Raw genomic sequence first — 143,670 nt, 5'->3', positions numbered from 1 at the left:
ATAAAATTCATGATGAAAGTTGCTAATACTAGGTTTTGCTTGCATTGAGGGGCTTGTGTGTAGTGTTGCCTGTTAACTAATGGTGATCCCCATTTCACATTGTTTTCTTAGGCAAGGAATACCAAGATGTGATTTTGCTTTTGTTTATTCCTGGATGGGAGATCTTCAATGAATACAAGGTGCTGCAGGCTATATTTCAGAAGGAGGAACTGGAAAAGCCATCTCTCAGTATTCCTTGCCTAGGAAATCCTTACAAAATACGCAAGTGGAAAAAAGGTAAATTGTGGTCCACCTCTATCCACTGATACTAGATCTATTGACTCTGAATCCACCAGTGAGTCACATCAGCAACTGTTTAATGACAGCAGCAAGTGAAAGGGGCATTTCCATCCTTTCAAATGAGGTTGTTGAAATGAAGGATTCTTGGGGACAATCCTGAATGGATTTGTGGATGAGATAATACAGAGTTCTGATTCTGGTTCTGATGATTAAAACCAGTTCTGGAACTGAAAGTGTACTCATTTTTTTTCTTTCATTCTACATCTGTTCCCCAAGCCAGCATTTTTCACTTTAGCTCAGTAGTTAGATTGTGTGTGTGTGTGTGTGTTGTATGTAAATTTGTAATTTTAAAATATATATATATATTAAGCCTGAAGTCAGAGGAGTGAGCATGGTGTAATAATTTGAGTGTTGAGCTAATACTTGGGGAAATCAGAGTTCAGATCTGCTCAGCTGTGGAAACCAATTGTTTGATCTTGGGTGAGTCACAGTATCTCCATCTCAAAGGAAGGCAATAGCTAACCCCCACTTCAACTTTCCATGATTATTATAGCTCTACTGTAATATAAAGATATCCTCTTATCCATTGCTTTTTATTTAACTTTAACAATAAGTAGCTGTGTTAATACTTTTTGATATGCTTAATTTTTATCCCTTTTCCCACAATTATTATAGCCTCACACATAATCTTTGACCTGTTGAATAACTGCAAACGTCTATATTATAAAGGCATGGATTGGAATCCTGTTGGGAACATTCAAAGGTGTCCAGATACCATCAATCCCCATTTACTGGGCAGCTACTACCAAGACAACAGGGGTCTGCTCCCTATTAATCAGGAAGCAGCTGACATTCCCATTCCCTCCCAGGAGCAATTTCTGATGTGACCAGCAAAAGCAGGACTCTTGTTGCAATTCCCCCTCATTGCTGTTGGACTATCAACAATTGACAGCTATTGGTCACAGCTGTTATTGCCTAGTGAGTGGGCATTGCGGGAATTTTAAAGCCCCTATTTTAAAAATCTCTAGAAAATTTGAGGAAATTCAAAGTCCGATATGGCTTGCGTCCAAATTATTTGAAGGAGCGTATCTCCTTGTATGAGCTCAGTCCCCTTCATCACAACTGAATAAAATCCCACATTATCTGCTTTGAACTGAAATATATAGCAGTGTGGACTCAGATAACCCAGTTCAAAGCAGATAGTGGGGGTTTTCTGCCTTGATATTCTGGGTTATATGGCTGTGTGGAAGAGCCCTTAGTATAACTCTAGGGGCCCTTTCACACAGTCCTGTCTCAGAATATCAAGGCAGAAAATCCCACATTATCTGAGTGTGGACTCAGATAACCCAGCTCAAAGCAGATATTGTAGGATTTTCTGCCTTGATATTCTGGGATATAGGGCTGTGTGGAAGGACATTAAGATCATTTGAGGAAGGACTTTTCTCTCCCCCCCCCCCTCCTCCTTCTCAGGCTTCTCAGGCTTGATTGGTGAGAGCAAGGCAGAGGCCTTCTTGGTGGCTGCTCCCAGACTTGGAACTCTTTCCCCAGAAAGAGCAGGATGGCCCCATCTTTGCTCTGCTTCCAGGCTTTTACATTACTGGTTCAAGTAGGGCCTTTAATGCTGCATGGTGCTGGTAATAAATGTTTTTAGTGTTTGTACGGAATCAATTTTAATATGTTTTCATTTTTTTAATGTTCACCTTTTAACTTAGAAAGTGTTTAATTGTTTTAGGATCATATGTAAGACTTTACATCAGTGGTTCTCAACCTATGGGTCTCCAGATGTTTTGGCCTACAACTCCCAAAAATCCCAGCCAGTTTACCAGCAGTTAGGATTTCTGGGAGTTGAAAGCCAAAACATCTGGAGACCCACAGATTGAGAACCACTTCTTTACATTGTTTTTAACATATTATTTACATGTTGTTAGCTGCCTTGAGTTTGATTATAAGAAGAAAAGTGGGATATAAATGAATAAAATAAAATTTTAAAAAGTACAAGGAGTGTTATTTGTGGCATCCTCTGCAGGCTCTAGGGATGAAAATTGCCACCAGATCCACCACGGTTGCTTACTCCTGATATAGTGCATCTCTTTCTAGACTCCCCCCCCCCCCCCCAGGATTTCTATTTGTGTGAGACATAAAGCACATGAAGCTCTGATTTTACATTTATGTTCTTCTCTCTAATTTCTCTGTAAGGTGGAGAGCTTGATAGTTAAATGTCAAAGGAGAACTGCACTGCAATATTGGACTTCCTGCTGGTGGCTTTTCCCAACCAACCGGTGCATCAGATATCTCTTTTCCTTGCCATCTGCTTGGTTTATATAACCATACTTGCAGGCAACCTACTCATTTTGGTTGCTATCTGGGTGGACACTCACCTGTACACACCTATGTATTTTTTCCTAGGGACTCTCTCTGTAGTTGAGCTCTGCTATACATCATCTATAATCCCACAGATCCTGGAGACCAGCTTGCAGGAGGTGAAGTCCATCACTTTCCGAAACTGCTGTGCTCAGATGTTCCTTTTTATTGGGTTGGGTAGTTGTGATTGTTTCCTGTTGGCTATCATGGCATATGACCGCTGCATGGCCATTTGCAAGCCCTTGCGCTACACACTCATCATGACACAGCAATTGTGCATTCAACTAGTAGCTACTGCTGTGCTGAGTGGTTTCATGGTCTCTTTAACACTAGTGTGGCTGGTTTTCCACCTCCCTTTCTGTGATGGACATGACATTGAACACTTCTTCTGTGATGTGCCACCTGTGCTCCAGCTCACCAGTAAGAAGACCAAACTGGAAGAGGTTGGGGTGTTCCTTACTGCAATGATGGCTATTGTTGTGCCCTTTGTATTGATTTGTATCTCTTACCTTTTCATTGCTGTGGCAATTTTGCAGATACGTTCAGTGGACAGTCGCCAAAAAGCTATCTCAACCTGCTCCTCTCATTTAACTATGGTGGCTCTGCAGTATGGTTGCTGCAGTTTCATGTACCTGCAGCCAAGCTCCAGTTTCTCTCCAATGCAAGACCAGATACTATCAATGGTGTACACTCTGGGCACACCACTACTCAACCCCATCATCTATAGCTTGAGGAACAGAGAAGTGAAATCAGCCCTTAGGAATCTGATTCCTTAAAGACAGAGTGACTATACTTCTTGTACCCAATCATTTCTTCTAGGTTTACCAGGAGATCAGTATGTGTGAATTCAACTGGCCTAAACAGGGTAAAGGTGATTACCAGGAACAATGTTTGAAAATTGATCAATACATTATAAAGAAAGAATTGGGTTCTCAGTTTTATGTTTAATTCTCATGGAAGGAAGTTGAGAGCAATTACAGAAGAGCATTTGCAAGCAAGGTAAGTATGCTCTACCCTGTCCACAACTGGATTGGAAGCATCACACAATGCTTTCCTCCTATGCTCTACCCTGTCCACAACATGGGAGCCTACCTGTGATGTGCTGGCTCAAATGGAGTCAGCACGGATCCTCACTGCTCAGGCAACACTTCCCATGTGTGATGGGGGAAGTGTCACTGCAAGGGAGCAGCCCAATGGATTCACCCTGCTGCTCCTCTGGTCGGCAGTGAAATGGGATGCTTTGCCTGGCTCATATGATAAGGTCATAGAGATATGCATCATACACTTGTAGTTCAATTTCTTTTGCTTAATTCTGCCCTATATAACCATAGACCCATCTTCAATGGTGTATCAACCCTGTAGAATTAATGCAATTTGGCACCACTTAAACTTCAGGAGAGCTGTGGTTTTACAAGGTCTGCCAAAGGGTGCTGGTACTTCACCAAAGTACAATTCTCAGGATTCCACAAAATTGAGCTGTAACTGTTAAATTGGCATCAAATTGCACTAATTCTACAGTGTAGATGCACCTCTAGTTGCCTTGGCTCTGGAAAGAGGTGCACACATCTCAAGCAACCCATCATACAGCCACAAATATCTGTAATGTTGTCTCCCCAGACAGTTTAGTAGCTTGATTCTGCCACTTTCTGTGAGTGGATACTAGAACCCATCAGCTGTAATGCTTAATCAATGGTAGACTGTTTGTTGCATCCTTTACCAGCAATAAAGATGATCTTTTAAATAGTGAGGTACCTCAGCTTTCAGTTAGAAACTGAGCCTTGGAGAGTCCCAGAACTTCAGTCAGCACCACCTCAGAAGACGTCAGAAATGTGCATTTGTGAACCTGGGAATATGAAACCAATTGTTTTTCTTTCTTGTGAACTTTCCAAGGATATTGTTGTTTGTATTGTCAAAGGCTTTCGTGGCTGGAATCACTGGGTTGTTGTAGGTTTTTTGGGCTATATGGCCATGTTCTAGAAGCCTCCTCTCCTGATGTTTCACAAGCATCCTCAGAGGTTGTGAAGTCACAACCTCTGAGGATGCTTGCCATAGATGCAGGTGAAACGTCAGGAGAGACTGCTTCTAGAACATGGCCATATAGCCCAAAAAACATACAACAACCCACATATTGTTGTTGTTTATTTGTTCAGTCATTTCCAACTCTTCCTGACCTCATGGATCAGCCCGCGTCAGAACTTCCTATCGGCCATTGCCACCCCCAGCTCCTTCAATGATATTATATCTCAAAATACATACATGGGAGTTTGTTTTTGATGTGTTTACTTATTAAAGATATTCCCCAGAAACCTACTTTATTGCAAGCTATCCCCAAAGCCTCCTGTTCTCCTAATGAAAAATGTCTATCTCCATTATAGGTTTTTGGAGACTGAGAGAACTGTTGTTAGTCATCATGTGCACGTACCCATCCCACAGATTCATCTGGTGGATGGGATTTTGAAATGCTTAAAAATAAATCAAATCCTCTGTTCAACCGTAGATGGCAGTGGAACAAAATAAATGTTTGCACACACCAAGAGAAACACTCATATGAATAGTCAGAATCCACTAAGTCAGTTATGAATGTGTACCCTAGAGCTACACACTTGAGACTTATATATTCACGATCTCTTTGTAGCCTCTAGACTACCTAAGGAACATATAAGTTTATAGTCCCTACTTACTGGGCAGCAGCTGCGATTGATGGGGGTCCTGCCTCTCAGGAAACCTCTACCAATCCTCCACAGAGATGTGTAGTGGTGGTAGAGGATTCCCCACTTGGGGAACAGAATCAGTGCTTTGCATGATGACTAGTAGGCCTGGGCAATGCATGGTTCTAAAGTACTTACAGAACTGAAGTTCTGGTGGTGAAAATTTCAGAACTCTAACAAAACTCTCAAAATTTCATTATAAATGGCAGTTCCTAATTGATTCTGTCATAAAAATAGCTAATAATGAAATAATAATTAAATTTTGAAAGTTTTGTTAGAGTTCTGAAATTTTCACTACCAGAACTTTAGTTTTGTAAGTACTTTAGAACCATTTAGAACCATGCGTTGCCCAGGCCTAATGACTAGCTCTCTCCCAGGGGCAAATATCCATGATGTAACAGAGAGGCTGACAAGGATATTTACTCTAGAAGTATTTGAAACTTTCTATCTGAAAGCAAAATTAAGTACAAAAACCCTGCTGGGGCTTGTTACCATTTGCTTTCCTTTTATCAGTGAGGAAAAACCAAGATAATACCAATGACTACAGTGCAGTGAGTTTCTGTTCCTGGATTTCCCAGATAACAGAAAGCTGTAAACCCTTATCTTCATGAACCTACTTCTAGTCTAGACTGTCAACATTTGGGAGAATCTATTCATTAGGTTCTTGTGGATTTTTTCGGGCTATAGAGCCATGTTCTAGAGGCATTTCTCCTGACGTTTCGCCTGCATCTATGGCAAGCATCCTCAGAGGTAGTGAGGTCCTCTGAGGATGCTTGCCATAGATGCAGGCGAAACGTCAGGAGAAATGCCTCTAGAACATGGCTCTATAGCCCGAAAAAATCCACAAGAACCTAGTGATTCCAGCCATGAAAGCCTTAGACAATACAATCTATTCATTGTGATAACTATCTAGAAAGATTCCAATTTCCATACTTTCACGTACTTCTTATCATTCCTTTCCAAAATGGAGCTTTCACAATATCTGTGGTACCCCAGATGATAGCAAGTGTTTTATTAAATAAGAAGACAATATTGACAGGAGGTTTTGTTTCACAGCCATGGGCAACACCAAAAGCTTCCTTCTGGTGGTCATGGCTTATGAGTACTATGTTGCCATCTGCATTATGTACATATCATGATTTGGCAGACTCTTCTAGCTTGTGTGTTCTCCATCAATAACTATTGCTATCTTGAACACCAGCTGATGTTGCTTGGTCACATCCAACCATAATTTCATCAGTGAGATGTTGGTAATGAAACAATGTCTAGTTTCATTGTAATAGGAGTCTTGATGGCTTTCCTATATCTCAACATAAACTATTTTGTGGGCTTGATATGGATTTACAATAGTCTCATTCACTTGGCATAATTTGAGAACAGAAAAAATAACTTTTAAATTGCTCTGGGATCCCCAGTAGATGGTTTGCCCACTGGAAAACACTTTTCCTAAAGCTCTGTCAAAACAACTTAAGGGCTAAACTAAGTGTAATGCTAAATGGATGTTTCCACTTAATACACACACACACACACACACACACACATACATACTGCAATAAATGTACTAGGGAGTGGGGAGAGAAAAGCACTATATTGTATTAAAAAGAAAACATCCCTGCATTCAGGGGTATACTACTCCTTCTCCTAGAAAATACCCATTGGAACTGAGAGATCCATGCTAGAATCATACTCAATAAACCCAAGAGTAACATCATGAAATAATAATAAGATGATAACAGTTATTCTATTACATTTACAATTATCTGCAAAGGTCTAACTAGTTAAAGGAGGCACAGGGGAAATAACACTACAGGTTTATCCTCTAGCCATTAAATATACAGCTTGAAGCTGAGACAAAGTTATTAGCATAAGAACACGAGTATTATAATCAGGCATTTGGGAAACTTCAGTGTTACAAACATCATTATACCTCATAATAGTGTTACTAACTTGATATAGGTTGAGTATCACTCCTCCAAAATGATAGGGGTCAGAAATGTTTTGAATTTCAGATTTTTTCCAGATTTTGCATGTGTAGATATAATGAGGTATTTTGGTGATGAGCCCCATACTACATCTTCAGGAGAAGGTGCATTACAGACTCCTTTAAAGTAACAGTCACCTCTCCCCACAAAAGGTATTTACTACTTTTTAGACCTGCTCTGTCAACCCATGACTGCTAGATCTTAAGAGCAAGGTAGGCAAAGACCAAAACATAATGTAGTGGGATAGTCTGAATTAAAGGGCCTCATCAAACTAGGTTGCTTCCCTGCCAGTCCAGCGAAAGATGGGCATGCTGTCCACCCCATTATGTTGCTGGACTTCCAGCGGAGGAAGTGGGGTGGAAACATTGTACGATGCTTCCCTCCCAACATGGGAGCCTGCCCATGTTGTGCTGGCTGCAATGAAGTCAGCACGGATCCTTGCTGTGATGGCAACACTTCCACGTGTGATGGGGTAAGCATCGCTGTGGGGTGATGGATTCACCCTGCTGATTCTCTATATCTTTGGTGAAGTGAGATGCTTTACCTAACCTTATCCAGGCTGCAACAACAAACATTGATCTCAAGAAAATCAGATCTCCCTGGACTCAGGAGAACTGTTTGTCTATTTATACAGAACCATTGAAGTACAATTTTCCCACTAACAACCTGCATTTGGACAAGATTGAACATGAGATGACCTGGCAGCTTCAGATGTTCCTAAAGAAAGAGATTATCTGGAGTTGTTCGAGTCTGGTTTCAAGCAAGGGTATAGTACCAAGAGAGGCTTGGTTGCTGGAATAGACTGCAGCTAGTGCAAAATTCAGAAGCTGGACCATTCACTTGAATGCTTTTCATTTATTAGTGAGGATGAACAACCATAAGAGCAACAGTGCCAATCCTCAGCATCACTCCAAGCAATCTCAAGAGGCTGTCAGTGGTTATTAGTCTTGCTGGCTTAAAGTTTCCTCTTTTGCTGCCATTTGCTAGGAAAAACATACAAGTCTGTGGCATCTGAGTAGCCACACTGTGAGAACCTTTGACCTGGCTCATGAAGTCTCTTATGATGTTTGGGCTTATCACAGAAAGCTCTTTTCCTTTTTTTTCCTTAAAAAAAGCTATTCATAAACATTCGAGTTATGATACATGTGTGTTGGATAGGATTTTCTAATCCCAGTTGAAAGCTGTGGGGCAAAACTAGTTGAACTGCCTATTATTGCTTAAGTGGAGAAAGCACACTGTCACTTATCCAAATGGTAGCCGGTCAGTTATTATTCCAGAATGCAATCAGTTGTCAATCATACAGCCATAATTAGTTTAATTAAAGATTTTTCACTGATTATAGCATGGCCAAAAGAGGCAGGCTTGGAGGTTCTGGAAGAGGTGTGAGTTGCTGTAAGTTTTTTGGGCTGTATGGTCATGTTTCAGAAGCATTCTCTCCTGACGTCCATGGTTCAGTATAAGTGGAAGATATTATTTATTTATTTATTTATTTATTTTACCTTACTTATATACCGCTGTTCTCAGCCCGAAGGCGACTCACAGCGGTTCACAACAAATACGAACTCTGTATCATCAGAGTTGAGGTTTAGTTTATGTGTGTGCCTTATTATGAAAAGCTAGGCTAGGACCTCTAACGGGAGTCTGATTTGTAGGGTTTTGAAGGGTTCTGGGTGTAGAAGAAGAAACTTCTAAGAGAAGTATAATATATTTTAAGAAGTAAAGGAACTGACTTTCATGCTGAACAGTTTCTACCAGTAGTGTTGCTCCTATGCTTATGTTCTCACATATGCTGGGAAATGGATGGCACACGTTTATTTGTAGTTACTTTAACTGTCTTGCTCCTTTGTGAGGCTGCTTCAGTGAATCACAATTGACTCTTGAGTCGTTCCAAAATATCTGCAGCCAAACCAGATTTTTCCACATCAGGAGATGTGGGGATTGGGATAATTTCTCCTGTTTATGCAAATGTGTCCTAAACTTTAAAAGTCAACCAGAGCCAGAAACGTGTAAGGGGTAAGTCTCCTGTCTGTAACTAGCTTATGGGGTGAGAGGAAGTTTATGTATGGGGCTGAAAGACAACAAATGAAAAGGGGGATATGTGGCTTGAACAAAGACTTAAATTAGGCAACTAGATGCATCTCTATTAGGCAGGCATCCTCTGTTGAAATAGCCCCAACAAGGATCCCATTGCCTCCCAAGGCAGTCAGTATCACCATGTTCAGGCCTCACCATTAGTTTCTCCTAATGTTTTGTCTGAAATTTCTTCCCTCACAATTGCCTTATTTGATTTTAGTCTTGTCTCTTCCACCTTCTACATTATCTACAAACACCTTTTTATGCTAAAAGAATAGCTCATATTCTGAAGTGCGGCTATTTCATCTTCCTGCCTTTCTCAGAATAATTTGTCTTCTGTTTTCCTTCTCACTCTTCATGCTTTATTTTCCACATTTGTTATGGCAACATCAGTCTATAAGCCTGTGAGCAAAGGCTATATTGATTGAGTTTTTGAGTTCACTACAAGTTGCTATAGTTGTTAAAAATGTCATTGATCTGTTGTTCAGTACAACCATGATTCCTTCGTGTATTATTTAAAAGTCCAGTCATGAAAGGATTTAAAAAAAATAATCTAGATGTACCAGTGAGTTCAAACAAAATCAGGGCATTAAACAAAACTAAAAGGGAAATATAGTGAATGAGCAGAAAGATATGATAAGGGAGAAAACACACAAAAGAAATAATGTGACTTGGTCTTTGATCCTTCAGATCAGCCCTGGTTCTCAACATCCCAAATTTTCTGACGGCATCCAGTTCCCATCCTTCCTCTAGAAGCAACCAACCCTACATTCTCACTCAGTTCTTGATGCATTTCAATTGGACATGGTTGGGTCTAGTAAGCCTTGGCAATGAAGAAATGGAAATGGAGCTTGCTTTGGGAAAGTATTTGGCAAAAGCTGGTGACTGCCTTGCTCTGTCCAAAAGAGTCAATGATCTAGACTCACATCTTGAGATCTATGCAGTGGTCAAGGAGATTGGAAAATCATTTGCAAGAATGTTCATTTGCCATGGCTATTTCAGCCATTTTAGGCTGCTTGCCAATGCACTCCTGAAACATAGCATTACTAGCAAGGTGTGGGTCCTGACCACCAGTTTTGCTGTGACCCCAGAGATGTTCACCAGTTAGATATTGAGCCTCCTGCTGGTCATTTTGACCTGAATAATTGAGCTGCCACTTACCAGGCCTATCTTGCTGCCAGAGCCTACATTATTGCCTATCAAGACATGGTGTCCTGTACCATGGGCAAAGGGCCTTTCTTCAAGGGATCCTGTGCCACAGCAAAGGGTTTCCAGCCTTGGCAGGTAAGACAACTACACCTTTTCAGCTGCTAGTTTAAAAAGGGCTGTCAACTTATGCCATACAGCTAAATGGAACCGAGCTTGAGCCCAGGTGAGCTTTAGAGGTATTGATTGGATCATACTCCACCCTGAGTCCCCTCGGGAAGGTAGGGCGGAATACAAATAAAGTTTTATTATTACTCAAAAGTCAGAAAGGACAAACCTCTGAAGAACATAGGTGCCAAGGAAAAATGTCTCTTCTGAAAATTCAGAGCCAGAGTAAAATTCTGCCCAACAAGTCAAGACATTGTTAGACTTTTTATTGTTAGACTGTTTGGAAGTTGTTGCGTACAATCATCAACAAAAGACCATTTTCTGTGGAGAAAGAGGAAATTTTACAAGGAGCAAAATGATTAAGGTGGTTTATTATTTTGTGTCAAAAGCATTGTATAAATAAATATAAAACTGATAAAATAGAGGAAGCACAAGCAAGTAAATAATTTTAGACCAAAAATGGGCAACAGCAACTGCATTGTCTGTAGCACAGTTCTTCCTCTGTGCATGAGGCAGGGCATTGTGGGCAAGCATACAGATGCGGAGTTGTCTGTTCTGCTCCACAGTCACACTGGTGGAGGATTCTTCTAGGTAGCGCCATTTTGCCAGGTTTATTTATTTATTATTTATTTATATTATTTCTATCCCGCCCATATCAGCCTGAAGGTGACTCAGGGCAGTTTTTTATCTGCCCACTCCACTTCTGACTTTGTCCAGGGACTTCCAAGTTGCCCATTCTTGGCTTGCCCCTGGAGGTAGACCCTCGTGGGGGAGGTAGTGTGAAGGAGGAAGTCAAGTCAAGCCTAAGTGCATCAGTAAATAGGTGAAGAATCTACAGAACAGAGGAGATAAAAAAACAACATTTCAGAGAGTCATAACTACTTGACTCCACCTCTCTTACCCCATTGTAGGATCATAGTCACTTGGACAAATGTACTTGCAGATTTCTTCATTTCTAACAGAACTACATCTGAAACAGTCCATACACATCTAGTTTCACTTGGGTACTTTCATATCCAAATACATTTGTTATTGTTTATTCATTCAGTTGCTTCCAATTCTTTGTGACCTCATGAACCAACCCACGCCAGAGCTCCCTGTCGCCCGTCACCTCCTCCAGCTCCTTCAGAATCAAGCCAGTCACTTCAAGGATACCGTCCATCCATCTTGCCCTTAGTCACCCCCTCTTCCTTTTCCCTTCCATTTTCCCCAGCATCATTGCCTTCTCCAAGCCTTCCTGTCTTCTCATGATGTGTCCAAAGTACTTCATCTTTTCCTCTAATATCCTTCCCTCCAATGAGCAGTTAGGTTTTATTTCCTGAAGTATGGACTGGTTGGATCTTCTTGCAGTCCAAGCCACTCTCAGAACTTTTCTCCAACACCACAGTTCAAAAGCATCTATCTTCCTTTGCTCAGCCTTCCCAACTACATTACATTCCTATTTTTCAGATTCACTTAAGAGATATCTGTATGTCCCATCCTGCTATCCTATAGACTGCCACATTTTTCACTTGATCAGTGCTTGGTGACTCTGACCAGTTCATTCTGACAATCCATCATCAACAAATCCTCACTCATGAAGCCTTTTGCAAGCCATTTTCCTCACATGCTCACTACACTCTGATGTTTCCTGAACTTCCAAATGCAGCCTTATTTTGAGACATTTAATTGATAATATATAATAAACTCCCTATGACTTTAAAAAAGGAGGAAGGGAGGCAGAGAAAATAAAAAAGAAATGTAGTAGCACCTTTAAGAAGAACTGTTTTTAATTTTAGTTTTTGCGTTCCTGGATATAAACCCATTTCTTTAGATGCAGTATGAATCCCTAAGGTATAAAGCATATTTATACAGCTGAGCTGCAATGTAATAGGATCCAGAAAGATACAAAACATGTCTCTTGCATTAATTTTTCAAAGAGCCAGGTGACAGGATACACATTTTATTTATCTTTCTGGTGCCATCTGCAGGTACTTTCAGTACAATATTACACAGTGAATTAATATGGTGCCCCCCCCCCCCAAATTTGACAAATATATGTTTAATTTTCTACTAATGTATGATGTAATGGTATTTAGCATGAATATTGTATTTAGCACAATGAAGTGAAGACATCTTCATTGGAGTAGCTGCAGAATCCTCAACTATCTTGATTTACTCCTACCTTTTTCTGTTTCAGTTCCTCTGGACAATGTTTCTGGTTTATTCACAGAGCATTCCAACAAGACTTTTTCCTTTAACTTCTCTTCCTTTGCCCAAGTTCTTTTTGTAGCTTATTTATAATCAGCTGTAAACATGATCTTCCTTCAGTCGGGCTTATGAGAGCTCTAGGTGATTCTGGCAAAAATAGAGTATCAGCGTTACTCTTCTTTGCTGTTCCTTGACTCGTCTTGTGTTGCTCAGCTGTCAGTTCAAACACAGTAGCAAGATGGGGATTAAGATTATCGCCTTCTGGCAATTTTATACCATAACACTATCTTAAAACAAAGGTTTTGATTACAGCCTTCTTTGTCAGCCCCATAGTGCATTCCAAGCATCTTCAGCTTTAGGCTCTGAGTTGATCATCTACATTGCTATTTATTTTCTAGTTTTCCTATGGTGGCTATCATTCTGCAACATACCCATTACAAATCTTTCTATTCGCAGGACTTTAAAGAAGCCATCCTGGATCAATACCATCTGCATCTTAAATTGCCAAAGATGAACTGTGCTACTGTAAATATGGTGCTAAATACAATATTCATGCTAAATACCATTGCTTCCTTTTTCCTCCCATTGTGATTATTTTAATTCCTTTCTTGTTATGGGTTAGTACCCATAATCTGTTAAGTCTTTTGCTGATGAATCCAAACTAACTTCCAAACAGGATACTGTTCCATTATCTGGACAAAGGCCAAAAGGGAGCACTAGACAGAGAAGGATAGTCCATTTTATGGGGGCAGGGGGAACAAGTTGGGGACATGGTTGAAGTAGTAAAACTATTTCACCCTGTTTTCCTGTTATTCCCCCCATTCATATTGCCGTCATGCAAACAACCCTTGTTTAAGATATGGGGAGTTGGGGGGGGGGGGGAATAACCAGTGAAATAGGGGAAATGGTTTTCCTCCTTCAACTCCCCCTCCTATAAAATGGGCTATTCTTCTCTGGGTACTTTCATGTCCAAATAGATTTGTTGCTGTTTTTTTTGTTCAGTCGTTTCTGACTCTTTGTGACCTCATGAACCAGCCCATGCCAGAGCTCCATGTCGGCCGTGGCCACCCCCAGCTCCTTCAAAGTCAAGCCAGTCAATTCAAGGATACCATCCATCCATCTTGTCCTTGGTCGGCTCCTCTTCCTTTTTCCTTCCATTTTCTCCAGCATCATTGTCTTTTCCAAGCTTTCCTGTCTTCTCATGATGTGGCCAAAGTACTTCATCTTTGGCTCTAATATCCTTCCCTCTAGTGAGCAGTCGGGCATTATTTCCTGGAGTATGGTCCTTCTCTGTCTAGCACCCCCTTTTGGCCTTTGCCTGAATAATGGAACAGTACCTCAAATAATGTGTCTTCCATTAAGATTAGATCTAGAAGAAAGAAGGGATGAAAAGTCTGCTACTAATAGCAACATGACTATTAGAGAATGAAGTCAGTATAGAAGATGTAAAGTCAGCCCTATACGTCTAGCAGAAGTAGGTGACTGGTGGAAAAAGTTTTGAATTTTGGAGTATTTTGGATTTCTGGATAAGGAATACTCAACCTGCATTTATTGTGATGTGAGCCAGATTTTTTCCAACTCTTAAGTGTTTGTCTACAACCTCCTTCATTTGCAGCCAGCACAGTCATGATTCTGAGGATCATAGATTTGAAAACTAACTATGTTGGCGAAGGCTGAGTTATTTTGTAATGCGTTTGTTACTCTTTTGGGCACTACATAATTCTTATTTTTGCTGTGACAGGGGACCTTATCACATTAGGAAATACTCCATTTCTGAGACTGTTTGAGAATGATTTCAAATGGATCCCATCACATAACGTATGCCCATCCATCAGTATTATGTCGGAAATCCAGCTGCAAAGTGTCGCAGAAATTGATTATTTGCAGACGGAATTCTAATTGTGTTTTTGAAAATACTACAGATTCTTCCTTTTCTGAAGCGCTGATTTTGTGTGTGATTGGAAAATCTGTATGCATCCCATCAGCAATGATACTTTTTAAAAAGGCCATAGAGTGACGTAGGGGGTGTTTTCAATGGATTGGGAGGAGCCAGCCTGCCGTGGTGTGAGGAGTCAAAGCACAGTATTTTCAAATCATAATAATCAGGTGTGATGAGGAGAGTATGCACCCTGTCTCAATATAGTATGCATCCAGTTCTTTAAAAATATGGATGCATGCTGATATAAATGGATTATATCCTAATGTGATAAGGTTCTGAGTGTAACAATAGCACAAAATAGAAAATGAACAATGCCTGATAAGAATTTTAAAAGATGTGGGACTGAAAGGATGGTTAAACAATATTGCATAGTTATAGGTTATACTTTATTCATCATTCCTCCTTGCTCTTCTGCACAATCAGCAAAGAGAGAGAGAGAGAGAGAATAGATTTTCATACAGCATTGGATTATGTTTTAAGCATAATGTTTCAGAGTATTTAGCTGCCTTGTTAAAAACCCTACTTTAATCTCATCATAAGGTGGCTTTCATCACATTAAATTCCCACTAAATCAGAAGCTTTTACTGCTTATAGGAAAGGAAAAGTCCAGGAGACCGCCCACAGGACAGTCCATTTGCCCAGGTCATCCTACCCAATTCAGTGAGGGCAATTCCAACAGCTCCAATCCTATGCGTTTTGGTGCTTTAGAAATGGAATATAATGGTTCCCATACTTCTGAGATGATCACAGGCCGTCTTCTCCCCCCTCCTTTTTTGGGACGTTTTCCTCACATTTACATAACAAATTGTGACAGGTGCAGACAAAAAATCCCCTGCATCATGAGGATGGGCTCCATCACTTTCCCTTGCTTGAATGGATTATAACTGTTTTAAAATGGGAGGGAGGACATGGGATAAAGTCCTGAGGGTGTGATCAGAGGAGACAAAGAGAAAAGGGAAACCTTCCCATGTAGCACTGCATTCCAACCTGTGTTTGATCAGTGGAGTTCTAGTAGCAAACTTCATAAACCCATATGAGTAGGAATTGTGCTTTGATGGTTGTGATGTGTATCAACACCCTCAAATGAAAAGTTAAAACATAATGCAACCATTAAACATCCAAAGTCACTGCAAATCAATACATTCTTTTAAATATAGGGAGAAAGTCTAAAGGGGATATATTCTACCAGAAAGCAAAGTCACTCATCCACTTCCCCATTAAGAATGTACCAGCATTTGGAATTAACATAACTACACAGGACTGAAGGAATTAGACAACTTGAAGAAAATTTGGCAGAGTCTGCGGTATGGCCCTGATCCAGCAATCCTGAAATGTGCGTGCGTTTGCACAACAACACACATCTGGGATCCACTGGATTTGATATAACACATCTGTCGGGGCAGATGAGAGGGTTCCGATCATACCCGGTACTCATCAGATGAACCAGATGGGAGCAGCAGTGTCTTTGATCCAGAATGCAGAATGTTATTTTGAAAAAGTAATTAATTAATTGCAATCCTAGTGCTGAGGTCCCAGAACAGATAACTTACCATTACAGTGATGTGTTTTATAATTTAGCTTTTTATTTTTTGGGGAAAAAAATTTGACTACATTGTATGTACATACATACTGTAGATGTATTGTATATATATCCTACGTTTCACCAAATATGTGAACCAAGACAGCTTATGGTATAAGGTAAAAATAAAATATAGCTAAAACAACGCATCACAGAAAAGCTCAAAAGCCATTAAATAGATACTACCGTACTATTCAAAATCAATAGTGCATTTAACCTTATGTTTAAAGTGTAAAGATGAAAGACCATAATGTCAATCCACCCTCCCCAATTACCAATAGTAGTGCTGTTAAATGAAGGGTTACAATCCCTGTAGCAGGTATTGGAACTCTGGCTTTAAAAATTAATATATAATTTTGTTGTTATTTCTGTTATTTGCCTTCAAGTTATATTCTATGTATGATGACTCTGTAAATGTGAGGTCTCCATCAGCATCAGCATCAATCTCATAATTTCATTAAACAGCTTTATTCATTGGTGATAATGTTTGTAGTATGATTCTTTCACTGGCTACACTGATTGTTGTTGCTTCTTAAATACTTTATAGTCATTGATACAGGGCTTTTTACTTTATTATGTTCACATGCACCACCTATCAAAAACAAGCAAAATGCCATGGTAAAAATATATTAATTCAGTGAATTTATTGTGCTAGCCAATGGGCATGGAAAATGCAACAAATGTACAGAGAATATATACAAAAGTGCTAACAAAATCGTGAAAAATATAGATAATATAAAATAATTTCAGAATTAACATGAGAAAGCTCAAAGTTGTATTCCGGATATCCAAGCCAACTTGAACCAACTTTATCTAATTCTACCCTTTTTTGGAACCAAAGTCGCCCCCCCCCCCCAACCCCAAAACCATGTGATGTGTCACATAGCCACTTCTCAAAAGAAATTGAACCGATTTTGCAAGAGCATTTCTTACAGCCTCATCACACTAGTGCAGGCATGTGCAAACTTTGGCCCAGGTATGTTGGACTTCAACTCCCACAATTCCTAGCTTAAGCGGCTGAGGGGTGAAAGGAAAGGGCCTGAGGCCAGGAATTGTGGGAGCTGAAGTCCAAAACACTTGGAGGGCTGAAGTTTGCACATGCCTGCACTAGAGCATGGGTCCACTTTAAATCCATTTTCTGCCTCCTGCAGAATTCCGGGGCTTGTAGTTTAGGGAGGACAAGAACTGTCTGTCTGAACAGTTTGAAGGCCCCTCCCTAAACTACAAGGATCAGAATTCTGCAGGAGGCAGAAAATGGATTTAAAGTGGATCCACGTTCTAGTGTGATGAGAGAAACTGGTATAAGTTTGGTCAGAGAACTAGTTCTGAAATATTTTTTTTAAAAGAAAACTACATAGAAAATTGAGATCTAGATTAATTGCAAATATTCAAAATCCCTGTCCAAAATAACTAGCTCCTTAATTGTCACTTATCCATATCCAAGGTATGTAGACTGCAGTTTAGTGCATAAATAGCATGAATACAAAAAAGCATATGGCTTTGCTACACTGATTTTTCATCTCTCATTGCAGCAGCAATAAATCCCAAACAAGAAAACAGCTTTGAAGACTTTTTTCAATACAAATCATGTACTGTACTCATAAAATATTGCTTAACATTTGTAGATGACAGCTGTACCCTATTAGAAGAGCCTGAGAATGTAGCTGGAACACCAACAAAAAGCACATGTAATGAATATTTGCCTCGCAAAATTCCTCAGTAAGAAGGCACCTTCAATAAACAGCCCTCATCTAACATGTGGCCTGTGTCTCCTTAGCGAGAAAGGCTTTCCCTCCATGTGTCCACCACTTGTCCTTTACTTGGTTGAGAATTTTCTCCAGAGCTCTTTTCACATCTTTGTTCCTCAGGGTGTAAATGATAGGATTCAGCATAGGAGTGACTACAGCATAGAAAACAGATATCATTTTGTTCATGTCAGAAGACCGGCCAGAACGTGGACAGAGGTACATGAAGATGACTGTGCCATAGAAGATGGTAACCACCATGAGGTGGCTGGAACATGTGGAAAAGGCCTTATACCTTCCAGAAGCAGAGGGGATGTGCCAGATGGTAAAAATGATCAGGGCATAAGAAATCAAAGTCAGAAGGAAGGACACAGGCACAATCACTGCCGAGACAAGAAAAATCATTGCCTGAGCCATAAAGGTGTCTCCAGTTGAAAGCTCAATCAATGGCCCTGTGTCACAGAAGAAGTGGTTGATCTGGTTACTACTGTTGAAGGGGAGCTGGGAGATAAAGGCTGTGGGCAAGAAAGGGGTGAGGGAGCCGCTCAGCCAGGAAGTCAAGGCCAAGCGGATACAAGCACGGCCATTCATGAGCACTGGATACCTCAGTGGTTGGCAGATGGCTAAATACCGGTCATAAGCCATGGTAGCCAAGAGGAGGAATTCTGTGGTACCAAAGAAGAAGAAGAAATACATCTGGGTGATGCACCTCTGGAAGGAGATGGCACGGGAGCCAGTGAGGAAGTCCACCAGAAGCCGAGGGACAGTGACTGAGGTGTAGCATATTTCCAGGAAGGAGAAATTGCTCAGGAAGAAGTACATAGGGATACGTAGGTCCACATCCATGTTTATGATGATAATGATAAAAACATTTCCAAGGAGTATGAAGAGGTAGGCAGTCAAGAAAGTGATGAATAAGAGGAACCAGAACTTCTGGAGTCCAAGGAAACCCAGCAGGATGAATTCAGGAGCTGAGGTGCCATTCTGCATATTCTTGCTGTTGCCTAGCAGGGAGGAATTATGGAAAGGAGAATAAGCACATTTGAGACAAAAGTGTGATTGATGAAAGAGACCCCAGGCAGGATAAAAAACAATACACAACATAACAACTCATGCTCATACATACATATATACATACATATATACAGTTTCTATCTCTCCATTCTCACAGAATGGAACCCACAGTAGCTCACAATATAAGATTAAAACCAAATCTAGTTAAAACAAGAGATAATACAAAATTAAAAAGCAATTACACAAACATATTAAAAACATGAACAGCTTTAAAAGTAATTACAACATAAGAATGCTGATTACAAACATACAGTATACCCTAATTAAAAGGGATAATTAGCTGTCAGAGGTCTGGATAAACAATAAGGTCTTTGCCTGCCAATGGAAAGAGATGCAATAAGCACATCAAGGATACTTGGAATATACTGCTGTATTTGGATTTGATCCCTCTGTCTCATGATTTAAATGAACTCTCTAGTGCTTCATTTCCAATATTTGCATATTATGACTCTGAAGTCAGTCCAGTTTGGCCTTCTAGTCGTTTGGTGATGCTAAACCATCGCAGTGTGCATGCCCAAATTTCTGTTCACTTATACTCCCCATAGTAAATGGATTGAGTCCATTTGTAGCATTCAAAATGGACAAATGCTGAATTTTTCACAGGACCTGTTCAGTAGCAAGATTATGGTTGTGTGAATCATTTTGATGTCCAGATTTGATCGAACAGCACTCAATCATCTTGTGAAGTTGTAAACAGGATTTACAATAGGCAAGGTTTATTCAAATCTCCATGTCAATCTCCCTTTTGTTTTAGTGATTTTGGGCAAAATATTTCACATATTCTCATTCTAGAACCTCAAAATTCCTTTTCCAATGTTGATATTTGATTTCAAGGAGCATATTTCTCCAGAGAATTGGCACATGTGACTAGAGAATTTGCAGAAATCAAAATTATTCTGAGACTAAAATCACTGAGAAATGATAATAGATCAGCAGAATTAAAGAATCATGTTTTTTTTTAAGTTGAAGTTTGTATTAAAAGTATTGAAGTCTTTAATGAGGGGAGAAGGGTTATAGCTCATTGAAACAGCATAGACAGCCCCAAAGAAAATTCAGGAGTTTCCTTGAATCTCCAGAAAAACCCTTGCTTGAAACTCTGGAGAGTTGCTGCTAGTCACCAAAGACCATTGTTACTCGAAGCAATTGACCATGAATTGGTATCAGTCCATGAGCCATCTGTTATCTGTACATGAACATTTGAGAGGGAGCTGTGTTCATGTGTCAATATGGCACAGTTACACAGTATTCGTTCCTGATGCATTGAAGAATAAAATTGTGTCAGATAACCGAGTTAGATTTAAAAAAAAACGGTGTAGATAATACTCAGTTAGATGAGCAAGTAATTTGGCTTAGTATAAAGACCATTTCCTGGGAATTCCAGTTTGCTCAACAGAGAACACTGCCACAATCTAAAGCGGATTTAAGCTTATTTAAGAATTAAGCTTTACTGAAGTAAAAGCCAATATTGTCAATGTTTAGGTTAGAGTGGTAAAGGGCTTTGAAGCCCACACTTAATGTGCATTGTAGGAATAGAAATGCAATACAGTTAAAAATCTTAAAGATGAAACTCCCTGATATTTGGACATATTTGGAATTTGTGCATTATATTGTCTCTGTTTGTCCATCCACTCTATCTTCTCTGTTAATTCACTCGTTGAAAAGGCTGACCTCTCCAGGATGTATCAAGCCCATCTTCCATTCCCTATCCATCCCATAGGTGTGTGCCACACTCAAACATGAATTTTCTATGCATTTTGCATACAATTCTGAAGCAAACAACTACTCAGACTGTATAACAAAAATGAAATGAAATTCCATAGCAAATGAAATAAAATATGCACATTATGCAGTTTTAAAGGCTTAAATCCAATTGCTAGTTCCAACTAAATTGAGCCTGTTAAGTTAATGGAATTGCATGGGTGTGGTTGATTCACCAGGTTTCTATTAATTCCATGGATTTACATTACTCTAGTTGGGACTAGCTCTTGAATTTAGACCTTGATGTACAGCTTTAGTTCTATAGCAACTGTTGCACTAGATTGTATTAATAACTACATGTAGTGTATGAATGGGATACTGGGAGACAACAGGTTGGTGGAGGTGGGAACATGTTTTAATGGTCATGATTGGAAAGATATCAATGGAAAGAAGATATCCCTATTTTCATACTCATGCATAGTACCTCTCTGGTTTTCTGAACCTCCAACATTTTCCTATGCTGTCATTAAAAAAGGAATGCTATGTTTCTCTTAAGGGAAGCTAGGATCAGTGATGCAGAGATATATTTGCCACTTACCTTAAATCACAAAGTCAGTTTTCCATTGCCAAAATGAATGGAGAGTTCATATGCTATACTACACAAGCCTAACTCAGTCTAGTTCACAGACGAAGAAATAAGATTAAAATAATATTTTCCCAGTTGGTGATCTTTAAGTGGAGAGAAAGAATGTATTCATAACCTCAGCAAGTTCTTGCTTTACCAGGATTAGAATCTAGCCCTACATGCTGGCCTGTTCCGCATTGCTTTCCTAACCTGCCCAGAATAGTTTTCACACAACCAAAACCAAGATCTGACTACAGATTCCTAGTTGTCTCAGCTGGCAATGTGAACTGGATGGCATGGTGTGGCACGAGAGCCACTGGTGGAAAGTGCTGTGCTTCTCTAACTCTCTAGCAAGGGACCCTAGAGAGCTCCAGCATGCTGGTAGTGGTTGACAGATTTACATGCCAATTATCCCTTGGTAAGATAATTGGAAAATGGATCAAGCTCAATTGCACAACTTTTTTGTTGTTTTACAACGTTTTGCAGGGCATTTGAATCCTTTCCATATTCTTGGTAGAGTGACTACTCCATTCTGTTGTTTACATATGCACACAAAAGGCCAACCTGTTAAGTTGCACTTCAAAAGTGGCTGCAAGTATGAGAAGGAAAGAAAGGTTAGAGGAAGAGGAAGCTAGACTACCATGAGCTCTCAGATGCTTGCTTGGCTCTCAACACATTCAAATGGTATGGGCTACATAACATGGGTCAACACTCAAATCACAAAGTATCTGATCATTAAATTAACAATTAGGTTATCCTTCCCTGTCTTGGTGCCCTCCAGCTGAGTTGTATTATACCAGCAGCCAATCCTAGCCCATGTGACCAAGTTAAAGATGGCTGCATTAGGAAATACTGCTTCATCTCCTTCTGCCTTTTCTTCCTTGTACGAGGGTTGAATGAAAAGTAATGCCTCCACCTTCGTAACTCCTCAACAGATGGCAGTACTGGTATGCGGCAGGTACTGGCTTGTTCAGTAGACTCTCCTTTACAGTTCCATTTTGGCGGGAAGCCTTAGCATTGAATGGTTGTGTTGTTAAAGTGCAAAGTATGGAACCCTGCACAGTTGGTCGGTCAATGCGACTTAAGCAACGTGCAGTCATTGGAATTAACAGCAGAAGGTATCACCCCAAAGGAGATTCATCAGAGAATGCAAGCTGTTTATGGTGATTGTGTTGATGTGGGTACTGTGTGTCTTTGGGCAAGTAAGTTTAAAGATGTTGAGGTGGAAACATCTGACTTGCGTGACAAACAAAGAGTTGGACATCCTGTGACACCAACCACCGAGTTTCACAAGCAAAAGGTTGATAGATTGATTCAGGATGATCGTCGTATCACTCAGAGAAATTTCAAGCATAATTGGCATTTCACAAGGACGTGTGGGTCACATTATTGCTTTGCTTGGCTATCGGAAGATCTGTGCACGATGGATTGCAGAAACAGTGTTGACTTCTGTGACGGCTTTAGAAAACTTGTTCATCATTGTCAGAAATGTATCCAATTGTCTGGTGATTGTGTGGAAAAGCAAATAGTGGTAGTTAAAGAGCACATTCTAAGGATTATTTCTGCATTTGATTTATTAAAATATTCCCATCCCAACCCAAGTAACGAAGGTGGAGGCATTACTTTTCATTCAACCCTTGTAACATGGCATGAGGGTACATTGTACATTTTAAGCTTGTTAAGTGTTATTCAATGGGTAAGAAAGGTGTTTGTTTGTTTGCTAATCTTTCTCGACAATCAAAAACTTATTTCCAGCCTCAGATTAAGATATTTAGCAGAGGTTGAGAGCTGGTTTTCAAATACGTAATTTTGCTTAGGGTTGTGGCACATTGCAGGAGAAAATAGCAGCAACTCCACTCTATGAAATTCAATTTTACAATCGCCAAGCCACTATCACCATAATAATGAATACATTGAATGAAAATAATTATGGAAATTAAGTCAGAAGAGGATATGGTAGAAGGTTTGGAATATAAAAACTTGACATCTTCTCATAAGGTAATATTAGCAGTGGCACCTGGGCAATATAAGGTGACAACAAGTAACAGGCCTAGAATAGAAAATATGGCAGGTAATTCATTCCTCAGCTTAGAGAAGAGTTTCAGCAAGAGGTTCTAGCATCTTGGCACACAGAAATGTCTACATTTATCAAACTGTCAAGGTCTTTTAATGGCACTGAGAGAACAAATGTGATGTCTTTGACTAGGCTGTAGCACATGACAAAAGTGTTTAAAGGTTGTAAGCTATAACCCTAACACTTTAGAAGAAGACGTGGAAGAAGTTGCAAAAATGGCAATTTGTAGCCTTAACATTAATATACCGTAATAGGTTTTCCAGAAAAAGAAGAGCAATCTCATCATGTTTCTTATTTAACTGGTAACAATTGATCCTGCGTGACACATAACTTACAAGGATTTTACAAGGATGTACAAATGTGGTGTCTCCAAAAACATAATCATCAGATTTTCCAAGTTTCCCTAGAAAGTGACTGTCTTCAACAAATTCAATGGTCTTCCAGAAGTTTAATATAAAGATTGTTTAGTAATTGTTTTCAAGACGTTGGAGGAAGAAGGAAAAAAAGAGTTTGAGGGGGGAAAAGATTTACAACTGTATACTAAATTACACCAGGAATAAAGTACAGATGGGAATGCCCTTTTTTATAATATGGCACTCAGGGGACAAAACATTATCTCCATCCACTAAGATGGTAATAATAATTCTCTTCGAAGTACTTGACACCTCTCTTCCAAGAGGCATGGAAAAAAGAGCAAGATCATCAGAAGAAAGAGAAGAAAGAATGAAAAGCAAACTGCTAAGATGGAAAACAGCAAAGAAGAAAAAGAAGAAAATAATAGTGATTCCCAACTTTTTTTTTTACCAGGGATCACTTGACCAGGGACCACTTTGATCAGGGACCACTTTGACCAGGGACCACTCTCCAATATTAGTATCAAAAGGGTTACGAATCAGTTTTTGGTCAACTTTAAATTTATTATTTATTTATTTACTTTATTTCTATACTGCTTTTCTCAGCCCTCAGGTAACTCAAAGCGGTGAACAACATCAATACAAAGCATTACAAAACAGTATCAGGCAATTAAAACAATTATAACATAAATCACTAACTTCAGTATAACAATCAATAGCTCCTCAACAGTAAAATCAGAATCCAGTCTCGTCATCCATTATTCCGTATTCCTATGTTCAATTACACTGTTTAATCAAATGCTTGTTCGAATAGCCAGGTCTTCACTTTCCTCCGAAACGCCAGCAGGGAGGGGGCCAATCTGATATCTACAGGCAGGGCGTTCCACAGCCGAGGGGCCACCACAGAGAAGGCCCTGTCTCTCGTCCCCGCCAAGCGTACCTGTGATGCAGGCGAGACCAAGAGCAGGGCATCCCCAGATGATCTTAATGTCCTGGTCGGTTCATAGGAGGAGATGCGTTCGGAGAGGTAAGTAGGGCCAGAACCATTTAGATTCTGGTTGGTTATTTGGGGTGCTGATTCAGAAAATTGAATTGGCTAGACCACATCAGCTCTAGTTTCTGATACAGAACTATGCCATCCAGTAGTCGCCGTTTGCTTGCCCACAGAAAAACATATTTAATAATCTAGAGCTAATGTGGTGGTAGTAATCTTTTGTAGGTAGTCAGCCTCTCCCCTCCTGACATTCCTGTTGCCTTGGCACTATAAGAGGGTTTTGTGAGACCAGTCGCTCTTGTTGCCTCATGGTTTCGAAGCAACGGTGTAGTAATGGTGAGGCTGCAGACCATATTTTCATTCTTGCAGACCACTGGTGGTCCATGGACCACAGGTTGGGAACCACTGAGGTAGAAGAATAGATTTAATAATTATTTTTTGTTGCTGGTAAAACCTTATGGTTTCAGGATATCAATTATTTACTATTGTAAAAATATAATGTGTTGAAAGTGGGTTAGTAGGCAAAGAGTAACATGGCTCCCACTGGAGTCTACAATCAATATGGCTTATAACTGGCTGCCTTTTTCTGGGGAAGAGAGTTATCGGTTTGTATTGGTTGTTGGTTGGGTTGGGGAAGCTATTTTAAAAAAGTATGATATTGTGAGAAATATTAATTGAAATTAGAGTAACCCTATATTTTGGTCAGTCATTGCAATTTAAGTGGTATCTATTGATATTCTACATTAACTATTTAGTTACATATGCATAACTAAATAATGTATCCTGTCCCAAGCCTTCGCCCCCCTCCCAGCCCACCTTAACAGCCAGCAACCATATTGGACAAAAGAGGTTTATTCAATGCCAAATTGGGGTATAAAATGGATGTCATTTCCAGACCCTTCCGATCAGCAAATGTGACATGAGAGGGATCCTACTTCTGATTGTTGTAGCCTCACTCACTGGTCAGAGGGATATTATGGACATGTACATTTTCCTTATGGATCAGCAACTAAACAGACCTGAAGCATTGGCTAACTGTTAAGGTGGGCTTGAGGGCATGTATGTAGTCTTACAGTAAGAATATGTAGTCTTATTCAATATGAAGCAGTTACGTATCTGTAACTATTGGTTATGAATCTATAACTGCAATATAGAATGCCATCTATCATTTTAAAAGGGTAAGGGATTGATATTTTTAAGAACTATATATAATAACAATGTGACTATGAATACTACATTGAATGTATTTCATTATTTACCATATTACTTTAAAGTAAAACTTTAAAGTAATATTTTATTGGGTTACCCCTTTCTTAATAGCTATAAAGGTCAAATATTAGTAGTCCTGATAATGAGGTGGGACATGCAATGGTTCCATAATGTAATGAATCACATTCACTTAAAGGATAAATACATTGTTTTGTGACTGTGTCAATCCAGTTCAAATCAGCTTTAGGCTGGAGGGCAATTTGGCTTTTTAATATATTATAACATACTTATTCCAAACAAAAAATGAGTATTTGATACTTTATCATTGTAAATCCAAATATATCACCAATACTTTCCTTTTTATAATTCCCAATTTTATTACTCAAATAAAATGGTCTAGTTTCAACAATGGATAGAAAAAAGAACCCGGCTCTGTTCCCTTTTACTCTTTGTTGTGTTGATTTGAAGATGCTCCTTGTCAATGTGGGATTTATCCTCTCAGGGCTGAACAAGAAAGTGAGACATATCTTCTATTTTCCCCAGAGTTAAACTTCAGTTTCTTGGGATTCTGAATATAACTTACAATCCCAAAGGCACTTGTTAAGAAGTTTTGTTGTTTGATTCTAAATGTAATCTTGCGCATTTAATAAATTTGGAGGTGGTGGTGCCATGCCACCAAGGAGGAAATTGCTGTACATCTATACATAGTCTGTATACATCCACTATTTCCACAGAGAGACTGTTCTGAGTGGTAATAATAGTAAGATGGTTATTTCTATGGTGCAATTAATACAGTTTATGCATCACATACTTGTTTAATGGAAACAACATGTTATACGAAAATTGTCAACCATTACATCAAAGAAGCAGGGAATAATGATTTCAAGAGTTCACTGATAAATGAGAATGAGACTACCTTTTTAGTTCAGCAATTCATGTTTTCCACCTAATTTCCAAAGAAACTTTAAAATGGCAAATTTAGTCATTTTGAGCAGAATATTCCAGCTCCATTGCCATTCACTTACCAATCCTAACACATTTTGTAAAAGAGATAATGCTTTGTCATCACTCAAATCAAGTTGGTGAAGTAGTTTGTGTGCCGTAATGTAAAATAAACCAGGCATAGTTCACGTTTGATCAGCCCACACACTGCCTTGCCAGAGAAAGAAAAATATGCCATGCAGGTGAACAGTAAAGAAACAAGTAGTTTACTCTTTTTAATTCAGAACAACATATGAACAATGTTATCAGTTGCTTCAACTCACATATTATTCTTTTATGAGAGATTTAAAATGGTCTTTCTTTGTCCATGTGGATAAATTCTTTCAGCAGCTCATGAAGTGAGAGCATACTCCAAACTCTGTCTCTCTCCATTTCTCTGTTCTTCTCTCTCTGCACCTGCATAGCTCAAGCCTGAACAAAAATATAACAGTATCCAAAAGTCCCAGACTCAACCCGCTCTCAGGGCATTGCCTGACCAATCAGCTTAAAGCATCTTATTTTACAGTTGACACACACACACACTCACTCACTGATTCCTTGCATGCTCCAACAGTATGTGTGTTGGACTAGGACTCTGGAAGACTAGGTCTGAATCCTCCGTTCACCTTGGAAAATTCACTTGGTGGCAATGGGCAGTCATAGTTGCTCAACTTTAAAGAAAGGCTATGTAAATGTCTTCTGAATGAAATTTGCCAAGAAAACCCTATGAGAGGGTCACCATGAGTTGATTTAAAGGCACGTAACAATGACAACAAGATCATAGCCATTTAATGCTTCTGTCATATGTAGAGCTCCAGCAACAATCTTTCTTTTTTTACAGCATTCAGTCTGAAAAACATTATTGTATTTCCATTGCATTGCATTCCCCCCCCCCACCACCACCACCACCACCACTCACACACACTAATGGTAACGAATAATAGAGAGGATTTTTGCATTGAGTCCCACAATGATTTCAGCTTTCCAAGCTCTGCATGTAACTCAGCTTACCTCTGTTTATGTGAGATTTTATTTATTTATTTATTTATTATTCAAACTTATATGCCGCCACTCCCCTGGGGCTCGGAGCGGCTTACAAGAACAGGCTAAAATCTAACACAATTTAAAAACAATTTAAAACAATTTAAAAAACAATTTAAAAGCAACAATATCAAAGATCAAAGGCCTGAACAATTACTCAAACTAATCTGAATCAATATGAATGTGGACTCTTGTCCATTAGAGATATTTTTGTTATTGAAGACTCCTAATCCCAGCCCTAATAAAAAGGAGACATGGTTCAGTCCTCGAGGGAATTAAAGTTTCCCAAGGATGGAAGGCCAGATGAATGGGAATGGTCACCATCCTTGCATCCTTGCCCAAACCTCCCAAGACCAGCAGCAACCCCAACTCCATAGTCTCTGAACCCCCACACATGCACACACACCCCCGGTGTAGCTGTTCAGCCTGAGAAGGTCTGTAGCAGCAAGTCTCCAGAGCTTTGCTGGAGATCACCTCATTTTATAGACAATAGAAAGTCAATCATTTGTTTTAATTCAGGGCGTCTAGAGAAAAACGCCTTGAGGCAGGCTAACCCTATATTGGATAATCACTGGTCATAAAACCAAATGGAGGATTATGACCTGTTAGGATGATATCCTATTGGATTGTGACCAACTGGGAAAACCATAAACCTTTAAGAAAATAAATGGTATCCACATATATTTATGCTAGTCACATGGTCTGCAGCCCCTTCCACAACTTCAATAACATAGAGTTAGGAAAAACTGCATACCAAAGAATACATATACACTTTGGTAAATAAAAGAGCATATAATATACAGACAAATCATTAAACAGAGGAGGCTTGAGACGGTTGCCTATTTCCAACACCCTAGTCTGATATTACAGTCATCTAAAGTTGTGATTGATGCTTACCCTTTGAATTGCCAAATCCTCTATCGGGGATCAATTCAAAGAGCAAATCTGAACCTCAAACAGCTGCCTAACATCTGTTGTTCCCCTATGTCCTTTGTGAAACTTATTCTCCTGCTGTGGCTATAAACGATTTCAGTTATGCCTCACCAGTTCATCCATACTCACCTTGATCATGAGGATAGAAAAAACTTAGCTGCAAGCTTATGGGGTCTTTCCCTTTCGGGTGTTTAAAGTCCCGTACATCAGACAACTGATTCCAACAAGTAGGCTTGCAGTCCCTTTTGCCCAGCTGTGGAATCACACTACCAAAAAACCTTGGACTACAAAGCCTACACCTGAGTCCTTATTAGCCATAAAGGTGTCAACAGAGGCACACTTATATGACAGTTCCTCAAAGCTGTCTTCATTGACTCAAAAGGACCAGCTGGCAAGTTTCATCTACCCCAGCTAAAATCTCCCAAGTGACAGAATTATGAATCCTGGACACCCTTGAACCCCAGCTGAACCCACATCATTCTCAAGGGCACTCCAAAGACATTGGGCCAGACTACACCTACCCTGATTTTAAAACTGGGAAGCTATGCATGAAACTTGCTGCACAGGAAATTCTTGCATGGATCAGAGCTCCGCTTTGCAGGCAAGGAACAGTGGATGCACTGAGAGTTACTCTAGAGTAGACATATCTAGAATTAAATTGTGTGTACTAAATTGGAAACGTTGGTAAGAACTACATTCAAAACTTGGAATGTTATTTGTCCATACTGCAACTCCCAGAATCCCCAAGCAAAGCTAGACATTGTTATGAAAAATTCATCTTGTGTGCCCTGACTATGTCTGGTCCTGCTCTACTTTTCTGTCTCCTTTCAATTACAATACTTACATTGTTTACATAGTAAGTTAAATTTCATATTACACAGCCTTTCAGTCAAGCATTGCAAAAGACAGCAAATTCCATGCCAGAAACAATGTAATCATACTTTTTTTTCTCTCTCCAAGTCTCAAGCGTGATGGCAGTAAATCTATTTTAGAAATTATTAACTTATCTCTGTTTACTAGCAAATCTTTACAAGTTATGAGCAGGAGGTCTCCTGACCATTCATTTACACAGACATTTCTATGCAGCTGTTGATTACCCAAACCTCAAAGTAATTTCTACTGCAAGACTTGGTACACTCTGAAGCAAGAGAAGAAATCTTAGCACCACCCGTTCTCATTAAACGAGCATGTCCAGAGTCTAAATTAAACTCTGTGGCAGAATCAATGACTCATATGCATTCAGATGGGTAGGATCCATTTTTAGCATCTCCAATTAACGGACCAAAGGCTGATAAAAGATTTGAGCAAGATACCACTCTATCAATGTAGATTATGCTTAGCAAGATGGAGCAACTTGGAGACTGCCCAGATTCATAGACAGAGTCCCGTTTTCTCCTTGTGTTCCATTATGCAGTTAAAATAGTATATAAATTTCAGGAATGGGAAACTTTTTGCCTTCCAGATGTTTTGACCTAGAACTTTTACTACTCCTGGGCAAATGGGACAGTGTTGATGGGGGTCCTAAGCCAAAATACCTGGTAGATAAAACATTTCTCACTCCTCTGTTCAAACTTTATATTAACAGTTTAAAAGCATCTCCCAGCTATTCTGACTATGGAATTAGAGTTACAGTGGTCTCTGTATATATAACTAGATATTTATATAGAAAGTTGTTTACCCATTATTTAGAACATACTATGTTACAGTTTTCAATAATATTAAGGTAAAGGTTTCCCCTTGACATTAAGTCTAGTAGTGTCTGACTCGGAGGTGGTGCTCATCTCCATTTCTAAGCTAAACAGCCAGCGTTGCCCGTAGATGCCTCCTAGGTCATGTGGCCAGCATGACTGCATGGCTGCATGAAGTCATGCAGAAGTGGCACCTATTGATCTACTCACATGTGCATGTTTTCAAACTGCTAGGTTGCCAGAAGCTGGGGCTAAAAGCGGGAGCTCACCCCACTCCACAGATTCGAACCACTGACCTTTCTATCAGCAAGTTCAGCAGCTCAGCAGTTTAGCCTACTGCACCACCAGGTTATTATCCAACACTATTTTCATTGCTCAGAGCTTTCCATGCCCTTCCATCACTTTTATTATGATCCAGGAGTTCATTACATTTAAGAAATATTCTGTTTTAATCAGTATGCATCTTGTATTTTTTAAAGCCTGAATGCACACTGGGTTGCCTACTGCCCCTATTACAACCAATTACTATGATTCTTACCTTCAGAAAATACTGTGCTTTGACTCATCACACCATGGAAGGCTGGCTCCTCCCATGCCATTAGAACAGTGGTTCTCAATCTGTGGGTCCCCAGATGTTTTGGCCTTCAACCCTAGAAATCCTAACAGCTGGTAAACTGGCTGGGATTTCTGGGAGTTGTAGGCCAAAACACCTGGGGACCCACAGGTTGAGAACCACTGCATTAGAAAGACTCCGTATGTCACTTCTTAAAAATAATTAAGATTATGCAGTGACATGGCCATGAAGTCCTAAACTACTGCTCTTGTGAAATTTGAAAAAGATCTTGAGTCTGCATAGCAATAGGTTTGCCTCATCACCACCTTTTGGCACAAAACAAAAAAAATCTAGTGCAGAGGTTGCTTCATTTAGTAATTTGATGTTATGAGGCTGAACTTGAGGCAATTCAGAGACAACAGGAGTTTCTGTCAGCACTGCTTCTCCTTTTGAGAAAGTGCAAGAGATAGTATTTGGAAGTGTACACATACAGATACAATGAAGGGAAGAACTTGTGCAGAATCTGATAAAATTTAAAAAATAATGAGGTAAAGCGGCAATTACCAAATTCAGTAATCCTGGAGATCTTTCTCTTCCACGTCCAAAACAGAAATGGCATCTGAACATGCCTCCAAATGATAAGTCATACTCTTGCTGATGGGATGCAAACCAATTTTTTGATCACATGTAAAAAAGCGCTTCGACAATGGAAAAAAATCACAGTATCTCAAAAGAAACGATTGGAATCCCATGTGCAAATAATCTGTTTCCATGTGATGAGGTCTATAGTGATGTATTCTATCTTTCCAGATATTTATGCCTTTATTGTTCCCATTTTTAAAAAATGCTGATGTGGGAATAAAGGAAGAGGGACTACCTGTATCCACACACACACTCTCTCATAATACCACTAATGTCCTTGTAATTGGTAGTAAGACTTTAAATTTGTGGATTGCTGGTATTAGATGCCATGAAAAATACAGTGGTTGGCTGAGACATCATTTTGAATGCTCCCCTCTATTTCTATTTCCATTTTCATATTGGTTCTAAAATTCCTCAGAACCATACACTACATGCCTTGATATAATACAGCACACATTCTTCTAAGTGTCTTCTTCCAGGTGTCTTCCAGGTGGCAACACAAACTGATCAACCAGCTTGCACAATGTGCAAGTCCAGGTTTTAAAAATTCGCCTCCATCCCCTAAAACAGCATTCTCAACCTGGGGGTTGGGATTCCTGTGGGGGATGGGGACGTCATCAGGGGGTGTCAGAGGGGTTGCCAAAGACCATCAGAAAACACAGTATTTTTTGTTGGTCATGGGGGTTCTGTGTCAGAAGTTTGGCCCAATTCTATTGTTGGTGGAGGGGGGGGGGTTCAGAATGCTCTTTGATAGTAGGTGAATGATAAAACCCAGCAGCTACAACTTCCAAATGTCAAAGTCTGTTTTCCCCAAAATCCACCAATGTTCACATTTGGGCATATTGAGTATTCATGCCAAGTTTTGTCCAGATCTATAATTGTTTGCTCAAGATCCTGCAAGGAAGACTCCAGCAATACATGGAGCGAGAGTTGGGTTTAGAAAAGGCAGAGGAACGAGAGACCAGATTGCCAATATCCGCTGGATAATGGAGAAAGGCAGGGAGTTTCAGAAAAACATCTATTTCTGCTTCATTGACTATTCTAAAGCCTTTGACTGTGTGGATTATAATAAATTGTGGCAAGTTCTTGGTGGGATGGGCATACCAAGCCACCTTGTCTTTCTCCTGAGGAATCTGTACAAGGACCAAGTAGCAACAGTCAGAACTGACCATGGAACAACAGACTGGTTCAAGATTGGGAAAGGCGTACGGCAAGGCTGCATACTCTCACCCAACCTTTTTAACTTGTATGCAGAACACATCATGCGATGTGCGGGGCTTGATGAATGCAAAGCTGGGGTGAAAATTGCTGGAAGAAACATTAACAACCTCAGATATGCAGATGACACCACTCTGATGGCCGAAAGCGAGGAGGAGCTGAGGAGCCTTCTAATCAAGGCGAAAGAATTGTATACTGTGCACTGTATATTTTGTTGTAAACCGCGTTGAGTCGCCAATTAGGCTGAGAAACGGCGGTATACAAGGACAGTAAATAAATAAAAATAAATAAGAAGAAAGTGCAAAAGCCGGGTTGCAGCTAAACATCAAAAAAACCAAGATTATGGCAACAAGAATGATTGACAACTGGAAAATAGAGGGAGAAACCGTGGAGGCCGTGACAGACTTTGTATTTCTAGGTGCAAAGATTACTGCAGATGCAGACTGTGGCCAGGAAATCAGAAGACGCTTATTTCTTGGGAGGAGAGCAATGTCCAGTCTCGATAAAATCGTAAAGAGTAGAGACATCAGACTGGCAACAAAGATCCGCCTAGTCAAAGCCATGGTATTCCCTGTAGTAACCTACGGATGTGAGAGCTGGACCTTAGGGAAGGCTGAGCAAAGGAAGATAGATGCTTTTGAGCTGTGGTGCTGGAGGAAAGTTCTGAGAGTGCCTTGGACTGCGAGAAGATCCAACCAGTCCATCCTCCAGGAAATAAAGCCCGACTTCTCATTGGAGGGAAGGATACTAGAGACAAAGTTGAAGTACTTTGGCCACATCATGAGGAGACAGCAAAGCCTGGAGAAGACAATCATGCTGGGGAAAGTGGAAGGTAAAAGGAAGAGGGGCCGACCAAGGGCAAGATGGATGGATGGCATCCTTGAAGTGACTGGACTGACCTTAAAGAGCTGGTGGTGGTGACGGCCGACAGGGAACTCTGGCGTGGGCTGGTCCATGAGGTCATGAAGAGTCAGAGACAACTGAACGAATGAACAATAATTGTTTGAGTCCACAGTGCTCTCTGGATGTAGGTGAACTACAACTCCAAAACTCTAGGTCAATGCTCACCAAACCCTTCCAATATTTTCTCTTGGTCATGAGAGTTCAGTGTGCCAAGTTTGGTTCAATTCCATTGTTGGGTGGAGTTCAGAATGATCTTTGATTGTAGGTTAACTATAAATCCCAGCAACTACAACTCCCAAATGACAAAATCAATCCCCCCAACCCCACCAATATTCAAATGTGGGCGTATCAGGCATTTGTGCCAAATTTGGTCCAGTGACTCAAAGTAATTATAGGTTGCTTACCTGTAACCGTAGTTCCCTGAGTGGTCTCCTGTGAATACATACAAGTGGTATTTCCTGCGCCTGCGCAGAGCCTTTCAGAACCTTCTAGAAGATAAAAGTAACAAATTTAGATCCAGCCCGCCCACTCCCCTCCGTCCCCATAAATAACCAGTGGGCGGGCCAAAGCCTCAGTTCTCTTACGCCGCAAAGCAGCTGGAACTCAGGAGGCATGACCCGAGGGGAGGATGGGCGGGATTGTATGTATTCACAGGAGACCACTCAGGGAACTACGGTTACAGGTAAGCAACCTATAATTCCCTGTCGTGGTCCCTGTGAATCATACAAGTGGTAGACTCACAAGCTGAAGAATAAGGCTGGCGGGCGTCATGCCACCGCAGAGAAGAGGACTGCCCTTCCAAACTCCGCGTCCCTCTTGGACACGACGTCCATCTTGTAATGTGACACGAACGTGAGAGGAGAAGACCAGGTCGCTGCTCTGCAGACGGCATCCAAAGAAACACCTCTCATAAAGGCCACCGATGTGGAAACAGCTCTCGTGGAATGGCCTCTGATTTGGGTAGGCAAGTCTCGACGCGCCATTTGATACGCCAGGCGGATCGCCGAGACAGTCCACGAGGAAAAACGTTGAGTGGAAACCGGAAGGCCACTGGCATCCTTCCGGTATTTGACGAACAACCTATTGGACTTCCGGAACTGTGCAGTTCTGTCAACATAAAAAGCGACAGCCCTACGAACATCTAACATATGCAAACTTTTCTCTAGAGGAGAAACAGGGTTTTGAAAAAATGCCGGAAGAACCAACTCTTGTGATAAATGAAAACGCGATGCCACTTTAGGCAGAAAGGAAATGTCCGTGCGAAGCACTACCTTATCTTTGTGAAACCTCAAATACGGAGGATCACATCTCAGTGCACACAGCTCACTGGCCCGACGGGCCGAAGTTATGGCCACTAAGAATGCGACCTTCCATGACAAGAAGGAAAGATCCACTGTTGCCAAAGGCTCAAAGGGAGGCTTCATAAGCGCGGACAAAACTAACTCTAAATCCCAGCCTGGGGCCACGGGGGCCGCCGGGGGTTTTACGTTAGTAACTCCCCTAAGGAAGATCCTAACAAGAGGGTCAGAAAAGCATGAGGGAAGCCCTGATTTCCTCTGAAACCACGCTATCGCCGCTAAATAACATCTTAGGGATGACAAGGAAAGCCCTGCCTCTGACAAAGACGCTAAAAAATCTAGAACCACAGGGATCGGAGCGCGGGACGGAACCTGACCCTTCTCTATAGCAAACTTCGAAAAACGCGACCATTTATATAAGTATGACTTCTTGGTTGAATCTCTATGGGTGGCCTCCATATATCTCAAAACTGGCTTAGAGAGTCCGGAGAAAGCGCCTAGGTCTCTGGGCGTACCCTCCACGCTGTTAGGCGCAGCTTGGACACCTCTGGATACCACACCTGGTTCCCTTGGGACAGAAGGAGGTCTGGTCTGTTCTCCAAGCGTACAAACGCTCCCCTGCAAAGGGACAGGAGGAGGGAGAACCAAGGTTGGCGGGGCCACCATGGGGCGATCAACAGACAATTCGCTCCCTCCCTCTGCAGTTTCGAGACCACCCGCAATAGAAGGGGAAAAGGTGGGAAGGCGTAGAGGAGACGCCCCTTCCAATCGAGGAGGAACGCGTCCCCCAGGCACCCCAGTGACAGGTTGGGCTTCCGACGCGCACCGAATAAGGCACATTTGGTGTTTGCGTGGGTCGCAAAAAGGTCTACCTCCGGCCTCCCCCACATAACGAACAGACGGTCGGCCACCTCCTGGTGGAGCGACCATTCGTGATTTGAAAGAGGGGCCCTGCTCAGAGCGTCTGCTATGGTGTTTTCTTCTCCGGGAAGGTGCACTGCTACCAGATAGATGTTTCTGGCCACGCACCACTCCCAGATTTGCAGAGTAAGGTCCAGTAGTCTCTGGGAATGTGTTCCCCCCTGCTTGTTTATATAGAACATTACGGTGGTGTTGTCCGTAAGCAACTGAACCACTTTTCCCACTAGTACAGGCTCGAAGGCTTTTATGGCCCTGTCTACCGCTAGGAGTTCCAACAGGTTTATATGACACATCTTCTCCTCCGCAGACCACACACCCTGAATCATGAGACCTTCCGAGTGGGCCCCCCACCCCGACATGGAGGAATCCATGGTCACTGTACGAGAAGGGGAAGGCTGATGGAATGACAGGCCAGAACACACATGGGAGCGGTCCCGCCACCATAGGATAGACTCTCGCGCCTTCGGGGACAAAACAACGAGCTTGCCCGGGTCGTCCGTGAGAGGATTGAAAACCCCCAGAAACCAGGATTGGAGGGGTCTCAACCTCAGTCTGGCATGAAGGACCACTGAGGTCGTAGAGGCCATGTGGCCCAGCAGGACCTGTATCAATTTGGCCGGTACTCCGGGAGACGCGAGGATTTGATCTATAAGGTCTCGAAGCGCCATGAAGCGATCTTCCGGGAGGAAAGCTCTCTCCACCGTCGAATCCAGCACCGCACCAATGAATTGGATCCTGCGCGACGGGACAAGGTTGGACTTCTCCTAATTCACTATGAGTCCTAGAGACTGAAGGAGAGAGAGCGAGAGTGACACATCGTCCAACAGTTTCGACCTAGATTCGGCTGTAAAAAGCCAGTCGTCTAAATATGGGTACACCGTCACGCCCCGTGTTCGGAGGTGAGCGACGACCACCGCCATGCATTTTGTAAATACTCTTGGCGCGGTCGTGAGGCCAAAGGGAAGGACATTAAAATTAAAACCCTGGTCTCCGATCAGAAAGGACAAGAACCTACGGTGATGTGTTGAAATTGACAAATGAAAATATGCATCTTTTAAGTCAATAGTGATGAACCACAGATTTTTATTGAGAAGCGGCAAAATAGTAGACAAAGAAACCATTCTGAACTTTCTGGAAAGGATAAACTTGTTTATGTCCCGCAGGTCCATGATGGGACGGACCCCGCCCCCACGTTTGGAAATCAAGAAATAGCGGGAAAAGAAACACTGGTGGAACATGGTGGGATCCAAGGGGGAGATCGCCCCTTTTTGTAGCAGTGTCTGGATCTCCTCCCACAATTCCTCAGAAGGGGGGGTAGAACGCAACTGGCCCACCGGTGGGAGGTCAACAAATTCAAGGGAGTATCCTTTCCTAATTATCCTAAGAACCCAGGAATCCGATGTAATGTTTTGCCATACCGAAAAGAACTCAGATAACCTGTTACCAAAAATAGGAGGTTCTCCCTCTCGGGGCAACGGAGCTACCGGAGCAGTAGCGAGAACCTCAAATCCCAACTGGGGATAAACAGTATTAACCCCGCCCGTGTCCAACTGGGACAGTGCGGTCTGATTTACGGCAACATCAAAGACGCCGCTTGGATCCCCCTTGCGCTTTCCCTTTACCCTGGTAGGGTTGGAACCTGTTCTTGGATGCAAAGGATTGCTTCTTGGAATATTGGAAGCGGTTGGAACCCCCACCACGTTGTCTATTGGCTCCCGAAAAATTGTTAAAATAATTTCTACGGAAATAGGGGGCGGGTTGCCAACGGGGCTTCTGCTGATAATATGGTTGAGAAGGGTGGCCCAGCTTGTTCATGGCCTGGCGGACTTCCTGAGTGTGTTTAATTTTGTCATCTGTCTGAGGGTCGAAAAGGCCCTGCTCATGCATCGGCAAGTCTTCCGCCAAAGCTCGACCTTCCTCAGAGAGTGAGGAGGATCGGAGCCAGGCGTACCTTCTAATTGAAGTGGCACTGGCAAAAAGGCGCCCTGTGGCTTCTGCCATATGCTTAGCAAAGTCCTTTTGGAACTTTGCTAAGGAAACAGCTTCAGTATGGACGGCTTTCGGAAATCGTTGCTCTTCCGGGGGTAGGAGGTCGAGATAAGGAAGAATCTTAGACCAAAGAAACGTCTGATACCCGCTCATATAAGTCGCATAGTGCGACATACGAGCGAATAAACCAGCTGACAAATGGACCTTTCTACCCATAGCCTCAATTCTTTTGCCCTCTCTGTCCAGAGGGGTCAATGACGCCCCTTTTGGACGCCTAGCCTTAGCAGCTTCGGCTACAATAGTGTTGGGTTTGGTTGGGCGCGCAACCCAATCTGCCTTAGACAAATCAATTTTATAGATAGTATCTATGCGCTTAGGCACCGCAGGCACCGAAGCCGGTGATACCTCCTCCACCTTGGCCAACTTAAGTAGGTAAGGGAGGGCTGGGAGGGCAGAAGTGGATGGAGCCTGTTGCTCGTCGGATGGGAACATTGGATCTTCCACCGAACTAACAACCTTGGGAGCTGGAATGTCTAAGGCCTTAACCATTCGGCCGATCAAGGCCACAAACTTATTGAAATCCGGGGGCAAAGGTAAGTCAATGTCAATGTCCCTTGCTCTTCTACGCGAACCCGAAGGGTCGTCGGAAGAGTCAGATTCGCCCAGCTCACCCAAATTAGGGTCATGTCCAGCAGCAGATGGACCAGGAAGTTGATCCAGGTGATCAGTAGGTGCAGCCGACATCGACTGGACAGATGCAACGCCTGTGGCGGGCGGTTGTACTGGAGCAACTGGAGCAGCCAAAACTGAAGTGGATGCAGCCCCTGCAGCCGCTTGGACTGGAGGAGTAGCCTCATGCAGACTGTCCAAGCGCGCCCTCACAAGCTGTCATCAGTACAAGGGGGAGGCACCCGTTGAGGCATCTGGGAGGGCATCTGGGGAGGCATTGAGGGCCCCACAAAAACACAGCCCTGAGGGGTCATCTGCCAGTAGCCCTGCTGCATTGCAAAAGGTGGAGGCATGACTGGAGGCGCGCTCCATCTGGAGGAGGACCTCGATATGCGGGAGGAGCCCCTTCTTCCCCTTCTGGACCTTCTGGCTCGGGGAGACGAGGAGGAGGAGGACGAAGAGGCAGAGCCCGAGGGAGATCGGCGTCGGCGGCTTCGTCTGCTGCTCCTGCGGGACCGGCGTGAGGGAGACCTCGCTCGCCTTCTCTCTCCCCCTCTCCCACCTCGGGCCGACGTGGGAGAGCTTGATGCCAAAGGAAGCGGGCCCGAAAGCGGAGGAGGCCCGGGCTCGGCAGCTCCAGCCCCCAGCTCTCTTAGGGACTCCGTGGCGGAGGCTTCTGCTGGCCTCGGCAGCGCCGCCGGGATCGAAGGCTGCGGCAAGGGAGCAGGGCTGAGCAAGCCCTCCCTGATCGGCGTCGCCGCATTCGGCGGCGTCAAAACGTCCCACTGCGCCGGGGGAGGGGCTTGAGGTGGTGACGAGATGGGCGCCTGCGTCGGGAGCTGCACCGTGGGCGGGGCTTGCGGCAGCGCCGATCCCGGCGCCTGCGCCAAAGCCCCAGGAGCCAGTTGTTGTTGCTGCTCCGGCCCAGAGGGGGCTTCTCCTTGCCCCAGAGGAGCTCTAGCGGCCGCTGTCGGGGCCGGTGCCGGCTGTTTTCGCGCCCTTTTTGAAGGGCTAGAGGAGCGAGAAGAAGAAGCCTGGGCGCCATCTTGGCGACCGATCGGCTTGGCTTTTTTGGACTTTTTCTTCTGCTGCAAAGACGGATCCCCGGCCTTCGCAGGTAAGTCGCCTTCTCCCGCAGCATCTCGCCCAGGCACCAAAATTAGAGGCCCAGAGGGAAGGAGCGCTCGCTCATACAACGCTGCCTTCAGCCTCATTTCCCGGTGCTTCCTCGTCTGGAGGGTGAAGGCCTGACAGATGGAACAGGCCTGAGTTAGATGCCCTTCCCCCAGACACGCGAGACATAAGGAATGCCCATCGTTGTCCGGGAAATTGTTTGGGCATTTAGCGCAGCGTTTGAAAGAAGTTGTGGCTGACATAACGCAGCTCAAGCAGAAGCTCAATATCGAGAACAGTTAGATAGTAAAGGTAGTAAAGGCAGTCCAGCACAATACGCTCGAAGAGAGGATGGTTCCCTAGTCTGCTTAGGCGGAATAAGAGAACTGAGGCTTTGGCCCGCCCACTGGTTATTTATGGGGACGGAGGGGAGTGGGCGGGCTGGATCTAAATTTGTTACTTTTATCTTCTAGAAGGTTCCGAAAGGCTCTGCGCAGGCGCAGGAAATACCACTTGTATGATTCACAGGGACCACGACAGGGAAATCCTGCATATCAGATATTTAAATTATGATTCATAACAGTAGCAAAATTATGAAGTATAACAAAATAATTTGATGGTTGGGAGTCAGCACTTGAGGAACTGTATTAATGGGTCATGGCATTAGAAAGGTTGGGAAACACTGCCTTAAAAGGAAATTTGAACAGTGTGACCTTTACTTGACTCAGTACCAGTCCAGTCCAAATTTTCGTAACTGTATTAATTCAAATTATATCCTTTTATCACTTCATCAAAAGGGACATATTCCATTATGTGCATCATCTAAACCCAGAAATATAGAAATCCCTCCTTGGAGAGACTGGCGCATATACACATCACCACAGAGGAAGGCCTTTTGGAGAACAGATAAGAGACAAGGGGGTATCTTACCCCATCCACTCCAGGGAGATACATCTTTTGTTGAACAAAGCTTGCAACATGTGCTGAAATGAAGATCGATTATTTCTCCTGGGATGAGAAGACTCCAATTGTATCCACATCAAAGCAGAAAGCTCCCTCTTACATCCAGCCAGTCTTGGCACTCTCCAAGGGATGGCATCATCTTCAGGCTTATAATTGGCTTCATATTTCACATACTTCAAGCAATCAATTTACAAATGAACCTCTCATCCCAGGTATGCCAAGTGTCCCTATTTTGTTGCCTACCCAGTATATTGCAGCCTTGCCTGCAAGAACATGCCAACCTATTGCTATGCTGGAGCCAAACTTATCTTCTTTATAAATAAGAACTTTTCCAAGGACAAGAATGATGTGCTGAAATAGGCATCTGGAGAGAACTTAGAGAATACAAAGCTCCCACTTCCTTTCTAAAGGATGTGCATTTCAAACTCACACTTTGTGCTGAAATTAGGGCAATAGGGTCATTTGAACATTTGACTTATTTCTAACAAATAATGGATGTTATACATGAATTGTTGTTGTTAGGCGATCCCTCGGTGGCTGAGTAGGATAGTCTTCCAGGATCAGTATTCTTGTGGGTTCGTACGTGACTGTGGAGCCCTATTCTTGACCTGCATCTTCACCTGCAGTGAAGGCATTGGTTTCCAGGTGAAAGGCAGTCTCAGTTGGGGTTAGCTTAACGTGCCTTCCTCTTGGCATGTTTCTCTCTTTCACCCTCCATTCGTGCCTCTTCAAATTCTGCAGCACTGCTGGTCACAGCTGACCTCCAGCTGGAGCGCTCAAGGGCCAGGGCTTCCCAGTTCTCAGTGTCTATGCCAGTTTTTAAGGTTGGCTTTGAGCCCATCTTTAAATCTCTTTTCCTGTCTACCAACATTCCGTTTTCTGTTCTTGAGTTCAGAGTAGAGTAACTGCTTTGGGAGACGGTGGTAGGGCATCTGGACATGGCCGGTCCAGAGGAGTTGATAGCGGAGGATGCTAGTGGTCTTTGTTTCTTCCAGCACGCTGACGTTTGTCCATTTGTCTTCCCAAGAGATTTGCAGGATTTTCCGGAGGCAGCGCTGATGGAATCATTCCAGGAGTTGCATGTGGTGTCTGTAGACCACGTTTCGCAGGCATATAGCAGGGTTGGGAGGACAATAGCTTTATAAATAAGCACCTTGGTATCCCTACGGATAAAAACACTCCGGTCCTAAAACACTCTCTGCTTCATTTGGAAAAATTCTGCACTTGCAGAGCTCAGGCGGTGTTGTGTTTCGATGTTGACTTTGGTGGAGAGGTGGCTGCCAAGGTAGCGGAAATGGTCAACATTTTCTAATGTTACATCATTAAGCTGTATCTCTGGCATTGGAGAGGGATTGGCTGGTGACTGCTGGAACAGCACTTTGGTTTTCTTGACGTTCAATGACAGGCCGAGCTTCTCGTACACTTCAATTAATTCTTCTTTGTCCAATTGATCTTTTGGCAAAGGAATGTTAGGGGTGTATTGCTTTTTGTTTGTTTTTTGTCCTTTAAAGAACAAGGAGATCTGTCCTCAGGCCTTGCAAAAGCTGCTTGAAAAGGGATTTTGTAGTTCTTTCTTTTAAATAGAGGTTGTGGCAGTAAGTGTGGGGAAGCTGTTTGCAGAATCTTCTAGACTTAAAACTTTGTACCTTTGAAGGGCAAAGGGGTACCCACAGCACAGAGAGAGAGAGGGAGGGAGCAACTACAGTAGAGTCTTGCTTATCTAACCTTCGCTCATCCAACATTCTGTATAATCCAATACAATCTGCTTCCCGCCCGGATCCACAGCTGTTTCAATACATTGCGATGTTTTGGTGCTAAATTCGTAAATACAGTAATTGCTACATAACATTACCATGTATTGAACTGCTTTTTCGGTCAATTTGTTGTAAAATATGATGTTTTTGTGCTTAATTTGTAAAATCATAATGTACTGAGTTGTTGTAGGTTTTTTGAGCTATATGGCCATGTTCTAGAGGCATTCTCTCCTGATGTTTCGCCTGCATCTATGGCAAGCACCCTCAGAGGTGGTGAGGTCGACCTCACCACCTCTGAGGATGCTTGCCATAGATGCAGGCGAAACATCAGGAGAGAATGCCTCTAGAACATGGCCATATAGCCCGAAAAACCTACAACAACCCAGTGATTCCGGCCATGAAAGCCTTCGACAATACAATCATAATGTAATTTGACGTTTAATAGGCTTTTCCTTAGTCCCTCCTTATTATCCAGCATTTTTGCTTATCCAACGTTCTGCCAGCCCGATTATGTTGGATAAGCAACTCTACCGCAACAGCCTTCAGGCAACTGGACGCTGGCTGAGTCATCACTGCTCCAAGATGGGATAAGTAGCCCAATTTTTGGCGTGCTACTTATCCAGCCACATTCTCAACCTTAAGATTTGCAACTGCCCTTTAATAACTACCAAAGGGCTAACTTTTGTTTGTCCGTCATGTTACTTGTTAGAGGTCTTTTTTTGCTACCAGTCACTGTGGTGGCATGCTTGCATGTATGCTCTCTCACAGCTTCACACAATATTTACACTTGTGGGGCTGGAAAAGACCTTATTAAAATAAATGAATGTATGGAATGTGCCTGTTTCTGTTTAACTAGCAGCAGTTCTGGAAATCTGGATTCCACTCTTCCCCCGATGCTGCTGCCCCCTCCCCTTAAATACCAGTGGGAAACTGCCAGCGTAAATTATCCTTTAGGTTGTTGACTGGACTTTGGAGCAGTTCCAGGTGGGTTAGTAGTCATGTTATTGAGCTAGTAGTGCAACCCTTCCCTCCTTCTCATATCTGGTCTCCTGCCAGTCACCAAAACCTTCACAAGACAAGACAATAACAGTCATTGTTCATTTTAAAACTTAGTTCTGTAACTCATTTACGGTCCACACGTTTGTGAGCGAATGGGATTGGACACAGGGCTGGGGGCTGAAGAGATTGCAACAAGTTCAGTGCTATTTTAAGTGGTGGCCCACGGATCAATGCCACTGGTGCACAAGCAACTGATTGCCAGTCCTTAATGAGTGTCTTGGAAAGAAACAATTGGAACTAGCAGGCACAAATATGGTAGTAGTTTCTTGCATGCTGTGGAGAAAACTGCCCATTGGCTACATAAAATAGCTTGCAATGCTGGACTATCCCCTCCCTCCCCGTTTTAAGCTTTATCAGCAAATGATTTGAGGTTATTTCCCAGGGGAAAGGATATTAAGTGCTCACCGGGGGAAGCGCTAGCGGAAGATCAAAGAAACGCATTTAGTAAGCCCAACGGCAGCTCAGAACATTCTTCATTAAGTCTTTGCTCATAGCTTTTTGCAACTCAGAGACAAATGAGGTCGAGGAGGAGGAGGAAAACTTGTAGTCCTCTGTAGAACTGCAACTCACATCAACACCCACACATTGCCCACCTTCCCCCATCTAAAAGACCAATTCTTCTATTTTTGAAACAAAATGTTTGCAATTCTGCTTCAATAATACCTTTTGGTCCTCTCAATTCCTTTCCGGGTGGATTTCTTGTTTTAGGAGTTATGTGGACAACCAACATTCAAGAGGTGAGGAATGGACCAGAAGACCAGCAAGCAAAAAACAGAGAGGGAAAGGCACGCAAACGTCCAGGGATAATCCATTGGCTGCTTGCATGCCACCTATATTTTATAGAGAATGCTATATGACATAAACTCGCTTTCTTTTCATTCCCACTACATTCTGCAAATGATCTTCATCCAGATGTTCAGCTTTGATAGGTGCAAGAAATATGAGATATAGGAAAACAAGAAAAAAAATTCATGTCAGGAGCGCAAGTTGCTTCTGGTGTGAGAAAATTGACCATCTACAAAGATGTTGCCCAGGGGACACCCCGATGTTTGATGTTTTGCCATCCTTGTGGGAAGCATCTCTCATGTCCCCGTGTGGGGAGCTGGAGCTGACAGAAGGAGCTCAATCTGCTCTTCCCGGATTCAGACCGCTGACCTGTCATTCAACAGTCCTGCCGACCAAGCGTTTAACCCAGGGGTCCACAAACTTTTTAAACAGAGGGCCAGGTCACAGTTCCTCAAACTGTTGGTAGGCCGGATTATAATTTGAAAAACAAAAACAAGAATGAATGCCTATGCACACTGTAAATATTTTATTTGTAGTGCAAAAATATTTTAAAACAATACAATAATTAAAATTAAGAATAATTTTAACAAATATAAACTTATTAGTATTTCAATGGGAAGTGTAAGCCTGCTTTTGGCTGATGAGAAAGGATTATTGTTGTTATTGTGTGCTTTCAAGTAGTTTCATACTTAGGTTGACCCAGAGTGAGGGCCAGATAAATGACCTTGGAGGGCCTTAGTTTGAGGACCCCTGGTTTAACCCATTGTGAGAACTAAAACTTGTGAGAAGGCAGAAAAATATAGTAAAGGGTTTCTGTGAATGTATCTTCTTGAAAACAAGGTGCGTGTTCCTCAAGCATCCTGTGTAAAACGTCACCCTGCCTTGACAAATCTGATAGTAGTAGAAACAAAATTAAAATGGCCAGTTTACTACTACTCTTGGAAAGGCTTATTACTGCGTGGGTGGAAACAAATGGGGCACATGAGGTCTGCCTGTACAATCTCTTTTTCAGAACTCAAAAGTCATCCAGACAAGTACAAATCCACCTCTCCCCCCCCCCCCAAAGAAAAACAAACTAACCTGGCAAGAAAATAAACATATCAAAGATACTGGATAACAGTAAATGAACCTCATATTTAACAAGAATTCTTGAGCAAAAGACATACTTAACAAGATTTGGAGAAGGCGATTCCATTTTAACAAATACACACTTTAAAACTTTATTTATATAAAAATCATTTCATTTAAAAGCATTACAGAATGAGTGCAGGACTCAAAGAACAGCAGGATGTTCCCCTCCCCAGGGGTGCAAAGGAAAAGCCAAAAATAAAAAAGTGAGTTATTAGTTCTTCCTACAGCATTGAATTGGTCAGTGGGGAAGGGTATTTTTTTTTTGGTTCACCGGAATTTTAAAAAGGAAATAGTGTTTTATATTAGAAAAAGTTGAGTGAATCTGACCTCAGAAGGCTGATTTACATGTTTCAATCCCTCCTGCTAACTCCCCAAAGGGGTAAAAAAACATTTCAGATTGGAGCACGCCAGGAATTACAATAATATTTCATCTTATTTTGCCTTCACGCCTGCACAATGTGGACTGTTGGTGGGAGAGCATCCCAGGAGACAAGGGTGATAAAGTTCCCTTTAGTTACTGGGCTGAAAACGAGTTTGGAGGTTGGGAGAGAGATGAAGGTCAAGGCTGTAATCCTCTTCAGTACAGAAAAAGATGGAGTCACCAATATGGTGCACAGAGCTTGTCACTACTGTCTCCTTTACGGCTGCTTTGCTGATAAGGATAAAGACCTGTTCCCGGAACCAAAAATCCTCTCATTTCCTGAAGAGGTGAGCCATTAAGGTGCACATCCTGATTCTTACCCCATATTAATTCTATCTCTCTCTCCGCAGCCTTTTGGGAGTTGACAGATCTGAGTTCCTGGTCTCCCCCCACTCAACTCCCAATAGAAACTTCTCAAGACCTTCTGTCATAACATAGCTCCAACATGGGGAATGGGGAGAGAGCAGGAAGATCATGAATTCTGCGCCAAAAATGCCTCTCTCCAGTTCAGGCAGCTATCAACCTTCTTCACTCGAACTAGCAAAAGCACCAAGCTATTTCACAGTGGCAAAGAAAGGCACGTGATAATAGAGACAGATAATCGTTTTGATTCCCCTGCCTGCATGGGAGGATCTGGGCAATATTTACAAATGGCCTCCCTTCCCTCACACAACCTTTCGCATCACCAAGCTTCCCACTTCATCAGTCCCATCACCACCACCACCACCACCATGAACTATACAGCCTGCCTAGGCAGCCACCACTGAAGTCAAAACTGTCCATCAGCAAACCAAAACCGGACACCTTTGTGTTGTCCTCCACACTGGAGAACTAAAATTGCCAATTCAGAGGTCTGAAGACTTTTGTCCCTCTCTACCAACTTTCACTTAACATGCTCCATCCTCTTCCCCTTCCCTCACATCCCTGCACTCCAAGCTGCTTGGCTCCCACAAATAAATAGCTCCCCACACTTGGAGTTAACCTATCTTAGACCCTCAAGAAACAACGAAGAAATGGAGAAAACAGCTGCAGACCCACACATTCCTCCTCAGCTTATGAGGATACAGAGGGCTGTCACCTCAAAGAGGCACGACTCTTGAAGGCCATCTTGCATCCAGATGGCCTGGATGCTGCCACTTGCCAGTTGTCCCTCCTTCGTCATTCGTTATCCCCCACCCGTCTCCCTCACATCCACCACCACCACCATCACCCCCACCCCAGGAATGTTCCAGTATTCCAGCATCCTTGGTTGAAAGAAAATGAATCACACACAAAAATATATTCTATAGGCTAAGAGAAGAAGGAGATAGGTTCTCTTTTTCCAGTTCTCTATGAAGAAAGCTGACATCGCCAGAAGGGAGAGAAAAACCTAGTTCCAGGATGGTTGAGTTCAGCTGAGATCCATTTGCCTTGACGGCTTCTATCTTCCACTGTGGACACAGTAGAAGCTTCTACTTTTTTTCAAGCGTCTGCCTAAGTTGCTCAAGAAAGATCCATCATGAGTAGTATTTGGTCTTCAGGAATTGCTGTTGGATTTTTTTAAAAAAACAGTAAGGTGGGGAAAGTGTCCAGAGGACTGGATGCACAGCCATCCACAGGGAGGTGTGAGACTCTGTGGGCAGAGGGGGCCAGTCGATTTGGTTGGGTGGCTGGACTTGTGTGCCAAGAGATTAAAAAAAAGTAAGTCCATTTCACCACAAAGAGTTATACGTAGTATGTTATAAACCCAAAACAGAGAAGGCAGACAGTGTCAACGCTAAATCTTCTGCTGTGGAGAGAAAAAAAAAAGCCATGATTAGTGTCAGACTCAGTACAATTCCCACAAACAACAGGTCAACATAGAGCAAGCAGAAGAGAAACAGATAATCATCATGCAATCTTGGTGTCATAAGTCTCGGAAAGCAGATTGGTTAAGCAAGAAATCAGATGTCACCTTACGACATTTTCGAATGGAGAAATAAGTCTGATTTCCATTCTCTCCTGCCCCTGCGTCCCCACCACCACCATCACACCCGAGTCTAAATGCAGAAGCAGAAGAGCCCTGTCAGAAAACAAAGACATACCATAGGAGGATAAAGCAACTGGTCATGCTCCTCAAGGAATTCTTGCCCTTCCTCCTGCTGCAGACATACGCATTGTTAGTAAGGGAGACATGTGACGTAAGGAAGGGGAAAGGGGACAAGGAGTCTAAACAGAAAGTCATCAGGAAAAGTGAAAGAGAGGCTGAACTGAAGGCAGAAAAGTCAACAAGGTTAGGATTAGCTCCTCGGTCTTCCTGTAACAGCATTGGTCCCTCCTCATCTACTAGTTTTCAAAAGTCTTGGCCAGTGGGTATCTCAGAAGCTTTCCCATCACAGAAAGCAGTGACTTAAGTCTTTCCTACCCTTCCCCACTGTTTCATGCTACCTCATACTGTATGGTAATATCTGAGAGGCTTCGATCAATAGAAACTCCATTTGTTTACCATCAGTGGTGCTCCCTTCATAGAGTCCATTTCTTCTCCAGATCGTTCCAATGTCCTGTTGTGGTCCCGTTCATTCAGTGTTGAGTAGTTGTCTGAAATTGAAGAAAATGTCATATAAGAAAATTCCAAACAGTTCACAGCTAGGAAAGGTAGTCTTTACCTTTCTTCACTCTTGGTGCCTCCAAAGACTGTGGACAGCAAACACAGCTTGGAAACATGCTCTTGTAACTAACAAATGAACATAATCTCTGAGGATGCCAGCCATAAATGTGGGTGAAATGTCAGGAGACAATGTTTCTGGAACATGGCCATACAGCCCGAAAAACTCACAGCAACCCGAACATAAAAACTGTCAAAGAAAACTGAGTTGTTCATAATGAACTGTTAAGGAAAATTGATGAAATTACTTCAGCAACTAATTTTATTAAACCATGAACGAATCATTTGAAAGCCTGAAATTATCTCAAACATGTTAACTAAGGTGATGCAAAACATTAAGGGTTACTCACAGGCATGGCTCTTCACACTTTAACAAAATTATTAATTTTTTAAAAGTGGTTGCTGAAAACTAAACCGCATATGGGTTGATGAACTGATTTTAATGAATTATTTCCAACCTCAGAGTATACCTTCATCAGTCCATTCTAGCATGGGTAGTGTTGCAGAATTAAAAAGTCTAAAAAGGACAGAAATTGTAAATGCTGTCCTGGGTATAATAAAGCTGCCCAAGGCTATCATAATTGTTTTAATGCTGCTGTTGATTTTTTTGGTTTTAGTGCATATATATCTTTATTTTTACTGTATTTATGAATGTGTACGGCATCAAATTGCTGCCTTTCTATGAGGCCACTCTGAGTCCCCCTGTTAGGGTGAGAAGGTTACGCAAGAAATCAGATGTCACCTGATTGTAGCAAATAAATAAACACTTTTAGAAATGTATCTCATTCTGAGGGTCATAGGTATACATTAGCTGTAGACATTTCAAAAAGAAATTAGTATGGTCAGAAGGGGGAGCAACTGAAGGTTTTAGCAGTATCATCGACAGAGCTCTTTTGTTTCCCTGGGAGCCAACTATTCTCTATATAACTGATAATGTTATTTCATTTTTACAGTAAAATATGTTTTTATTCAGTATTTAGATCAAAGTGAAGAAGTATGGGTTATGGAATGCATTTAGCTTCCAAATGTCAGTTTCCAGCTCCAACGTCCCCCTGTTGACACTAAAGGCTCCTCCTCTTTTAAAAAAAGGTTGGACTCATTTTTGGCAATTTGTGACCTGGATACTACCCAAAGTGGCCCCAAAGCTGTCTCAAAAGCAGCAATTTTGGCCACACCCAAACCCAACAAATTATCCTTCCCCGGAGCAAACGTCAGCCAAAATGACAGCCATAGTGGTGTGGATCACTTTTATTGTACCTAAGACACACAAAAGTAGCCATAAGCAGGTTTCAAGGGCTAAAATGACCTTCACACTGACACTGTATAGTTGCCACCAACTAATGCAATCAAATAGAAATGAACAGCTCCAAAAGCTGCAACATCTCCCTGCATTCTGGCAGCAAGGACTCTGGCGTATTTATTACAAGCAGGCAAAACTCCTGGCTTGCAGGAAAGTCGGCTCCTTGCATGATTACCAGGGCAGCACCTAGTAACACTCAGAAAGGAGATGGGTTGGAAGTGTATTACTAGTTTGCAGGCAAAGGGTTCATCTCAAGAGTGAGCAACACAGAGCCCTGTGTGATACAGTGGGAGACCAGGATGCAAATCTCCCTGGGAGACCTTGGGCAAGTCAGTTTCTCTCTGCTTCAGAGAAAGGCAATGGCAAACCCACTCTGAACAAATCCTGAAACCCTTGTGATAGAGCTGCCTTAAAATCACCATTAGTCAGAAACAACTGGAAAGCACACAGTTAAAGTAGCAGCAACAACAGTTGTGGGCCCTCAGAATCTTCTTGGATGGCAACTTCCATACTTCTTCACCACTAGCTTTTGCGGATTAGAGACAATTGGAAATATATAGGCAAAGTATATCGGAAGTCTCTCACTTGCCTACCACTGATTTAACTCTGTGGCAGAGAAGGGCTGGGAAACAGGCTTAGCGCCATTTTGCAACTATACAGAAGGAAGGGGTTCATTGCTGAGATGTTGGGATTTATTCAGAAACACCCCTCCTCTTCAACATGTCAAAATGCCCAAACATTATCTTGCTCTTGCCCATACCTGGTCCCATGTTGCCCATTTGGATCTCTTCTCGAGACGATTTCTTGTCTAGACAAAGTATAAAAATCAAAACAGTTAGAAACAAAAGCCTTACTCATAAATTCAGCCATTTGGCATCTGACTGTATATAACTCTTCTCTTAAGACTAGTTCTTTTACTTCTCTCTCTCTGTGTTTTTGCATTCACAATTTGGGATTTCAGATTGACACAACTGCCTGATCTTACCTCCTTTTTGGTTCTTATCAATGAGAGGCAAGGTGCTGTCATCAAAAGAGTTGCCACCCTGGCTTCTAGAAGTATTATTCAGATTCACCTGAAATGAAGGGATTTCATCAGTAGGCTTATACTCTCAAGATACAGGGCATATACTCCTAGGTACTTTCTCAGTACATGGCAGCAAGTAATGCCATCTAGAGTCAAGGTGGTACTAGGAGTACATGCATAGGTAAAAGAAACAACAACAACAACAACAATGATGAATTGTTTGTACAACTACAAGATACTACAAACTAGATCTACAGGGCTTGTTTCTTTAATTATCCTGAGCTGGTGCAGTATAGTAATTGGGGCAGAGGTCAACACATTTGGATGGCCATTTATGCCCTCCCCAAGGCACTGGCAGGCTGATGCACCTGCACATTTTAAAAAAAGTAGACCCGTTTCCATTTGTTAAGACTGCTGTGGACTTAAATGAAACAAGAGGAGTTATTTTGTATCACCTTTAAGTGGCTGACTATACCCACTCAAAGCAAGACTGGCCATTATTGCACCATATTTTTGCAAGAGTGAAACTGGGAGGTGTGCACTGAGGGTCCCAGTAAGTTTTATGAAAACTATTTGCAATAGGTTGGCCATTTCTGGACTGGGATTAGGAAGACTAATGTGCAAATCCCTCCTCAGCCATGATCCTCATAGCCAAGGCAACCCTGGGCAAGTCTCTCAGCCTCACCAACTTCACAAGGCTGTCAGGAGAAAAAAAAGGAAGTGTGCTATGTATCCTGCCTCAAAAAAAGGCAAGATATAAATATAATACCCAAAATACTTCTGCTGTGCTCTCATGCATTTCAACAGAGAAGGGCAATGAGAAGTCAGGCCTCACATGATCCTCTGGTTCCACAAAGCAGCCACTGAGAATCTTTTTTTATTTGACTTGGCCTAGTTTCTAAGCCTGAGAATTTATATGTGGTTTTAAATGACTTCCAGGAACATCCGAACATAGATCTAATAGCAGAAAGTGTGGATGGGTCATCAAACTTAACTCCAAGTCATATTATACTCCAAACTGGTTCTGCTCTCTGCCACGGCCCCTCCATAGCTCCCCAGTTCATTCCCTCCTGTCCAATACCTGGAAGTCAGATTTCTTCCACCCTTCTTTCTCCAGTGGCTTCCGCAACTCTTTATAACCCCAGATGGTTTGCAATACAAGAGCAGCTGCTCTGACCTCTCTCTCTGAACGGTTCCTGGAAAGACAGAGGAGTGCAAGAGTATGACAGAAGAACTACTCCCACCTGGTCCACAAACATTTAATTCAGATAGCCCTAAACGGTTCCGGCCCAAAATACCTTTCGGACCGCATCTTGGCCTACGAGCCCACGAGGACCTTGAGATCGTCTGGGGAGGCCCTTCTCTCGATCCCGCCTGCCTCACAGGCACGGCTGGCGGGGACGAGAGAGAGGGCCTTCTCGGTGGTGGCCCCCCGGCTGTGGAACACTCTCCCGGCACACATCAGACAGGCGCCCTCCCTCATGTCCTTTCGAAAAAGCCTTAAGACCTGGCTGTTCGAAAGGGCATTTAATTAAGTGCTAAGCAACAACATTACGGTAATGAGAACTGGAATGGTATAAGGAAGATGAGACTGGCTATGATTCTACTAAGAGACGAAGCGGATTTTTATGTAGTTTGTATTTGTCGTATAGTTATATGTTGTTGATACTGGCCTTTGTAACTGTCTTTTTATGTGTACTGTACACCGCCATGAGTCGCCCGTAAGGGCTGAGAATGGCGGTTAATAAGTGCATCAAATAAATAAATAAATAAATAAACATCCATGAGGGAAACTTTGTGGACAAAAATGGAGGCAGGCACACCCTACCCCATTCCCCGACTTGGGAGCTGTACTCACCCAGATTTGTTGATCAACACAAGTTTCTCAATGCCTTGTGTCTCCCGAAGTTTTTTTGCTGCTTCCAAGTTGTCCACAATAACCTCATTGATGGTATTTAGCAGAGAGACCACGGTGTCTTCAGAGAAGTTCTTGGCTGGCGTCTGCTGTCCCCCTGGCAAATTGTTCACTAAACTGGGGATGGCATGTTTACCTAGGAGTGAGAGTAGATCAGAGTTGCGGTTAGTTAGAGGAAACACTATGAATAGAGTTGGGCAGAAGACAGAAGAGTAAGGCAGCTATGAAACCTACAGATCTTGCTTGAGTGCCTCAGATAGCTTTGGAGGCAGCTCCTGCCAAAAGTGGAGCCATTTTCAACAAGATCTAAAATGCAATATCTGCAATCAGGAGAGTTGCAGAGAGCATGGAAAAAGTCTACTGCCAAAAGCAGGGACATTTAATTCAATACCTCAAAATTGATAATTTTATAGCCTTCCAGTTACGGCAAGACTGCATGTACGAACAGCTCTATCCATGATAGTTAATGGTGAGGAGCCCTGGAAACTGCAGTCTAATAATAATAATAATAATAATGCTTTATTTATATCCCACCCCCGCTCCACAAGGGGAATTGGGGCAGCTTACAACAAGAGTAAACAATGTACATAATATCAGTCACACAACATATGGAAGGCCATATGTCTTAACAACATATGGAAGGCCAAAGGATGGCCATCTGCTCTTTATCTGTCCATCCATCTATCTCACTCACATGCCTTCTTGTGCCTGATATGAAACCCAAGGCCACTTATAAATTCTAAAATCAATATTAGCTCCCTTGTCCTGCAGAGGGCGTTTGGGAACAAAAAAAAAACTGGGAATTTTTTGTAGAAGCAGGTGTGGTGAGGGGAGTCCCCTCCATGCACCCCCCCCCCCCATCTGCTTCTACAAAAAAAAAAAAACCACAACTTTTTTTGTTCCCAAATGCCTTCTGGGGGACAAGGGAGTTAATGTAGCCCCTAGAATCCTAGAGTTGGAAGAAACCTCGTGGGCCATCCAGTCCAAACCCCTGCCAAGAAGCAGGAAAATCACATTTAAAGCACCCCCAACAGATGGCCATCCAGCCTCTATTTAAAAGCCTCCACCACACTCTGGGGCAGAGAGTTCCACTGCTGAACAGCTCCCACAGTCAGGAAGTTCTTCCTCATGTTCAGGTGGAATCAACTTTCCTGTAGTTTGAGGCCCTGCTCTTCTACAGTTGTCCACTGCTGTTTTAAAATTTCTCAGGAAGCAAATGGCCAATTTTCAAAACACAGAGAAATCCCCCTGCAGCAGAGCAGTAGCCATGCTGCAGAGGGATTTCTGGAAGTTGTAAAAAAATATAGTGTGTCCAAGGTATCTTTTCACTTTAAACCAGACAACATCTCAACACATTCACCCTTTTCTTTTCTCACCTATCAGCTCTTTGTTACGGGAATCCACTGCCAAGTTGCGCAGAGCTCCAGACGCCGCTTTCACCACACGCTCTCCGTCATGTGTTAGGAGGTCAGCAACAGCAGAGAGGCCTTTCTCCTGGCGCAACGAAGCACGAATATACCGCCCGTACTGTTAAGAAGACAACACAGCTTGAGAGGGGCTTTTTCCCATATGCAGAACTGCACTTTCTGCTCTTGGTGCCCAAACAAAATACAACCACCCTAACGGTGGGTTTCTTTTCCATACAAATCCTCAAAACCAATGTCCCCAGTCAATTCAGGACTACAGCAAATATATATTTTCCCCAAAAGCAGCTGGCTATTTTTTACAGTTAAAGACAGAACTGGTTGCATGCCTTTCTACCACAATGTTGACTTCAGTATTCAATTCCGGAAATTCCACATTGCCCCAAGGCTCTGGAGGAGAGACAGAAGAAACCTTCAGTCTCCATCTGAAATCTTATCCAGAGAAGATTGGGACATAAGGTTATGCAGCCACGGAAGAAGCATTGGCTCATTTTTAACTTTTCTGTGGCTGCTGACTCCAAAATTCAACATGTTAACCACAAAAGTAACCAGAATGTACATTCTGACTGCTAGGACTGTGGAAGAAAGTGAACAGAGTGGTGATGGGAAAAGGCAAGTAGAATTGCCTGATCCATAGAATCATAAAATCATAACGAGTTGGAAGGGACCACAAGGGCCATCCAATCCAACCCCCCTGTCATGCAGGAGTTGACGTCTCTGCCTGTCCCAGACCCCATTTTACGTGGAATGTGTTTCAGGACTTAGTTGGATGTCAGTATCTGCTGCATTCATTCCCTCCCCAAACAGCCTTTGGCCACAACTGCAGGGTGGAAAACCCTCCATTGTTCTACTATTAGAACCTCTTGGTAACCATAAATAAACTAAGCAAAGTGACCTTTTGAAGTTAGAGAATAGACGGTGGAAGGAGAATGAGGACGAAAAGAATGTATATTATGTGGAGACTGGGGAGCAAGGCTCACTGGAGCACTAAAAGGACAGGAAAAGAAATGAAGGGAGCAGAAACTTGCATACAATCCTTTTCTTGTACAGAGGGGCACACAACAGGAATACTCTCAGTGTTTGAAAAGTCCCTTGTTTCTAAAGTTTTCCTTTTTTAATTTCAGAAGTTTTTATTGAGTGTATTAATGGCATACAGAATACAAAAAAGAAAGCATATAAAGATAATAACAATAATCTATACAAATAAAAATGTAATGTTCATTTTTGGGATTAACATAACTCAAAAACCACTGGATGAATTGTCGCCAAATTTGGCCACAAGGAGAGACCATCACTCAAAAAAAAAAAACGGATTTTGTTACTTGGGAGTTGTAGTTCCTGGAATTTATAGTTAACCTATAATCAAAGAGCATTCTGAACTCCACCAATGATGGAACTGAACCAAATGTGGCACACAGGACTCCCATGACCAACAGAAAACACTAGAAGAGGTTGGTGGGCATTGACTTTGAGTTTTGGAGTTGTAGTTTACCTACATCCAGAGAGCACTGTAGAATCAAGCAATGATGTGCCAAAATATGAACACAGATGGAGTTTGAGGAAAATAGACTTTGACATTTGGGAGCATTCTGAACCCCACCTATGACAGAATTGGGGCAAACTTCCCACACAGAACCCCCATGACCAACAGAAAATACTTAAGGCCATCCAGTCCAACTCCCTTCACCAGAGCAAGAAAACGTAATCAAAGCCCTCCCAACAAAGAGCCATCCAGCCATAGATATATCTAGATCTATATGATTCACACACACACAGATATAGTATCATAGATTTGAAAGGGATCCCTATGAAGGACTATGATATGTTGCATGTTCCAGAGTAGGCAAACCAAACACTCTCCACATCAACACTGACAAAGAAACAGCAAGAAATACCATTTACCCACAAGCATAAAGAAATTACATATATTAGAAACCAGCACTTTCTCATTACTATATTTTCCAGATCACCAGACTAAGCCACAGCAACGCATGGCGGGGGACGGCTAGTTATTATATAAAAGCAACTTTGAACAACATTTTGAAAATCCCAGCCACTGCTATGGTAAAATAAGCCATCAAATCTAATTGATGGCTATTGGGTATTCTTACATTTCACAAATACCAGAAGTCTGTTTAAAAAGCCAAGTTTTCAAATCTTTCCTAAAAATCATGAGCATGGGGGACTGCTTAATCTCCCTGGGAAGGATTCCAAAGGCGAAGGGGCCACTACCGAGAAGGCCCTCTCCTTCATCCCCATCAACCGCACTTGCAACAATTGTGGGGCCGTGAGGAGGGCCTCTGTGGCAGATCTTAAGACCTGGACAGGTTCATTAGGGAAGATGCGGTTGCGTAAATAGGCTGGACCTGAACCGTATAGGGCTTTGTAGGTAATGACCTGCACTTTGAATTGGCTCTGGAAGCATATAGGTAGCCAGTGAAGCTGCTTTAACAGGGGATGGAATATTATCTATAGTTTGCTCCTGTCAGCAGCCTGGCCACAGATCTTTGTACTAATTGCAGCTTCTGAGCTGGTGAGTGAAGAAGGCACATGAGGAAGTTTCCCCATTACCACTATGTGGACTGGGGAAACCAGGAGCCCAAATTGAGAGAAACTCTTGAGTTGGCATGAGATAAAAGTGTCAGATCCCTCTCCATCTGTGGCATTGGAAAATTTGGATTGCAGGTGGGCCCAGAAAAACACAGAGAAATGGGAAAAGAGGGCAGCCTAGCCCCAGTGCCAAGGAAACGGAACCATTCTCTTTCATTATTGAAAATGTCACTTTTTGTTCTTTTCCATCCACCAAAACAAACTCAACTTTCCATGGCCCATACTTGTTTACACCAGTTCTATATGCTTTGGGGTTTATCATGTGAGCTTCCGCCTCTGCACACACAATAAACCCTTTTTCTGCTTTGCACATTGCCTGATGCCCAACACGTTAGTGCATTTTTTTAAAAGATCACAGGTACTCCATTTGCAGGCATTGCCTCTCTTTTTTTTATGGTCACTCACCGTCCAACGGCCTGCACAGAGATTCTGGATGGCTCCTGCTGAGGCTTCTAAAATAGCTGGGGCTTTACTCTCCTTCAACAATGAAATGTAAATACGGACAATTTCTGGCTGGAAAAGGAGTTCATAACCTAGAAAATGACATGAAAGCCACATTACGGATCAGAAGGCTAAATCATGCAATGCTCCAGGTGTTTTTGGACTACGATCCCTAACATCCTCACCATTTGTTAAGGTGTCTAGATCTGCCAGGAACGGTAGTCTAACAGCTTCTGGGGGGTCACAGGATTCCCACTCATGACACATGAAACTCATTTGCGTTTATTGACCATTTCCATTTCCCATTCAAGATAAAGTGGGTGACAAACAGAAACTCAGCTTGGTGAATCATGGTATGCAGTCTGCAGTGATGCATGGTATGCAGCCTTTCCAGAGAGGCCTGCCTGGTGCCCAAACATATCTGTTCGGTGCCACTAGATTATGTTCTCACTCGCTTAAGTCTCTGAATATATTTTCAACACCAATAACATTACTTTTAATGGCCTACTGTAAATCCTAAACTCAGCTAGAGGAAGCCCACTCAATCAATAGTTCTGACACAAATTAATATCCATCAACACACGACTGAGTCAATAAACCCAATCTAATTGGGAGTAAGACTAAGATTTAGGCCCACTTATTGTTTACATAGTATAACAAACCAGGCTTCTTTTATGTGTGCTGAAAAGGAAGTTGGGCATTATGAACTGCAACTCCCGGCATCCCTGGACCAATGGAAGTCTATAGAAAGTCATGCCTTTTTAGTACCGATGGGAGCTGGAGTCCAAAACACTCAAGATCAGAACTAGGAAGAGTTGGGAGTTTTGGACTACAGCTTCCATAATCCCCTCACTCAGTTCAAGTCTATGAAAAGTCATGCTTATTTGGAGCCAATGGGCATTGAATCCAAAACATTCAAAAAAGGTAGTTTGGGAAACAGTTGAGATAAAGTTTGGGACTGCAACTCCCATAATATCTAACCCAAGTGTATAAAGTCCTGCTTTCTTTCTTGCTAATAGGAGCTGAAGTCCAAAACACCCCAAAAACCCGAGATTGGGAAACACCGAGATAATTTTTTTCAGTACATAGTATAAGTCGTTTTGATAAACTGATCCAGAAGATTAGCTAAATAGTGCTACTGATCTTTTTAAAAGTTGTAAATCCAGCTGCTCTTCAAGGATAGTCATCTAATATAATACATCACCCAGAAGAATCCTTTTTAAAAATCTGATAGGTTGGCAGCTATTTACGTCAGGTCTCTCATTTCACTCTGCAGCTTCCTGTTGCACTACACAAACATTATGCTTTCTTCCTCTCTATTCCCCCAACCCACTTCTTTAATGCTTAAGTACAACAATGGAAACTATTCCTTTGAGGTCAGATACTGGAGCTACAAAACCAGACTCCTCCCCTCACACACCTGCCTACCACACCTTTGTTAGAGTTGGAATCGTTTTTAAAGCTGGAAAACAAACAAAAAAAATACGTATCTCCACCCAATCCCAAATAAAACATGTTCTGGCAAAGCATTTCTCTTTCTGAAGGCTGAACACAGGGAGGTATACGCAATAAGTCAAACAAGAAGTGACGTAGTTGAAGAACAAGTTAACCCTTCTGCCTCCAAAAGGCAGAGGGCCAGGAGGAGAGGAAAAGGCACTCATTAGAGAAGGCCTGGGAAAACTTGGGTCCTGCAGGTGTTTTGGATTTCAACTCCCACCATTCCTAACAGCCTCAGGCCCCTTTCTTTGCCCCCTCAGCCACTTAAGCAGCTAAGGGGGGAAAGAAAAGGGCCTGAGGCTGTTAGGAATTGTGGGAATTGAAGTCCATAACACTGGAGGGCCCACGTTTGCCCATGCCTGAATTAGAGGCCTTGAGAGCTGCCTCTGTACCATGCAGGACATTGTCCATTCTGGAAATTGCTCTCCAAAGTTTCAGATAGAGGAATTTCCCTTCCTCTGCTACTGCATCCTACCTGGAATCAAGGAATAAACCTAAACTTTTGAAAAATAAACTTTTTTTTCCAAATTACAGGCACTAGCTATAACCCTCTGAAATATGCTACACCAAATTTCTAACATAAATATTGTATTTATATTTCTCGGGGCAGGCCCCAAGTCCCATTTTTGGGAGGTGGTGATAGGGTATAAATAAAGTTGTTGCTATTATTATTATTATTATTATTATTATTATTATTTGCCAATGAACAGCAGGGATACAGATTATGTCTGGCACACATAGATAAGGGAAATTCCAAACAGTTTTAAAATCTAAAATCACCCCCCACCCCAGTGCTCGTGCATGGCAAAAATGAGCCCTTTAGTGGAGAAGTTCTCTTTTTAAACTGGTTATAACCTTTGAAAGTCCTATACAGGTCAGGTTCAGGTTATCTGAAGCACCATATGCCTCTCATGTTTTCAGATCTTCTGGGGAGATCTCACATTGTCTCTTGTATAAAATGCAACAGGAACCATACCTTTTGCAGGTGTTGCTCTTTTGGGGAAGTCCACAATATCAGCAGAAGGATCCTCTGTTGGTTTTTTACCTTGAAACAAACAAACAACATTACGAGTGAGTGGAAAGGAAAATCAATTCCAAAAAGCTCCACGTTGCCCACAGGATCCCACAGGAGAATTGATAGTGACTCCCTCAATATATCTGAGTGAGAAAGGGGAAACGAGATGTAGGTCTTTCCCAATAGTTCTATCAAAAATTCCTTAAATGGAAATAGTAGTCATGAATTGAGGGCATTAAACATGTAATGACATGCCATGGGATAGTCATCTCTCCATTTTAACCCATTTTAACTTTCAAGAAATTCTTGTGTTAGTAGTATTTCTATACCGTCAAGCAGAACATATTTGACTTCTTGCTTGCTTCACCTTAACTCAATGTCAGTTTAGTTCCCTTTCCTCAAATGGCTGTTGTTGCCCCATTCAAGTTCAGAGGAAGGGGATCTCCATTCCAACATTATTCTCATATAGACCACAAAAGATGTAGCATGCAAATCCATGCAAAGTCTTTGGGTTAAGCTCAACTTGGGTTCTGCATCCAAAGAACCTGAATAACAGCAAATGAAGATAAGGCCAAGCTGGCATTCCTTCAATTGGCATTATTTATTCTGCTCCAAAGTCATAATGTAAAGGTAAAGGTTTCCCTTGACATGAAGTCTAGTCATGTCCGATTCTGAGAGGTAGTGCTCACATTTCTAAGCCGAAGAGCCGACGTGTTCCATAGACACTTCCAAAGTCATATGGCCGGCATGACTGCATGGAGTACCGTTTCCTTCCCACAGAAGGGGTACCTATTGATCTATTCACATTTCACGTTTTTGAACTGCTAGGTTGGTAGAAGCTGGGCCTACCAGCAGGAGCATACCCTGCTCCCCGGATTCGAACCACCAACCTTTCGGTCAGCAAGTTCAGCAGCTCAGCGGTTTAACATGCCAGGCATACTTTCCTAAAATTTGGGGAGTTGGGATTGGGAATGCAGCTACACGAACTGGCAGAAATTCAGAAGCAGGAGAAGGAACGAAGATGGCAGGGGATACACAGGTAAACACATGCAGAAACTCTTCTGATTAGTAGAAGACTTTCTGCTAATAGGAAGTAGCCTCGAAAGTCAAGCAAGACTACAAGAAAGCCATTTTCATGGGCATTATTTCTTTCATGGGAAGGGCATTTCACAAGGACTTATCAATGTGGACTACTCATGTTTGTCACAGAGCTACACACAGAGAATTACAGTCAAAATGACTCTACTGAAAAGCATGCACGCACAATATATATACATTTCAAAACAGGCCTGTTGCATACATGCTTTCAACATATTTGAGTTTACTGCTTTAAAGACTGTGGTGCATGAAATGGTTTTAAACTCAATCCTTGCTACACTCACTACCTTTTATTCCCCTTGGTTAGTCATTCTGACATTTCCTGCTAAATGGAGCACAAAGGTGAGAAGAGAGTAGAGGTCATCCTCCCACAAGAAAGGACAAAGCAGTACAATGGGCATGTCCCACATACATGATAGATAGAAACACAGTGGTAAGAAAGCAGCAACATTTTGAAAGGAGGCTATGCCGTATGTATAATGAAAACAAGCATGCCAAAAAAACAAAACAAAAATGGAGAAAAAAGCTTGACTCACCTCTTGCGAACCACTCGTCTTTTTGGCAGGAGAGAAGGACAGGGAAGGAGGGAGGCAAGAGAGAAGAGGTGCCAGCAGGACCACAGCCCATTTGGAAGAAAAACAGGGGGGAAAGCAAGGAGGAGGGGAGACAGGCCACAAATTAGTTGAAGAGCCATCCATCACCACGACTGACACACCAAACAAAAAGCCCACCATTACAAGCCATTATGCCTTGAGAGATAAAGAGCAAAAGAGCCAAGAGGTTACCACAGCTACAGAATGCTTCCGTGGAAAGCAACAGCAGTTGCTTGTGCTCTGAAGCCGAAGGGGAGGGGGGAGCCTTCAGGAACTGTCTTTTCTCCCTCCCTTTCTTGCCTCACCACCCATCCAAACTCCCCTGCAGGGCTATGCAGGTCATGGGAACCAAGGACCATACCTTTGCCTTTCTTGGCACCAAAACAGCTGGCTGCATGAGGGCCCGTGTTGTTGGGAGCATTGAGAGGGGCTTCCTGGTAGCGCTCTGCGTGCGGGATCTCACGGTGCACCTGGTATGACAGGTTCCTCAGGAGGCAGACACAGTTTTCCACAAGCTGGATACAAGACAAGATAGTTCCCCAAGTTAGCCATGGCATTCAGTAAGTCCACAGTGTGCAGATGCACACACACTGAAGTGTAACGGTGACAAAGAAAGTAGCAGCACTCAGGATAGAATCCGGTGTCTGAGGGAAAGGGGTGCCTATGTCAACCCATCACAGTTAAATGGAGACTGCTAGTAAGAGTTGATGGAAATGGGTACATATAAGTTGTCCTAAAGAGAGGGGATATTCCCAAGTATTCATATTTTCCAGAAGCACTCAAGGGTGGTACTAATAATAATCATCATCATCATCATCATCCTTGTTTGCTGTGTACTAACCTTTTTGTGTTTCAAATAATATTAATAATAATAGTAATCCTGAGCTGCTGCAAAGGCACAACACTGTTGCTCAGATGATTCATTGGAACTTATGCCACAAATACCATCTGTCTGCGACAAAGAACTGGTGGGATCACAAGCCAGAAAAAGTTACAGAGAATAAACACGCCAAACTCCTCTGGGACTTCCGGATTCAGACAGACAGAGTTTTGGAGCATATACTCCTGACCTCACAATCGTGTTAAAAAACAAAGTATGGATCGCTGATGTCGCAATCCCAGGTGACAGCAGGATTGCAGAGACACAACTGGAAAAGCTGACACGATATGAGGATTTTAAAATCGAACTGCAAAGACTCTGGCACAAACCAGTAAAGGTGGTCCCAGTGGTGATTGGCACACTGGGTGCGGTGCCTAAAGATCTTGGCCTGCACTTAAACACAATCGGCGCTGACAAAATTACCATCTGCCAGCTGCAGAAGGCCACGCATTATTCGCCGATACATCACACAGACCTAGACACTTGGGAAGTGTCCGACGTGTGATCCAATTCAACAGCCAGCAGAGTGTCTGCTGTGGACTCATCTTGTTGTGTTTCAAATAATAATAATAATAATAATAATAATAATAATAATAATAATAATAATGCTTTATTTATAGCCTGCCCTATCTCCCCGAGGGATCTCAGGGTGGCGTACAGCAAAGTAAAACACACTGGCAAACATTCAATGCCGAAGGTACACATAACAAATCAAAAACAGCTTATATAAACTCGAAAAGACATAATACATTCACATGATAAACATATTAGATCCTTAAAACCTAAAGTTCGACTAAAATTACTGGGGCTAAGATGGTATACAGCAGGTTAACAAAGGTAGACGTTCAGCAAAACAAGGCGGAGTGTATGTAAGATGTAATTAAAGGAATAGATAACCCCTTCTAATATCAGATAGACCTTCCTAAGATACTGGGGAGGTCCAATTTTCTCTCTTATTCCTATTTTGCATGATCTAAGAGCAAGGAAACAGAGAAATGGAAAATACACCCATATTGTATGAAGGACCTCTAAAGATCAGAGATTATTCCTGAAGCTAACAAATCCTTGGGTCTATGCCCATCCATTACTTTTCTTCTGTCCCAAAAATGTTAATCAGAGGAGAGATCACAGACAATTTTAAGCTTGGGGTGAAAGAAAAAAACACTGAAAACGCATACTCCTCCAGCCCAAAAGCTGAACTAAGAATCACGCTGCCTTCTCCACTCCTTATTTTTACCTTGCTGTCTAAATCTTTCTGGCCGATTTCAGCTTGTACAATATATATGAGGGCATCCACCAGTCCGTCACACTCTCGCAACTTACGGCGGGCTTCACTTCTCTCAGAGCTGACGTTTCTACCATAAGAGAAGGATAAACATTAGAAGGCAAGCAAAAATAAACACCAGTGAGACTTTTCAAATCAACAATTTCCTTTTTTAAAATAAAAAAATGACCAAGCCTCCAGGGTGATGGATGGGTAGAAGTGTGTGGACTGCTTCCTACCCCTGCCATGTTAAACTTGGTATGATGTAGCAGAAGCCTTCTACAGAAGCTTCAACAAACACCACCATGCTCAATATTGATATTTCATCCAATACTGCCCAATACTCTATTAGCTGTGATTAATTTTGGTCAATTGCTATCTAATCAAAGCAGGGCCACTGCAGCCCCTCACACACTTTACATGTTTCCACTGCTTGCAATAATGTGAAGGCCGTGTCAACTTAGCCTTGCTTGTTCCTCCGCACAGCTCACCTCAGCCTTAGATTGTAGGGAAAGACACCAGCATCTAGGAGACCAGTGGCCTACAGTTGGAAATGACAGTAAATCTATCCCCAACACTGTCTCTTCAGCTAGTCTAATTATTTTCTCCACAGTGCCTCTACCCAATAAGAGACCCTGCATGGTGCCATGGAATTCACCAGATGATCCTGAGCCTGTCTTTCACTCTCTTCCGGGTCTAAACTACTTTTCAGGGATGTTGTGACGATAAAGGGAGTACGGGAGAACCACAAAAATCAGTGAAAACATCACATTCCTTCTGCAGGACAATACAGTCTCTTGGAGCACAGAGGTACACTCTAGCTTACCTAAGGCAGCCAATGGTATTGGTGAGCACCGACTCCCATTCTATGTGGCGGGGTTTTGAGTCCTCGTTGGGCTCTCTCTCCCAGCCAGAGCGTGGAATTATCACCTCATCGGTGAGGGCATGTAAGGCATTATCCACAATGGCCATCTTTATTGAGTCGTGAGAGGAGAGGTTCCATAGCGTCCCTATGACAGAGAGCAGATCATGAGTCAGGAGTCCACAGCAACACAGGAAGAGTCCCAGAAGCTCGCCCCTCTGCATCCAGCACTCTCCCAGTGAGGCACATGTGATTACCTGTGATAACTTCCGTGAGGTCCATATCACGTGCTTTCCGCAGAAGCCGCACCAAGGCAGGGACACCGTCACAGTTCTTGATGGCGATCTTGTTATCCTGGTCCTTCCCGAAGGAGATGTTCTTGAGGGCCCCACATGCCCCATAGTGCACCTCCTTCTTGGGGTGGTCCAGCAGCCCCACAAGGACAGGAATGCCCTTCAGCTTGCGCACATCTGTCTTCACCTTGTCATTGCGGAAGCACAAGTGCTGGAGGTAGGCTGCAGCATTGGACTTGACTGCATCCAGGCGGAACCCCAGCATGGCAATCACCTCCGGCAGCTCAGGCTGGCGCCAGTTGCCCGGGGGCTGGCCTCCTTTCCTCAGGCTGTCAAGGCTTGCTAAGCTGCCTCTCTCATGCTGGGCTAATGGGGCCCAGTAATACTGGTCTCTAGCCATGTCATCCACCAACATGTCCTCATAACTCCTGCAAACAAGGGAGGAAAGAGGGAGAAAAGAAAGGCAGCTGGTGAGCAGACCAAACCATTACTGCTGGTGGTGTTGGTAGACACCTTGACTGGCTCCATCACTACACAACAACAATAAATGTGCATGTGTGTATTTGCCTTCAAATTGCCTGTTGATTTCTCAGTCAGGAAATACTCAAGAGGTGGTTTTGCCAGGGCTTTCCTCTGAAATGTAGCCTATAACACCTGGGATTCCTTCGTGGTTTCCCATTCAAGAAATAAGTAAGGCTGAACTTGCTTAGTTTCCAAGCGCAGACGGGACCAGGTGACTTTAGTGTATTTATGCCCTAGTTAAAAATAAATTCAGTTCTCCACTATATAGGAAAAACAATGAGATTTCATCTACTTAAAGTGCAAAGCTTTGGTTTTAGAAAATTGGGGCAGAATTAGGAAATCTCACTCTTCCTGCCATAGCCCTAGGTACCAAGAGAATGTCCTAGATGTGTCAGTCAATCAGGGAAACAGGAGGCAGCTCTTCCAAATGCACACATAACATCAAAAGGCTTTTATTCTCATGGCCATTTCTCTGGCAGCACCTCTAGGGAACAGAGAAGGTGGCAGCACTTCCAGGATTATCTAGCAAGGCTTCAAAAGGGGCTGGTTCTGTTGGTGATCTACCTAGAATTTGGCTCGGTGGCCTACGGGGCCCCTTCCAACCCTGCTAGGTCTTTGATTCTGTGATAAGTCACCAGCCCTTGAACCACCTTAAGGGTCCAAAAGTATGCAAGGGAGTAGCCACTTTCTCATCATTCTCACTTATGTCTCAAGCATTTAGAGACACAAGAAGGTTGGACTATTAACTCATTGCTCAAGCCTGGGCTTGAATGAGAAATGGCCAATTAAAAATGTGCAATGTTTATACAGGTAACTAAGCAAGGCACAAAGCCATTAATCCTCAAGAAGGATGAGAATTTAAATTCTGAAGACTTTTTAATTTTTTTAATGGTCATTAATGTTATTTGGGATTTTGAAGGGATTTTTTCCAGTGTAGTATTGTTCAGAAACAATGTTTAATTAGCATTAGAAAAAGTATAGTTTTCAATCCGGCCACTAGAGGGCGGGTTAGTGTAATCCATGCCTAATCCATACTATTTCCTGGGCCAGCCTTCTTGGACATGCTGGCAGGGGGTTATGGGAGTTGTCATACAATACATCTGTCTACCCAAGGTTATCCAGCCCAGTCCCTCTGGTCCAAACAACAGCATCACCACCATCAATATTATATTAATTCATCTCTTGCCTTTCCCGCAATAAAGGGACTCAAGGTGGCTAACAACATGTTTAAACCAAATAAAAACAATTCAAATGTCCAGACTAAAAGTATAAATATAAAATTTAAAAATCAATCAAACCATTTACAAAGTTAAAAAGTATTAAAAGTAATTTAAAAGATTTATAAAAACAGCACCACACAGCATTAAAAGCCTAGCCCTAATCAGTTTATATGAGCCTGATAGCAATACAAGCTGCGAGCCAAAAGAAAGAAAGGAGAGAGTCATCTTGGCCTTTCTAGGAAGTCGCAAAATCTGAGGATAGGCACCACGAAGGCCTTCGCCCATCAAACAAGCCTGAGAATGTGATGAGGCAGAGAAGGGTCTCTCCAGATAATCATACAGCTCTAATGGGCCTACAGAGGGAGATACAATCCTTTAAACAACATGGAACCAAGCCATATAACAGCGCTTTAATAAAATAAATAATCATAAAACTTTATTTGTATACCGCCCTATCTCCCCAAGGGGACTCAGGACAGTTTCCAACATATAAGGCAAAACATTCAATTGCCAGAAAGGAAAACCATACAGACAAATTAAAATAAACATCATAAAATATAAAATCTTGCTAAAACATAAGCAAAACTTGTTTACTTCTCACATCTAGTTTAAGGTGATTTCCGCTCTTCTGGAACTGCTGTTAAATGGGGTCAGGGGAGAGATGGTCTAGTTTTCCCTACCAGGTTCCTTTAGGGACCCAGAATACACCCCATTGCTCTGTTCATTCTACTGAAAGTAAGGCTTGTTCTGGAAACTCTGCCCTGTGATAAGAATTCCTGCCTGGGCACTCTTGCCTCTTAGAAGGGAGGGTATCAAGACCTTTAAAACATACTATACATCTTTGAAAGTGCTACTGAAATAATGCAAGACCTGTTTGGAGTGGAAAGAATGGCAAAGATCTTTCTTTTAGAACACCAAGGAAAACAGAAGCTACTCTCATTACCAAACTTTGCAACAACAGAAAGTTACAAGACAACGATCAGTAGGTGCTTCAGTTCTTGTAAGCATAAAAAAAATCCTAGGTTGAACATTTCAATGTTCTTGTGAATGAGTATTTTTTGTGTTTATATGTGAGCAGGAACATGTGGCACTGAAGCTTTCAGTGCGCAAAGAAACACGTTCCCTCTTTCTCATGTTCTCTCTCTCTCTAATACACACACACATAGACACACAAGATTTACCGTCCATTGTACACTGGTTGTGACAAAGGTTTTCCATGAGGTTCATTAATGCAAAAGACAGAGCTAGACAAGGTTTTCCAGAGATCAGATAACATAGATTTAACGGTGCTGAGGGTTCTAACTTTATTTCAACCTTACTGCTGGAAGACGCAGAAGAAGGAGCCATTTAATTGACACCAGAAACAGATTTTACTGTTTTGGAGAAGAATTTACTAGATTTCAGCTGTGCTCGCTCCACATTTGCAAAGAGGGGCTGTCAGTCCATTCCCCTCCTTTAAATGCCGAAACCTGATCATGCAGAATTTAGATCCTTACCTATCCTTGATTGTTATGCATACTTTTAAAGGCAGCTAGAGAAGGCATTACTATGCAGAGCATACTAGCCAGTCAATCACGAGTTTAGAGAAAAGTATGCTGACGTCAAGAAAGACTAGCCATGGCCTAGCTTTTTTGCAATTTATTTTCCCCACCATCAAAACAAACTTTGCCTGCTCTTAGCTGAGAACAATTTCACTTTGGCCAATGTACCCATTTCTAATAATAATCATCATCATCATCATTATTTATACCCCGCCACCATCTCCCCCAACGGGAACTCAAGGCAGCTTACATGAGGCCAAGCCCAACCAACAAATTACAATAAAATAAGATACAAATTACAATAAAATAAACAACGTAGCATTAAAGTATAAAACATATAAGCATATAAACAATATACACAAAACATGTAAAAATAAAAACGGTAAACCACACATAATGACAGTGAACTATGCTTGGAGACATAGAGTGAGACACCAGGGAAATGCATTCTTGCAGTCTCTTCCATATGTGAATAGAAAACATATACACACACACACCGTTAGCATGCTATCAGGAAGTGCTCTGGACATTTACATGACTTGTAATTTATGTGAACACAGAGGCAGTGCCACGGATGTACAGTTAAAGCCGCCTCAGTTCACCATCTGGAGCCGTTCTGTACACAGAGGTGCTGGGCTGGAGGAAGGTGGCACAGAAGCAAGGATTCCCTCCCATTGCAGCCTCTCCGTCTCATGTTTTTCAGCCTTTGGTCCTCCAGATGTTTTGAACTTCAGCTACCAGTCTCCAGACAACAATGTCAATGGACTGTGATTCTGAGAGATGATATTCAAAACATCTAGCAGGGCCAAACATTGACAAACACTGTTCTTGTGAAATCCAGTTTGGAAAAAGACAGCCCAGTAGCAAAGAGCACATGCCATCAGTCTCTTATAGAACCAAGAAGCCCCTAATTCAGCAGTTCCCAACATCTGGTTCTCCAGGTGTTTTGGACTTCAATTCACAGACTTCCTGAGCATTTGACAACGGGTGGAATTTCTGGGAAATACAGTCAAAAACATCTGGAGGACTAAAATTTGAGAGTTCATGCTGTACCTCCAGAAGTGACAATACTGTTCTGCTTTTGTCAGATCGCACTGAAATAGTTGTATCCCATTTTGGGCACCACATTTTAAGGATCGTGACATGCTGGAATGCATCCTGGGTGACTAAGATGAGAAAAAGTTTGGAAACCAAGACGTAAAAGAAACAGTTTTGGGAAAGGGGTAAGTTTAGCATGAAGAAAAGGGGATGAAGAGGCAAAATGACTGCTATATTTGAACACCTGAGAGGATGTCACACAGAAGATGGAGCGAGTTTATTTTCTGTTGCTCCAGAGATTAGAAAAAAGACCAATAGATCTACAGTAGAGTCACGCTTATCCAACATAAACAGGCTGGTAAAACATTGGATAAGCGAAAATATCATGTTTTACAAGTTATCGACAGAAAAGCAGTTCATCACACGGTAATGTTACATAGTAATTAATGTATTTACAAATTTAGCACCAAAACATCGTAATGTATTGAAACAGCTGTGGATCCGGAAGGGAGGCAGACTGCGTTGGATAATACAGAACGTTGGATGAGCGAAGGTTGGATAAGCGAGACCCTAGTGCAGTGGTTCTCAACCTGTGGGTCCCCAGGTGTTTTGGCCTACAACTCCCAGAAATCCCAGCTAGTTTACCAACTGTTAGGATTTCTGGGAGTTGAAGGCCAAAACATCTGGGGACCCACAGGTTGAGAACCACTGCCCTAGTGTATACTGCAAAGATTCCACATGTTTATTAAGAAGAATCTCTGGATGGATGAATTGTTTGACAGTGGAACAGACAGCCTGGAAAAGTAGTAGGTTCCTTTGGAGATCTTTAATCAGTGATTAGCTGTGCATCTCATGAGCGCTTTAGCTGTACAGTGCTGTATGGCATGCTATATTGCTGCATGTGGACTTTCCAGCTGTTGTTCTATTATCTTGATGGATTACATGCATATGAGCACATGTTCAGGCCCTGGCACATCTAGCTCCAGGAAAGTCTGAAACCTTGTAGAGTTGCACACCTTCTTCTGGTGTTGGACTGCTGGTATATACTGTATTCTATGTCTTAAAGAGGAGCCCCTGGTGAGGTTAAACCCTTGTGCTGGCAGGACTGCTGACCAAAAGGTCAGTGGTTCAAATTCAGAGAGTGGGGTGAACTCCCATTTGACAGCTCCAGCTTCTCATGTGGGGACATGAGAGAAACCTCCCCACAGGATTGTAAAACATCCGGGCGTCCCCTGGGCAACGTCCTTGTAGACCAGATACGGCCCTCCAAGGTCATTTACCCGGCCCTCGCTCAGGGTCAACCTACGTCCGAAATGACTTGAAAGCACACAACAACAACAACAAACAACAATCCTATTTTATCAGCCAAAAACAGGCCCACATTTCCAATTGAAATATTAGTAAGTTTATATTTGTTAAAATTGTTCTTCATTTTAATTATTGTATTGTTTTTAAGGTTTTTTTGCACTACAAATAAGATATGTGCAGTGTGCATAGGAATTCATCCTTTTTTTTTCAGATTATAATCCGGCCCTCCAACAGTCTGAGGGACTGTGACCTGGCCCTCTGTTTAAAAAGTTTGAGGACCACTCTTGTAGACAATTATCTCACACCAGAAGTGACTTGCAGTTTCTCAAGTCACTCCTGACACAAAAAATGTCTTAAAGAGCAGTTACCACCCAGTTAGTTACATTTTAGAGTATCAGTACATGACTGGATATGAAAGGCTGGCATCTCATGTTTTCTCAGTTTATCAGAGTTGAGAAGAATCAAGAAAGCGAGCGGTTTCTGGGCACTAAATATCATGGCCCTGGAAGCTTTCATTGGGCACCACCTCACCCGACAGGTCACCAGACTTTCTGCTTTCAGATTATCTGCAGATTAGTTAACACTCCTGTTTTTATTTCCTGCCAACTATCAACTTCAAAAAGATGAGAGGTGTTTCCAGATGAATTCCTGTGCTACTCATCGCTCTTCAATTGCGAGTTACAAAAAGACCTTTGTTTCACCTTCTAAGCTCTGGAGAGCTATAAGGATGTATTTTGCCTCCTTAGGACTGTATTCTGACTCTATGTTATTTCCAGTCTGTACTGAATCAGAGAGCTGTTTTTTGTTAACTTCTATCAAGCATTGGTTTGAATGCACTTCAAAAGGCAATCATTCAAAGGCTGCATGATGCCCAGCCTGGTTCTAGAGCATAATGTGTTAGACATTTGATTTCCCTGGAAAGCTTATCAGAGATAGATATGTGATAGCAGGCAGGCTTCCCTTCACTCTCTACCATTACCTCACTTCTTTGCAATGCATGACTGAGAGAAGGGGCATTCACTTCTTTCTCAAGCAGAAGAAGATTGGATGTAGATCCCGGTGGCTCAGTGGGTTAAACCACTGACCTGCTGAACTTGCTTACTGAAAGGTCGCAGGTTTGAAGCGGGGGAGTGGGGTGAGCTCCCACTTTTAGCCCCAGCTTCAGCCAACCAAGCAGTTCAAAAACATGCAAATATGAGTAGATCAATAGGTGGAAAGGTAAAGGCGCTCCATGCAGTCATGCCGGCCACATGACCTTGGAGGCGTCTACAGACAACGCTGGCTCTTCGGCTTAGAAATTGAGATGAGCACCAACCCCCAGAGTCGGACACTACTGGACTTCATGTTGGGGGGAAACCTTTACCTAGATCCAGAACTATTGGCATATCTCTCCGTGATCTGCAGTACTAGGACTACCAGTACAGTTGACAAGAGTAGCTATGTACAAACCGATTCCTCTCTCACCTTAATTATACAGGCACATACAGCATTCCTTTATCAAACCATTTGGTCCTACAAAACGATATCTGAAGAAAGAAACAAAACTTCCTTCTCAAGTGCCCAAGGAGCCTTCCAAAAGTAGAAGACATTTGTTACAAATGCTATCCATCTTGGAAACTTGTTCATACAAGACATTCACATAGTTTCAGCTTGCTTTTGAAGTCGTGCTTACTGCTCCCTGCATGTCCTAATCTCTGAGATCACAGAGCACGCAGGAGGTACTTGCTCAAGCTTAGCCCTCTCCTGGCTTCCCCTTTCCTCCACTCAATTTGGAGTGGGGGGATCTTTTTAAAGTCTGGTCTGGAAACTGCATCAAAATGCATTATATGCTCTCAAAGCAGGAGCAGCAACAGTTAACAACAACAATCCAAAGTCTTTCTGTGTGAAAATGTGAGTGCAAGCGAGAAAGGCTATTCTATGCAAGAGATTTACTGTCAAGACCAGGTTGTCTCCTGAACCTCTTTACATAAAAAAACTTTCATAGTTGGGTCTCTCCAAGGTTCACGGCACATTTAAGCTTCAGGATTGGGAAAGTCCTCTTCCACAAGGTTAGAGAGAGAGGCCAAAACTAAAAAAATGAAGTTCGGCAGTGACAAATGCAAGATACTCCACTTTGGCTGAAAAAATGAAATGCAAAGATACAAAATGGGGGATGCGTGGCTCAAGAACAGTACGTGTGAAAAAGATCTTGGGAGTCCTCATTAAGCATGAGCCAACAATGTGATGCAGTGGCAAAAAAAGCCAATGGGATTTTGTGTCTAGATCCAGGGAAGTCATGCTACCCCTCTATTCTGCCTTGGTCAGACCACATCTGGAATACTGTGTCCAATTCTGGGCACCACAATTGAAGGGAGATGTTGACAAGCTGGAATGTGTCCAGAGGGGGGCAACTAAAATGATCAAGGGTTTGGAGAACAAGCCCTTTGAGGAGTGGCTTAAAGAGCTGGGCATGTTTAGCCTGCAGAAAAGAAGGCTGAAAGGAGACATGGTAGCCATGTATAAATATGTGAGAGGAAGTCACAGGGAGGAGGGAGCAAGCTTGTTTTCTGCTGCCTTGGAGACTAGGACATGGAACAATGGCTTCAAACTACAAAAAGGGAGATTCTATCTGAACATTAGGAAGAACTTCCTGAACAGTGAGAGCTGTTCATCAATGGAACTCTCTGACCCGGAGTGTGGTGGAGGCTCCTTCTTTGGAGGCTTTTAAAAAGAAGCTGGATGGCCATCTGTTGGGGGTGCTTTGAATGCCATTTTCCTGCTTCTTGGCAGGGGGTTGGACTGGATGGCCCATGAGGTCTCTTCCAACTCTTATGATTCTATGATTCTAAGGGCAAACTGCCCAAGTCACAGGAGAGCAACCATACTGACCCAGTTGCCACAGAGCCAGTCAAGGGAAGCCCTACGAATCCTCGAACACTAACCTTATTATGTCAGCATAAGCAGACAAGGCCATTCTGTTCCTACTTACCTTCCCTAAAAACAGAAGGGGGTTTTGAGGGAATGGCGGTTTGGGGAAGGGGGGACTGTTTGAGTCAGAATGGTAATTAAGTAGATAGAGGAGCCAACTGCAACTAATACATGGATTCCACAGATTTCTGTGATCCTTATCAGTCTGTACAAGACACAGCAGTTTCACAACTGGAAAGTTAGAGGTTGAAATCCACGCATGCAGATTCTTTTCAGGGCAGTTTTTATAGCAGCGTTAATTATGTGGTTCTGGGTCATGCTGATGTAGTAGCAAATATCGTTTCTATACTACAGCCAACGGCTGGCATGTTGTTTAATCTTTCAGTCCTCTGGACAAACATAAGAGGTATTATTACTGGCAGATTTCTTACAAAGGCCACAATCTCACCTCAAGGAGTGTATTTTTATTTTCAGAGTGTAGGGACATATACTTTTTATATAGATTTGTATCCCACCTTTCCGTAAAATCAAACAGTCTCCAGCTTGTGAGTCCCATAGGGCTCTTAGGATCATGCTCAACACTTTGAACTGTGTCTAGAAATTAATTAGAGGCCGTATGCCTGTTTGAACACAGGAGTTGCCATATGTCGTCCTGGTCAGTTTGGCTTCACTGTTCTTGACGCTCCTCAAAGGAACCCACCAAGAGGTAATTTCATAGTGATTCAAACAAGATGCAACAGAAGCAGATTTAGATCGTTGTAGTCCTCCAACGCTGTTGAACTGAAACTCCCATAATTCCTTATAAATAGCTATGTTGACATGGGCTTACAGCAGTGGTTCTCAACTTGTGGGTCCCCTGATGTTTTGGCCTACACTCCCAGAAATCCCAGCCAGTTTAGCAGCTGTTAGGATTTCTGGGAGCTGAAGGCCAAAACATCTGGGGACCCACAGGTTGAGAACTACTGGCTTACAGGAACGACAGTACAACAACACCTGGAAAGCTATACTGGCCTATCCCTAAAGCCTGTGCTACCATAATCATGGTATGATCCTCAGGGAATGTCTAGAAACGTTGAGAATCCAATTTCAAGCCTGACTCCTTGGGTGTATGTTAACTGTGGCCTTCCACAGGACTGGAACCACTGTACAATGGTATATCCCAAGGCCAATCCAGTCACATGAATCAGAATGACATCAAATGTCATTGAGAGGTCCAATACTACCACTCATTAGGAGTGCCTCCACTGTTATTTTCCCAAAGAACTGGACACAACACATTCACAATTACATGCCGTGAGGAAAAGCGAGTACTAGCTCAGGACAAACCACTAATCTTCACCACAGCAGTGCTCAGGAAGCCTTGGAGGAAGCGGGTGGAAGAGATAACGGCCACAAGCCTTTCTGCTGCCTTCCATGATCAGTGATTTGCAGTGTAAGTTCCTGGCAGCTGGCAACTGCTCTGACTAAAGACACCAAGTCTAGATTGAACAGCCAAAAACCGAAGGCTCTAGGCTCCTTGTGGGTGGTTCTGTTGTCCTCTTTCACAATAATTGTTGGCAAACAATCCTTCTTTTCTTTCCATTGTGGACCCTTAGCATCTGGCTAATGTTCTTCGACAGCCAACGCAATGCCAACTGCAAGCTAGCAGATGGCAGAGAACAGAACCTGCTGAGGTGGCTTCTGAGCAAATCACAGCCTTCCTCTCCCTCTACCCCAGTCTGATGTCATGGCTGTTGCTGAGTGACAATTGATGGGAGAGGCCTAATAATGTGGCTTCTGAACAGAACAATATGGCTGCAATATGGGAGATCCATGATCAGGATATGCCATTAAAAGGTCAAAGCTTACAAACAGACTCCTGAATGAAGATCAAAGGTGCATCAACGTTGGTGAACTAAGATCCTCACTCTTTCCCCCACATTGCTGTCTTTTTCCCCTGCTGTAGGGGAAAGGTTACTCGAATGCTGATTAGCTTCACCAATACCCAGCAAAGCAAACACGAGCTCAGGAGTGGTTTTAATCAGGAAACCCAGTCTCAACAGGATCTGGGGAAGGAGGGGTGTAGCTAATGCAGAATGTTAGAACTTCAGGGAGATCTTAACCACACAGGTCTCATATCACATCTGGTTTAGCTGAAAAACAGGACCAAAGCTGGTTGGAAGTAATCTATTAGTCCATACAGGAAATTCTGTATTGTTGCAGGTTTTCACTCCTGCACCAGAATGCCATTTTTTTCAGTTGTTGTAAACTTTCATCAATCTTGATTATTTGTAAAGTCAATCTGATCATTATAGTCATCATCTATATCAGTGGTTCTCAACCCCAGATGTTTTGGACTTCAACTCCCAGAAATCATAACAGCTGATAAACTGGCTGGGATTTCTGGGAGTTGTAGGCCAAAACACCTGGGGACTCACAGGCTGAGAACCACTGGTCTATATAGTCACTGAGCCCCACATGGTTTGGGTCCAGGCTATCTGAAAAACAGCATTCTCCCATATGAATCTATCTGGGCCTTGAGATCGTCCATCTTCTTTTGGCCCTTCCATTGTAGGAGGTGAATATGGGAGAGTACAGTCCTTGAGGTAGTCTGGACCCAAGCCATGCATGGTTTTGTGGGTGAGGTCTATAATTGTCAAATTGACTCTACAAATAATGAAAACTACACTGACCTCCCTTGCTACAGAAAGGACTTTCAACTGAATGGGTGCTTTATTTTTCTTCTACTGGTGTGCTGTCAAACAGTGCTTTAAATCTGTTATGCTGTATTCGTTTTATGTATTTGCTACAAGCTACCTTGAGTCCCATTCATGGGAGGAAAGAAGCATACAAATCAAATCAATAAATACTCAGATGAAAGAACCACCAGTGGAATACATACAAGAGGCAAGCTAACAGATAATCAGACAATGACATGCTGCTTCACCTCTTTGAGACTACACCTGTCAGCCGTCATAAGACTTCAACACAAGGCATCAAGAGCTATCCTGACAGATTGCTCTATTGAACTAGATGCATATGTTATGGATTAACAAAGGGAGCGGGGGTGGAATTCTTCCTCTCTGATAACAAGTCAAATAGTGACTATTACACAAACTGGTCAATTAGTGTGTCTTTAATCTGCATGTGCTTCATTAGAGCTGCAGAATGTAAACCAGAAGATGGTGGGCAGAACTAGAATATTCTGGTATCATCATGGATTAACAAAGAAAGCCATCTCAACAAACAAGTCAGCAGCACTTGAAAGCCAACAATTTCAAAATTAGGTGTATGTATTTGGAGACAGAAATACTGAAGCAGTGGCCCAGTTTTAATATTATTTTGGAGCAGTGGGTTAAACCCTTGTGCTGGCTGAACTGGTTGACCAAAACGTTGGCGGTTTGAATCCAGGGAACGTGGTAAACTCTCGTCTGTCGAGCTCCAGCTCCCCATTCAGGGACATGAGAGAAGCCTTCCACTGGATAGTAAAACATCAAACATCCGGGCATCCCCTGGGCAACGTCCTTGCAGACGGCCAATTCTCTCACACCAGAAGCAACTTGCAGTTTCTCAAGTCCTGACATGAAAAAATATAAATTTTGCTCTTTGAATCACGATGCGCATGTCCCTTTACTGCCGCCTCACTCAAGGCACTCAGCTGATTGTTATGTGATTTTTTTTCTCTTTGAAGACCGTGATTCTGTGGTTAAGTGAAAAACTGCAAAACATTTCAGCAAGTGCTGTTAAAATGCAAGCTGTAAATCATATCTCCAGTTTTAAATTGTACCATTTTATCTTTAAATCAATTCAGTGATTTTATGGACTTGCTAGGGCTTTTCAATTTCAGCACCAGAAATATATTTTGATATCTGTTAGTCTGATATTAGTATGCTTTTAAGCTGATTGTGTGAAATGACCTCTAAAGATTTCATATGTCTGTCAAGGCTCTCCAGTTTAAGTAAAAGAGATACATTTCTGATATATGCTCTCTAAAGTATCAGTATTCACATCCTTTAATGCTGGTCATGTTTGCTGGTATGTCCTGTACTTGTTAAATTTGCTGTGGCCTTTGGTTTGATGAAAATACAAACTGACTTGACTAGAATCTCAGACCTTTAGCACTGGGCAAAGGGGAGAACGGGAGCACAAATTGGCATGAAGACAGACTGAGACCACAGAAGAAGGAGGGAAGTGGTTCCAAGTAAACAGCCACTGTCCAGCCCTGTTTTATTAGAAGCGTCAACCACATCCTCTTTCACTTGAATGCTTAGGAAAAATGATTAAACTCACATCTCTACAGCAGATAAATAATCACATCTCTCAGTTTTTAAAAACTAGAAAGTTTTTTTAAAAAATCAAACTAATTTCATGTTCCCAGAATCTTACCATAGTCAACAGACTGTGACATATTTACAATTCATTACTTATTAGTGGGCTCCCTGGTAATGCAGTGTGTTAAACTACTCAGTTGCTGAACTTGCTGACCAAAAGGTTGGTGGTTCGAATCTGGGGAGCTGGATGAGCTTCCGCAATTAGGCCCAACTTTTGCCAACCTAGCAGTTCGAAGACATACAAATGTGAGTAAATCAATAGGTACCACTTTGTCAGGAAAGAAAAAGCATTCCATGCAGTCATGCTGGCCATATGACCTTGGAGGTGTCTAAAGACAACACCAGCTCTTCGGCTTAGAAGTGGAGATGAGCACCAACCCCCAGAGTCAGACACGATTAAACTTAATGTCAGCGGAAACCTTATCCTTTACTTACTTTATCAATCAGGTTATGCAATCTAGTTCAGATCTGGATGGAGAACCTCTGGCCCTCCAGATATTTGGAATTTTATTCCCTGCAAAGCCCCAACTAAGACCAGTTAATGGCAACGCCCCCCCCCCCCAATGTGGAAGTTGTAATCCAAACATCTGGGGGGGGGGGGGAAATGCCACATCCCTGGTTTCCAAGGGTGGTAGGAATCAAATTGCCCTCCAGAGGATGTTGCACTGCAACTCTCAGCATTGTCTATGTTGGCTAGGACTGTTGGACTTGCAGTCCAGCTACATCTGTAAAGTCACAGGTTCCCCACACTTGGTTAAGAATCTGGATCTGGAATTCAGCTGATGTGAGCATCCCAATGCCACCTGAATGGAGCACACTTTACTGTTCCAGCACCCATGTCACCCTTGGCCCTCATAGGCAGTAGCCACTGCCAAATCAGGGCGGGACTCCCGTCTACTACTGTAGTTAGTCTGGCTGCTCTAAACACCTTTAACAAGGGAAGAAAGAGAAAGGTGCTCCATCATGTCACTTCCGGGTAATTTAGGGCACATTTTCCATGCCAATTGTGAAAAGGAAGATAGTATGATCTCAATCAGCACAGGTGACAGGCGTGCATAAGGTCGCTTACTAAGCGCACAGATGAAGCAAGATCAGCAGTAGGAACTTTCCATTCCAACACTAGCCTCAAGCATGAGCAAAAACACCAACAATCCCAGATTCACATCCTGATACAGTATCATCTAACATACCTAACTATCCAACTACATATGACTGGACACATAGGGTCGGGTACATAATCCCTTTAAGGAAACCTTTCTGGAAAGAACTTTTACAGGGTGACCAAAAAATGACATTCCCCCTCCCTTTAGGTTGCTGGTTACCATATTCCTGATATGGACCTGACTTATTCCCAAGAAAAATAAACAATAATGCTACAGAATAAATACTTGATAGAGTTCGGGCCGCACTGGGTTTGGTGGAGTTGGGACAAATTGGAAAAAAAGTAGTGTCTATTTTGCTGACTTCACTTTTTCTCTTAAGAAGTGGAATTCAAAATTACATAAACAAAAATCTTGCTCCTCCTTAAATCTCAAGAGTAGAATTCACATTGGACTGCTAAAGTTTTGATTTCTAGAATTGTGTCCTCACCCAAAATTACACCACCTCAAAAAGTAGGAAACATCAATACTCCTCACCATTCTATTTCTAAGGACAGGGCATAAACACACCAATTAATCCTTGGCTCTAATGGGCCAAGCTGCTATTACCTGAGTCGCTGGCGAGGATCAGAAGGAGTCCCGGTCCGTCTGGCTGTACCATAATCTGGCATTGTGCCATAATCCAGGTCATCATATCCCATGCTGCGCTGGTCATCCTCCATCCCATAAGGCTCTGCGTGGAAGCGGTTCAAATCCATATTGCTTCCCCCTACCCGCACCTGTGGCTGAGGCCCATAGACATCCTGCCGGCTGGGAGCCCGGTAGCCATCCATAGAGGGACGGTAGCGCTCATCGATGCGCGTCACGCGAGACAGGCTCCCATAATTGTGCTCACTGCCATGGTAGCTGTCCTCATACGGGCGGCCATAACCATCGGGGTAGTGGTAGTTGCGCGGAAGGGTAGCTGTGCCAGGTTGGCTCATGTAGGCATCGGGGCCGCCGTTGGTGTTTTTCCTGAAGTTCCGATCTATGGTCTGGATGTAGCTGTTAGTAACTGGAGATCCATCCACAGGTAACCCATCCGGACCAACTGGAACTTGCTGCACGGTGCGTGTTGTCATTGTCTTCACTACTTTTTTCACCTACAAAAAATGTAACGAGAGCAATTAGTCATCTGGCAGGTCCTCTCTCAGTAAGTCAAAGTGCTAAGCATGGATCACTGTTCATTTCCTGAGGCTTAACTGGTCTGTGACCACAATAAATACTGTTGTTTGTTTTTCTTTCTTTCTTGTAGTGTATTTCCCAATTCATTCCACAAGGCAGTGCTCTCTATGCTGTCCGCTGCATACTCACAGAGTTTCAGAAACTCTCTTGTTCCTGGCCACCTAGTTACAGAGTAGAGATGGGGGTGGTGATGCCTTCCACATGATCCTGAGCCGCAATCCCCAGCAGCCCCGGCCATTGCAGCCAAAAGGGAGGTATGGCTGGGAATTAAGAGTTTAACAACATTTGGAGGACTGCACAATCCCACTCTTGCGCTAAAATATATACTGCAGTGGCATGCCTATACATCCCATGCACTGCCAAGATGCAGAATGATGCAACATAGAAATTGATTAAGCAATCAAGAATTGGAGGGGGGGGGGGGGAATTGGTAGCAGAATCATATGCTCACTCCCTTTATGCCAGAGCAACCCTCTCTCTTCCCAGCTCCCCAGCAGCCAAGGTCTCAGATCTTCAGTAAGATAGAATGGATTCTTAGATCTGGAAGGGACAACAAAAGTCATCTAGTCCAATTCCTTTGTCATTCAGAAATACACAACTAAAGCACTCCTGAAAAATGCCTATGCCACCTCTGTTTAAAGACATCCAAAGAGAAATATTTCCTAACCATCTGAGACAATCTAGTCCATTGTTGAACAATTCTTACCATAAAAAATTCCTCATGTTTAGATGGAATTGCTTTTCCTGTAATCTGAAGCCATTGGCCTGTGTCCTAGAGAAGCAGGAAACAACCCTCCTCTATGATTAACTCTAACGAGATGGATAACTTAAGTCCTCCAGATGCTGCTTGACGACAACTTCCATAAAACCATGGCAAGGGATTACTAGAGATATAGTCAAACAACCTACAGAAGGTCACCAGATACTCTATCTAAGGCAGGGGTCTCCAAATTAAGGCCCACTGGCCAGGTGCAGTCATCCAAGGTCATTTACCTAGTCCCACCTTCAACTTTAGACTTTGAGTCACCCTAAGTCTGAAACGACTTGAAGGTAAACAACAACAATTCTAATTAACTTGACTATCTCTTCAGCCAAAAGCAGGCCCACATTTCCCATTGAAATACTGGTAAGTTTATATTGGTTAAAATGATGTTGTTGTTGTTTTCAAAACTATGGTCCACCCACCTAACAGTCTGAGGGACTGTGAACCAGCACTCTGCTTAAAAGGTTTGAGGACCCCTGATCTAAGGTGTGGGGAAAGCATGACCTATGGTTGGCTCCAAACCACCTCCCTTGGCTCCTGTCCATTTAAAAAATATATTTTCCAGGGAAAGATTTTGCACAAGTAAAATACCAAAGACCAATAAAAAACACTTCAAAATCCATTGTTCTCATTCTGATCAGCTTTCTAACCCCATAGAAACTCCCAAACAAAGACGTAAGAAAATCACCCAAAGATCAGTAAAACACACACACAATTGGAAGAAATGTCATATCATGTTTGTTTTCAGAGTGGTGGTACAGCCTGCTGAGGGGAGCCTCCACCCACAGAGCCCGTCTTTGCTTTCCCTGGTGTCAAACAGCACTACTAACAGAAGAGCTGTTAGTAACAGTAAGGCCAGCCAGGCAGAATTCATACTTCAGAAATTATTTGGAAGGGAAAGAGGCAGGAATTTGTGATGCTGCTGCCCGCTCTCTATTGGCAGATTAGTTGTCAGCGCTAGGGCCGTACTGACCTTTGGGGGTGATAACAAATGGAACAAATCGTCATGTGGCAGCAGCTCCAAATCACTGCCAGAGACAAAAATGTTAAGTGCCACTTGTCTGTGTTATCGGTCTTTATTTTTGCTACCAGAAGTTCTTTACTGATACCCACAACCCTCATCTCTTCCCTATCCTGTCTCTATGGGACAGGCATGCTCCAGGACGCATTAAATGTTTTAACTCCATTCTAGTCCCTCACTGTGGTCTCTGTGCGACGAGTTGTCCCATCGTCGGAGGTTTCAACTGAAACAACTGACATGGCACCCTCTGGGTCCTCCTCCATGGTGTAAGTCTCCTCCACAATCTGCCCTGGGTCCTGCATCCTGGGAATGGTGCTGTAGATAAGGTGACTGTGGTCCTAGAAAATGGAAGTAGGAGCAGCACATCAGCCTCAGTCTGACCAGTCAATACTAAAAGGGCTTATTCCCAGCAGGCAGGTTAGAAAAGTGGGTGACAACTCTCGGGATTTCCAAACCACTATTGGTCCCTGGCCATGCTGGCTGGGGGATTTGGGGAGCTGTGATCTAAAGAAGTGTAGGTTTGTCCAAACTCTGCCCTAGCACCAATTGCAAATTTTTCTCAATCACGAACACTAGTAATAAGAAAAAAATAGCTTTTTTGCCCTTAGCTAGGTTTTTTATTTTATTTTATTATCTAAAGCAGTGGTTCTCAACTTGTGGGTCCCCAGGTGTTTGGCCTACAACTCCCAGAAATCCCAATCGGTTTACCAGCTGTTAGGGTTTCTGGGAGCTGAAGGCCAAAATATCTGGGAAACCCATAGGTTGCTCTAAAGCTACATGGTTGACATGAAAACTATGGTTCCAGCGCATTGGTCAGGGCTTTCAAATTCAAGTTGTAATTCACATCAGAGTTATGAATCCAAGATGATCTTGTGAATCAAGATGCAAAATACTGGACGACATTTAGTCTAAAATACTAGAAGCTGGAATAAGTCCCCTCTCCCACAACATCCTGCACTTCTATAGCCACCCACGATTCCTTTCCTCCAAATGTACATCTCTGATAAGAAAGACCTAGAAGACCTTGTATACCTCTAGATGTTTTAGATTCCAATTCCATAAGCACTGATTATTGGCAATACTGGGAGATAGAGTTAAAGCATCTGGAGGATACAATGTTGTCTAGTTCTGATGGGTCCTGTAGATGCTATTAGACTACAAGTCCCAGCACCTCATACAGCACAGCCAGTGGCAAGGAAAGCTGGGAGTTAACAAGTAACAACATTTCAAGGGTCACATGGCTCCCTTCCTATTATGACTTCTCAGAATTTCGTGGTAAAATGCAGGTCACAACTTCAGCAGAAGAATCCAATCTACCACACTTGGAATCTATCAATTCAAACAAGTAGCACCACCACCACCACCTAAAAAAGCTAAAGTTTGTGGTCAAAGGGAAGCCTTTTGTCTCTTCCTTTTACCTGTGGTCCGTTGAGTTTCAGTTCTGAGAATTTCTGCCTTTCCAGGTCAGCATTGCCCAAAAAACGGCCGTTCTGCAAGAGACAACAGTGGTTAAGGCTCAAGAATCCACTGTTGGCTGCTCAACTAGGTCAAAACATCCCGCCATGAGCAAGAGCACAGGGACCATAGAAAGGTTTGGTTCATTATACCTTTGAGAAGCTAGGCACGGAGTTTGCTATAATTCGAAAGTGGTATGGTACATAATGGCTGCCAGGAGTATACCGCTCCTATGAGTACTGCTCTGGCCTTCTGAAGAAACATATACAGCAGTGGTTCTCAACCTGTGGGTCCCCAGGTGTTTTGGCCTACAACTCCCAGAAATCCCATCCAGTTTACTAGCTCTTAGGATTTCTGGAAGTTGAAGGCCAAAACATCTGGGGACCCAAAGGTTGAGAACCACTGATATTCAGGTTCTCCTAAGGACCCACCAAAGCCTAGTTGGAACAAAATGGCACATTCCATAAATGACTCAAACACAGATCCTATACAACCCTACAGCACCAGAAAGCATTCGCTTCTCACTACAGTAGTCAGAGGAGGACACACAGAGACACAATCCAGAGAGTGAAGGAAATGTCCATCCACAAACAGTTCAAGAATCACAATCATCAAGAGCCACTTGACAGCTCTAGGGTGAGCCATCTGAGCAAACAGATTACAGCGCAAACTAAAAAGCAAGGGTGAGCAGCTACAGAAGATCACTTAGTCCAGGGTAATAATTTAATGCCCCAGAAAACATCTGGTGGCTGCACAGTTAGGCTAAGAACCAAAAACAGAACTCCTCCCCCCTCCCCGACCATTCCTTGTTGGCCCTCGGGAAAGAAAATTCAAACTTTTACTGAAGAGGAACAGACCTTGAAACCTGGAGACATCCAGAGCTGCAAAAACATGTGACCCCCCCCCCCTCCCTGGACCGAACTTTGCCCATCCTTGGTTAAAAGGAAATAAATGCAGGATCTGTGCAGTGAAGCACTTTAATGTATGGACATTTCCATTATTTATTTACATATTTATATGCCGCACTCCTCACCCCGCAGGGGACTCAGGGCGGATTACAATGCACATATACATGGCAAACTTTCAATGCCATAGACATACAACATAGATAGACAGACACAGAGGTGATTTAACATTCCAGCTTTCCAGCTTCATGAAGATATGCTTGATTCCAGCCACAGGGGGAGCTGTCACTTCACTGTCCACTTGTGACACCAAGTCCTTGATGGAGTATTTCCTCATTCTAATGCATGTCGCTGGAAGGTTTTATGGTGTAGTAAATTAGTTAAATTAGCCTCCCCGCATATAGCAGTATCTCAATTTCCTACTCGACAGGTGCAACTGTCTTTCGGGCTGCATAGGTCAACAGCAAGCTAGACTATTAATGGGCAGCTCACTCCAACCCGGACTGGCTTTGAACTCATGACCTCTCGGTCAGTAGTGATTTAATGCAGCTGGCTACTAACTAGCTGTGCCACATCCCACATCCATGTCTATTTGAATGCATTCTTCTGTCACGCGTTCTAGTTTCCACTTCTAGTGGATCAGGAATTCTGAATTCCTGGTCTGAACAGACTCACACAGTAGCATGTACATCCTACATTTAAACTTAAAACAGCTATTCTTACCCTCTGGTGGTGCCTGTGTTCTCATCTGTATCTTTTACGCTAAAGGGTAAGAATGGAAACAGGCAGTAGAAACCAAAGAGAAAGGGAAAAGAAATATGAGCTTGTCCTAAAAGCTTACTAGAAGTCATCTGAGGTTCCGCCTACAGCTTACTGAGATATTTCCTTTGTCATACTTCATTCCTGTTTGCCTGCAGATTTAAAAGCTGGCAGCCACATTTGAGGACATTTTACTATCGAAGCCTAAGACAGGTATTACTGCTATGAACAAGGATGGCTTCATTTTATTGTCTGGCCTTCTCTTCGGTTTATTAGTTATTTTGTCTGCCTCATCTTTTTAAAAGATCTCTTCTTGCCAAATATATGACAAAACCGCTTGAAGAAGGAGACTTCAATTGCTGTTTGAGCTAATACAGCAGTTTGTGTAAGGAACTGGCAGGCAAGCAGCAGCTTGGAAAAAAATCAGGACAGTTTTTTAAAATGTAGAATAATCTCCAGACAGCAAAATACTCTAGTGCAGTGGCTTGCGATGGCTTAACTCCATTTTCCTGCTGCACTCCCTTCACACAAAAATTAGCTTTGAGCTCTCAGGTGTTCCACAATATAAAGCACTGGGCAAGAACTCTGAATGTATGTTGAGCTAGGTGCTATAAAATTGCCCCAAACCAAGGACTGCCACTAAGATGTGGTGGGGGCATAGGTTTCTATGGCAGAAGGGAGCCAGAGTGCCAGAATGCCATGTTATTTGAAAGTATAGAAAATCATCTTTGCTTCTGGAGACGAAGACTGAGAAACGTGTCGGCAGTGGCCGAGAGGGCCTTTGCACAATTATTATTATTTTATTATTTACCGTATTTATATACCGCCTTTCTCAGCTTGAAGGCAACTCAATTAAAACTTGTGTGCCAGCTGCAGCCATACCTCGAGAAGTCTGACTTGACCATGGTGCTCTTTGCCTTAGTTCTCTCCAGGTTGGATTACTGTAATGCACTCTACATGGGGCTGCCTTTGAAGATGGCCCCGAAGCTGCAAAGGTTGGCAGCCAGGTTGCTAACTGGAGCAAATTACAGAGAGCGGTCAACCCTACTGTTCAATCAGCTCCACTGGCTGCTGACAAGTTTCCAGTCTCAATTCAAAGTGCAGGTTATCACATATAAAGCCCTAAATGGTTCGGGACCTGCCTACCTCCATGACCACATCTTCCCTTACGAACCTACACAATCATTAAGATCTTCTGGGGAGGCTGTTCTCTCACCCCTATCACAAGCATGGCTTATGGAGATGAGAAAGGGCCTTCTTGGTGGTGCCCCCCCCCAGCTTTGGAGATTAGGCTAGCACCCACCTCGTCCATCTTTCGCAAAGATCAAAAAATGTGGATGTTCTGCTGTGCCTTCGATTAGACAATCCCCCAGATAACCTGGCCCCAACCAGGACCTAAAATCTCATCCTCGCACTTTATTTCTGCTCTGTACCCAAAGTTACAATGTTCCATCTTGCATTGCCCTCTATCCCTAAAGTTATTTGACTTACGCACTTTATCCAACAGCCCTATCCTTCAGCTGAGTTGAACCAGTCTGCCCACCTGTGCCCAGAAATTGTTTAATACGGCAGGTAGTATTTTGAAGGAGGTCCCTGGACCAGGATGCTCCACATACTCATTTCTGACAGCAGCCATACTACCAAGACGGTGGCATTCCAGCAGGCACCATTTAATTGGAGGAAGACAAGCATCCGGCTTGCCCACCTCACCTGAGGCATTTTTACCTGGTGCCGGCGGGTGAGGGTGCCGTTGGCCATGGTCTGGCTGGCATCCTGTGGGGAGACACGCACACGCTCCAGCTGCGCAGAGACGTGGCGCCGCTCCTCCTCCAGCGCCCGCGTCAGCTTCTCAAACTGGGCCTCCTGCTCTTTGACGGAGGCCAGTATGCTGGCGGTCGACTCCACTTCCGAGTCATCCATGGTTGTGAAGGCCCCACGTGGGGGAGAAGTGGGCGCAAGGCAGGGAGACGCCACAGGGTTTGTGGGAAAGGACGTCACACAGAAAGGGGGTGCTGAGGGGAAGAGGAACCCCTCACTTCATACACAATTTGGGGAGAAAGTGGGAGAGAGAGAGAGAAAGAGAGAGAGAAAGAACTTAGGTCAGGGAAGAGAAAGAGGTGTTTTTTAAACTTAAAGCCAAATTATACCTAATCCCCCAACCCCACCAAATCAACAGATCAGGGGGGGAAATCAAGGCCACCAGCCTCCCAAAGCAACAACTGCAACATGCTAATTGATTTAAGTACAGCAAGCAGTATGTTAAAGAAAGAAAAATCATATTCACAAGGGTTCTCCTTCAACAGTGGACAAAGGGGTATGCTGAGCAAGGTACCAATAACATTTCCAACAACTTTTTGGGGGGTTGCTGTGGGTTTTTCAGGCTGTATGGCCATGTTCCAGAAGCATTCTCTCCTGACATTTCACCCACATCTACGGCAGGCATCCTCAGAGGTTGTGAAGTCTGTTGGAAACTAGGCAAGTGGGGTTATATGATCTGTGGAATTTCCAGGGTGGGAGAAAGAACTATTGCCTGTTTGAGGCAAGTGTGAATGTTGCAATTGGCCACCCTGATTAACACTGAATTGCCTTGAAGCTTCAAAGCCTGGCTGATTCCTGCCTGGGGAAATCCTTTGTTGGAAGGTCCTACCTGGCCCTGACTGTTTCATGTCAGGATTTCCCCTGTTTTTGGAGTGTTCCTAGACATTCGCCTAGATGTGGGAGATACGTCAGGAGATAATGCTTCTGCAACATGGCCATACAGCCCAGAAAATTCACAGCAACCCAGTGATTCCAGCCATGAAAGCCTTCAACAACACAACTTTTATCAATCACCCATACTGGGGGCCCAAGCAATTATTTCATTTGAGGCATGTTAGGGACTTCTCCACTTCCTCTGCACTAAGATTCTGATAATTTAATCTATGAATACCTATTTTCAAATTATGTGGGTGACCTTCTGGAATAAAAAATATTTTCGAATCCTACTATTTTACGTAAAAGAATACAACAAGCAGAAGATAGTAGCTACTGGATTTATTAAGAAATCTTCTAATTCTCTCAGCCATCTTAGTATGTAATGGATGAGAGCGGGATTACCTGACTTGAAGCAGCAGTTTGGACTGCATCTCTATCATAGAAATTATTCTTGCAAACAAGTCTGGTCAAAGTAGCAACTGCTGGATAATCTTTCTTATTGCACAATGTATAGTTCAGTAGGCTTTATAGGAGGCTACCTCATCTTCAATATATGTTATATATGTGTGTGTGTGTGTGTGTGTGTGTGTGTGTGTGTGTGTCTAGTACAAACTGGCTGCAATTTCTAAATTCTACTGTATCAGCACTTCCAAATCTGACTGGCCTGTCTAGGACCGAGGCCTTGTCTCCTAAACACGAAGTTAAATGTCATCGCAGTTCATAAGCACTTCCTGTCAGAGTGCAACACTCTCTACCTCTACAAGGACACGTTATTTGAGGATGAGAAGTTACTTGGGTTCACAAAAGCGGTGCTTGTATCAAGCAGCAAGGTGAGGTGCCTATCCAGGGAAAGAGAAAGATGTGGGGCTTAACTAACCCAACATCTTATTTTAAACACAAACACATGTGGTTGCAAGTGACAACAACATGTTGTCATGTGCATACATTAAAGATTTGCCACATGAGGCTGTTTACATTCTTCCCACTAATACATATTTATGATTCCCCACTGGTTTTTGGTCTTATCTATCTAAGGTAAAGGTTTTCCCCTGACATTAAGTCCAGTCATATCCAACTCTGGGGGTTGGTGCTCATCTCCATTTCTAAGTTGAAGAGCTGGTGTTGTCTGTAGACACCTCCAAGGTCATGTAGCTCACATGACAGCATGGAGCGCCATTACCTTCCCACCGGAACAGTGCCTATTGATCTACTCTACTTGCATGTTTTCAAACTGCTAAGCTGGCAGAAGCTGGGGCTAACAGCGGGAGCTCACCACACTCGCCAGATTTGAACCTGTGACCTTTTAGTCAGCAAGTTCAGCAGCTCAGCGGTTTAACCCACTGCGCTAGTTGGTCCAATATATTTTGAGGACTCAATAGCCATCTTCTTGGCTGTGCATCTACTTATGTGTGACTTTTATATTTATTCAGTTTTATAGACAAATTTGTTCAATTTTATAGTTATATTTTTAGGCTTTTATTATGTGTCGCTCAGAGAACGAAGCAATGCAGAAATACATTAAATATATTTGGAATTTAAAGTGGGCTAGAGTAGCACTTGAATTTATTTCGCAGTCCAACATATTCCTTGTTTCTCTGTCTAGTAATCTTGCCTTCCTCGGTTTTTTATCCATCTTAAACCACCCGTGTTGAGCTATAAATCCCTGATGGGTTTATCAGCAATCCTAACAAGGTGAATAAGATAGTAGAGAAAGCAATTTTGCAATTCTCTTTGTTAGAGCTGATGCCAATGTACATTAATAACAAGGCATTAGCATTATGTTCAACAGAAGCATCTTGAGAAACAACCCTTTTACACTGAATTGATGGAGCTGGTATGTCCTAATAAAATCAACAGGCACACGTATATAAAAGTGGTGGATTTGAGGAAGCTGGGGCAGAAACGGAGACCCATGTTTGCACATCCCCCTCTCCTCCTCCCTCCGCTGGGCCTGGAATTCCTGCTCCCCTTACCACAGGAGGAATTCCAAACATGTTGAGATGGTTAGTCAAGAGGCAATAGAAACCACCACCCAGACTGACAGAGAACAACAGGACATTAAAGACGGATTTTTCCCCGTATTATACACACCTGTGAAGGAAGAAGGCCGGTCTGAACTGATTGGCTAAGGCACAGCTTGGTCTAAGTGCAGAAAATCATGGGAGAAACAGCCCAGCCACCAACAGCAAGGAAGCAGGAGAGAAAAGGCTGCAGAAACAGCAGAGAGGAGATAAAAAAATACACAAGTGTGAGTTTCAAAAGGAAGACAGCAAAGGGAGGGGGGTGGTGAGGAAGGAACTATATTAAAAACAGTATTTGTTTTTTTAAGAGACCATATATAATCTCCATCATTTATCCAGAAGTCAGGTTGGAGGTTTGAAGCTGGGGAGAGCACAGATGAGTTCCCTCTGTCAGCTCCAGCTCCCCATGCAGGGACATGAGAGAAGCCTCCCACAAGGATGGTAAAACATCAAAACATCTGGGCATCCCCTGGGCAACGTCCTTGCAGACGGCCAATTCTCTCACACCAGAAGCATTTCTCAAGTCACTCCTGACACAAAAAAAAAAAAAAAATCCAGAAGGGGATGCAAGATTTAGTACAGTTTTGCAACACATCTACAAAACTCTAGTAAACTCATTAACCAGTAAGAGGTCATGGGAAGAGGGAAGGAAGGGAAATTTCAAAAGAGAAACTCTACATACACACGCTTGAATTTGAATACAAGACGAACCATCACACACATTTTGAAAGCCTTCACTTACTGGATGTCTTCAGCTCTGTTACTATTTGAGTTTTATTTATTGGCAAATCAATGATGACCAAGAAACAGAGATGGAATGAGCTCTTCCTTCATTTGCCTCCAGCCCTCCAGCAAAGACAGTCAAGGCAAGGCAAGGTCCGTTTCTCCTACACCTGCACTTTGTTTTGCCCCCTTCCCTTCCATTCCTCTCAGTTGGAGGAAGGGAAGCAATACTGGCCCAACACTGGTACAATTTTGCCCAATTTTTGGACTGGGTGGAAATCAGAGAAATGAGTTTGTGGATTCAAGAGTTTCTCCTGGCTGCTTTGTGAGGCTGAGCCTCTTTTCCAAGAGCAGGATTCACTCTTCTGTTTGCACACAAAAAGATCTGAGAAATATTTCAATGCACTACAGTACCTTTGTCGCTGAGTGCCTTCAAGTCATTTCTGATTTGTGCCACAAAATTTCCTTGGCAAGACTTGTTCAGAGGGAGGTTACCTTTGCCACCCTCTGAGGCTGAGAAGGCGACTTGCCCAAGGTCACCCAATGAGTTTCCAAGGATGAGTAGAGATTTGAACTCTGCTCTACAGAGTCACAGTCCCATATTCAAACCACTATACCAGTGGTTCTCAACCTGTGGATCCCCATATGTTTTGGACTTCAAATCCCAGAAATCTTAACAACTGGTAAACTGGCTGGGATTTCTGAGAGTTGTAGGCCAAAACACTTGGGGACCCACAGGTTGAGAACCACTGCATGATACCATGCCAGCTCTCACAGGATCTTACCATATTTGAATCCATTGTCTTATGATTTTAGTGGATAGTTGTCATTCTCACATTTTACAAGATTAGGCTCAGAATGCAGCCTCTGACTCATAACAGAGCAAAAGTGGGGAATGTACAGAGACTACCCCCCCCCAAATTCCTAATTCAGTAGGCCTTCCAAGTATTTGCATTTCTCAGGTAGACGGTAGAGTCAGGAGGGGTTGCTCCCTCTAGCACTTCTATCCCACCCTAAGATAAAAACTTGCCAAAACATGCTGGAAGTTTAAAAAAATTCTAGCGAAAGGAAAAACACAACCCAGGCAGGGATGACGTGCTTGGACTAGTCAGGCCTCCAAGACAGATAGCGCCTCAACCCACTTTCCCACGCTGCTGGTGACACACCATCCCCTACAAGTGATTTAACCAGGAGGCCATAGGCATAACCACTGGAGGAGAGGAAATATCTTTGAAGAACACAGAAAAAACAAAGCAAGGGAAAGAAATCTAGCTGAATCCCATGACCATTATTATCTGGAACACGATGTCCCGTTCCGCAGTAATCCAACATACTCAACCCACAGCTTTCACTGAGGAGTCTTTCACTCAGCAATTCCCACCTGAAAACACACATGTGCCAAGACCCACCCCAAGACTGAAAAGCTGGCTGGAGGAGACTTTAGGAGAGAGCTGTTGTGGGTTACTCTGAAGCCTCCAATACATGCAGAGTGATTTTTTTTCTTTGTTAGAGATTTGTTCCCTGAGGGTCACGTTCTTCCAGAGGATGATCATGAAGAATGATTCCAACATCGCCAGGTACAAATCCTAGGAACTCTTTTGTTCCACTAATTAGATGCCACGATTATGTAAGCAGGACAAAAGCACACACAGCATACATTCCTAGCGGTCATTTGCTGATGCAAATTAGAATTACTGATAAGATGTCTTTGGAACAACAATGGATCCTAGAGGTCACATGCACACACCCCAAACACACACACACACACACACACACACACACACACACAACTTGGAGGTTTTTTTTAAAACCCCAGAGACTTGCAGGTTTGACATCTATGGCTTCTTGCCAAAATTCTTCAGCAGACTGTTAAATGTGCTGCAGTCAATGAAACGTATTGGAGTCAATGAAACTAAACAACAGGGTAATTAGTTAAATCCCCTTTTAGTTCATCAATAGTCCACATAGTAATAAAGTCAATTTAAGATGCAAGCAAAACGTCAGGAGAGAATGCCTCTAGAACATGGCCATATAGCCCGAAAAAACCTACAACAACCCGGTGTAGTAATGGTGAGACCACGGACCGTATTTTCATTTTTGTGGACCACTGGTGGTCCACGGACTACAGGTTGGGAACCATTGAGTTAGAGGCAACCATAGTCAAGAGAGATTAATATGCATTGTAACTTTGGACTGCAACAGTAAAACACATCCCAGTGTCATATTTTAGTCACATGTTCAAATAACTGCTTACTTGTCAACTGAACTTTTTTCAACTTCGGTTCAGACACCTTGGCACCAGGAGGACTTTGACCCAGAAGAGATTGTTAGTTTGCTTTAGATGGCCTCATGCTCTGCCATCTGACGGCCTCCACCCTGTAATCTTCCTCTGTTTTTTTAAGGAAACATATCAGTCTAGATCTGTAACAAGGATGTGCCCAAACTCTGGAAGTGGCAAGACCCATTACTTATTCTTTCTTTTCTAGGGCTTCTGAGGAAGATCCAGCGGGAGTAATGAATTGTGCAACATAAACCAATGACGCTGCATCGTTGCACAGTCAGGGCTCTCCCACACCCCGGAGCACCTCACTGACTAAACGTCCGAAGGAAAGCTGCAGCCACTGGCATTTAAGGCGGGCAGTGCCAGGCCACTTGTAGAACCACATCCTCCCAATCCAGCAGAGGAACACATTTTGCACGCAATGAGCAAAGAATACACTCTGAAAGAAAGTCCAGGGTTGCTTCTGGCAGAATAGTGGTGTCCCTCCCACTGACCAACATGGGGCAAACTCCACCAAATGCAGAGCCCCACCCTTAACCCTATCTCAAAATAGGCCTCTTGGATTCAACTCACACACAATATTCTCCACTCTGAAAGTAGGGTGCATGACACTAAATTCACATTAGAATGCTGCTTCTTTTATTTCCTATAGGCCTGTTTTGATAGACATGATTATGAGCTATTGTATTAACGGAGACCGAATACAGACTCCTTCCTATACAACTTCCTTAAAAAAGAAAGAGGTGAGACTCAGGGTGCATCTACACTGTATAATCAATGCAGCCCAACACCATTTTAACTGCAATGGCTCAATGCTATGGCATGGGATTATAGTTTTACAAGGTCTTTAGCCATCTTTGTCACAGTGCTAATGCCACAACAAACTACAAATCTCAGAATTCCATACTATTGAGCTACAGCAGTTAAAATGATGTTGAAGCTGCAATAATTTTACTGCATAGAGCTAGCCCAGGCATTGGCAAATTTCGGCCCTCCAGGTGTTTTAGACTTCAACTCCCACAATTCCTAACAGCCTACCGGCTGTTAGGAATTGTGGAAGTTGAAGTCCAAAACACCTGGAGGGTCGAAGTTTGCCCATACCTGGTCTAGACACTGTTTAATGGAGCACTACATTCCAAAAAATAAAGAGAACTGACACTAACGACTTTGGCTTCACAAGTACGGTGAGGACAATATTCGTGGAATACAGCAGGAATACAGATGCTATTAGACTGCAACTCTCAAGTGTTCCTCAGCACTGACTATACTAGCTAAGACTATTGAAAGTTGCAATCTAATAATACTGAGAGAGCTAGCTGCCTGCTAGATTTTCACTCCTGCAACAGAGGCTTGCTTTTCTGCTTCTAGGTGGCACATGTGTGCAATACAAATGAGGAGATAGCTGAGCAACATCTACCCTCCCTGCACCCTCTCCAAAAAAAAAAGAATAATCCCCTCCATGGAGGTTTTCCCAAATACATCTTAGAGCAACAAGGAAGCATTTCCACCAGCCCATCTATGTCACCGTTTCCTCCCCAGTTCTGAAAGTTTTCAACCCACTTAAGGAGATCCTAGGAGACACAGGGAATCAAAGGGAGAGGGAAAGAAAACACTGTGATATAGAAAACACTAATCACTTCTACCAGCAGGGATCCCTCTCCTGAATGAAGAAACTCCAAAAAATGAAGGAGTCCTTCCACTCACATGAAAGAACAATTGTCTACAGGCTGCCGATACAATAAAAGAAGAAAGCCTGAATCCTATAAAAACTAAGCCTAAGGGACTGTTAACCTTACTGGTAGACTGCAACTCTGATCATTCTTGGGGCAGTGCCCAGGCTGCTTTGGGTTGGTGTTAGCTGCAGTCCAAAAACATTTAGTCCTTAATCCCAACTAAAGGCAGTTCCCATATTACAAACAACATTGGTTCTGTAAGGTTGGTCTTCAGTTGAATTTGTACGTCAGTTGGAACAGGTACATTTTAAGTGATGTGAGATATATATATATATATATATATATATCACTAGCTGTACCCGCCACACATCACTGTGGCTATCCGGGATTGTGGCACACTGATCTGTGTTGTAGTAGAGTCTGTTGGCAGCACTGCAACTGGTAGTAGGAGTGATAGAGGAGGGAAATGAGGCGCCCAGGTGTTAGAGGAGGGTCTTTAAGGCATCTGGGTTCCGACACTCTGAGTGTCAGCTGCATTAAGATCACTTCTGACCACAAGGTCATGAGTTCGAAGCCAGCCGAGGTCAGAGTGAGCTTCCGACCAATTGTGTAGCTTGTTGTCGACCTTTGCAACCCAAAAGACAGCTGCATCTGTCAAGTAGGAAAATTAGGTACCATCTATATGTGGGGAGGCTAATTTAACAAAATTTATGAGGCCGTAAAAAGACTCCAGCAAAAGCATGCAGAAGTACTTTATTAGTGTCGCAGATGGATGATGAAAGTGACAGCTGCCCTGGCGGCCAGAAAAAGTTAAATAGCCTCTGACTGTTTGTCTATATTTGTTGTGTGTCTTTGGCATTGAATGATTGCCATATATGTGTACATTGTAATCCGCCCTGAGTCCCCTGTGGGGTGAGAAGGACGGAATATAAATACTGTAAATGGAATATAAATACTGTATTTATTTATTATTTATTTACTTTATTTGTATACCGCTCTTCTCAGGCCTTGGGCGACTCAAAGCGGTTTACAACAATTTAGGTATACACAATACAAAATCATTAAGCATTTAAAAGCAATAGCACCACAAATCATTAAACAACATTAAACTGTAAATAAATATCCTTCCCTCCCTCTTTCTCTCCTTTCTTTCTCTCCTTCCTTCCTTCTCTACCTCTTCCTTTCCTTCCCCTCCCTTTATCTTTCTCTTTTTTCTTTCTCTCCTTTCTTCCTTTTCTACCTATTCTTGGACTGCAACTCCCAGCAGTCCTCCTTATCGATTGATTGATCTACCTACCTACCTACCTACCTACCTACCTATCTCTATGTAATCTATCTAACTTATCTATCTGGATGATTGCTGAGAATTCCAGTCCAGGAATAGGAAAATGTAAATATGAACTGTATGATTGCTGAGAATTCCAGTCCAGGAATAGGAAAATGTAAATATGAACTGTATTGTCATTTAGCTTTTTGATTTTTAAGTTCTTTCCGCTATTTGGGGATGAGGTATGAGTGTTGATCACTCACTGGTCTGTTAAGGGTGTAGTGTCCAAATTTTGTGTCAATTCGTCCAGTGGTTTTTCAGTTATGTTAATCCCACAAACTAACATTACATTTTTATTTATATAGATAGGGACAGAAAGTGAGGTGAATCTTCTGAACAGGGACACAGACTGCAAAACAAACAACAAAGGGGTGTTTATACTTCCGTATACTATCCAAAACTTGTACATATACACATATATAATCAAAGCTTGTGTGTGTGTTTGTGTGTGTGTTTGTGTGTGTGTGTGTGTACACACACACATGCAAGCTTTGAATAGCATAGGGAAGCATTAACACCCCCGTGTTGTTTGCTTTGCAGTCTGTGCCCATTCAGAAGATTCACCTCACTTTCTGACCCTATAATAATTGGATTTTGAAAAATTTGGCTTGTTGTGTAAACAAAGATTGGTGAGAAAGCTTCTGTGGAGACATCTTCTCCCCATGTTAATGCTTACAGGAGCGAATTTCCCTTCCTAGGGGTAGATTTCTCTCACTTCCTGTTGTCTCACTCCCATTCTTAACTAAGAGTTATTTGTAAGTCCGATGTTTGTAACTTTCTATATTCGTTTTAAGTACCCTACATTACTACGATCTATGGATATTTCTTCCAAGTGTTCAGTACAAGCAATCTCTCCTTTTCCTAAGATTTCCTGACATTCCTTCCAGTAAATCAACATTTACAGGTATTTTTATTTTTTTGCAATACTCCCCAGATAGTATTGTTTCTTTATTGTTTATCCAACCAGGAAGGTAGCTGAGAATTCATGTATTGTCGAAGGCTTTCATGGCCGGAATCCATGGGTTGTTGTAGGTTTTTCCGGGCTATATGGCCATGTTCTGGAGGCAAAAAATTGCCTCCAGAACATGGCCATATAGCCCGGAAAAACCTACATCAACCCATGAGAATTCATGTTTGGCTAAAAGTCAGGGCTCGTCAATGGCGTTGCATATTCACAACACTTGTATAATATTTGAATTAGTAAAATCACTAAGTAGTGAGAGCAGGCAATGCAATGATCAGATACTGGAATACAACTCTGAAAACCAGAATTCAAAGCCCATTTGGGCAAGGAAACCCACTGGGTAGCCTTGTGCAAGACACACTCAGACTCAAAGGAAGGCAAAGGCAAAGGCAACCCCCCCCCCCCCCAAACCAATCTTGGCAAGAAAACTACATCATTATACATCATAAACGCCTTGAAGGCACACAGTATAGAAAGTCCCCTATGGTACAGGAAAGTGTCAAACTGCCTTTCTCCAATGCCACAAGCAGGTGCTATGTCCCTTAAAAGCCCAGCCGCAGGTAATCTAAGAAAGTAGTGTCAAAAATTATAATACAGAGCTGGACTGACCAAGATTGCATAAAATGGTTGGGCAACATGCAGCCTCTGGGACTGAACTGCCCCAGGCCATTCTCTCAATCTCTAGGGTCCCCTGAATCTGATTTAATGGGACTTTGTTTACTTGCAAAACTCTGTGGCCAATTGCAAAACTCCTCTGCAACTAATTTTTCCTGCTTGTGTGAAAAGTTTCTCTATTTTGCTACCAAACTTTGAGAGTGTGGCAACAGAGGGGGCAGCCCACAGCAAGCTGCATGAGTGGAAATTGCCATGGTTTCCAGCCACAAACTCAAATAGCCTTTTAAGCCTTTCAACTAGTCTATGTTTTTATACAACCACCCCTAGGAGAAGGCCATCATTACCGAATACAGGGCAGGAAGAAACAACCTTCCTTCTTTCTTGCCATTGCGTTTTTTAATGTCAGAAACCGGTCAAATCCAGTTTACACTTCAGAAAGGTAGCACAATCCTTAGATGAGAATGGTTCTGCTAGATCAGATAATGCCTTCTATTCCACATTGTTAAGGAGTTGACTAAGGTAGTAAAGGTAAAGGTTTTCCCCTGACATTAAGTCCAGTCATATCCGACTCCGGGGGTGGTACACATCTCCATTTCTAAGCCAAAGAGCCGGTGTTGTCCGCAGACACCTCCAAGCTCATGGGGCCGGCATAACTGCACAGAGCAATATTCTCTTCCTGCCGGAGCGATACCTATTAATCTACTCACATTTGAACATTTTTGAACTGCTAGGTTGGCAGAAGCTGGGACTAACAGTGGGAGCTCATGCCACTCTCCGGATTTGAACCTGCGACCTTTCAGTCAACAAGTTCAGCAGCTCAGCGGTTTAATCCACTGCACCACCGGGAGTTAACTATGTATGTCCAAACTAGGCTAAGGAAGATCTTGTTTATCCCTGGCATTTGAAACACACACAACCCTCAAATTGTTAACAGTGTAATGGCAATTATAGTCAGTCCTCCACATTCATGAAAGTGAAAAATCACAAATAAAAACACTGCTTTTTTAACTAGAGAAAAAACCTTTCTAGAAATATCGAAGTCTCTTAGCACAACTCTGTGGTCCACTTCCACTGAAAATGAAGCACAGAAACTCATTGGAGGACCTAGAAATTCCTAGAGAGATGTTCACTAGAGATCTTTAGGTCCTCCAGTATGACTGGCAGAAGTTGGCCACAGAGTTACAGAGATTTCTAGAGAGAACTTAATCAAATCTGTGAATAATCAAATCCCTAAGTCAAAACCACAAATGTGGAGGAATGGCTATAGTAACCGACACAGCTAGCCTCAGCAGAATATATTGCTAGTGGCCATCACAAATGAATGTGACGACAGCCATTTGTGCACATGCAAATCCCTATGCAAACTCCCTCGGATCTCTCTTCTATATTCTGGATCTCACATCGCCCAACCGAGAACTGCAGAATTTGTTTGCAAGGCTGTCATGTTCCAGCTGTAACACACCCGGACAAGTCATGTTCTAACCTGTGCCGAAGACGCCACACTGGACTCCCAGGATCAAAGGCAGAGAGCAAGCCCAGATCCCTCTTGGGTATCTTGAAATTATCTGAGTTGGGACTGGCTACAGAGATAAAAGGAGCAGCACCTTGAAGCCCACTCTGCCGTTTAAAAATGGAAAAACAAGCAGGCTTTCAACAGGCAGGCCTACTTACGCAACGCTCTGCCGCTTGTCATGAAGAATTTAAGCCAGCCGACTGGAGCTTTTATAATTGATGCCAAGAAAGGCACATGTGCCTTGCAATAGGTAATTTCAGATCAGCTGAATCATACATTAACAACAGATAGGCAGCCTGTTGCCCTCCAGGTATTTTGGACTACCAACTCCTACTGGTCACAATGGCTCGGCTTACAAGAGCTGTAGTCCAGAACCTCTGGAGGGCAATGGGCTACCTAACCTTGTATTAGGAAAAATGTGGGTTTGGGGGGAGTGATCTCTCTCTACAACTGGTAGGCTTACAAATTTGCTCCTGTAGCCTTATTTTAATGTTTCTGCAGAGACCCAGATTCCAAGGCCATGTTTTGCATTTCAATCGTGCAAGAATGGATAATGTGTGGCCCCCAAATACTTTTTCAGCTTTACGGACCCTCACCCTCTGCTCCACTGTTCCCAAAATTGGCAGCTTAAAGTTTGTATGGGTAGACAAGGGGTGACTCATTGCGAGGCAATGTAGCCCACCCAATCCATAGAAGTTGCACACCTCTATGCTGAGTGGAGACAGTTATGGATAAGAATGTTACTGGTTTTATTGTTGGATGTTTACTGTGATCTTATTTTATTGTTGTTTACAAATTATAATTGTTGGAATTTGTATGTTTTTATGTTTTAAGCTGCCTTGAGTCTGCAATGTAGAGAAAGGTGGGCTAAAAAGGTAAATGTTTCCCCTGACATTAAGTCTAGCCGTGTCTGACTCTGGGGGTTGGTGCTCATCTCCTTTTCTAAGCCAAAGAGTCGGCATTGGCCATAGACACCTCCAAGGTCATGTGGCCAGCATGACTGCCTGGAGTACCGTTACCTTCCTGCATCTACTCACATTTACATGTTTTTGAACTGCTAGGTTGGCAGAAGCTGGGCCTAACATTAAGAGCTCACTTCACTCCACGAATTTGAACCACCAACTTTTCGGTTAGCAAGTTCAGCACCTCAGCGGTTTAATGCACTGCGCCATCAGGGAGTAGAAATACTCTAAATAAATGAATAAATAAATATTCAAAAATATGACCCTATCCCACCTAAAGAGCTTGAGGTACCTTCATGAATCTAAAACTGATAAGTCCTAAACTCTTTCTAATCTAAAGATTTGTTGAGGTTTTTTTTTCTTTTCAAGATGGGAAGGATCTTGAGGATGGCCTTCCAGGAACTGATGGGGCCAAGGGCAGAGGTGGAGCTAGATGTGATTCTTACCAACTTGGACATTTTCTAACCAAGCATATAAAGCACAGCTCAACTACACATGTTCAGTCAGGTACACTTCAGTGCAAAAGCTTTATGGACTATAAAGCAGGGAAAGGGCAGTATTTCACTGAATTTCTTCCCGAAAAGGGCATGTTTGTATTTTTCCAGCATGGGTCAATGCACAAATTAAAAAGCATTTCTATGGGTGAAGTTTCTAAGGAACAAGAGATGTCATCCAAAGAGCACTCCTGGCGTAACAGCTGGTGAACAGAGTACACACACGGCAAGACGAGGTCAGAACAATCTCAAAAGCCTTCTCTCTAAACTTTCTGGTTAAATGAGATTGAGTCTCAGTATAGATTGAGTAAGCTATCAGAGAGCCCACTCTCTTCCTCTGAGTTCCATGTCACTAAATATGACAAGTTCTTTTAAGTCTGAACTTCATTACTAGAGCTTACTTGTGAAAATCTGGCACGCTAACAAGTACAACCAGTAGTAGTTATTCTATGGCAATTTGAAGCAATTCAGAAATCTGCCAATCTAATGTTTTCCAGCAGTTCTATGGCATGTTATTTGCTTGTTGGAGAAATGCAGGAGTCATATTTTGCAGTTCTTGCATGTATTTAGGAACACAGTTTGTGTGTTAAACATGCACAGCAAGCAGGGCTGCGGAATCGAAGTCATAAGCAATTTTGGGTGAATCAGAATATGCTGAATCTACCTCTGACTTTAAAACAAAAATTTTAATATTAGAATTACAGAATCGTAGCATTTTAGGAATGAGCAGACTACACAAGTTCAACTTCTGCCATGGAGACCAGCTGTCAAAGTGATCTCAAGAGATAGTCATGCAACCTCTGGTTTAAAGACCCCCAAAGAAGGAGAAACCAGTTTATTCCACCGTGGAACCGCTCTTACCGAGAGGAGCTTCTTCCTAATGTTCAGGTAGCACCTCCTTTCTTGCAAATTTACCCAGTCTCTGGGGCAGTTGAAAACAAGCTCGCTTAATATTCAACATGACATGGCTTCGTATATTTTAAAATGGCTATCATGTCTCCCAGTCTTTTCTCCTCCAAGGGGGTTGGACTGGATGGTCCACGCAGTCTCTTCCAACTCTATGATTCTGTGATTCACAGTTCCCTAACCTGCTCCTTAACTGGACGTTATTTTCAGACCCCTTACCACCTTGGCTGCCTTCCTCTGAATTGTTCCAGCTTGTTAACACTCTTTTTGAACAGGGCACATTATTCCAGATGAGGTCTAACAAAAATTAAAGCGATTGGTACTATCACATCCTTTAATCTGGCCACGATACTTCAGTTGATGCAGTTCAGCATTGCATTGGTGTTTTCGACAGCCCCACTGAGTCCCAATCTTGGGGGAAGCAGGACAGACAGATAAATAAATAAAATAAATAAATAAACAATTAGGCTTGTGGTCTACTAAGGCCCCTAGTTCCTTTTCCTGGCTTGGAAAATGCCCCTAGTTCCTTTTCCAAGCCAGGCATCACTCATCCTATAATTTTTTTTAATTAAATGCAGTATCTTGCATTTATCTTGGTTGGAAATTGTTCTCTTAATTTTTGCCAAGTGATCCAATTTATTCTGATCCTGTCCTCTAGGGTATTAGCTACCCACTCTAACTTGGTACCATCTGCAAATATAATAAGTATGACCTCAATTCCATTGTCCGAATCATCAATAAATATGCAAACCCTAGCCTTGTCGCACCCTACTAGCCATTTTTTTACAAGTTAAAGAAGAATGCTGATGAATACTCTTTGAGTTTGGTGCAGTTACAAATCCAGACTTGTTTTTGAGGAACCCATGCTGACTTTTAGTAATCACGGCATTCCTTTCAAAGTGCTCACAGACTGTCTGCTTAATGGTCTGCTAAAGAATTGTTTGGAACAATACATGGTGAATATAACATTTTATCCTTCTATTCTACCTTTTTTATTAAATTCCTAGTTTTTTGCCTATTTAGATTGACAGGAATTGAAAAAAATGTTAAGCAATAAAAGAATGTTTTTATGTTTTATCTGTTGTTTGATCATTCACATAGCGATGATGAAATATCATGCACTACCACTTTGTCTCCATGTATATGTGCCTTCAAGATATCTGTTACGTTATTTATTTATTTCTCGTGTCAGGGCAGTTATCTGTTACGTTATGGAGACCCCATGAATTCCATATTGTTTTCTTAGGCAAGGAATACTCAAGAGGTGGCTTTGCCAGTTCCTTGCAGTGGTTCCCAACCTTTGGGCCTCCAGGTGTTTTGGACTTCAGCTCCCACAAATCTTAACAGTTGGTAAGATGGCTGGGATTTCTGGGAGTTGAAGTCCAAAACACCTGGAGGCCCAAAGGTTGGGAACCACTGTAAGAATAACCTACAAAAATTGTTATTTGTTGGGGGTTGCCCATCCAAATACTAAACAGAGTTGAGTATGAGTATGCGACTTATCCAAGATCACTCAGTGGATTCCCATGGCAAAGTGAGGATTTGAACCCTATACTCCATAGTCATAGTCCGGCACTCAACCCACTACACTACAGTAGAGTTTCGCTTATCCAACCTTCGCTCATCCAACACACTCTGCTTACCGCCCAGATCCGCAGCTGTTTTAAAACATTGTGATGTTTTTATGCTAAATTCATAAATACAGTAATTACTACATAACGTTACCATGTACTAAACTGCTTTTTCTGTCCATTTGTTGTAAAACATGATGTTTTGGTGCTTAATTTGTAAAATCATAACTCAATTTGACGTTTAATAAGCTTTTCCTTAATCCCTCCTTATTATTCAACATTTTCGCTTATCCAATGTTCTGCCAGCCCATTTATGTTGGATAAGTGAGACCCTACTGTATTTACTTCTGGTATCAATTAGTATACATTTGCCATGAAAGAGTTGGAAGAGGAAACATTGAGGAGTCAATGATCTGGCATACCATGATGCTAAAAGAAACCCAGGCACACCTTTTGTTGCCCCAGCCCACCCTTATAAATTAGTTACAATATTTCACAGTCATAATTAAAATTAGAACAACAAAAGACATTTAACCTGTTGTTTTAGACACCGTGAGCTTTATCTTGGTGGGAAAAAAGTGCTGTTTACAAACTGCAATTGCATGGCTATTCATGGCGGAATTCGACTGGAATGATGATATGGCTGTTAATACTGTTTTAACTGTTTTAACTATTTTATTGCTTGTAATTAATGTTCTATTGTTATTATATTGCTATGTTATATGTAGTGGCATTAAATTGCTGCCAAATGTAAGCCATCCTGAGTCCCCCTTTGGGGGTTGAGAAGGAACGGAGTCAAAATACCGGAAATAAATAAATACTCAGAGTAAAACTTTTTGTAAGAACAGATGTTTTTGAATATTCACCTCCAGTTGATGAATCTCTGAGTTCTAGAAAAACAAAAACAAAACAGACTCCAAATGCTGAAGTATGTCTAGCCCTAAGTACATCTTCCTTAGAGCAGAGAGCAGCAAAGGAAGCAGGAACAGGATGAACTGTGTGCCATACTCCAAAAACATGGATTAGCCACATTTATTACAGCAGTAGACAGATATTTAGGACAAGCCCCCAGCCCAGTTTTCCTGTCAAAACTCCATCTGGAGACCACATGAGGGTTTGTTAGCAGTTCGATGAAACATACTTGCTATTAACAATGACTTCCTGAATTGCAAAATCTCTCTATCTCACAGACCAATATCCTGCTAGATATTGCGCTATACTGATCCACAGTTTCACAGCTATTAGATATACAAAATATGCCCATAATGGTCTCTGGCCTCCATCATCTATGGAAAAATGCTCCTACAAAAAGATCTGCATGGTGTTTAAGTTACACAGTATGTGTAGGAAATCACCCTAGTGAGCTCACCAATAAAAAGTATAAGCCAGGTTTTCAAGCGATGTTTCAAAAATTTCAGCAAATTTTCTTTAGGAATATATAATTGGAATACTGTCTTATCTGAGTTCTTCTTGTCTTTCTTTTGTCATGTTTTAAGACAAAATCATTGTTTTTTTCTTGTTAACTTTTAGACTTGCGAGACTGCCAAATTCCTCAATTTTATTTAGCCATTTTTGTATGTTCTCTAATGGATTTTGTAAGTCCATGAGGAAGGGGCAATATTCATCACACAAACACACTGAAGATACTAAATGCTTCCTGAAGGTTTACAAAAATTGCAATCAAAGAAAAGAATAAAACAATGCACATGCACAAAAAGCTCGCTCCCGGATTTCCAACTACCAAAAGTTTGGTAAAACAACAGTATTTCTTGCAACCTTCTACTCCATTATGCATTCCTGAGATTATCTCCCCTGATATCCAAGCATTAGGCAACTGTCAGCAACCCCTGCAAGCCCTCCTGCCTCATGTTAAACTGTGACGTGAAAATCAATACTTGGCTACAAAGGAAGAATATCAGTGTCTTCAAAGTAGTCCCCAAAGAAGCATTATATTTTGTGAACACTTTTGCCAACTCTTGTGGGCTTGCCTTCAGCTACACCAGACTTCCACCACCTAATTGGGCTACAGTTGCCATCATAGCAGCCAGCTTAGCCATACTGGCTAAAGGGATGGTGGGAGTTGCAGTCCAACACAGATTAAGGACACTGGGTTGGGGAAAACAGGTGTATACTTGAAATACATTTTCAGTTTTCATTCTCTCTATTTTAAAGCTAGAACAGGCATGGGCAAACGTTGGCTCTCCAGGTGTTTTGGACTTCAACTCTCACAATTCCTAACAACCTACGTGCTGTTAGGAATAGGGGGAGTTAATGTCCAAAACACCGGGAAGATTGCCCATGCTCGAGCTAGAATAATACAGTAACACAATGTATTAAATCATTAGCATACTGATGCACCATTTTTTTTTATAATTCATATTAAAGTTCAATCAGTAATACTTCAAACCACAACTGAAAGAATTTGGCAAAAGGTTTAAGGATCCTGAAATGAAGAGATGAGTAGAAATGTAGTTGCTACCAGCTTGACATGACCACCACAACTTGGGGATAGGGCTTGGACTCCTTGTGTCCAGGGATCCTGTGCTCTGTTTACGATCATGCACAAAAGGTCATACTAACTATGCATGACCTCTGGATGCACTGCAGGAGTGCTACTTGGGACTTTTCTCCAGCTTCAGAAGCAGAGAAAACCGAATATAAGAGCTGCCCTAGATCAAAATCAACTAACGGAGCCACCTTCCATTTTTTTCACACTGACTGCTCGTAGCAATTCTTTGGGGTTTCTAGCAGTTGGCATTTCCAGAAATTCTAGAGAGACGGACTGAATCGGGGAATCTTTTGCATCCAAAGCAACTGAACTGCAGACTGTCCCTAATGTCACACCAAGAAAGTGAGAATAATACAATTTGAACAAAACGTCAAGCAGTGCTGTGTGATCTCCTACATTTTCTCCTCTTTTCTAGCTTTCGGTTTTGCACTTTAAGAGTAGACAACCTGAGACAATTCAAATGTGTTGAGCTACAAGTCCCACAATCCTCAGTCAAGAAAAGTGCTAGTTGTGGAGTACGGAAATTGTAAATATGTAAAGGGACCCCAAAAGGTATACTCCAAAAGATCTCTGAACTTTGTTAAAAGTGTACACTTAATTTTTTGTGTGTGTAAATCAGTGGTTCTCAGCCTGTGGTCCATGGACCACCAGTGGTCTGCAAGAACTAAAATATGGTCCGCGGCGTCACCGTTACCACACTGTTGCAATGAGAGCGACTGGTCTTGCAAAACCGTCTTACAGTGCCAAGGATTATTAAATATGATTTTCTATGGGTAAGCAGGTGGCGACTACTGGATGGCATAGGTTCTGCATCAGAAACTAGAGCTGATGTGGTCTATCCAGTGCAATTTTCTGAATCAGCACCCCAAATAGCCAAACCAAATCTAAAGTTGACCAAAAGCTGATTTGTAACCCTTTTGGTACTAATTTTGGAGAGTAGTCCCTGATCAAAAAAAGGTTGGGAAACACTGGTGTAAACGCTTGCCATCATATTCACTGTACAGGAAAATAGCGGCTGCAATGAGGGGTACCTGTATCGAACTCCACATCAGCTTGCTGCAACATATCAAAGTGAGCCTTTTGCTTCCAATAATATATTTTATTTGTGTGTCAAAAGTTCTATTCTTTGTTTAATTATGGTGTTTATGATTTAATTAATATTGTTTAATTATTGGAAGCAAAAGGCTCACTTTGATATGTTATGCCCGCTGTTTTTTCACTGAACTACCCTTCTCAACCCCTGTATTTCTTCATGGCTCAGGACTTCTTTTCAGACTTACTTCGGTTGAACCCTTGCTTCACAACTCATATATTTCCCACCTCCTGCTGTTGTTAGGCAAGCACAGATCAAAGAGTCTTCATCCATTCACTGACTTTGGCCCTATATCTTCTTGCCAAGGTCCACCTCCTTCAAAGGCACAGGATTAGGGCAGAGGAGCCATGTGCCAAATTACCACGGTACCTACACTTATGAAGATGTTTCAAGACTTGTTCTAAAGCCATACAGTGAGTAAATGTTTTTTAATCTAGGCAGTCAAGATTCCGTTCTAGATTATGGAGCATCTATAGCAGGCCTGGGCAAACTTGGGCCCTCCAGGTGTTTTGGACTTCAATTCTCACCATTCCTAACAGCCTAAGACCCCTTCCTTTTCCCCCTCAGCCCAGGTTTGCCCATGCCTGTTATAGATGCCTGCTTTAGGAATGGTGGGAGTTGACATCCAAAACATCTAGAGGGCCCAAGTTTGTCCATGCCTGCTATAGATGCCTGCTATAGGAATGGTGGAAGTTGACGTCCAAAACACCTGGAGGGCCCAAGCTTGCCCATGCCTGATCTATAGCCAAAGTGGCTGACAGGTGCCTATCTCTTGCTTACGGTGGGTCTGTTTGTACTCTGTGGCTATATAACAGTAAAAATAAAGGTTTTCCCCTGACATTAAGTCGAGTTGTGTCCGACTCTGGGGGTTGGTGCTCATCTCAATTTCTAAGCTGAAGAGCAGGAGTTGTCCGTAGGCACTTCCAAGGTCATGTGGCCAGCATGACTGAATGGGGTGTCATACCTATTAGTCTACTCACATTTGCATGTTTTCCAACTTCTAGGTTGGCAGAAGCTGGGGCTAACAGCGGGAGCTCACCCTGCTCCCCGGTTTTGAACCTGCAACCTGGTAAGTTCTTTAAAAAAACAGTAATGCTTCGGTGGGGGAAGGACTTTGAGACCAAAATTGTGAAGGCCCATAGCAACACAAACTAGACTTCAGTGTTTTGTTTAGCTTCACACTTAACCAATGGAAGGAAATCTCCTTTTGTGTGTAGTTTCCATGTACTTTAGCTGAAATGTTTTTAAAGACTGCAGAATGCACCTAGTCTAGGTGGAGAGTGTGTACTTCATAATGTGGGCTATAGATAGCATTTCAGTTAACAACATCTGTTCGGTTTAGCAAGCAGTCTGGTGGCTGCGAGCATACTCACACCCTTCTCTACAAAAATGCAGTATAAAGGAGAGGTCAGGAAACAAATGGAAAAGATTCAAGTGCTTTGAAGAAAAGAAATGCATCAGCGTTTTTAAAAGCCACGAAGGAAAGGTTCCTTCCTACTCATTTGTATTTCATTCACATGTCTCTTATCCCAATTAAAGTAAAGGTTTTCCCCTGACATTAAGTCTAGTCGTGTCCCACTCTGGGGGTTGGTGTGCATCTTCATTTCTAAGCCGAAGAGCCATTGTTGTCCATAGACACCTCCAAGGTCATGTGGCCGGCATGAATATACGGAGCGTTGTTACCTTCCTGCTGAAGCAGTACCTATTGATCTACTCACATTTGCATATTTTCAAACTGCTAGGTTGGCAGAAGCTGGAACTGACAGCAGAAGCTCACATCGCTCCCTAGATTCAAACCTTACCCCAATATGTACTTTCAATACGCACACACTGATTCTTAACTCTAACCAGAAAGATGCCTTCATCTGCCAAGTCCAGAAGAGATGGGAAATTCACTGAGATCGCTTTGTTCACCTCCTTGTGTGGACTTTGAACACTCTGCCACTCCCTAAACCAGCAAGTTCCTCCTGCGCAAGGAAGAACGTTAAGGGCACTAGAGAACTTTACAGGAAGACATAATCCTTTCCAAAAGGCTGCCTCTCTTTTCTTCCTGTTAGCCAGCAAAAGAAAAAAAAAAGGGAAAGGAAAGGCTTTAGCCAAAGCAGGGTGTGTCCCACACCCAAGTAGAACTGGCCCAAGGCAGAAAAGTAAAGCTTCGCCCAACAGTATGTGTCACATACACCAGACTGGTTTAGCTAGTTGTTCTGATCTCTCCAAGAGGCTCGTCTGGCTCCTCATCCTACTTGCGGCCAACCCCCGAACCCTCAAGGGATGAAGATTACACACCTAATCAGGCAGAACACTTGCACATTACTAGTATCCCGGCTTATACTCATGACTGCTTTACCTGTCCATATAAGGGGAAAGCTAAGCAACCAGGAGAAGAAGATAAGAACGCAGAGATAAGGGGAGGGGGTGGCAAGGGAAAGGAAGGGCTAACGTTTATACTGCTGGAGAGAATGACCGGAAGACATGAGACCACTGGGCAGGGAAGCATCAAGATCAATGCAATCAAGACACCAGCAAGCCTCAAGGACAGTTCAACACAATGCCTTAATGAAGACAAATACCTTACCATGCGTAGGGAAGTAGCTTGAGAAGGTAATGGCTTCAGGGTTTATTTCTATATGGTGGATTTAGAAATAAACCCTATTTTGGTCTGGGCAAAACCAAAGCAAACCTGCTAAATTTCTTTGTGAGGCCCAACAAACATAACACAGAAGTGTGCAAGCTTTGGACTCCTCGCAAACTCTTCCACATTCAAGCGGCATTACATTGAGAATGCAAATCCCTGAAGTCTTTTTTGTATCCTTGCTCTAGATTTCTGCCTCACCCTTCTTTCTGTATTCAGGATGCTGGCTGCCTCTTGTTGATGGGAGTCCTGCTGCTATTGAAAATTCAGTGATCGGGTATGTTTACAGATTTACATTATCAGCCACAGTACAGGCTTTTTTAAAAGGGGGATGGGACACACACAGAAGGAGGGCAGTCGCTTTCCCCAAAACAATGGCAAGGCAAACAAACACCAGAATCCCATGAAACATGAGCTCTGGCCTGCTCAGACCAAGGGTTACACCTCAGGAAGGGAGTAGCAGCCCTGAGATTTTGAGGGAGGAGGAGAGGGGGAGAGAGAATGAGGCGGATATACACAACAGGAAAGGAAATGGTGCCGAGTCGGCAGCAGAAGAGAGAGAAGGGATTGTTCCAATGGTATGTCAGAAATCTGGCTGGAGGGCAGCTGTCCTTCTGGGGAGTCAAAGGAGGGTTTGTGTGTGCACGTCTGAGCCACGGCTGCCTCACTAGGGTACCGGAGCTGAATTTCATACACAGGAGACACAGCCACTCCTATCACCCAAGTCCACTATCTTTATGGCCAGGAAGAAACAAAAAAACAAGGTATACCTTGGACCTGCAAGTCTGGAGAGAGGGAACGAATGTGGTAAAATCCCATCCTTTAGAAGCATGAGGATACTTATTGAGTCAAGGGGGGGGGGGGGGAGACTAGTATGACAGGGGAGCTGCCCAGCAAGGCCACAATAATAATATAATAACAAACTTTATTTATACCCTGCCACCATCTCCCCGATGGGGACTCGGAGCGGCTTACATGAGGCCAAGCCCAAACAACAAATTACAACAGAGTAAAACCGAAAACGCAAACAATAAACAACATCATAATTACATAAAACATGTGAATACATAACAATATAAAATTACAATAAGTACAAACACAGTGTCAAGCAATCCATGGCCACATTTTATGTAGCCTCAATTGCAAGGAAGAAGTAAGATCATGTTACTGAGTTAGACAGTCAAGAACACCACCACTGCCATTCCAGGAGCCGGACAATACAGAAACTAAACACGTACTGCCTTTAAGGAGCACCAACATGGCTTGAGTAACCCTGGGACTATGCAAAGGAAGCAGGAAAACTGTGGTCTAGAATGGCAACTAAGAAATGCATGGAATAAAAATGATAACTGACGGTAGGAAGGCACAGATATTATGGAGCTCCACAGTATGTCCAACACCACCAACATCTCTTGCTTGAGAATAGCAGGCCATAAAGTAAAGGTAAAGGTTTACCCTTGACATCAAGTCTAGACGTGTCCAACTCTCATCTCCATTTCTAAGCCGAAGAGCTGGTGTTGTCCATATACACCTCCAAGGTCATCTGGCCAGCATGACTGCATGAAGCGCCGCTGACTTCCTGCAGAAGTGGTACCTATTGATCTACTCACATTTTGCCTGTTTTTGAACTGCTAGGTTGGCAGAAGCTGGAGCTAACAGCGGGGGAGCTCACCCCACTCCCCGGATTTGAATCACTGATCTTTCGGTGGGAAAGTTCAACAGCTCAGCGGTTTAACCCACTGCATCACCAGAGGGCCCATATTCATTAATTAATCCATATTCATTAAAAAAAAGTCATCAATGGGTCAGCTGTGGTTCACAAAGTACAATCTCATCAAGAAGAGCAACTGTGGGGAATTCCCGGGTTCCAGAGTTTGTAGACTGCAACTCCCACAAGCCTGTATTGCATCAGATATGCTGGTTGAGACTGATGGAAGCTAAAGGCAAAATATCACTCAACTAATGCTCTGGGAGGAGACTGGTATTAGCACAGTCACTGTGGCAATAAAAATGCATTTACACACCAGCATGAGGATGCTTATTAAGAGGGTTTATAGAATCTAGAATGACATTAGTCATTGAGACAACTGGGGTTAATGGGGAAAGAGAATCTCTAAGGTGGAAAGTAGCTGGATAATGTAGACACCAACTACAGCTGAGGCTGCAAGAGTGTTTTTCCTCCTGCAATGATCCCGTATGTATCTGGAGCACCTGCACACGTACACCGCCAGTGACGTCTCCTGCATAATCTGAAACGTCCGACATCCAATAGGAGCTTCCCTAATTTAGTTTGTGATGCACAGCTTCAAGAAGCAGGAAAAAAATATATGCCACAGAGGAAATCTCCTCTCCTGCAAGCCTGCTGTCTTCTCTGCCCTAATTTTTTACTGTTAAAAAGATAGGGAACTGTGAATGGAGGCAATGGGCAAGAACGGCTGGATTCACACTCCCAGCCTCTTTAGGCGCAGGAGCCGGACAAGTTGGGAACCCTTTGGAGGCAACACAAAGGCCACTCTTTTCTCTGTGGGAATTTGCAGCTGAGCTCTGGGGACAAAGAGATTTCACAGGCACATACACAGACGTCTCCCTTCTCTCTCTCCCTCTTCCCGCCCCCCAGCTCCCCTCTCCTCTCACCCCCTCCAGCTTCCCCATTTCCTGTCACAGTAGCACCAGACCTCAGGCTCAGAAACAAACAAACACAGAGGACTGGATTCTGGGAATCGGGCCAGAGCATTCCTGGGCAGCCGGGCCACCAATCAGCAGCAAGAGCCCCCCTCCCCTTCACCCAGCGCAGCTCCTTATCATATTAGAGGGAAAACAACCCTTCCTGAGTCCCTCTCCCCACCCCTCACTGCTCACCCACCCTCCCAACTCCAGGCAGGATTTGACTAAAGAGGAGGCAACAGAGCTTGGCTTGCAGACAAAGTATCAAGGGAGGGAGGGGAGGCGGTGGAAGGAGAGGGTCGCAATCATATAGTCGGTGCCCAATTACAAGAAAACGGGGTCACAAACAGGCGCATGGACGAAGAACTACAGAACTCCACCAACCCAGATATGCTCAGCAATGAACTACAGAAGTCCACAAACACTGAGCCACAGCAATGAAGTCATAGAATCATAGAGTTGGAAGAGACCTCATGGGCCATCCAGTCCAACCCCCTGCCAAGAAGCAGGACAATTGCATTCAAAGCACCCTCTACAGATGGCCATCCAGTCTCTGTTTAAAAGCCTTCAAAGAAGGAGCCTGCACCACACTCCGGGGTAGAGAGTTCCACTGCTGAACAGCTCTCATGGTCAGGAAGTTCTTCCTAATGTTCAGATGGAATCTCCTTTCTACAGCCATGAACTACAGAAGTCCACAGACAATGAACTACAGAAGTCCACACACACTGAGCCACAGCCAGTTCACTGGGCCACAGCCATGAACTACAGAAGTCCAGAAACACTGAGCCACAGCCATGAACTACAGACGTCCAGAAACACTGAGCCACGGATATGAACTACAGAAGACCACAAACACTGAGCAACAACCATGAACTACAGAAGTCCACAGAAATACCCACCAATGCGATGCATTACAGGTTGTCAAAAATATCCCTTTTGCAATAGTTTCGAGGCCCCTTGGTGACATCAGCACCTCATCACCCTGGGCAAAGAGGTCTTACCTCATCTGCAGGTGTTCTTGTTTCAGTGGTTACTTCCAAAGAGAGAAAGGGAAGGGGGGAAATGCCAGCCAGCGCGGGCTTTCAGTTACAGCCTTAAAGCAAATACAATCTGGGTGTTCTCAGAGATAAGGCCGGGCCTATCAGCTCCACGGGAGCAAAGTCCTTTGCCGTGCTCTCCAGGAGAGCCACAGCCTGCCCTGGATACTGATCAGAGGAAGCAGCCACTAGGGATCGGTCCTCTGGCCAACGCCCAGCTGACTCGGATTTTGTTTTCACGCTGAGAGGGAGTGTTGAGGAGGGAAAGGCAGCCAGCACAACGAACCCTCCGCTTTGCCTAAAAAGATACGGGTGCCTACACCTTGTTCACGTCAAGGCGCAGTTGGGAAATCAAGCTTTGCCTCGCCAGCCTCACACCTCACTTGACCCGGATGTAAGGGTGCATCTATACTGTAGAATTAATATAGTCTGACACCACTTTAATTACCACGGCTCAATGCTGTAGGGAGCTGTAATTTGGTGAGGCACCAGCACTCTCTGGCAGAGAAGAGGTAAAGAGTTTGTAAAACTACAACTCCCATGATTCTCTAGCACTGAGCCATGGCATTTAAAGTGGTGTCAAGCTGCATTAATTCTACAGTGTAGACAAGGCATGGGCAAACTTCGTCCCTCCAGGTGTTTTGGACTTCCAACTCCCATAACAGCCTTCTGGCTGTTAGGAATTATGGGAGTTGAAGTCCAAAACACCTGGAGGCCCAAAGTTTGCACATATCTGGTGTAGACACATCCTAAGCATGCAAGAAGAGACCAAAAGGGCCTTGAGTCCAGAATTCCATTTCCTCTATTGCCAACCCATGGGGACCTTCCCCAAGTCAGATACGAATTCAAAAATTTCCTTGTGTTCAGTGTGTTGTCAAAGGCTTTCATGGCCAGAATCAGTGGGTTGCTGTGAGTTTCTTGGGCTGTATAGCCATACAGCCTGGAAAATTCACAGTTATCCTCATTGTCCTAACTACAACTGCCTCTGCTCCTCTAGGAAAATTCAATATAAATATATTTGTGGCATTATCGCAGTCACAAATAGCCATTACTCTTTAGAAATTTGTCCCATCTCATTTTCAAGTTGCCCATAGATTTGTCACCACTTAAATTTGTATGGTTTAACTTACCACTGTGTGAAGTACTACTTCCTTTTTATTTGTTTTGAATCCTTGCATTTGGTTTATAATAATAATAATAATAATAATTATTATTATTATTATTATTATTATTTAAAACTTTTATATCCTGATCTTCTCTCAGGATGGGACTCAGACCAGCATTATTATTATTATTATTATTATTATTATTATTATTATTATTATTATATCCCACCACCATCTCCCCGAAGGCACTCAGGGCGACTTACAGATGGCACAAAGTGCCTAAAAACAAACATAAAAGTGAACACAATATAAAATACAATAAAATAAAACACATTCACATATACACATGCACAGTGGATGATACTGGGTTTTAGGCATTATGAGGGAAGATGAGCAAAAACTCCCCCCTTCCTGCTTCCCCACGTTATTCCTAATTGTATATCCTTACACATACATTTTTCTAAGTTGAAACACAATTCACAACTCCAATCCATTGAATCATTTCAGTTGCCCTGTTTTACACATTTTTCTGCTCTACAATCGAATCTGACCCCTTATGCACAATACATAAAATAAGGCAAGATAGACAGATCTGCCCACCATTAACCTAACACTCCTACAAGGGAGGTGCAGAAACTGCTTCAAATAACAATATCTCATTCTGTACCTCTGGTAATCTACTATTTCTCTTCACTTCCTTGTCTTTGAATTATGATACCCACTGAAGAATGGGTCAAGATATTACAGAAGTAGTACTTGCCCTAGAAAACTGCTTTTTCCCATACCTATTTCCCCCCAACAGTCAATAACTGGCCCACCTGAAATGTGTTGGCGTAAGTACATATAGGATCTTGTAGGGCCTCAGACATAGTTTTGCAAGCTTGCTTTCACCCATGTGGGCACAGTCCTGAAAAGGCTAATTGGCCGGTGCTTAAAAGAAGGTTGTTGTTTTTTCCTGTCCTTGGGGGTCGAATTCCAATTTGGGAAGGGTCACCAGGTCCACATTCCAGGGGCGGGCAGGGGGTAAAGGAAGGATACAAGGCGGGTAATAAAACTCCAATTCCTAACATTGGCAAGCTTTCTCACCCAAGGGCAGTTGGACCTTTTGTAAACACCTACTCAGTAGTAAGCCCCAGATCAAGGGAAGTAATAACCCCACTCTATTCTGCTTTGGTCGACGTCACTGGGAAAAATGCCTCCAGTTCTGGGCACCACAATTCAAGAAGGATATTGACAAGCTGGAATGTGATGACCAAAATGATCCAAGGTTTGGAAGCCAAGCTCTACGAGGTTTTCATGGCTGGACTCACTGGGTTGTTATGTGTTTTCCAGACTGCATAGCCATGTTCCAGAAGCACTCTCTCCTGATGTTTCGCCTGCATCTATGGCAGGCATCCTCAAAGGTTGTGAGGTCTGTTGAAAACTTCAGGAGATAATGCTTCTGGAACATGGCCATACCGCCTGGAAAACACACAACAATCCTGGGTATGTTTAGATTGCAGAAAAGAAGGTTAAGAGAAGACATGATAGCCATGTTTAAATATTTGAAAGGATGTCACATTGAGGAAGGGGCAAACTGGTTTTCTGCTACTCTGGAGACACTGAGACAGAACAATGGATTCAAATTGCAGGACACCAGGTTTCACCTAAACATTAGACAGAACTTTATTAAAATAAACAAAAAGAGAAGAAAAGAAAAAAACATGCATAAAAATAAAATATTAACAAGATGTTATACAGCTATCTAATGCAAATCATTTACAAAATATTAATGACTGTACAATTATTACTTCTTATCAAACCCCTACCCCTCTTACCCCACATCCGTGAACCCATCACCCAAGATCTCCGACCCCACTCAAGGTGGATCTCATATCCAACAAGCATCTACCCTTATTTCTCATCTTAATACAGTGGTTCTCAACCCCAGATGTTTTGGCCTTCAACTCCCAGAAATCCTAACAGCTGGTAAACTGTCTGGGATTTCTGGGAGTTGTAGGCCAAAACACCTAGGGACCCACAGGTTGAAAACCACTGTTTTAATACATTCTCTTCATGGGAACTTTCAAGTCTACCTTTGTATTCCTTTCCAGATACGCAAATGCCAGCCTCCATTTATTTACAAATTCTTCATTATTTCCTCCTCTAACACCATTAGTTAGCTTGTACTAGAGTATGTCCAAATGGCCAAGCTAACATTAGAAAGAACTTCCTAACAGTGAAAGCTGCTTGGAGTATGATGTAGTCTCCTTCTTTGGAAGCTTTTAAGCAGAGACTGGGTGGCTATCTGCCGAGAGCGCTTTGACTGTGTTTCCGCCTGGCATGGGGCTGGACTAGATAGCCTTTGGGGTCTATTACATCTCTATAATTCTCAGTTTCTATGCTTTCATGAATCCAAAACACAACTGAAATCCAGGCTGTCTCCTCAAAAGTAAGGCCCAATTGCAACACTTTCTTCAGCTGCAAAAACAAAGCTCAATGCAATGCAACTGCATCCAGGACTCTTTAAAAGCTTATAAACCAGAGCTGAAGAATATACAAGGTCTAAGGTGCAGAAGCAACTTCACTGGTGTGTGTGGGTGGCACATCAGCACTTAAAGCATTTCCAGCTCAGCATTACTTGGCACTGTTGTGCTGGTCTATGGATATGGACCAATTTCTAACAACACTGCTTATTTTGCACCTTCTATATTGGTCATAGAAACCTGTGACTACACAGCCATCTTAACTAATGTGCACATTTTGAGGACTTACCATTAACCACAGAAAGAGGTGCCTTTGGGGTATTTTTCCTCTCTTATTTCTTACTCCAAGGCATAAGGAAAAGTCTCTTTTGGAGTCCTACAAATAGTCTACACTAGGAACCATAGCATCAGCTCAGTTACTGGGGTATCTAGAATGGCTTAACTACAGAATCTTGTCCCTCCTGCAAATTGATTTTCTTAGATTTTCTAAAAAAAGCCATGATTCCAATATTCCGCTACCGAGAGAAAATACATATGAACTGACAGCAACACTTGGAAAATATTCAGAAGACATAAGGGAGATGGGGGGGGGAGGGGGCTTCCAATTTTCTGTGATTTGACACTTTATTGCTCTTCATGACTGCTTTCCAAAAACAGTCTTCACACTCTCTGTGGTTTACCACCTGTCTCTTTTGAAATTTCAAAGTTGTGGGGGCGGGGAAGCATCCATCTTGCACGACCAGACAGAGCTGGTTCTAAATGCAGAATAAAGAGTTTAAAATTGTCCTCTAAACTTATTTACAGAATTATAAGTATGCCCCAAATTGAGTACAAAATCAAGCTTCCTGATAATCCCAGCTTTCATTTAAAGAAGAAGAAAAACACAGACGCAACTCTTTGGCCTTTGTAGTTGTGGAGGTAAGCCACAAAGCATATGGGCATTGTTTTTTAATCGTATAAAGCAGAGTTGTTGACTAGGATTTTCAGTGATTAGAGTAGGGGCTTCTGTAACTTTCAAAGGCATTCCATTTCCATGTTGTACCAAAGTCACCTTTCGTGCTGGGTATTTAATATAAAGTATAGAGCAATGATCCCAACGCTTGCAACATACCAAGGGGGTGAGGGGTGTAGTTTTAATAACCCTACGCTTTGCAATAGCCGTGATCTCATTCATGTAAGAGTTCCTTATTATGTGAAGAAGCAAGACAGGATACTACCCTATACCAGATTTGACTGTGACTGGATTTAGACTGCTATACACTTTCGTTTGAAACTGCTTTATATGGTCAGTGTAAATCCATATAACACAGGTTAACTACAGATTAGTCTACTACACGGACCATATAATGCAGTTTAAAACTGCAGTGTTTGTCAGTCTAGATCAGTGGTTCCCAACCTTTTTTTGACCAGGAACCACTTGACCAGGGACCATTCGACCAGGGGCCACTCGACTAGGGACGTGACCAGGGGCCACTTTGACCAGCGACCACTCTCCAACATTAGTACCAAAAGGGTTAGAAATCGGTTTTTGGTCAATTTTAGATTTGGTTTGGTTATTTGTGGTGCTGTTTCAGAAAACTGCATTGGATAGACCACACCAGCTCTAGTTTCTGATACAGGACATATGCCATCCAGTATTCGCCATCTGCTCACCCACAGAAAACCATATTCAATAATCTAGAGCTGATGTGGCAATAGTAATATTTCATGAGTAGTCAGCCTTTCCCCTCCCGAAATCCCCATTGCCTCGGCACTATAAGAAGGTTTCACGAGACCAGTCGCTCTTGTTGCTGCATGGTCTCGAGGCAACAATGTAGTAATGTTGAGACTGCGGACTGTATTTTCGTCCTTGTGGACCACTGGTTGGGAACCACTGAGTTAGAGGCAACCATAGTCAAGAGAGATTAACGTGCATTGTAACTTTGGACTGCAAGAATAAGACACATCACGGTGTCATATTAGTCACTTGTTCAAATAACTGCTTACTTGTCAACTGAACTTTTTTCAACTTCACCAGGAGGACTTTGGTCAATTTTTGGTCAATTTTAGATTTGGTTTGGTTATTTGGGGTGCTGATTCAGAAAACTGCATTGGATAGACCACATCAGCTCTGATACAGGACATATGCCATCCAGTATTCGCCATCTGCTCACCCACAGAAAAACATATTTAATAATCTAGAGCCACGGATCTTATTTTAGGTCTCGCAGCCCACCAGTGAGCCGCAGCCCACAAGTTGAGAACCACTGGTCTAGATCTAGCCTGGGTTTTGTTTACTTCGACTGCCTGTGGTTCAAGCAGAGCTGTTTGGGAGCTGTTCAGGCCACCTATTTTAACTACCAGGATTCAACATGGGACCTCCAGCATGGGAAGCCTGTACTCTGCTATTGCCCCCTCCACACCTGCGTGGCATAAGGCAAAGAATATCCCTCCTCCCACCTCCCTTTGAAGATGACGTGGTCTTCTCTCTAAGAGGAAGCCAAGGCACCAGGCCATTCGGCATAACTCCATGTCCCCAGACCGCAATGCTTGTCATGTCATTCCTGGATCGACCAAGTCATTTCCCCCTTCTCTTATCTGTACATAAGATCAAAGAAATGCCTAAACAACCTACAGACAACATGGCACGTTCAAGTAGCAAACCAGAATAGCATAGCATAGGTCTGGAACAACAAGTGCTACCAAAAGACCCACACACAAGAACACAATGAAGTCAGACACAACACTGCCGTAAGTGGGGACTGCAGTCTAATCCATCATCAGTCACTCAGAGTTATTAGCCTCCGTCATTATTTCAGTGTTAGAATCACTAACTGTAACTTAACCCTAACCCTATCCTAACACCTAGTAAAATGGCTGGGGTTTCTGGGAGTTGAAGGCCAAAACACCTGGGGACCCACAGGTAGAGAACCAGTGCTAGAGAAACCAATGTAATTTCCCAATGTTGTTGGAAATTCTGGGTAGTAGAAATTGAAGAAATAATTAGCTTGCCTTATGTAATCAACTGCCCAACCTGGAATATTTAAAAATCTCTTTCGAAAGTAACTAGCCACTTGGGCTAATGTTGATGATGAAATATAGGCAATACTTCTTTGTTGACTAGATACGGTGCAATATATTAATTCTGCACTATAAATACCTTTGATATTTGTAGACACTGTTGTTTCTGCAATCTAAAATTCAACTGATAGTCACACAAGTGGATCCTGAATGCTATTATTTCAGCTTTTTTTCGTGTCAGGAGCAACTTGAGAAATTGCAAGTCCCTTCTGGTGTGAGAGAATTGGCTGTCTGCAAGTTCGTTGCCCAGGGAACATCCGGATGTTTTGATGTCTTACCATCCTGAGGAGCTAGAACTGACAGAGGGAGCTCATTCGCACTCTCCCCTGATTCAAACCTCCGACCTGTCGGTCTTCAGTCCTGCCAGCACAAGGGTTTAACCCATTGCGCCATTGGAGGGTCCATTATTTGAACTAAAAGATTTGTATTTCAAGGGCAAAAAGGACAATATTTACTACCCTTTACCAAATGATCAGATCTTACGACTTCAGCCACATATGGGTTTGTATTCTACAGGTGATACCTAGAAGCAAATATGTTTTTGGACATACATTCAGCTTATTTTAAGTATATAAACATGTGCAAGGCCTTTCGCTGCCACCATCCCTCTTCTTTTTTGTCCATTTCATTGCATTTATACTTTAAACCCCAATAAGAGAAAGAAAAAGAATTAAGCTGACCAGAATTGATGTTACCAGTAAGACTGCATCTGTTTTCTACTACAGCTGCCCGCTCCTGAAGAAGCGCTGGTACTTATGCCTCTCCACAGAATGACCTTTTGCTTATCCATGGGATATATCTAAATCCACGATCATGGCCCCACTGCCTGCCCCCGACTTGTACATGAGGTCAACTTACACATGAGCATATACAGTAATAAAGTTATTACCACAACACGATTCTGTGACAACTAATGGAGGCGACCATTCATAAATAGAAATTCTTTTCAGTCTAAAGAAAGTAAGGGCAATCATTATTTCTTACTAGCCATCCCCTGCCAAGCGTTGCTGTGGCCCAGCCTGTGTATATGTGTTGTGTGTGTGTATATGTGTGTGTATATATTTGTGTATATGTGTGTTTGTATATATATGGTTTTGTGCATGTGTTGTAATTTATTTTTTGTTTGTTGGTTTTTTAAGTCTCTTCCGCTGTGTTTTTCAGGTTTTTTTTATGAGTGATGGTCACTTATTGACCTGATAGGTGTACTGTGTCCAAATTTGGTGTCAATTCGTCCAGTGGTTTTTGAGTTATGTTAATCCCACAAACAAACATTACATTTTCATTTATATAGATTTTTTTACCTTATTTATATCCCGCCTTTCTCTATCCTGAGGGGGAGTCAAGGCGGCTTACAATCACACCTCCACGGTGCCTTATAACATACATCAGTTAAAACATAACTTAAAAATTAATAAAGTTATCTTTATTCTAGGCTTAGAGTGACCACTTCCAGTGATTTAACAGTCTTTGCAGTCTGATTAAAAACGGCTTCACTTCTAGAACAAAAGGGAAGAGGTTAAGGAATCTTTAGGCATTGTGAAGTAATTCTGTTCTCAAATATTAGTAGAAAACCTCTCATTACAAGACCCAAGATTTTACTTATATCATTAAAGTCAAAGAAACACTAGTATTATACCCAGAGAGGGTGAAGTCAGAAGCCAGATCTCTTCTCAGAAACTTGTTCTTTACACGACTCCCACTGCATACCTGATTAAGTCACTCAAACTCATTTCATCCCGGAAAGTGTTCAGAAACTGAGAAAATGTTTGTCCTCGAAGTGGCGATTATGATATTTTGGAGTCACCTAACACAGCATTTTGGTCATAACGTGGGTCTCATGCATAATAAGTGCATACACCTTTATTTACTACAGGTCTCTATTCCTGCAATATATCTACTCTCAAGGAAGAAAGGCAGAGAGTACACTGAACACAGAGGGCCCTTCCACACAGCCTATATCCCAGAATATCAAGACAGAAAATCCCACAATATCCGCGTTGAACTGGGTTATCTAAGTCCACACTCAGATAATGTGGGATTTTCTGCCTGGATATTCTGGGATATAGGGCTATGTGGAAGGGCTCGGAGCTAATTCTGTGTGCTACCTCTGTGTTTTACCACTGTTCTTATAAGCATACATGCATCACATTACTCTTGGATCAATTAGACACACAAAACCTAAAACAAAAACAAAGCGACGACTGAGGTAGAAAATACCAAAAAATCAACACTAGTAAGATGATGCATTTTAGATTCTATATTCCTGCAGGTAATCTACCACACACTGATAGATTTTTTATCCAGTGAGCACACATTTTGGGTTCAAGGGTACACGCATGTATAAAAATATTTCCTGAATGACAACTCAACTATGTCAAAACATTCCATATTTTACTCTCATTAACCCACATAATGTAAGACACAAACGAGCTTCAGTTGCAACAAAACAGAATTCAGCTAAAGGGCCTTGCAGAATCTCTTTCACATAGCTGGGAGGAGGAAATAGCCTCATCCAAACAGATTTTTGAAGTCCTTTGTTGTTCAGGCAGAAAGGAAGGAAGCAAGCATTTCCTGGTCGGACAGGAAATGACATTGTTTAGAAACTTGCAGGAAAGAGAATGCAAGATTGATACCAAATATTATAGTTGCCTTACCTAAATAGAGCAGAGGCAGACTATAAAGAGAAAGGGAATTGAAAGAGGGTTTAGGTTTAGCATTGGCATGGATGAATATTTGCCAAAAAATCTCTAATCTGTTTTTCCTCTTACAAGTTAGAACAGTTACATCTTCCCCCGGTGGCACAGTGGGTTAAACCCCTGTGTTGGCAGGACTGAAGACTGACAGGCCACAGCTTCGAATCTGGGGAGAGCCCGGATGAGCTCCCTCTATCAGCTCCAGCTCTCCATGCGGGTACATGAGAGAAGCCTCCCACAAGAATGGTAACATATCAAAACATCCGGGTGTCCCCTGGGCAACGTCTTTGCAGATGGCAAATTCTCTCACACCAAAAGCAACTTGCAGTTTCTCAAGTCTCTCCTGACATGACCAAAAAAATATCTTCAAACAATTATTTCCCTAGTCTCCTTATCATCCCATTTCCATCAAACTGCTACAAAAACCTAGGCTCCCCAGAGTCTCCTCTTTTGAAAGAGAACCTTAATTTTCACTCTTACACACCTTCAAATATCTCAATATACTCCCAGACAACAGGTATACCATTCTGTGCTTTGTACAAATACCAAAGCTGGACAACTTTGGTGCATCTAAGGGATTATATTCACTCCTCCACTGGAAGGTGAAGTCTCCCCAAAATCATTGCCAGAATTCAGCAGTGTGGAAGGAAGAAAAAAGAAATATCACTTACGCTTTAAAAGAAATCATAAAAGAGGACTGCTCCCTGTTTTAAAGAGGAAATCACACTCCCATAAGCACAACTCCCTTTGAAACAGGATCTAATCTCCGCCCCCCTCCCCCACTGCTGTCTTAGAATATCTACCATAATATCAAATCCAGTGGCAGCAAGAAATACAAATACAAGAGGAGGACCAATTGTTGTCATCCCCAACTTAAGGTAAAGGTAAAGATTCCCCTGACATTAAGTCAAGTCGTGGTGTTCCATCTCCATTTCTAAGTCGAAGAGCCGGCATTGTCTGTAAACACCTCCAAGATCATGTGGCCAGCATGACTGCCTGGAGGCTGTTACCTTCCTGCAGAAACAGTACCTATTAGTCTACTCACATTTGCATGTTTTCAAACTGCTAGGTTGGCAGAAGCTGGGCCTAAAAGCAGGACCTCACCCCACTCTACGGATTTGAACCGCCAACCTTTTGGTCAGCAAATTCAGTAGCTCAGTGGTTTAACCCACTGCGCCACCAACTTACTTAAGTCAAATCCCAGTCCCAGTCCCACTCCCTGAAGCACAAAAGATAAGAAAATGCAAGGGTGAAGAAAGGGTGGCCTGTAAGCAGCATGTAACACCCCAACAACCTTTTTGGAGACACCAAAGCCCCTCAGGGTATCCCTCTAGCTTCAAGGCAGGAGAGTCTATACACTTACAAAGGGGCAATTCAAAACCACCATCACAAGAGTGCAGTTTGGCTCTTCCACACTTACCTAAAAACTTCAAAACACAGTGGGTTGAAAAAGTAAATGACTTTATGTCACTTCCAAGATCATTTTGATAAGATGGTGCAGTCTGCTGGCAGAGTGGAAACTGGCCCCCAACCTGAAAAAGTAGCCCATCTTTAAACACTCTGTGTCCTATTGGGCCTGGGACACTAATACATTTTTTTCGTGTCAGGAGCGACTTGAGCAAGTGCAAGTTGCTTCTGGTGTGAGAAAATTGGCCATCTACAAGGACGTTGCTTGGGGTACACCCAGATGTTTTGATGTTTCACCATGAGGCTTCTCTCATGTCCCCGCATGGGGAGCTGGAGCTGACAGTGGGAGCTCATCCACGCTCTCCCCGGATTCGAATCTCCAACCTGTTGGTCTTCAGTCCTGCTAGCACAAGGGCTTAACTCACTGAGCCATCAGGGGCTCCTTACCATTAACGTTCCCCAACTGTTAAGAGCTTATGAAATACCAGCTCCTGTAGATGAATCAGATGTGCAACTTTATGGCTGCTGCCTTATGACAGCCTCCACATTATGAGAAACCAGCCAAGTATTTTCAGAGTTACTACAGACAAAAGAGTTGTGAATTAGCTAAGGGAAACAACCTTGTCGCAGACATATTATTCAACCCAGAAGAAAGGATTTGAGTCACCGGGGGTGACATCTCTTATGCGTCACTGATTGAGAAAGCCATTCAAGTGTTTGAAGGGGAGGTGGGGAGAGAAATTATTACCAAAGTCATCCATTTCCCATCTCCCCAAAAGGAGTGGCTCCAACAAGACACCTGAGCCAAGGAGAAGCAAGTATCGCAAGCTTCTGCCTCACTTAAGACAAAACCAGCTTACCTGATCCACCAGCAAGGCAAGGGCAGCAATCATACATGCAACGACATGTTCAGAAGAATGTATGTACTACTCAAGAGGGCAGAGAAAGGGGCGTGCCGCCAATGAGCAAGGAAAACGGTGCTGTGCCACTGGTTTTCGCCAACTTATATACAGCAGGAGGAGGAGATTCGAGGCCAGCAACTCATGTTGCAACAGGGCTGGCCTCTGGTTGTTCTTCACCAAGATATTCTCCCCTAAAGAGCATTGAACTAAGTGGATTGGGAAGGAAAGTGAAAGAGACGAGAAAGAAAAGTAAGAAATCTTTTTCAGTAAAACTAATTTACTGTCAAGGACAAAATGTGAAATGAGGACAGCCCACTACAAAACAATGGATCTTCTTTCACCCTCTTTCTGGCTAATGAAGATTAATTTTAAGAGGGGAAAAGCCAGGTGCTGCAGTTTTTCTGTTATTCTGGCTCTTAGGCTGTTCTACCTGGAAGAGACCTGCTGTTGACTGTTTCCGAAGGAAATGCATTCCTAACCGTGGGTCATATTCACATGTAACATTTGTATGTGTGGATCAGCCTTCAATGAATACACCGGAGGGGATAATAATAAATCCTAGATCCATCACAGTGTACTCAAACCAGTAATGTAAATCTATTAAATGTTACGAGGGATCAGTTAAAATAGAAAAGAAGATTCATATGAGGCATATCCTATAGAAGAAACTCATAACCTCTATATGTCACTGGAAAAGAACCCCTGGTGGCACAGCATATTAAGCGGCTGAACTTGTGACCCACAGGTCAGTGGTTCAAATCCAGGGAGTGGGGTGAGCTCCCGCTGTTAGCTTGAGCTTCTGCCAACCTAGCAGTTTGAAAACATGCAAATATGAATAGATCAATAGCAGTGGTTCTCAACTTGTGGGTTCCCAAATGTTTTGGCCTTCAACTCCCAGAAAACCTAACAGCTGGTAAACTGGCTCGGATTTCTGGGAGTTGTAGGCCAAAACGTCTGGGGACCCACAGGTTGGGAACCACTGATCAATAGGTACCCCTCCAGCGGGAGGCTAACAGTACTCCATGCCGTCATGCTGGCCACAAGACCTTGGAAGCATCTATGGACAATGCCGGCTATTCAGATTAGAAACAGAGAACCCCCAGAGTCGGTCATGACTAGACTTAATGTCACTGGGAAAACTTTACTAATGTCACTGGACTTCAACTGCCATCGACCCTAGCCAGTTTGGCAAAAGTGATAGCTGGGACCCTATGCTGGTTGCACAACGCAGGTCTGAATTAATGAGGGGAGAACATGTGCGCAAGACAACACAACGAGTGAGAGACGCAGCTACGTCAGAGTCGTGGGAACATTGTTCGCCGGAAAGGGGGAGAGGAAACATTTCTATCCCGTTTACCATGTTCATAAGCTGTTGTTTCTCATTTAACAGTAAATAACTCTAACATTACTTCACTCACCTTAAGCACTATGCTTGGTTGTTTGTTGCCCCCCCCCCATTAATTTTGACTTGTGTTGCACACGTCTTCCCTTCATTAATTCTGATCCGTGTTGCATAAGTAACATAGTATAGGGTCCCAGCTATCATACTTTTGCCCCCAGTTCAGCCAATGGCCAGGTATATGGGAGCTGTGGTCCAACTATTTTCCAGATAATTACAGGTTCCCTACAATTGTTGTATAGACTGATTCAGCAAGATTGTGTTCTGTTGATGTTTTTTACTTTTATTTGTAGAGACTGCAGCAGCCATATGAACTGTCTGGCAAGCCTTATTCAACATTTGGCTTTGTTTGAAGATTGTGGGTGCTGGCAGTAGCTGTGAACTGAAGAACTGCGCAAGGGTGTGTCTCATGGACTTGCTCCTACTTAGCCACAAAAGCAGTGAAAGCTGCAAGGAGGAGAAAGGCAAGCTGACTGATTCTACTAATAGCAAAGAGTATCACCACTAGTTCTTCATCTTCTTGTTTTGAAGTGAACCTGCTTCCATAACACCACATGTATTTTCTTTGCATCTGCCCTGAAACTAGGTTTGAGAAAGAACAAATGGTCCTGCTGTCACTAGTCGTTTGTTCTTCCGACCATCATTATTCCAGTTGTCTTTCCTTCCCAGCGTTCACTCAGATCTTCAGGAACCAGAAATATAAAGACAAAAAGATACACTCACTCATCCACATAGCAAATAGTGCTCCACAGAACCAAAAAAAACCCTTTCTCCATGACGGAAACCCTAGATCAGTGGTTCTCAACCTGTGGGTCCCCAGATGTTTTGACCTACAACTCCCAGAAATCCCAGCCAGTTTACCAGCTGTTAGGATTCCTGGGAGCTGAAGGCCAAAACATCTGGGGGCCCACAGGTTGAGAACCACTGCCTTAGATAGATGAAAGACCAAGGTCCAAAGTCCCTAAGGACAACACTATTTGCTGTCCAAGTAAAGCAATAAGATGGCACCCTCTCATTCCATGGTCAAAATCTGAAAGGACTTGTATTAGCATCTTTCCTACTGGGACAACATCCAATACCACACCTAAAGGTAGCAGACCAGTTCAGGAGGCACAGAGCAAGAGATATGGTACTTTGCCACCTGAGGCAAAACCTTTCATCTGCCTAATAGCAGAGTTACCCTTAATGAATTAGCCAAGATTCATTTGAGCAGTCCATTTAACAGATTTGTAACTGGACTAACTTGTGCCAACTTGTCAGGATATGTTACAAAATACAATTAATAAAATAATTTTACAAAAGGGTAAACATATATCATCCTCATCCTCAGTGGTCTTTACCAAGAGAGACTAGGATGGTCCCATCCCGCTTGCCTTCCACATGCAGATAAAGACCTTTCTCTGACAGCAGATATTTGAGGAAAGATAAGGGACACAGTGCTGGGAGGTTGTGGGTGGGATTCCTTGGGGGACAACTACTTTGAGTTTAAAATCCTATTTAAAGTGTATTAATTGTATCTTAACTTTATTTTAACCTAAATTACACTGTGCAATTTCTGTTTTTTATTTTTTATATCACTCTGTTTTAAGCTGTGACCAAAGTGTGTGATTGTTAGTCACCTTCAGTCCCCACCAGGAGAAAAGTGGGGCAAAACAATAATATAAATACAATAATAAAATATAAAATAAATAAATAAATATAACATTGTTTAAAAGTCGCATGCTACAAAATTATATATTTGATCTCAGTATACAGATAGTCATTTCCATTTCTCACACAACCATGCAAATTAAGGAACAACACCAGCAGAACAGCGTACAATCCCCATTTTAACAAAATAGGGAAGATAAAGAGGAAAAGGAATATTCAATGAGGTCACATAGAAAGATGTTTGGCCCTACTATTATTGCTATCTGAAGACACCTGTGCACTGACTTCCTTTTTTCAGTTCTTGTGGTTGCAAACAAGCCACAAAATCGGAAATGCCACTAGAAAAGGGAATTTTGAGAGAAATCAGCTGTGGCCCATGCTTTGATGACTCAGGCAATGGCAACCATGACATCTAGTCCCCTCCCACCCACTCCACCCCATCATTTCCTGTCCCAATACCCAGAATAGTTTTGTGACCAGCTCACAAGTCTCTTGATTAGCCAATACCTGAGCAGATCCTAAATCATCATGTTTCCTAGATGAATAATCTAAGTCATCACTGATAACATAACTATCACTTAGCATTTATGACCTCAATGACCTCACTGACTGCAACAGATTTGCCGGTCTAGGTTTCAAGTCTCACAATACTGATAAATTTAATCGTCAGTTGGAATCTGAATATCACTCGAACATCCAAGAATAAAACCTTCACCCTTTACCATTTTTCTGCCAATGCTTTTCAACAAGCATGATTCAAATTCAGGTACAAAGGTTTGGATCCAGATGTAGATGTGCTTAAGAGCAGAATCAATGAACAAAAGATGATCAAGCTTAATTTAAGCCTAACTGATTTCAATGGGTCTAATCCAGTGATTCTTAACCTTATTTATTTTATCTCTGCTCCTTTCGCACCACCTACCACTCCTTCCCTGTTGCTGACCAGCCCCGACACCTTGGATAGACCACATCAGCTCTAGATTATTAAATATGGTTTTCTGTGGGCGAGCAAATGGCGACTACTGGATGGTGTATGTTCTCTATCAGAAACTAGAGCTGATGTGGTCTAGCCAATGCAATTTTCTGAATCAGCACCCCATAAAAACCAAACCGAATCTAAAGTTGACCAAAAACCCTTTTGGTACTAATGGAGAGTCGCCCATGGGCAAAGTGGTCCCTGGTCAAAAAAAGGTTGGGAACCACTGGTCTAATCCAAGAATCCATCCTTCTCGGTTCTGCATTGCATGGATCTCATTATTTCAATCTATGGCAAGATTATAAGTACAACCAGATTCATATTATAGGTGCACAATCCATTGATGTCTGTTTGCCACAAGCCCTTTAGTAACACTGCCATTAAACCTAGCTGGCCTTCTAACTACCAATGCTAGCACCTGTCTAATTCACAGAAAGAAGCAGTAGCTTTAATTTGTATGCATGGAAAGGCATTCTGGTTTTCCACTTAAAATAGAACTCTCCACAGCTGAAGGAATCTCCTTGCAGGATGGTTTATTATCAGAACCATTATAAGAAACAGGTGTCTTATGATTTCAGCAATTTCAACCACTTGTTTGCCTCAGTGAAGCTAGAAATGCAGTTGGTCCTCTGCAGCCACAGATTCTGCATTCACAGAATCAACCTCCAATGTGTATGAACAGGAAAACTCCAAAAAGCAGACCTTGATTTTGCCACTTTATATAAGCAACACCATTTTGTTCCACCATTGTATGTAATACAACTTCAGTTCCCACAGATTTAAAAAACATGAGTGTCCTGGAACCAAATCTGAGCAGGTACAAAGGCCCATCGTAACTTTGTTTACAAACAATTTCTAATACAGGGGAGGAAATAAAAACAAACATATAGAAGAGTCTTTAGTTCAGCCTTCCCCAACCCACAGCCCTCCACAGGGTTGGGACTTCAGTCCCAGATAGCCTAGCTAATAGTCAGGAGTGCTGAGAGTGGAAGTTCAAAACATACGGTAAAAGTTGCTTTGGCTTATTCAATCTCCATTCCCAAATTTAATTCACAAAACACATCTGAACCAGGCAATGTCTGAGGTTAGCTTGGGAGTTCTCCTGGACTCATCACTGAGTCTGGAACCCCAGATCTCGGTGGTGGCCAGGGGAGCATTCACACAATTAAAATTTATGCACCAGTTGCGCCCATACCTTGGGAAGTCAGACTTGGCCACGGTAGTCAACACTCTGGTTACATCCCAAATATACTACTACAATGCACTCTACGTGGGGTTGCCTTTGAAGACTGTTCAGAAGCTTCAAATGGGCAGCAGCCAGATTGCTCACCAGAGTGTCGTACAGGGAGCATACAACCCACTTGCTACGTCAGCTCCACTGGCTGCCAGTCTGCTATTGAGCACAATTCAAAGTGCTGGTTTTAGCCTATAAAGCCCCAAATGGTTCCAGCCCAGCTTTCCTGTCCAAACGGACCTCTCCCCATGAACCACCTCAGAGCTTAAGATTGTCTGGGGAGACCCTGCTCTGAGCTCCGCCTCCTTCGCAGCTGCGAATGGTGGGGATGAGAGGCAGGGCCTTTTCATTGATGGCACCTCAGGTGCGGAATTTCCTCCCTAGGGATATTAGATCAGCCATCTCCCTCCTGACCTTCCATAAAAAAGAGAAAATGTGGCTTTTTGTTCAAGCCTTTGGAGATCCTGTGCAATAGATAAATATGGAATCATGTGCAATGATTATTGGAACGGCCCAGAATATGACTTTAGATAATGTAGTTAACAGTGAAGGTTTTGTTTTGTAAGTTTTAAATGTTTTAATGCATTTTAGAATTCTATTTTAAATGTTTATTTTAACTGTACATTGTTTTTGAAGGCATCAAATAGTTGCCTAAGTGTAAGCCTCCTTGAGTCCCCTCCAGGGTGCAGAAAGGTGGGGTAGAAATTTTGTAAATAAATAAATAAATAGTCTACTATGTTTGAAATACAGGTGCACATTTGTTTGAATGCACATGTATGTTTATGTGGTCAGGAAGTACAAAATCTCCAAAGCTTATCACTTCTTTTCCCAAGTCTACTTTGAACCTGACAACAAAAAAGCCATCCTGGCAAAGTTTGCCACTTCTGAAAAAAAAATAGGAATAATGTTAGAAGCACCGCTTAGATGTGGGAAAATGAAAGATCCCTGTCTAGAGAGACAGTGAGGGCAGGAACCGAGCAGCATAGCCAGTTCTGCCACTATTGCTTGTTCTAGTTCAGCCCCCTCCTCCCTTTTACCACAGAGCTGTCAAGACACATTTGTTCTGCCTTGCATCACACACTGTCCTATCTCAAGTATTTAACTATGCTAGCTGGCTGAGCACAGAAGTCAGTTCCTAGTTCATTCCAGATTTCTCCAGCGGCCTGTTGACACTTGCATATCGTGAGAGACCAGTTAGGCAGCAACAAGCCAGGATGTGCTAAACTTATGTTCTTTCGGGATTTTTGGAAACATCTGAGAACTGTTTTGTCTGGGAAAGAACCATGCCCATCACACGTCCCAAACCTTCTCCCAGGACCCCACAAATTTTCTGTATTAAGCCTGAAAGATAGATTTCAGAAGGTAAAGCTCCGACTGTAGATTTGTCTAAGAGGGAATGCTTCTAATAGATTTTATTGCCGACATGTGCAAACCAAGAGCTTCTTGGCTAAGTGGCACTCTGAACCCACGCCTTCCTACAGTGAAACACTCTTTTTAAATCAAGGCCTAGAAGTTCCTAAATTACAGGTAGTTAAGTTTATTAAGAGGTTCCCTGAAGACTGGGGCTGCAGCCACAACAAATAAGTGGCGTTCTCCTTCCAACTTACAGCTATTCTTTGAGAAGTCATAGCTCTCTTTAAAATGGAGGTGAGGGGAAGTCCTTTCATAGTGAATCCAGCCTAGTGTTCTGCCCCACCCCATAGTACAAGCAAGCAATCTACCATTCAAGCGCTCAGGAGCTGAACTTTGCTTCCACAAAAGCTAGCCATAAATGCATGCAACTGCCAAGTTTCATTTGCAATTCAAGTTGAGTATCCCTTATCCGAAATGCTTGGGACAAAAAGTATTGTATAGATATAGACTCATCGATTTCACCAAGGACTTTACATGACTGAGATTGATTATTGTTGTCTTATACGTGCAGATATTGCTGTATTTTACCAAGGGTTTTTGTGAAGTGAGATATTAATGTTGGCTGTTATTGTTTTGTGTAATTGTTTTTGCAATTTTTGTATTTTATACATTTGCACCTTTGAGTGCTTTGTAAGCCACCCAGAGTATTTCTGGGAGAAGGCAGTGGGGTATAAATAAAGTTTGTTATTATTATTTATAATAATGTGAGAGCTGTTCAGCAGTGGAACTCTCTGCCCTGGAGTGTGGTGGAGGCTCCTTCTTTGGAGGCTTTTAAACAGAGGCTGGATGGCCATTTGTCAAGGGTGCTTTCAATGCAGTTTTCCTGCTTCTTGCCAGGGGGTGTGACTGGATGACCCATGAGGTCTCTTCCAACTCTATGATTCTATATACATTCATGATCTTGAAGATGGGACCAAAGTTGAAACACAAAATTCACTTATGCTTCATATACAGCTTATACACATAGCCTGAAGGGTTTTTTTTTTCCTGTGCCAGGAGCAACTTGAGAAATTGCAAGGTGATTCTGGTGTGAGAGAATTGCCCGTCTGTAAAGATGCTGCCCAGGGGACACTCTGCTCTCCGGTCAGCAGTCCTGCCAGCACAAGGGTTTAACCCACTGTGCCACTGGGAGCTCCTGAAGGTATTTATTTTAAAATAATGTTGTGCACAAAGGTTTGTGTAATACTTAAACGTTTGTGTAATACTTAACCATCAGAAAGCAAAGTCACTATCTCAGCCACTGATGTTGAGATATTTAGAGTATTTTGAATTGTGGAATCCCAGATAAAGGATACTCAACTTGCACCGTGCACCCCAAGAGGGCACAGCTGCCTAGGTGGGGGAAAAACGAGTCACTCAGTAGCCAATTGCACTGCCTGTTTACAATCATAGCCATGAGACCTGAACTGGACTAGAGAGAATTAGTGTCTGTTCCTACAAGAAACTCGTCAATCATCACTTTATCTCCCTTCCAATGCTTGGGGAGTTTTAGGCAAAAAGGCTCAGATTCTCCTCGTTGTTTTCTGGTAAGGCAGAATCCAGGTGGTAATAAAGGGGGCAAGGGAGAATGAGAGGTTGGCAGTGCTGACGACAAACCCTCTGTTACTTCCAACCTCACACCCAGACAGACATTCATCAGCCAAAGTGGTGCAGAAAAGAGTGAAGGCACAGGCTGACAATCTCAAGCTTCCTTTGTGTGAAGGGAGGAGATTGTTTCTTTCACACAGGCAGAAATGCAGAATCTCTAGCATTTCAGAAAACATTATTATACTGCCGGGCGGGTGACTGCCGGAACTGGCCCACCACACACTGTGCTGTGGTGAGACCCCGAAGGTATGAAACCCCTCCCCTGCTCCTTTTTGAAGTGCCTTTGTGTTCATGCTCCGGAGGGAGACAGCCAAGCTGTTTTGTAAGGGGCTTGGTATGGCCCTGGGAGAGTGAGAGAGTTATGACCGCAATTCCACAGCATTATCTACCTCGGAGGAACAAGAGAAGGCACAAAATGGCACGGAGGAGCCAGTCCAGGAATGCAGCCGGCTCCTCCAACAGCTGCCTTCTAAATTCTCCCCTCCTTTTGGAATTCTGTCCATTTGCTACCATTATGTGGTAGAACGAACGCAAAGGCTGTGACAATTGTCCCCTTGCTCTTTGTATCTTAGTCTGGCAGGAACATCTTCCATAGGATCCAGGATCAACTGGGACTGCTTTTTCTGTACCAAGCTGGACCTCCTAACCCTCCAAACACCGGGAAAAGATTCACAGACCTTATTAGCACATCATACTGAACAGGAGTTTAACAAAGACAGGTCTGTGCCCTAATGAAGACACAGCCTTCATTAGGGAGGTAGTAGGAAGACAAACTGGATGGACATCAGTAGAGACAGCTCAATCCAGGGTGGATCTCACAGGCAAGAAAGATACAGATGAATGCTAGACAAGGACCTTTTCCAGGACAGAGATGTTTGAAGCTAAATAAGGGCCTTTCCACACGGCACTATATCCCAGAATATCAAGGCAGAAAATCCCACAATATCTGCTTTGAACTGGGTTATCTGAGTCCACACTCAGATAATGTGGGATTTTCTACCTTGATATTCTGGGATATAGGGTTCTGCGGAAGGGCCCTACGACTCAAGATAAGTCCAGGCTGCCAGGGCTTCCCACGATTCAAGGCACAATCCTGGGATGCACTGAATGCCGATAGGATTATGGCCCAATGCTATGGGATCATGAGATGTGTAGTTTTGCAAGGGGCTCATCGAATGCCATTTGAAACGGCTTTCACTGCCATTACAGCCCAATGTCATGGGGTTGTGGGATGTGTAGTTTTACAAGCGTCTTCTGCCTTCTCTGCCATGCAATGTTTGTGCCACACCAAACTACAACTCCTTGGATTCTGTTGCACTGAGCCATGGCAGTTAAAGCGGTGTCAAACTGCATTAATTCTGCAATACACATACACATACACACACTAAAGAGATACATAAACTCCAGATTAATCACAGCAGATGACCCCTCCTTTAACTAGAGCAGGCGAACTTGGGCCCTCCAGGTGTTTTGGACTTCAACTGTTACAATTCCTGTACTCAGGCCCTTTAAGCAGCCGAGGGGGAAAAGGAAGGGGCCTGAGGCTGTTAGGAATGATGGGAGTTGAAGTCCAAAACACCTGGAGGGCCCAAATTGGCCCATGCCTGCACTAGAGACTCCTAAGGCCAGGTCTCTCTTTGCCATTCAGCTCAATGGGCCACCAAGGAGGGGCAGCTCTAAGAAACCTTAAGCCAAACTCCCAAGCTTGGGACGCAAAGCAAGTTGGTAGAAGACACAATGCAGTGAGCCAAGCTCCACCCCAGGACCCTGAGAGCGACCCACACATCCCTTCGCCTGAGGCCAAGAGGCCCACGCCCTCCAAAGGGAGGCTCAGCCACCAGCACCGTCTCTTTCTTTTGTGTGCATGCATCTACACTGGGGAATGGACACAGTTTGGCACCACCTATTGGGGCTCCAGGTTTGGGGAGTGGCCCTCCTTGGCAGAGAAGAGTGAAGACCTTGGTGAAACAACCAGTCTTAGGAACCATGGCAAAGAAAGTAGTTTCGAAGTGCATTCATTCCACAATGTAGATGCACTCTGCTGTTCAGCAGTGGAACTCTCTACCCCGGAGTGTGGTGGAGGCTCCTTCTTTGAAGTCTTTTAAACAGAAGCTGGATGGCCATCTGTTTGGGGAGCTCTGAATGTGATTTTCCTGCTTCTTGGCAGAAAGGGGTTGGACTGGATGCCCCACGAGGTCTTTTCCAACTCTTACGATTCTATTGAAAAGCTGGCCAAGACTTCACCCCCTTTATACCATTTCAGCTTGATGCCTTTTAGCAAACCTGGGCCCTCCAGGAGTTTTGGACTACAACTCCCGCAATTCCTAACAGCCTACCGGCTGTTAGGAATTGCGGGAGTTGTAGTCCAAAACACCTGGAGGGGCCAAGTTTGCCCTTGCCTTGGTCTACACTCAACATGGAATGCAGTTCCAACCCGGTGCAGTTCTATGCTGGAGCAGATCCAGCCAGAGTTGGCTTTGCACTTCCCCCTCCTCCCCTTCGGCGCTTGGCTTACCTTTGCTTCCTTCTCTTCCTCCAACTCTTCCTTGCTTCTAGTCTTCCTTGACCAATTATTATTCTCCTTTCCTTCCTTCCTTTTCTGCTTAGGAATCGAGTTGGAACTTTCTTAAGGTTTCGAAACAAGAGAGAGAGAAAGGAGTGTGTCTTGAGTTTTCCAGGCTGCCTTTCTTCGCAGAGAGCCACCAACTCTGCTCTCTCTCGCGCGCGCGCGCGCTCCCGTTGTCTCGCGCTCCCTCTCCCTCTCTTGACAACTTCCCTTGGACTGGGCTTGCCTTTGCAAGACCCGCGCGCGTGCAGTTGCCTAACAAAGAATTTAAAGCGCCCCACTCCTTAAAAGAGAAGGAAGAGAGAGAAAAAAAACAATGGAATGGAGGGGGGGAGGTAATGTAGGACTCCCCGCCTGCTCCTCTTCCTCCTCCTCCTCCTCCTCTTCCTGCGGGACTTTTCTCTCCTGGCTGGCTTGCTCTCTTTCTTTCTTTGCTTCTCCCCCTTCCTTCTTCCTTCCCTCCCTCCCTCGCTCGGCTCCAACACCTAAAATGGAAGTTGCGCCCAGCCAAAGGCGAGGCAAAGAGGGAGGGGAGGGAGGGGAGGGGAGGGAGGACCGGACCCCCCTCTTTCCCGGAGTGATGTCAGCTCCCGCCCGGCTCCAATGGGAAGCAGGCATCAATCAGGGAGCCCGCCGTCCAATAGGAGATACCATTGTAGCATTTGAGGGGGGGAGGAAGGGAGAGAGGGAAATGGGACAGGACTCACCCAGAAAAGAAAAAGGAAAGAAGGGGGAATGGCAAGGGGCAACTTCTTTCTGCAAAGGCTGTAAAACAAAAGACATCTATGTTCCTGGCAAATCCCAAAGGAAGGAAAACTTCTTTCAATGGGGAATGGGTGTCGTTTCTTCCCATTCAGGGGTAGAATCAGAGAATGATAGAGCTGGGCCAACCAGTCCAACCCCTTTCTGCCAAGAAGCCGGAAAATTGCATTCAACGCACCCCTGACAGATGGCCATCCAGCCACTGTTTAAAAGGAGCCTCCACCACACTCCGGGGCAGAGAGTTCCACTGTTGAACAGCTCTTACAGTCAGGAAGTTCTTAGAATTACAGAATCCCAGAGTTGGAAGAGATCTCGTGGGCCATCCAGTCCAACCCCTTTTGCCAAGAAGCAGGAAAATTGTATTCAAAGCACTCCTGACAGATGGCCATCCAGCCTCTGCTCAAAAGCCTCCAAAGAAGGAGCCTCCACCACACTCCAGGGCAGAGAGTTCCGCTGCTGAACAGGTCTCACAGTCAGGAAGTTCTTCCTAATGTTCAGGTGGAATCTCCTTTCCACAGCCATGAACTGTAGGAGCCATAGAATCATAGAATTGGAAAAGACCTCGTGGGCCATCCAGTCCAACCCTCTGCCAAGAAGCACAAAAATGGCATTCAAAGCACCCCCGACAGATGGCCATCCAGCCTCTGCTTAAAAGCCTTCAAAGAAGGAGCCTCCACCACACTCTGGGGCAGGGAGTTCCACTGCCGAACAGCTCTCACAGTCAGGAAGTTCTTCTGACTGTGTAGCTAGCTACACTAGAATTAATGCAGTTCGACACCACTTTGACTGCCATGGCTCATTGCTATGGAATCCCGGGGTTAGTAGTGTTGCAAGGCTTCTCACCTGCTCAGCCAAAAACTGGGGTGCCCCACCAAGCTACAACTTCCATAGCATTAAGCCACAACAGTTGTAGTTGGTGTCAAACTGCATCCTTTCTACAGTGTAGATCAAGCATAGACACCCGGCCCTTCCACACAGCCCTATATCCCAGAATATCAAGGCAGTAAACACTACATCTGTGTGGATTCAGATAACCCAGGGCCCTTCCGGACAACCCTGTATCCCAGAAATATTATAGGTATTATTATTATTATTATAGGTAAAGGTTGTCCCCTGACATTAAGTCCAGTCATGCCCGACTCTGGAGGTTGGTGCTCATCTCCATTTCTAAGCTGAAGAGCTGGCATTGTCCGTAGACACCTCCAAGATCATGTGGCCGGCATGACTGCATGGAGTGCTGTCACCTTCCCGCCAGAGTGGTACCTATTAATCTACTCACATTTGCATGTTTTTGAACTGCTAGATTGGCAGAAACTGGGGCTGACAGCGGAAGCTCACGCCACTCCCTGGATTCAAACCTGCGACCTTTCAGTCAACAAGTTTTGCAGCTCAGTGGTTTAACCCACTACGCCACTGACACAAAAACACAGTATGACACAGCAAACGAGATATATATTCTGGATTTCATATCACAAAATCATTATTATTGTTGTTGTTGTTATTATTAATCCCCAACAATACTAATTCTGATTTCATTTGAGCCCAGCTTTTAAAATACGAACTAACATCCTATTAATTTTAATCCCAATGTTTATTTATTCTGGCTTTCTTACAGGACCACCACATTTTTATTCCTTTGTATCCTTGATTTTAGGAAGGAAAGAAACGAGGATGCTACACTGCCTGTAACAAAAGGAACATAAGTTTAGATTTCTACAGCCTTTACATTATTACTTTTATAAATGCATTCAGATTTAGAGACAGCATCGTGCAGCATATTTGTGATGTGCAATCAAGTCTTGATTAGAATTGAGAAGCATTGTTAATGGACAGCAACTGGCAGGCTTTATTTTGCATCTTATTATGAAAATATATTCAAGATTACAATGAGCAATTTACCTTCCCCACCTTCCCCACACCACTTTTCTATTGATATATAGACAGATAGATATATAGTCAGTAATGAGACAAGTATATTTGGAATACTTGCTGAGATATTTTTCATTTTGGCTCCCAAGAATGAACAGTGTTTGTCACCCATCGATTAATGGTGACTCCATACATTTCATAGGAGGTTCTTCAGCTATATAGGGCTTACAGATACAAAGGAAAACAAAAGTGTTGCAACTTCAATAGTTGCACAGGATTTTTTAGCCCATGTTTTTGTCATGCAAGTTATGCATGCTGAAGCACCTTCTTATATGCAATATGTTGGAGCCCCCAGTGGCATAGTGGGTTAAACTGCTGAGCTGCTAAACTTGTTGACCGAAAGGTTGCAGGTTCAAATCTGTGGAGCAGCATGAGCTTCTGCTGTCAGTCCCAGCTTCTCCCAACCTAGCAGTTCAAAAACATGCAAATGTGAAAAGGTCAATAGGTACTGCTCCAGCGGGAAGGTAACCGCACTCCATGCAGTCATGCAGGTCACATGACCTTGGAGGTGTCTACGGACAATGCCGGCTCTTCGGCTTAGAAATGGAGACGAGCACCAACCCCCTGAGTCGGACACTACTGGACTGAATGTCAGAAGAAAACCTTTACCTTGACCTTTGCTAAGTTGCAGGAGACCTATCCTCTTTTTTATGTTCTTCTTTTATTTCTGTTCATATTCTTTGTTTTGGTATCAGGTAATTTTAATTTTGCATTTATAAAACACGAAATATCATCTTGTTGTCTAAATTTATGGGCAAGTACAGGAAGTAGGAGCACTGTGGTGTTCTGTTTTCTGTGTGTCGCCACAGAAACCCACTAGGTCACTTTGGGTATAACCTCCGAGGAAGACAATGGCAAACCCCCGCTGAATGACTCTTGCTGGGAAAGCCCCATGGTGGGTTCCCTTTCAGGGAGTTGGAAACACCTTGAAAGTAAACAACAACCTGGTAATTCAAAATGGAACACCATCAAGGTTTTTTGTGCCTTGGTCATTTGAAAAGAAAGCTTGAGATATACATATTTTTGCTTTCAGGTTGTTACATGGCTTCCGGTTTGTTTCTACTTGGGCAACTCTATTGTACATTTTTCTTGGTCAAGTTTGCTTTTGCCTTTCTCTGAGGCCCAAGATCACCCAATGGATTGCTACAGCTGAGCAGGGATTCAAACTCTGGTTTCCTGGAGTCCTAGCCCAACACTCAGACCATAACACCATATCCTCCCAATGTTTCACGGATGAAAAGTAGAGCACATATGGCCAAACAACAAAATATGGTCAGGCTACCAAAAGTTATAACTGAGGAAGAGCATTCTTCTTGTTGCTGGAGAAATGTTTAGAGGAGTGGTGGTTCTCATGAAAGTTTTCCTTGATTTAAGTCTACTGAGAAGAGGCTTATAGCCATATTGTGGGTGGCTTGGATTCAAGGGTGACATGTATGCCCACTTCGACTCACTTTTGTTCAATTTTGTCCAGTTATTTAATAATAATTATTTATATAACTTTTACCGAGGACAGCTTGAGAAGACATCCTAATTTTAATTGCATTTGGAGCTCATTTCACCACTTTAGCATGAACTTTGTACATTCCTGTAATATAAGCTAGGAAAGCTGTCATCACAAACCAGGGTTAACAGGATTAAAGCACTGTATCAGGACTTTCGAATAGCAAGGGTGAGTACAGTATATCATCTTTCCCCACCCTTCATTGTTCCCTCTTGATTGCTCAGCTGTAACCCTGAAAGTCGCTGGGAGATAAAATGCATTTTCCCAATAGCATTGTATTGTTGTGAGCTGTCCCTCTTGTAATGCAAAGTTTCTGGGAACGTTATCCTCTTGAAAGAGCTATTAAAACCCATTCGTTTTACAAAAGGCTTGTTGGTGGTGATAAAAAGCATCTGAGGATGCTTGCCATAGATGTGGGTGAAACATCAGGAGAGAATGCTTCTGGAACTTCCGAAACTCACAGCAACCCTGTGATAAAAAGTTTCCTGAAATGTATCTTTGCAGATCCCAGTATTTTGAGATTCTCTTATTGTAAGTGTGGCATTGAAACTGGTGGGTAACTGAGCTTCAGGATTGATCACTGCATGTGCATAATTTCTGTAACATTCAATGTTATACAACTTTTCCTATAAAACTGGCAATATGTATACTTCAAGAACATTTAACAGAATTATTATTCTCATTTTTATTATTATTTCTTGCCCACCTCTCCTTATGAGTTAAAAACATTAATACCAATTAAAGTACACAATCCGTTTTAAAAGCATACATATTAAAGTCAGCATTTTAACACTTGTAATTTAAAAACCATCTGAATACCCTGGGTTGTTTTAGGGTTTTCGGGCTGTATGGCCATGTTCTAGAAGCATTCTCTCCTGACATTTCGCCTACATCTGTGGCAAGCATCCTCCAGCCATGAAAGCCTTCGACAATACATCTGAATACACTTGCTGGAAAAGATTGATCTGCAATGCTACCTGCGTGAGCATTTCCAGTTCTACAAGTGAACAATAGCTTTACTATTTGTTTCAACCACTGCAGTGATAAGCATCAATAGACACTCCTCATCTCAAAAAGAAAAGGGGGGAAAGCATGGAAGCAAAACGCAGAACAATGGCCTTTGTAACTGAGGGCCCTTCCAGATAGGCCCTATATCCCTGGATCCAACCCCAGGTTTTCTGCTTTAAACTGGATTATATGAATCCACACTGCCAGATAATCAGAGATAAACAGAAATCCTGTGATCGGATCCTGGGATATAGGACTTGTCTAGAAGGGCCCTGAATTGTTCCAGTCCCCATCCAGAGACATGCATAGAGATGCCTTTGGTGCTCCCCCATACCAAGTAGCTAAAGAAACATTGAAAGGATAGAACTGAATCTAAGGATGTGTCTCTATATTATCAGATTAATGCAGTTTTACACCACTTTTAACTGTCATGGCTCAATGCTATGGAATCATAGTAATGGTAATTTTTGGCTTTTAGCCTTATTCTAGAGATTGTAATAAACAAATATGGATATCATACTTTTCATAAGGGGCCACATAAAAAGTTATTGAGTGGAAAGTGATCACAAGTGGGAAATGTTTAAGAATCACTAGTCCAGAATGAAAGAACCCAGTGGAAGTTACATTTCTGCATAGTGCACAGACTCTTCTTCATCACCTGATTACTTGCAGATGCTACAAGAACAATTCTGAGTTTACACTGGTATCGGGATAATGAACCAGGTGATCACCATATGGATTTGGCTGAGGCATCAAATTTGCAGGTAGTTAACAAATAAGATTCTAAATGGATCTAACCAAATAATTTGAAACTCTCGTGCTGAGTTCAGAGACCTTGTATTTGTTTAGTTTCAAGGGATTGAACTAAATCAAAATTTAAGAATTAGTTACTAGGTGTTAACCTGATTCCACTTTATCTGTGCTGTTAACTAGGTGTTGATATAGTGAAGTACTTAGGTGGCATTCCATTAAGTGGCAACTCAAAGGACTATAACACTTCCTGAGGGGTAATTGCTTGATCCTGTTCCTCGATAACTGCAAATTCACATGTAGCTTCATGTGCAACACTATTTCCATGGGAAATATAAATAACCATAGAACAATTACCCCTCTTTATAGAAAGGTCAGCCCGTCTTTCATTCCATGGGAATGTATGTGTGCGCTATATACATTGCAGATTGATTTGCTTACTTTCCAAACATACACAAAAGTACGGTTTATGCCTCAGAGTTAGATAACTACAACAAACATTCACTTGTTCATATAATTTTACTCATTCGCTTTAGATTAAAGGTTTTCATGAATCTGCACATTTCTCCTGACATGGAAAAGCTTATAAAAGTTATGATGCATGGGAAGGAACCCCCGGTGGCACAATGGGTTAAACCTTTGTGCCAGCAGGACTGCTGACCGAAAGGTTGGCGGTTCGAATCTGAGGAGTGGGGTGAGCTCCTGTCTGTCAGCTCCAGCTTCTCATGCGGGGACATGAGAGAAGCCTCCCACAGGATGGCAAAACATCTGGGTGTTTCCTGGGCAATGTCCTTGCAGACGGCCAATTCTCTCACAATAGAAGTGACTTGCAGTTTTTCAAGTTGCTCCTGACATGAAAAAAAATGCATGAAAATTGATCTTATTGCCTGAAACAAATTCAGCATTGTGTGACAGGAGCCATTCTATCAATCTCCAAGAAGGATCCTTCAAGTTATCGTTGCAACAGTAAACTTATCTATTTCAATTTATTACAGACTAGCTGTGCCCTGCCACGCGTTGCTGTGGCCTATAGTTGAACTTATCAAAGTTGAGTTAGATATCTGGACTATTATGAAAGAGAGGTACCTACCTATTCCTTCCCCCTTTTCCTCCCCCTTTCTCTCCTTTCTTCCTCCTCTACCTCTTTCTTTGTTTCCTTCTTTCACTACTTGGTTTCATCCTTCTCTCTTTCCTTCATTCCCTCCCCCTTTCTTCCTTTGCCTTTCTTCCCTCCCTGTTTGCTTCCTTCTTTCACTTTTTATTTCCTTTTATTTCACCACCACCATAACAATAACAATAATGCAATGCATTGCCTCTGGGACCTGACACCTCTCCCATTCCCCCTAAAAGGGTCTCATAGGAATAATAGCATAATAATAATAGAAATAACAACCTTTACCCGCCACGTGTTGCTGTGGCCAACCTTCCCTCTTTCTCTCCTTCTTTCCCTCCTTCCTTCCTTCCTTCCTTCCTTCCTTCACTCCCATCTTTCCTTCTCCTCTTCCTTCTCTATCTCTTTCCTTCCTTCCCCCTTTTTCTTTCTCTTCTGGTCTCTTTTCTTCCTTCTCTCTTTCCTTCTTTCCTTCCCTCCCTCTTTCTCTACATCTTCGCCCTTCCTTCACTCCCTCTTTCCTTCCTTCATTCCCCTTTTTCTTTCCTTCTCGCCTTCCTTCCTTCCTTCCCCCTTTTTCTTTCCCTCCCTCTGTCTCTCATTTCTTCCTTCCCTACCTCTTTCCTTCCTTCCCCCTTTTTCTTTCTCTTCTGCTGTCTCTTTTCTTTCCTTCCTTCCATCTTTCCTTTTCTTTCCTTTTCTTCTTCCTTATTTCTCTAACTTTCCTTCCTTCTCCCTTTTTCTTTACCCCCCTTTCTCTTTCTTCCTTCTTTCCTTCCTTCCTGTCTTTCCTGGATTTTGACAGGGAGGGAAGGGGCGGGGTGGGGTTTGGAGGTGACGTGAAGTAAAAGGAGGTAAGATTGGGGCAGGGGAGTGATGGAGCATGGCGTTGTGTGTGTGTGTGCGGCAGCGGGGGGAGTGATGGAGCGTGGGGTTGCGTGTGTGTGTGCGGCGGTGGGGGGAGTGATGGAGTGTGGGGTTGTGTATGTGTGTGCGGCGGGGGGAGTGATGGAGTGTGGGGTTGCGTGTGTGTGGCGGCGGGGGGAGTGGGGTTGCGTGTGTGTGTGCGGAGGCGGGGGAGTGATAGAGCGTGGGGTTGTGTGTGTGTGTGCGGCGGTGGGGAGAGTGATGGAGCATGGGGTTGCGTGTGTGTGTGCAGCAGCGGGGGAGTGATGGAGCATGGGGTAGCGTATGTGTGTGCGGCAGCGGGGGAGTGATGGAGCATGGGGTAGCGTGTGTGTGTGCGGCGGCGGGGGGAGTGGGGTTGCATGTGTGTGTGCGGTGGCGGGAGGGAGTGATG

The 143,670-nt window shown here is 42.9% G+C and overlaps 3 protein-coding genes across 15 annotated transcripts; 1 reads left to right on the top strand and 2 right to left on the bottom strand.

The window, feature by feature from the left end:
- The first annotated feature begins 2,434 nt into the window (after positions 1-2,434).
- Positions 2,435-3,435, top strand: LOC132763528 (olfactory receptor 10W1-like). Its single transcript, XM_060757126.2, has one exon. The coding sequence runs from the start codon at positions 2,496-2,498 to the stop codon at positions 3,414-3,416; it is 921 nt and encodes a 306-aa protein (XP_060613109.2). The 5' UTR covers positions 2,435-2,495; the 3' UTR covers positions 3,417-3,435.
- A 14,118-nt stretch (positions 3,436-17,553) lies between these two features.
- Positions 17,554-19,382, bottom strand: LOC132761900 (olfactory receptor 11L1-like). The gene has a single exon (XM_060754947.2). The coding sequence runs from the start codon at positions 19,272-19,274 to the stop codon at positions 18,177-18,179; it is 1,098 nt and encodes a 365-aa protein (XP_060610930.2). The 5' UTR covers positions 19,275-19,382; the 3' UTR covers positions 17,554-18,176.
- A 26,515-nt stretch (positions 19,383-45,897) lies between these two features.
- Positions 45,898-135,848, bottom strand: CTNND1 (catenin delta 1). Of its 13 annotated transcripts, none has more exons than XM_067461790.1 (21): positions 135,259-135,848; positions 89,958-90,074; positions 86,898-87,207; positions 83,472-83,543; positions 82,233-82,391; positions 79,655-80,187; positions 65,064-65,527; positions 64,771-64,954; positions 63,918-64,035; positions 62,162-62,315; positions 61,744-61,761; positions 60,071-60,139; positions 57,562-57,689; positions 54,499-54,649; positions 53,066-53,258; positions 52,289-52,403; positions 51,169-51,256; positions 50,944-50,991; positions 48,725-48,816; positions 48,324-48,380; positions 45,898-48,028 (listed from the first exon to the last, which is right to left on the bottom strand). In XM_067461790.1, exons 3-21 carry the CDS (start codon positions 87,090-87,092, stop codon positions 48,017-48,019), a joined length of 2,850 nt encoding a protein of 949 aa, XP_067317891.1. In that variant the 5' UTR covers positions 87,093-87,207; positions 89,958-90,074; positions 135,259-135,848; the 3' UTR covers positions 45,898-48,016. The 13 variants fall into 13 exon arrangements, with proteins under 13 accessions (XP_067317891.1, XP_067317904.1, XP_067317897.1 ...); XM_067461803.1 differs by having other exon boundaries at positions 45,898-48,025; XM_067461796.1 differs by lacking the exon at positions 135,259-135,848 and adding an exon at positions 112,816-113,005.
- Between the last annotated feature and the right edge of the window lie 7,822 nt (positions 135,849-143,670).

This window comes from Anolis sagrei, chromosome 1, assembly GCF_037176765.1.
Source record: "Anolis sagrei isolate rAnoSag1 chromosome 1, rAnoSag1.mat, whole genome shotgun sequence".
Lineage (NCBI taxonomy): Eukaryota > Metazoa > Chordata > Lepidosauria > Squamata > Dactyloidae > Anolis > Anolis sagrei.
Note: the sequence above shows the minus strand (reverse complement) of the source record. Positions and strands in the feature narration are given on the sequence as shown.

What these genes read in the sequence shown, in the direction of transcription:
- LOC132763528 (XM_060757126.2), top strand. Translation starts at nt 2,496, where the DNA reads ATGTCAAAGGAGAACTGCACTGCAATATTGGACTTCCTGCTGGTGGCT.
- LOC132761900 (XM_060754947.2), bottom strand. Translation starts at nt 19,274, where the DNA reads ATGTTGTGTATTGTTTTTTATCCTGCCTGGGGTCTCTTTCATCAATCA.
- CTNND1 (XM_067461790.1), bottom strand. Translation starts at nt 87,092, where the DNA reads ATGGATGACTCGGAAGTGGAGTCGACCGCCAGCATACTGGCCTCCGTC. An exon ending in AATACCATTGGCTGCCTTAG is followed by an intron (nt 64,036 to 64,770) that starts GTAAGCTAGAGT and finishes CTCTTATGGTAG; the next exon opens with AAACGTCAGCTCTGAGAGAA. An exon ending in TGATAAGAACCAAAAAGGAG is followed by an intron (nt 50,992 to 51,168) that starts GTAAGATCAGGC and finishes TACTTTGTCTAG; the next exon opens with ACAAGAAATCGTCTCGAGAA.